General features: G+C 39.9%; 1 protein-coding gene and 1 long non-coding RNA gene across 2 annotated transcripts; one reads left to right on the top strand and one right to left on the bottom strand.

The window, feature by feature from the left end:
* Positions 1–50,235: 50,235 nt before the first annotated feature.
* On the bottom strand, positions 50,236–130,110 carry LOC132492979 (uncharacterized). The gene is made up of 7 exons (XR_009532946.1): positions 129,591–130,110; positions 120,652–120,918; positions 115,295–115,424; positions 93,194–93,238; positions 89,073–89,176; positions 88,114–88,196; positions 50,236–52,586 (listed from the first exon to the last, which is right to left on the bottom strand). It is a non-coding gene; the product is annotated as an uncharacterized LOC132492979 (long non-coding RNA).
* AQP11 (aquaporin 11) lies at positions 130,071–143,074 on the top strand. The gene is made up of 3 exons (XM_060102953.1): positions 130,071–130,846; positions 138,645–138,761; positions 142,329–143,074. The coding sequence occupies exons 1-3, from the start codon at positions 130,228–130,230 to the stop codon at positions 142,406–142,408; spliced, it is 816 nt and encodes a 271-aa protein (XP_059958936.1). The 5' UTR covers positions 130,071–130,227; the 3' UTR covers positions 142,409–143,074.
* The last annotated feature ends 1,105 nt before the right edge of the window (positions 143,075–144,179 follow it).

Below are 144,179 nucleotides of genomic sequence, written 5' to 3'. Positions count from 1 at the left end.
TAAACACAAAAACATTTGAGTTATAGGGGTCCCAGAAGAAGAAGAGAAAAAGAAAGGGACTGAAAAATATTTGAAGAGATTATAGTTGAAAACTTACCTAATATGGGAAAGGAAATAGTTAATGAAGTCCAGGAAGCACAGAGAGTCCCATACAGGATAAATCCAAAGAAAACACACCAAGACACATGTTAATCAAACTATCAAAAATTAAATACAAAGAAAAAATAGTAAAAGCAGCAAGAGAAAAACAACAAATAACATACAAGGGATTCCCCATAAGGCTAACAGCTGATCTTTCAGCAGAAACTCTGCAAGCCAGAAGGGAGTGGCAGGACATATTTAAAGTGATGAAAGGGAAAAACCTAAAAACAAGATTACTCTACCCAGCAAGGATCTCATTCAGATTCGACAGAGAAATTAAAACCTTTACAGAGAAGCAAAAGCTAATAGAATTCAGCACCACCAAACCAGCTTTACAACAAATGCTGAAGGGACTTCTCTAGGCAAGAAACACAAGAGAAGGAAAAGACCTACAATAACAAACCTAAAACAATTAAGCAAATGGTAATAGAACATAAATATCGATAACTACCTTAAATGTAAATGGATTAAATGCTCCAACCAAAAGACATAGACTGGCTGAATGGCTACAGAAACAAGACCTATATATATGCTGACCTAGGGACACATACAGACTGAAACTGAGGGTATGGAAAAAGATATTCCATGCAAATGGAAATCAAAAGAAAGCTGGAGTAGCAATACTCATATCAGACAAAATAGACTTTAAAATAGAGACTATTACAAGAGACAAAGAAGGACACTACATAATGATCAAGGGAGCAATCCAAGAAGAAGATATAACAGTTGTAAATATTTATGCATCCAACATAGGAGTACTTCAATACATAAGGCAAACTGTAACAGCCATAAAAGCGGAAATCAACAGCAACACAATAATAGTAGGAGATTTTAACACCCCACTTTCATCAATGGCCAGATCATCAAAATGAAAATAATTAAGGAAACACAGCTTTAAATGATACATTAAACAAGATGGACCTAATTGATATTTATAGGACATTCCATCCAAAAACAACAGAATACACGCTCTTCTCAAGTGCCCATGGAACATTCTCCAGGATAGATCACATCCTGCATCACAAATCAAGCCTTGGTAAATTTAAGAAAACTGAAATTATATCAATTATCTTTTCCAACAACGCTATGAAACTACATATCAATTACAGGAAAAAAACTGAAAAAATACAAACACATGGAAGCTAAACAATACACTGCTAAATAACGAAGAGATCACTGAAGAAATCAAAGATGAAATCAAAAACTACCTAGAAACAAATGACAATGAAAACACGATGACCCAAAACCTATGGGATGCAGCAAAAGCAGTTCTAAGAGGGAACTTTATAGCAATACAATCCTACCTCAAGAATCAAGAAACATCTCAAATAAACAACCTAAACTTATACTTAAAGCAATTACAGAAAGAAGAACAAAAAAACCCCAACATTAGCAGAAGGAAAGAAATCATAAAGATCAGATCAGAAACAAATGAAAAAGAAATGAAGGAAACAATAGCAAAGATAAATAAAACTAAAAGCTGGTTCTTTCAGAAGATAAAGAAAATTGATGAACCATTAGCCAGGCTCGACAAGAAAAAAAGGGAAAAGACTCAAATCAACAGAATTTCAAATGAAAAACAAGAAGTAACAACTGACACTGCAGAAATACAAAGGATCATGAGAGATTACTACAAGCAACTCTATGCCAATAAAAGGGACAACCTGGAAGAAACGGACAAATTCTTAGAAAAGCACAACCTTCCGAGACTGAACCAGGAAGAAACAGAAAATATAAACAGACTAATCACAAGCACTGAAATTGAAACTGTGATTAAAAATCTTCCAACAAACAAAAGCTCAGGACCAGATGGCTTCACAGGCAAATTCTATCCAATATTTAGAGAAGAGCTAAAACCTTTCCTTCTCAAACTCTTCCAAAATATAGCAGAGGGAGGAACACTCCCAAACTCATTCTGCGAGGCCACCATTGCCCTGATACTGAAACCAGACAAAGAGTCATGAAGAAAGAAAACTACAGGCCAATATCACTGATGAACACAGATGCTAAAATGCTCAACAAAATATGAGCAAACAGAATCCAAGAGCACATCAGAAGGATCATAAACCATGATCAAGTAGGGTTTATCCCAGGAATGCAAGGATTCTTCAATATATGCAAATCAATCAATGTGATACACCACGTTAACAAATTGAAGGATAAAAACCATATGATCATCTCAATAGATGCAGAGAAAGCTTTTGACAAAATTCAACGCCCATTTATGACAAAAACCCTCCAGAAAGTAGGCATAGAGGGAACTTACCTCAATATAATAAAGGCCATATATGACAAACCCACAGCCAATATCATTCTGAATGGTAAAAAACTGAAACCATTTCCTCTAAGATCAGGAACAAGACAAGGTTGTCCCTTCTTGCCACTAGTATTCAACATAGTTTTGGAAGTTTTAGCCACAGCAATCAGAGAAGAAAAAGAAATAAAAGGAATCCAAATCGGAAAAAAAGAAGTAAATCTGTCACTGTTTGCAGATGACATGACACTATACATAGAGAATCCTAAAGATGCTACAGCTAATCAATGAATTTAGTAAAGTTGCAGGAATCAAAATTAATGCACAGAAATCTCTTGCATTCCTATACACTAATGATGAAGAATCTGAAAGAGAAATTAAGGAAACACCTCCATTTACCACTGCAACAAAAAGAATAAAATACCTAGGAATAAACCTACCTAAGGAGGTAAACCACGTGTATGCAGAAAACTACAAGACACTGATGAAAGAAATTAAAGATGATAAAAACAGATGGAAAGATATACCATGTTCTTGGATTGGAAGAATCAACATTGTGAAAATGACTCTACTACCCAAAGTAATCTACAGATTCAATGCAATCCCTATCAAACTACCAATGGCATTTTTCAGAGAACTAGAACAAAAAATTGCACAATTTGTATGGAAACACAAAAGACCCCGAATAGCCAAAGCTATATTGAGAAAGAAAAACAGACCAAGAGGAATCAGGCTCCCTGACTTCAGACTATACTACAAAGCTACAGTCATCAAGACAGTATGGTACTGGCACAAAAACAGAAAATAGATCAATGGAACAGGATAGAAAGCCCAGAGTTAAACGCACATACATATGGTTACCTTATTTTTGATAAAGGAGGCAAAAATATACAATGGAGAAAAGACAGTCTCTTCAATAAGTGGTGCTGGGAAAAATGGACAGCTACATGTAAAAGAATGAAATTAGAACACTCCCTAACACCATACACAAAAATAAACTCCAAATGGATTAAAGACCTAAATGTAAAGCCAGACACTATAAAACTCTGAGAGGAAAACACAGGCAGAACACTCTATGAAATAAATCACAGCAAGATCCTTTTTGACCCACCTCCTAGAGAAAGGGAAATAAAAACAAATATAAACAAATGGGATCTAATGAAACTTAAAAGCTTTTGCACAGCAAAGGAAACCATAAACAAGATGAAAAGACAACTCTCAGAATGGGAGAAAAAATTTGCAAATGAAGCAACTGACAAAGGATTAATCTCCAAAATATAAAAGCAGCTCATGCTGGGCTTCCCTGGTGGTGCAGTGGTTGGGAGTCCGCCTGCCGATGCAGGGGACATGGGTTCGTGCCCCGGTCCAGGAAGATCCTACATGCCGCGGAGTGGCTAGGCCCGTGAACCATGGCTGCTGAGCCTGCGCGTCCGGAGCCTGTGCTCCGCAACAGGAGAGGCCACAACAGTGAGAGGCCCACGTACCGCTAAAAAAAAAAAAAAAAAAAAAAAAAAAAAGCAGCTCATGCAGCTTAATAACAAAAAAACAAACAACCCAGTCCAAAAATGGCAGAAGACCTAAACAGACATTTCTCCAAAGAAGATATACACATTGCCAACAAACACATGAAAGGATGCTCAACATCACTAATCATTAGAGAAATGCAAATCAAAACTACAATGAGGTATCACCTCACACTGGTCAGAATAGCCATCATCAGAAAGCCTACAAACAATAAATTATGGAGAGGGTGTGGAGAAAAGGGAACACTCTTGCACTGCTGGTGGGAATGTAAATTGATACAGCTACTATGGAGAACAGTATAGATGTTCATTAAAAAACTAAAAATAGAACTACCATATCACCCAGCAATCCCACTACTGGGCATATACCCTGAGAAAACCATAATTCAAAAAGAGACATGTACCGCAATGTTCACTGCAGCACTATTTACAATAGCCAGGACATGGAAGCAATCTAAGTGCCCATTGATAGATGAATGGATAAAGAAGATGTGGCACATATATACAACGGAATATTACTCATCCATAAAAAGAAACAAAATTGAGTTATTTGTAGTGAGGTGGATGGACCTAGAGCCTGTCATACAGAGTGAAGTAAGTCAGAAAGAGAAAAACAAACACAGTATGCTAACACATATATATGGAATCTTAAAAACAGAATGGTCTTGAAGAACCTTGGGCAGGACAGGAATAAAGACACAGACATAGAGAATGGACTTGAGGACACGAGGAGGGGGAAGGGTAAGCTGGGACGAAGTGAGAGAGTGAGAGTGAGAAGTGAGAGTATATACACTACCAAATGTAAAATAGATGGCTAGTGGGAAGCAGGCCCATAGCACACAGAGATCAGCTGGGTGCTTTGTGACCACCTAGAGGGGTAGGATAGGGAGGGTGGGAGGGAGACGCAAGAGGGAAGAGATATGGGGATGTATGTATATGTATAGCTGATTCACTGTGTTATAAAGCAGAAAGTAACACACCATTGTAAAGCAATTATACTCCAATAAAGATGTTAAAAAAAAAAAAACTTAGCAACTAGTAAGCATGTATTATGGGGCAGGTACACTACTTTACCTGCTTATCTCCTTTAATCTTCACAGCAATGCTAGTTTACATATGAGGAGACAAACTGAGAAAGGTTAAAAAACTTGCCCAAGGTCACATGGGTAAGTGGGAGAGCTAGAGTTTCACCCAAAGCTACTGATTCTTAAATCTAGGCCTTGTTCCACTAAACCATTCATTTCCAGGCTTCTATTCCAAAAAGAATATTTATCTGGAAAGTAAGAGACCAAAGAATAGGGAAAAGATTGCTAGAGATTAGCTTCAATCAGCTGGAAAGATCTGCTTTCTACAGCAAACAGGAAAATAACAAAAAGTGCTGGAGTCTCCCAAAGACAAGAGCCTTTCTCAAGGATGGAAGCAAAATTCATCTCAATACCTCCCACCCCTACCCACTCCATTAGTTTAGTCTACAAAAGATAGATGGGCTTGGGGACAAATTATAGGCCAGGGAAAGTATGTTTGCATCTAAATAATTCAAAGGAGGCAGAGGTCAACTTAGAAAACCAGCCCTCTCACTTGCTGCTGACTCATCTAGCCCCCTCCTCTTCCAGGAAGTCTGTTCCATGACCTCTACCTCTCCAAAGAAGGCTTTCACTCTCCTAGATCTGGATCCTGATTCCTGAAGAAGCTACACCACCTTAGAAATGGAAGATGCAGCCATCAGCAATGAATGTCCACCTCTCACAACACTGGCCTAAAACAAAAAACTAAAGAGGAAAGGGTGAGAAAAAAGTCTAAGTTTCTTAGGAACTGCACTGCTAAGGACCAGTGTCTTAGGGAACAAATGTCTTAGGAGACATCCAGGCCCACTGTTCTGTTGTAGAAATGCAGAAAGGAGGGTACTCCAGCACCCCTGAGGCAACTGCTTACCCAATGGCAGCAGAAAAACCAACCTCTTTCTTTACACAAAGAAGTCTTTTGAGATCACTCAATCCAGGGATTTCCAAGCTTTTTTTTAAAGCCTCTCAACCTCTTCTTCCAATCAAATCTTATGGAAACACCAATACTTAAACAGATAAAAAGTAGAACTGCTCTGGCTGAAAAGGAGATGGGGAAGTTCTATTTCCTCAGCCTCTTTCCTCTTCCTAATCTCACCCCCATATTCTGTGAGGTTGCACTTCAAACCCCTGAGACTCTAGTTTAACACTACCAGGTTACACTTGAGGAAACTAGGGTCCAGAGAAAACATGTCTTGGTCAAGATCACACAGTCAGTTAGTGCCAAAGCTGGAACCCAAATTCAGATGTGCTGACTTATAGGGCAGTCGATTTCCCATATCATCACACTACTCCTTTGGGATAATCACATGAAAATGAATATGGAAGCATTTTTAAAAGTACTAAGTGCACAGGCCTTTACAGTTCCCTCAGCGAAATTTCTCTAAGGATAAAATAATTGTAAAGCTCAGACTTCTAAGGACAATTTCACCACATACAACAGCACCCAACAACAAAGAAATCCTCTCGTGTTCCCAACCCCTCAGTAAAGTGTCTGACTATCTATAAAAACAGGCATGATTATGTCACCAACTTAGACTGATAGTAGATAATTGAGACTCAGGAGGCTTCTGAAGGATTCCCTGCTCCCTGCGTCCTGAGAAACCATCCCTTAAAGACATATGGGAATTCTCCTGGCATCCACCATGCATGAAACATGGAACAGAATCTGCACCTGTACATTACAGTTAACTCCTTAATAAATGATGTGTATATGCTAGGCCTCAAAGATTTTCTACAACTGTGGTAGCTAGCCTCCAAGAAAAATACCCTGCCTCCTGGTATTTGCACCCCGTGTAACCTTTCCTACTTGGTAGAAGGGTCAGTATGTATGATCAAAAGAATACAGTAGAAGTGACGGCATGTCACTTCTGAAATCAGATTATAAAAGACATTGCACCTTCTGTTTTGGTTGCTCTCTTCTCTCTCTGATCACTTGCTGTGGGGAAGCCAGGGGACATGCTGTAAGCTGCCCTATGGAGAGGCCACGTGGCAAGGAACAGAAGATGTCAGCTTGTTAACAGCCAGCAAGAAACTGAGGCTGGCCAACAACCAGATGAGTGAGTGTGGAAGGGGATCCGCTAGGCCCAGTTGAGCCTCCAGATACCTGCAACCCTGGGTAACAGCTTGACTGTAACCTCATGAGAGACACTGAGCCAGAACCACTCAGCCTAGCCACTCTCAGATTCCTCACGCTTAGAGACTGTGAGATGATAAATGTTTATTTTTTAAGCTGCTCAGTTTCAGAGGCAATTTATTTACACAGCAATAGATAACTAATACAACCACAAAACTAAGGTTTCCTGGGTTTACATCAGAAAGCCTGTTAGGAAACCAAAAGTCCCTCTGAAACAAAACCCAAGGCCTCAAGGGTTGGGGCTTCTCCTTAAATAATAACTGTCTCCATTCCTTATTCATAAGGTGACCAGTTGCAAGTCACTTCATGTCTCTTACCTGTGATTTCCTCGTTGAATATATAGGGACATTTTCCTTGCAGAGTATTGTGAGGATTAAATGGGAATAGTTTGTAAAAGTATCTTTAAAATAGTTGGAACTATATAAATTAAAGTTGTTACAAAGACCCTGGAAGGTAACCCACCAAGCCCACACCTAACAGCAACTAAAAACAGCAACAGGTCTCTTACCTGTGATTTCCTTGTTGAATATATAGGGACATTTTCCTTGCAGAGTATTGTGAGGATTAAATGGGAATAGTTTGTAAAAGTATCTTTAAAATAGTTGGAACTATATAAATTAAAGTTGTTACAAAGACCCTGGAAGGTAACCCACCAAGCCCACGCCTAACAGCAACTAAAAGGACATGACTCTGCTCAATGAAGTCAAATGGAAAGGCCTCTTCTAGGCCACTTATCCAACTGTATTAAAAGTATCCCCTCTATCACTGCCTCTCATAATAACAATAGGAAAAAATTACCAGTGCTTGATATTACATATCAAGCATAGTGCTAAATGTTATCTCATTATTTTCTCATTTAATGCTACATTTAACCCATAGAGAAACTGAAAGAGGTTTAAATGATTTGGTTAGTAATGGAGCCAGGATTGAACTTCATATCCATGCAACTCCAAAGACCATGTTCTTTCCACTAAACCAATATGCTGTTCACTACACCAAGGAGCCTGAAAGTATCCAGTACAGAAGGCATACAGGAACAACTTAACAAAAGAGCTGATAAAATGAAAGAGACAGGAAGAAAAATCACCTTTCAAGTTAATGGGGAAATTAAAAGATTCAGGAGATGTAGAGTCTGGTCCTGTCTAGGGCACCAAGCAATTGTAACACCTTGGACAAGTTATCTGTCATTGAAAAATTTTTAAACCCTCAGATTTACATAGTACTTTGGAATCTACAAAGCATTCTGAAGTACCCACAAATATTTGATTGTCACAGCAACCCTGGAAGGTAGTTTTAATCATCTCCATTCTATACATGAAAAAACTGAGACTAAGAAAGAATTCCAGTAATTTGCCCATGGTTATTAGACAGCTGGTACATGCCAGAGATAATATACCTAGATTTCTTTATTCTCAGAAGTACCTGAGACTCAAAAGGTTTAGGGAATGCTCAAAGGTCACAACAAAGACAAGAATCCCGTTTACTTTTTATTCCCCTAATCCAGTGAGCTACAAACTGGATATGCAAACCAGACAGGCAAACCTGGAGAACTTTTAAAAAACACTAATGCCTGGGCCCCATAACTACCCCTGCCCCCTCCTCCCCCCACAAAAAAATTTAATTTATTTGGTCCTGGGGGGAGAGGTGGGGCAGGGATCTGAGTATCAACGTATTTTTAAGCCTTCTAGGACTAGCTACACTTGAGAACTACTGCCCTAACCCCAAGAGCCACGGGTTAAGAAATGTCATGATCCACCCTCATTTCCTAATGTGAAATTCTCTGAGTGAAGTCATCTACTTTTACATTTACAAAGCAAAACAACTTCTATTATTATAAACAACTATCTAAGTTAAAATAATTTAATTTCTATTACCTAGAATACATTTTTATGCACCATGCAATCAATATCTTAATGGTCAAGACTGGTTATGTGACATGCAGCAATAAAATTGCTTATAGAAAGAGAAAAGCTGCCCACAAGAGTACACTATGAACAAAACAACTAAGAAAAAAATTGAAGTAATCTTTTATCTCTAAATGTCCCTTCTTGGGGATCTCAGAACTCCTTGGTTCCACTAAGATGAATTTCCTGGAGCATCCTCTAATGAGGGTTTGGATACTGCAAAGACCTGTCTCATAATATCTGTCTCATAATATCTCCACTTCTCTTTGTTAATTCAAGTCTTACCTGACCAAGTTCTTTCCTTAACCATCAAGCCCATTGTTATGGGTTTAAATTGTGTCTCCCAAAAAAAGATTTGTCGAAGTCCTAACTGCTAGTACATCAGAATGTGACTTTATTTGGAAATAGGGTCTTTACAGAGGTAATCAAATTAAAATGAGGTCATGAGGGTCAGCCCTAACCCAATACAGCTGCTGTCCTTATAAGAAGGGGAAATTTTGACACAAGAGACAGATACACACAGAGAGAAGACTGTGAAGAGACACAGGGAGAAGATGTTCATCTATAAGCCAAGGAATGCCTGAGACTTCCAGAAGCTAAGGAGAGGACTGGAACAGATCCTTCCCTTGTACCTTCATGGGGAGCATGGCCCTGCCAACACCTTGAGTTCAGACTTTCGTTTTCCAAAATTGTAAGGTTATAACTTTCTGTTGTTCTAAGCCAACCAGTTTTTGGTACTTTGTTACAGCAGCCCTAGGAAACTAATCATCTACCTTTCTCTAAATTCTCAAAGTTTGTACCCAGTTTATTTGGTGGAACTGTTTAATTTTTTTTTTATCATATGCATCCTACCTTCCTAATGAAAGCAAAGCCTCTCAAGGAGAGGAACACCATTTTATACATCTTTTGTATCATCTACCACTCTTAGGGAAAGACTGACCTCGGAAAAAGTATTCAGGAAACATTTGTTCACTTGATTACTTTCTGGAAAATGTTCAACAACCACTGCTGGTTGTTTCAGAATTTGATAACCAGAAAATCACTTTTCCTACTTCTATAATTCTGTCACATTGGAATTAGCTATTTTAAAATCAACATTCTTTTTCATGAGCTTTTTATATATCTCTTATATAGATAATACCGCATACTCTCTAGTACCCATAAATAAAAATTTCACAAAATCGTAGAATCATGTATTGTGTGGGACTGGAAGAGAGCTTACAGACCATCTAGTGCAGTCCTGAACTAATATCTTCTTCAGTGTATACAATATCATTTCTCTCTCTTTTATGGTAAATGCCACATTCTCCCTTGCCCATTGTATTAGTTATTGGTCTACAGGGCTCCTTCTCATTACCCACCCACCCACCACTAGGCTATAAGTATATCGAAGGTTGAGGAAAAAAAAGTAGCAACATCAAAACAGTACCAATTTTTAGTCCAAAAAGAAAAATATAGTGGTGAGATACTTTAACAGAATTAAACATTGAGGTACCTTAAATAGGTTAGGTCCTGAAGACCCCACAGCTGCCTGGGATGACAGGAAGTAGAGATTCCAAACAGCTCTCAGAAATTCACTCCAGTAGCTCTCAAAAGGGCAGACACTGTTTTCTGCTTAACTGACATAAATGTATTAATAGTACCCAAACCTCAGACTAAGAACAACAGTCTGGTCAAGTATCTTGTTGTTCCACGTCTCCACTAGTATAAAGAGAAGTCCAAGCCAGCATCAGAAAAACACTAACTCAGACTTCCAGAGAACTTCTCAGTTCCCAATAGGCTCCAATGACTTCCTAAAGGAGTCCTCTAGGTTTGTGCTGAAGTCCAGAGAAAGGGCTGAGCAACACTAAAAGACATCAACACATTTTCAAACTGGTGAACGCCTGTTCATTTCACACTCAAGTGTCAGCTCCTCTATGGAGTCTTTACTGCCTCTCCTCCTCCCTTCCCCCTTCTTGCTTAGATAATACTTTGTACATCCCTCTATTATATACTCATCACTGAATGTTACAGTAATTCTAGTGTCTCTCTCTGTCTTGCTAGAGCAGACACACAATAATCATGGCTGCAAAAAGCAAAAAGCTGCTTCTTCTCATGCTAAGACCTCAGTTACCCTGGCTTATCTTAATACCAGGAGGAAAAGAAAAATAAGGGTGAAATATTTTCAAATAGCTGCCTGTTTACTGTGCATTGTCTAAGAGCCATGGATTTCCACACTGTGATTCCTCTTTTTTTTCAAGTATCATGCTCTGGTCGATATGGTAGGCCGGTTCAGACAGACTTTAAAACACCCAGTCCTGTTTGTCTGAGTCCTAAGGCCTTAATCATCCTGAACAAGGGGCTGGAAGTTAGTATTAAAGGATCAGTGCTCTTCAGGAATCAGGAAAATCTCAGACTCCTTAGGACAGTAAGGGTAGAAAGAACTCAGAGGGCACCCAGCCAACTTCCTCATTTTACAGAGAGAGAAACTGAGGTCCAAAAAGGGGAAAGGATTTGGTCAAGGTCCCATAATCCACTACAAGCAAACTCATGTTTTGATTCCCAGTTCAGTGCAACTTCTGATATATCTTTTCTCTTTTTAAAAAAATTTTCAATCTCAAAAATGAGTCACAGGAAGGTAACTTGTCCAAGGCCATATACCTAGTAGATGATGAAGCCAAGATTTGAACCCAGGACATCTCCTGGGAAGATCTATTCTCTCATTTACTCTCAAGGTGAAGTTTTTGCAACTCCATATATAAATACAACTTTACGTTCTGTTCCTTTAACTTCCTTTGAAGTTTGCTTCTAGTTAAATTTGGCAAATTAAAAACACATTTACCTATGTTCTCCCCCAAAATCACACTAAAATGACACTAAAGATATATATATATTTTAAAAGGTAGAAACCTAAACAAGGAAGAGAATGGGTGAGGGGACATCAGAAGACAAGACATTTCAACAAAATTTTAGACTATCCATAATGAATGGGGTATTTGTAACAAAAAAAGAATGGCAAAAAAAAAGCTTTAACCCAGAGCCTTGCATGGTCCCTAGGCAGCAGAGATGTGTGGTACCTGGAGAGCAGGATCACATCCCCCGGAAAGAATCACTGGATTAGAACGCATAAAGGAACAGGCCTAGGAAGTATAAATCACTTGCTCAAACTCACATAGGGCTAACAAGAGCTTGAACCTTGGTCTTCATATTTTTGTTACCCTTCTGTAACTCATTTGCTATTAGTCAGACTTCAGAGAATAAAAGGATGACTCAATAGCCCATGTCACAAAACAAGGAGACAGAGGTGTTTCCCAAGGTCTACCTTTTGTCCTCCTTTACCAACTCCAAAAAGTACTTTGTGTTTAGGCTCTCCCTGATGAGAGCTTAGGCTGTTCAAACAGTTGGGGTAAGAACCCCATATTCCAATTCATGTTCCAATTGTCTGACTGTACAGCTCTGAAGATGTAGGTTACCAGCACCTGACAAAAATATGACAAAGCTTGGAAACGAAAGATTTCAAAAGCACTAACAATGTTTCAGGTCAAATCTGAGCTCATCCCCCTTGCCTATGATAGTGTGAGAGAGGCAGCTTTTCACCCCTTTTTAGAACAGAACATGCCCAAAAGTAGGTGTTGTTATATCTGCCAACCAGCTAAAACAGTTTAATTTTAAATGCCAAATTACAGGGTTGCCTACAGAACCAATTAAGGCATTAATGACTCTAAGGCCATTTCTTAATACAGCAATAATGTGAGTGCCACAGCTATTTGAACCCTACTCCCATTTGAACTCATGTCCATCACTGCATTAAACACATCTACATACTCAATTTGTGTTTTTCTGATGTGCACAGAAAGAATACTGAATTAGGAGTCAGAAGGATAGTTCTAAACACAGCTCAAGCTTTGGAGTCAGCAAACAAGTTTGAATCCCAGTCCTCTGAGTCCTAATCTCTCTGGGCCTCAGTTACTTCATATGTAATACCTACATGAGAGAACTAGTGTAAGGATTGAGAGTATCTATAAAAGGCAACTTGCACAGCAATAAGGCACTCAATAAATGTTAGTTTCTTCTTTTATTGATCAACTGGTAAATACCAGGTACTTCCAACCTTCAAAGGGCTGATTGTTCTGAGTAAATGTTTAGGGTGAGATAGGATAGATGAACAAATAATTCCAATATAATATAGTACAAATAAGTATAATACAACACAATAAATGCTGTTATAGCCATTGGAACAAAGTATCACATAAACACTGGGGGAAAAAAAGGATACTAATTGTGTCCGAAACAGGAGGAGAGTATCAGGGAAGGTATGAGAGACAGAGACATCTGAACTGGGCCTTGAAGGTTTTGAGTAGCACAGCAAGCAAAGGAAAACATCTTAAACAAAAGAAACCATGAAAAGCAAGTTAGGGAGATATGAAAGAGAACATATGGCTTATTTAAGCAACAGTGACAAAACTTAAGAGAGTAGAAGTGGATGGGTTACACAGGAGCAGAAGATTAGCATAAAGAAGGGCCAGGGGCTTCCCTGGTGGCGCAGTGGTTGAGAGTCCGCCTGCCGATGCAGGGGACACGGGTTCGTGCCCCGGTCCGGGAAGATCCCACACACCACGGAGCGGCTGGGCCAGTGAGCCATGGCCGCTGAGCCTGTGCGTCTGGAGCCTGTGCTCCGCAACGGGAGAGGCCACAACAGTGAGAGGCCCGCGTACTGCAAAAAAAAAAAAAAAAAAAAAAGAAGGGCCTACCCATAGGAGTATTTTACTGAGAGAAAAGTGGTATGAGGGGCAAGGAGAGGTAGTCATCTGAGAAGCTCTTGAAGAAAATATTTACCAGAAAGGAACAGAAATATAATCACCATTATGATTATAAAGGATTGCAATATGGAGGACAGCTTGAATTTATTTTGTATGACCCAAAGGTCAGACCTAGGAAGGTGGATGAAGATTAAAGAGTGACACAAAAATGGCCTAGGAATATTAATCACGTACAAAGTAAGCCATTTGGAAGTGAAAAGGAAATATCCGTTCTTTAAGTGGTGAAATTAGCCCAGGGAGCTCAAGGAAGAAACTCTTATCTATTGGCTAAGGAACCCAGACTTTCTCTTCCTCTTTGGGGACAGGACTAGACTTGATGGGCATCTGGTGCAACCAGGTTTGAGGAAGGTGCTTCCGCCACTTCCTGAAGCCTTACACAATTCAGTTCAACCTCAAAAGGGAATGCTAGCCCACACAGAAACAGCCTAAAAAGAAAACTAAAGCAGGCAATAGACTTTAAGGGAAACTAGGCAGTGGGCTTAAAGAAAGAGGGTCAATGAGAATGCAGAACATCAGAGGCATCAATTCTCTGTCACCACGTTAATGGTGGAAGTAAGCAATGGAACAGCTGCAGACCATTATCTACATGTCTGAGGTGTGGGAGCCATAGAGGTCATCCAGTCCAACACTTCACTGTACAGAGTTAACTGAAGCCCAGAGAAGGGCAGGGAGAGCTATGCCTAAAAACAATTTAACATACACTTTACACTTCACGCAGGCTCTTTGACTTGTATTATCTCAATTTGCCTCAAGGCAAAAGAGTGAAGGAGGTGTTATTTTCCCAATGACACACTAAGTTCTTTAGAGCATTATAAAGTTTGCGTTAGTTACTCTTATGGATTTCTGCAGTATATAAATGCTTTCCTTTCCGATCCTATGGGTTATTAAAAAAAAATTCACCTTGAGGACTGGGGTTCTCCCCAGGCAAATAATGCAGACTAGGAAACAGTTTCTTAATACCTCATCCCTATTGCCCTACTCTCTGAGTCTAGGACTTTCCAGTATATAAACTGTTCAATAAAAATTATTCTCTTTCAGTTCCTGTACTGAGAATAGGAAACAGATTTGAATCAGATAAGACCCCTGCCTTCAAGAAGCTCCCATTTGGTAAGGAAGACAGACTTGGCAATCAGTGATTATCTTTGAGTCATAAAGACATGGGTTCAAATCCTGGATCTACCCTTTGCTAGCTAAGGCAAGTCACTTCCTTTATCTAAACTCCATATTCTGTATCTGTGTAACTGAGGGCAATATCAACAGCTTAGCTCAAAAAGCTACTTGTTAGCATTTGGTAAGATAATGTATTTAAAGCACGCAGAAGAATGTCTGATGGTGGAGCTGGTGAGAGATTAGGGGCCACCAAGGATTTATGGACCCCTATGGGTCAGAGCAGTTCTCCACTTCAGATATTCATTCTTTCAATAAAAAATACATTGTATATATACTGTAAGTCGGGTGTTCGGAGCAACAGAGGACTTAGAGATAGTCCCATGACTTTGAGGCACTTACAGTGTCAGAGACTGAGATCATAATGAAAAAAGTTTTCACCGTTAAGGTCCTGACATACTGATATTCTGTGGGCTGCAGGCAGTGGTGACCAAAAATAGTACCACTTATCCCATTTCCATTTTTCCTCCCAAGTTTCCCAGCCACCAAGTTTCCTCCACCTCTTCTTCAGTCAATTCACCATATTCAATGCCTGCCATCTCCAGAGGCCCTTCTCTGGATTGAAGAGCCTGAGCATAGGCCACTACAGTTCAGAATAGAAACCTGACTAACAGCAAACCCCGCACCCTACCCCATCTACAGCCTCTGAATCAGACTCTACAAAATAGTTTTAAAGCCCCAGAATAAGTGCTGCTATATCTCTGTTAAGCCTTTAGAGGAACAGTTCTGAGAAGACAGAACTAAGTCATCTGAGAAGATCTCAAACACTCACTGAACACTTCTTATATGCCAGGCACCATTTTGAATGCTTTACATACACTAATGCCCTCAAAACAACTCTGCAAGGGAGCCACTATTGTCCCAATTTTACAAAGGAAAAACTGTGTTCACAGAAATTAAGTGACTTGTCCTAAAATCACAGTTTATAGGTGATGGAGGTGAAATCCATAAGCAAATTGGCCTTCCTTTTATCCACTGCATCTCACATGGTATTCTAATAATAACCCTGTGAGGCAGGTAAGAAAGTATCAGCATTATCCTATTGTACAAAGGAAGAAACTGCTGCTTAAGGAAGTGATATTACTTTCTCAGGAACAAGTCAGTAAGTGGCAGAGCCATGGCTTTTACTCAGATCTTTTGCCCTCAAATCTGTGCTCTTCTCACTATCCCACATTTACTCTTTCACTGCCTTGCAGAACGGTATAGTAGAAATATACTTAACAGAGTCAGAAGGGCTGAGATGTGGTCCTGACTCTGGAACTAACTTATTGTATATATATATTTTTTAATTGTATAATATTAAGTGAGTAATTTTCCTCCTCTTGGCCTCAGTTTTCTCATTCATAAAATAAGGGTATTAGATTGGATAACCCTTAGGTTCCCCTTTTGCTGGAAATCTAGGTTTTAATTAGCACCAACAAGACTAGAAGCAGTTTCTCTGGTTTCCTTGCCACCCAACAGTAACTCTCTAAAAGAAAAAAGAAAAATTAACTGTTATTTGTAGTGATAAGGTGAGAAGTGCTCAGCACCATGGAGTAGAAATTACCCATTCAATTTCATTCCTTCCTTCTTCGAACACCCTACATGTAAACATAGAAAGGCCACAAGCTACCTAATAACACAACACTGGCACCTCCTCTAAGTGGCACATTTAATAACATGCCAAGTATGTCTAGGAGTGAAGAGTGTGTTCATGGCAGGGCCCTTCTTCCCACTGTTGGAGTCATAACACTTCTAGTCACTAGGTAAGCTTCCTAGGTTGGGACATCAGCTCTGCTTCACTTACAGCAGACCAGGCTTACGAGTTTAAATCCCACCAGATATAAACAATTTACAAGTGACTCTTGACTATTTAATATTATAGAACAAAAAATGAAACTTAACCCCAGATGTAATTCTTCCATGCCAAGAAAACAGAAGAGGGCAAGAAGCAGGACCCAAGACTGGATAAATTACTTCCCTGTCTTAGTTTCTTTATATATAAAGTAAGGGAGAGAGTCCAAACCAATCCTAAACACCTTTCCCATTGTAACCTAATATGAATTTATAAATATTCTATATTTAGATAATGTGAAATGTGTAAAAAACAAAAAGTAGGAGGAAGAGGGCATAGTGTTACACATTAAAATGACCTCAGATAAGAAAATTCTTAAAAATGCCAAGGCAGAACATAAAATATGTATGGTCACATCACCCCCCAACACATATTAGTTATAAAAGCAAAAAGAAAAATCTATAGCCCTGTGACAGCTGAAGTAAATAATTCACATAATTCCCTCAGGAAAAGACTGCTGAGGCAGAAGACCATTGCTCATGCAGTTAAACCAGAGCTGATCTGAATATAAATATGATCTGAATATGATCAGATCTGAAACAATTGGAAATTGTTTCCTGAAACCAGGAAGTTGTCTTAAGAGGAAAGACAATCCTAAGGGAGCAAGCCTCCCCTTGACCTCAGAATAAAGTTCATACTGCTTTAGCCAAGCATCATCATTTTCAGTAAATATTTACTTATTATACGCTAAACAATGAACTAAGTGCTTCCACATACTTTTTGCTCATTTAATTCTCCCAACACTCCAGTAGACATAGTCCCTATTTTACAGAAGCGGAGTTTGAAGCTCAAGGAGGTAAAAAGACCAGGATGAGAACCCAATCTCTGACTCCAAGTTCAATGTACTTTCTACTTCATCCCTATTATAATCTATCTCCTTCACTGTACAGGTCCCTCACACATCCCTTGTCTAGTCTGAAATCTCACAACAAGCTTGTGAGGCAGACATTCAAGTTTCCTCATGAACTGATCCCTACTCACCTTTATAGTTTTGAAATGGATGCTACTGGCTAGCCAGCATCCATTCCCCTCTTCCTCCCTCCCAATAGAGCCCTGAGTTTATCCAGTATTCATTCCTCAGTAGCCAATGTAACTAAGGCACAAGGAATCTGGCACATCCCTTGAAACTCTTGTAGTTCAGGGATGGGTAAGTGGCCTAAGGTGGTCCAATTGCACTAAAGAGGAAATTTTGTCCATTTTGGGAGATGAAGTCAGTGTCTGCCTCTGTCTCTCTCTCTGCCTCTTTCTGCCTCTCTCCCTGTCTCCCTCCCTTTCCCCCTACACCTCTGTCATGTATCTATATCTCTCTCATCCACTGGTTAACAAAGAGACTTAGCTCCTCCAACTGTTTCTATCAATTTACCACCATGAAGGAAGGCAGCTTGGGAATATAAGTAACACAATCTTTTACTTTTCTGTTGTTATAATTCTCAACTTATATAAATTTCAATATGATATAAGCCAAATTTGAGTCAGAATTGCTGCTTACAGAATTCCAAATTATACAGAATTCGGTAATAGAAGATGGTACAAGCCACCTGAATACTCTCTACAGTGGAATCTGTAAATTGCTTTGCTCAACACCTATTCTAACCCCTTTCTAGCTTTGAGTACTTCAGAGATTGGAAAGCAAAAAAAACCTGTATTTCCCAGACTCCCTCCTAAAAGTCATTTAGGTTCTGCTAATCAGATGCTCTCACACTAGATACTGATTTGTAACTATGTATTAGATGAGTGGAGAGACTGGGCACAGGACACCCCTTTTGCTGGAACAAACCGCAACAGAGGCAGCATAGTTCTAGATCTAGCAGTTGTAGCAACAGCTGCCTGATTCTGCAGCTTCTAGATTATGGCAAAGACAGAAGCATCCTTGAGAGCTTTATTCTTTGGTGCAGTTTGGAAAGTTTATTCCTGGAAGCTCAGCCTGGGTCCATTTCTTCTGTTCTCCCAAAGACTCTTTCATCTCTCTGGTATCCTTTAATAAATCAATTTTCCTTGAACTTGCTAGAGTGGATTCTGTTACTTGCCCCACTAATAAGAACCCTGACCAGTAAACTACCCTATACTAAAGATAACATATAATATTTGCCATCATGTTCGCATAACAACTGACCCTTTCCTTCCTTGTCTTTGCATCAACTCTTCCCTCAGTGTGGAATGTCCTCCTTCACAATCATCCCATTTGCAAAAGTTGCCCACTTCCTCCATGAAGAGATTTACATAATGAGGAATTAATCACAGAAGAAAGGAAGAAAACCAACTTGACAGAGGAAGACTGAGCCCTGAAGAATGAGCAGTATGACATCTGGCAGAGAAGGGGCAAGGAGGAAGGAGGGAGTGTTTCAAGTATAAAGAATAACATTCACAAAGGCAATAAAGTACCTCTTGCCACCAAGGACTGATCCTACAAATTCACAACTTCTTAGAGCTGGGAATGATGCTATAGCATATACTGAGTTTTGCTAAAAAATTAATATTGAATACAAGTGATTTTTATAGTCAGTTGTCAGTAATTAATAAGCACTAATAACTGTGTACAAAAAACGACTACATTAGGAGCTATAGGGAAATTCCCAAAGCAGAGATCACAGTCTTCCACCCTTAAAAGATTTACAGTAGAGAGAGAAACAAAGACATCTGAAAAGCTCAAGGATACAACACAAATACTACAAAGACAAGTGCAAATTCATATAAACAACTGTAAAGAAAAAAGTTTCAAGTCACTAGAGTATCTAATAATAGGTGTTATTCAGAGAAAATTTTTCTAAAAGAATTCATTAATACACCAAATACTTACTAAACATCTACTATATGCTAAAAATTATTTTAGTTGCTGAGGAAACAGAGAAGCAAGCACAAGGTCCTTGCTTTTACAAGGCTTAAATTCTAACTGAAGGAGAATTAGGAACAAAGGTTTCAAGGACAGGGCTGTAAATTAAAGCACTGGTCATTAGGCTCATTTTCACTTCCCTATCCTGTAATATGGATAATTATGATAGCCAACATTTATTGAGCACTTGTTTTGTGCCAGAATCTGCGAAGTGCTTTACAATTATTACCTCATGTAATCCTGGTAACAAACCTATGAAGTAGGTGTTACTGTTAATACCACTTTAAGGATAAGGACACTAAAACTACAGAGGTTAGGTAACTGCCCCCAGATCAGAGAGTCAGGAATTGGCAGGGCCATAGGATTCCAAGTCAGGTCAGTAGCAGAGGTTTTTAACTGCTACACAATATAGAGGACAAAATTATAATTATGTGGGATAGAGCTTTGTTAAAATAGGAGGCATGGAACTGTTAATGTGGCATGAGGTTGACCATCTCTGAGGGTTTTTGTTTCCTTATGCCATAAAATGAGGGGTTAGATTCCCTAAGCAATGGTCACTTTCAGCTTCCATTTCTACGGTTTCAAAAACAATGTCAAAAAATTTTCAGGTGCCTAGTCCAGTTGTTGTTAGTGAAAAGGTACTTTGAAAGCTGACACTATACTGTTCTTATCCACCGGCTGAGACCCTGTGTTTCCATGCTTTCATTAAAGGGCATATTAGCATTATATTAATTGGCATAAACAGCTGTAGCATAAACCTCCTGCAGAATAGAAGGCTGGCAGCACAGAGAACAAAGGGAGAGGCAAGAAAGCAATGATTGGCTGACCTGGATTCATCTAGGTCAGGCATGGCATTTGGTCCCTCTGCATTTCTAAGTTCTCGTGAATGTGGATGCCCAGGCAGCAGCCCAAAGCCTTCCTCATTTCCATCTCAATCTCTAGGAAGAATTACAATGAGAACAAGAGCTATTGCAGCAGAGACCAGACTCTGAATATTAAAGTACACACTAGGCAGGAGCTAGCAAAAGGAAGAATATGAGATGTTCTCTATTTGGACATAACAAAGTATAACAGTCAAACCCTACACACTCACCTGCCATACAAACTGTACCAAACGGTACCTTTTATTTTTAGCCATGCAGCGCGGTTTGTGGGATCTTAGCTCCCCTCCCCAAACAGTACCTTTTCAAGACACTCTTCCAAATCTCTCCAATTACTGTTCACTTCTTCCTAACCCTTTGCTTTATTAGGTATCTCCTATGTGCCAGACTCTGAGCTAGGCCCCATAGGAATATAATGAATAATGCACAATCCCCAACATCAGGGAAATAAATCTAATGGGGGACAAGTGCATACAAAGGGATTCTTATTATCTGTATAACTAATACCCAGAAATGCCACTTAAGTTAACTGATGAAGGACAAAACTACAATTAAATAAAATAAATAAAAAGTAGATGGGGACTTTAATTTATCAAAATAAGTATAAAACAAAATTTTGTAATGTGTAATTTAACAAAATTTAAGCTATAATTGCCACTAAGGTAATTCTTAAACCAAAGAACATCGGTCATTTCACATTTGGCTTTCAGAACACGTTGATGAGAGGATCAGTTTTGTAAAAATATTCAGGAGCTTCACCAAGTTTTGCCAAGGGTCTCTCTTAATCCTTTGTTACTCAAATCATTGTCCTCTGAATCTTCTATTATGACATTACTCACGTTAATTTTTCCTTCAATTTTAAACTGGTCTAATTTTACCTAATCCTCATTTGTCAATGACTTTCGTGTGTGTGGTTCAATCCATTCTCCAATATCACTTTATTTCAAATTCATAAAATTATTTGTTTTGCAGAAATTTCAGTTTTCATTTTAGAATCTACTTGCATCATATTGTTAGATGTTAGTTATCCTACCATTTGAAATGTGCTTACTGACAAGGAGAGTGAGGAGGACGGAGTCCAGTGGTGAGCAGGGAGGGATGTCTGAGTGGGGAGTAATTTTATAAGTGATCAGTTCCTATGGATAACAAATGAACATCTATATATCTAATTTTAGTGCACAGGACCAAAAGAGTGCTATGGAAATTCAAAAAAGCTTAATAAATATTTGTTGAATGAGTGGATAAATTATTTTATTCAATAATTCAACAAGCATTTATCAAGAGCCTAGTACATGCCAGACACTGTTCAAGATACTGAGTATACAGCAAGGAACAAAACAAAGTACTACCTGTCTTAGTCCATTTGGGCTGCTATAACAGAATAACATAGACTAGGTGGCATACAAACAAAAGAAATTTACTTCTCACAGTTCTGGAGGCTAAGAAGTTCAAAATCAAAGCACCAGAAGATTCAGTGTCTGGTGAGAACCCTTTTCCTGGTTCATAGATAGCCATTTTCTCTCTCACATAGCAGAAGGGGAGAAGGAGCTCTCTGGGTCTATTTTATAAGGACACTAATCCTATTCATGAGGGCTCGACCCTCATGACCTAATCACCTCTCAAAGGCCCCACCACCAAATATTACCACTTTAGGCATTTGGATTTAACATATGAATTTGGGGGAGGACTTCCCTGGTGGTGCAATGGTTGAGAGTCCGCCTGCCGATGCAGGGGACACGGGTTCGTGCCCCGGTCCGGGAAGATCCCACATGCCGTGGAGGAGCTAGGCCTGTGAGCCATGGCCGCTGAGCCTGCACGTCCGGAGCCTGTGCTCCACAACGGGAGAGGCCACAACAGTGAGAGGCCCGCGTACCGCAAAAAGAAAAAAAAAAGAATTTGGGGGAGACATAAACATTTAGTCTATAGCATACCATCAAGGAATTTATAGTCATGAATAGGTGGATGAGGGCTGCAAGCCTACATGGAAGAAATGGCAGCCCAGTTGGATCTTGAAGAATGAAGAGCTTTAATAGCACAGAGGAAAAAGGAATTCCAGGCTGAGGGAACAAAGTGATATAACATATGAAAGTATAGTAAACTTAGTCTTTTTAGGGATGGAGTAGGGTCAAGAGAGATGAGGCTGAAGAAGTAGGTGGGGTCAAAGTGTAATGTTCCCTGAATAACAAACCAATTTACATGTTATCCTACCAGCAATGGGGATACACTGATGGCTTTTGAGAAAAACAGTAACATGATCAGAAAAATTACTCCAGGCAGAATAATGGATGAATAAGAGGGCAGAAAGACTGGTGGCCAGCACTATGGAGAACAGTATGGAGGTTCCTCAAAAAACTAAAAATAGAGTTGCCATATGATCCAGCAATCCCACACCTGGGCACATATCCAGACAAAACTATAATTGAAAAGATACATGTACCCCTATGTTCACAGCAGCACTATTTCCAAGAGCCAAGACATGGAAACAACCTAAATGTCCACCGACAGATGAATGGATAAAGAAGATGTGGAATATATATACACAATGAAATATTACTCAGCCGTAAAAAGAATGAAATAATGCCATTTGCAGCAACATGGATGGACCTAGAGATTATCATACTAAGTGAAGTAAGTCAGAAAGAGAAAGACACATACCATATGATATCACTTATATGTGGAATCTAAAATATAACACAAATGAACTTATCTATGAAACAGAAACAGACTCATAGATATAAAGAACAGACTTGTGGTTGCCAAGGGAGAGAAGGGGTTGGGGGATGGATGGATTGGGAGCTTGGGATTAGCAGGTGCAAACTGTGATATACAGGATGGATAAACGACAGTGTCCTACTATATAGCACAGGGAACCATATTCAGTATCCTGTGATAAACCATAATGGAAAAGAATATGAAAATGAATATGTATATATATATATGTGTATAACTGAGTCACTTTGCTGTACAGCAGAAATTAATACAACATTGTAAATCAACTATACTTCAATAAAGTTTTTAAAAATGAAAAAAACAAAACACAACAAAAAGACTGGTGGCCAGGACACTAGTTAAGAGGTAATTTTAAAACCTAGAGACAAGATAATTATGGTCTAAACCAGAGCACAGAGGATAGAAAGATAAAAACAAATTTGGAAATAACTTCAGAGATAAAACAGACAAGGCTTGATAATTCTTGATAATGTGAGCTCATTCATTCAGCAAATATTTACAACACTCACTGTGGTCCTGGCACTGTACTAGGTGATGGGGTACAAAGGTGAACAAAAGAGATGATCTTTGACTCCATGGAGCTGAAAGGCTAGACATATAACAAACAGACAGGTACAGAATTACAGGTCATTATAAAAGCCATTACAGAAAATAACAAATACTGTAAGATGAAAATAGAGGGGATCTTCTTTACATCAGATGGGTCCTGGCTTCCAGTAGATACCCAATATTTAGAAAGAAGAATATACTCAATTTTCTTAAAGAAGAAAAAGAGGGAGGCAGAGAAAAGCTAGAATTGTGAAGAAGCCAGAAATGGAGAAAAGCATACCAGGGGAGAAGAACAGGTGTGAAGGCCCTGAGGCAAGAAAGACTTTCTCAAACTTTGTAGAAGGGGGTGGTGGGAGGGAGAGAGGAAAAAACAGTGCCAATCACTCTGAAGCACAGCCACTGAGGTGGAGAGTGGCACAAGATGAAGTTAGAGACACAAAAAACAAGGTCAGGTCACTCAAAAACTTAAAATCACGTTTAAGATTTTATATTTGGGAATTCCCTGGCAGTCCAGTGGTTAAGACTCGTCGCTTTCACTGCCGTGGGTCTGGGTTCTATCTCTGGTTGTGGAACTGAGATGATACAAGCCACGTGGCACAGCCAAAAAAAAAAAAAAAGAAACATTTAATATTTTCTCCTACATAAAACAAAAAACTTTTACAGGTTTCAAGCAAAGAACTCAGTTAAAAGATAGTCCAAGGTAGGGACTTCCCTGTTCCCTGGTGGTAACAGTGGTTAAGAATCCGCCTGTCGATGAAGGGGACACAGGTTCAATCCCTGGTCCAGGAAGACACCACATGCCTCAGAGCAACTAAGCCCGTGTGCCACAGCTACTGAGCCTGTGCTCTAGAGCCCTTGAGCCACAACTACTGAGCCTGCCTGCTGCAACTACTGAAGCCCACGTGCCTAGAGCCCGAGCTCCGCAACAAGAGAAGCCACCACAATGAGAAGTCCGTGCACCACAGCCAAGAGCAGCCCTGGCTCGCCGCAACTAGAGGAAGCCCGCACGCAGCAACAAAGACCCAGTGCAGCCCAAAATAAGTTAATTAATTAATTTTTTAAAAAAGATAGTCCAAGGTAGAGATGATGGTAGTTTGGATTAGAGAAGTGACAACAGAAATGGAGAGAGGTAGACAGATTCAAGCAATACAAAGGAAGTAAAATTAACAAGATAGGGAGTGGAGTTATCCATATGAAGGACAGGAGAGAAGCGTGTCAGGAGAGAAGGAGGTGTCAGGGATGAACCTTAAATTTCTGGTTTGAGCAACTAGAGAAACAAAGATGCCACTAACTAAGACAGTGATAACGGAGAGAACCAGGTTTGTGGAAAAAGACCAAGAACGCAGTTTAGAGTATATAAAGGAGATGTTGTAAGACCTCAAAGTGGAAATATCAAGTGGGCAATTAAATATATGAGTCTAGAGTTAAGGAGAGAGGTTTAGACTAGAGATATCTGGGGAAATACAGAAGTTGAAAGCATATATATAGTATTCAAAGGTAGGACAATGAATGAAATCAAGTAGAAACAGAGTACAGTGTAAGAGAAGAGGATCTCTCCCTTGAGGAATTCCAACATTTAAAATCAACATTGTAGAAAAGGCAACAAATTAAACTGAGGAATGGTCAGAGGTAGGAGGCAAACAAGGAAAGTGATATCACAGAAGGCAAAGCATATTTTAAAGAGGGAGTAATCAATAAAGGCAAATATACTGTGAGGTCCAGAAAGATAAGAATGAAAAGGAAATTCTGTGGCTGCTAACAACACAAAAAGAGAGCCATCCAAGCACTGTGAGCCTCTCAATGAAAGAACACACCAACACCTATAACGTGGCCATGCAAAAAAAAAAAAAAAAAAAAAGATCAAGCCTCTAGAAACTAACTTACAAATAATATATAGAACAAAGGAACTTGTTAAATTATAACAGGGAGATGCAAAATCCAGACAGTGAGAAACTTTATAGGACAACTGGTTTCTTCAACAAATAATCTGAAAGGGGGAAAAAAAGAGATTGAGAGGAAAGTTAGAGATTAAAGGAGACATAAAGTAGCCCTTATCTGTTTCAAACTGTTAAAGAAAAAAAAAAACAAAGAAAGAAAGAAAAGTATGACATTTGCACCACAACTGAACATTTTGATGATATCAAGGGATTATGGGAAGGGGAGTGGTGTATGTGTGGCTACGGTTTTGGAGTTGTTTGCTTTTTTTCTTTTTTTTTTTTTTAAGTAGATTTGGCACCATAGGGATCATTATGGGCCTTAGCACAAGCAGTTGTGATAAGGTGGGGGGATGGGGGTAGAAGCAGAGTGGAGTAGGCTGCCAAGTAAATGGGAGGTAAGGAATTAGAAGCAGAAGTTGTAAACAGCTATTTAAAGAAGACTAGTTTTGAAGGAAAGCAAAAATAGCGCTTAGCTGAAGGCTAACATGGGATCGCAGGAGCACTTTTATTTGGTGGAGAAGGGGAAAACTGTTTTCCTTTAAATAAAACATTTCAATGCTGCTTATGATAACCCAGTAGAAAGCAAAATGTAATGAGGTAGTGAAGTGAGGTTTCTAAGACAGGACCACAGGAAGGAATCTAAAAGCATATGAAGGATCAGGCCTTTCCTTGAAAGAGAATCATATCCTTCATTGTAAAAAAAAAGGAGCGAAGGTGGGCTTCCCTGGTGGCGCAGTGGTTGAGAGTCCGCCTGCCGATGCAAGGGATACGGCTTCGTGCCCCAACCCGGGAAGATCCCACATGCCGCGGAGCGGCTGGGCCCGTGAGCCATGGCCGCTGAGCCTGCGCGTCCGGAGCCTGTGCTCTGCAACGGGAGAGGCCACAACAGTGAGAGACCCGAGTACCGCAAAAAGAAAAACAAACAAACCAAAAAAGGAGCGAAGGCAAAAATGGGTACAATCCAAGTAGATTCAGAAGTAGGAATATAAAGCTTCTATTTATTTGTGATAAATGAGACAAAGTGAGGGGTAGTAGAGAAGTGAAAGCACAGAAGAGAAAGTGACAGGTGGAGACTGAGGGGAGAACTGAAGATAACCCTGAAGAAAAGCAGCTATTTCCAGAGCTAGAAAATAAAGGGGGGAAAAAATAGGCTTTTGGAAATGGGAAATAAGTCAGTTGAACAGACCAACTCCTGAAGAAATCATTAAAAGAAAGGCTGTGGTGGTATTCTCAGTTTGCAAATATTAAATCCTGTCAAGAGCCTATTAGGTCTTCATATCACTTGATCCAATAATTCTACCTATGGGAATTTATTCTAAAGAAATAAACTCTGAAAGTAAAAAGCGATATGTAGTGTTACAGATAAAATTACAGTGTAATTTATTACAGGGGAAAAAAACCTAAATGATTGTGATGGTTAGTTTTATGTCAACTTGGCTAGGCTATAGTACCCAGTAGTTCAATTAAACACTACACTAGGTGCTGCTGTGAAGGTATTTTATAGATACAGTAAACATCTACATTCAGTTGACTTTAAAACAAGGGAGATTATCCTTCATAATCTGCGTAGGCTTCACCCAGTCAGTTGAAAGACCTCAAGAGCAAAACTGAGGTTTCCCTGCCAAAGAATTCTACTGGTTCTGTTTCTCTGTTTCTCTGGTAGAACACTGACTGATACAATGGTATTAGGCAAATTATGGAATAACATCTTAAATTTTATAATGAACACTACACAGTAACATGGGGGAAATGTTTATAAGTCAAGAAAAAAAAGGCAAACAACAAATGTAGGTCTACATTGTGATTATAATTATGTAAATAGGTATGTTTACATACAAGAAAAAAGGAAACAAGAGTTTACTCATTTGACTGATGGAATTGTGCCTGAATTTTAAATTTATTAACAGTATTACAAAATAGTTTTTTAAATAGAGCTCTGTTATTTTTAATGGAATAAAGTTAGTAACATTGTACGTGTTAAGCCTTATTAGAATTGTGGCCCTATAAAGAAATTGGTACTAACCTAAAAGAACTCTGCCAATTTTGAAATGTTGCCTGGGAGAGTACTAAAAAAAAATTTTTAAAGGAAACTTCTGGAAAGCAAATATGCCTAAAAGGGCCTTAATCCAATGCCATTTTTCAGTAACATTTAATTCTTCAACTCAAATAAAATGAAGAAAGACCCAGAATGGCAAAGTAGCTGGTGATCAGCTTAAGAATTTTCCACATCCTTAGCTAGCACCAGGGCATGCATTCAACTTTGACTCAGGTCAGAGATATTTGTACTGGGCACCTAAATATTTAACACAGTGAGGTTTCTTCTCTCCTGGCCTCTCCCAACACCAGACAATTGAAAGGATTCTTGTATGTTTGCTAAACTTGAGTAAAGAAATCATATGGACCTCAGTTTGAATGCTGGCTCCACTTTCATTCATTCAATCAAAAAACATTTATGGGGCTTCCCTGGTGGCACAGTGGTTGAGAATCCACCTGCCAATTCAGGGGACACAGGTTCGAGCCCTGATCCGGGAGGATCCCACATGCCGTGGAGCGGCTGGCCTGTGCGCCACAACTACTGAGCCTGAGCTCTAGAGCCCGTGAGCCACGACTTCTGAGCCCGCGCGCCTAGAGCCCGTGCTTCTCAACAAGAGAAGCCACTGCAATGAGAAGCCCATGCACCACCACGAGAGTGGCCCCCACTCGCTGCAGCTAGAGAAAGCCCGCACGCAGCAACGAAGACCCAACACAGCCAAAAATAAAAATAAATAAAATAAATAAATTTATTTTTAAAAATGTAAAAAAGGTCTTCCCTGGTGGCACAGTGGTTGAGAGTCCACCTGCCGATGCAGGGGACAAGGGTCCGCGCCCTGGTCCGGGAAGATCCCACAGGCCGCAGAGCGGCTAGGCCCGTGAGCCATGGCCGCTGAGCCTGCGTGTCCGCTGTGCTCCGCAACGGGGGAGGCCACAACAGTGAGAGGCCCGCATACCAAAAAAAAAAAAAAAAAAAAAAAAAAAACACATTTATGGAGTAGCTACTATATGTTAGGAACTGTAACTATAATGGGGAGCAAAAAAAAAGATACTTTTTATTTTAAGGAAAGGGGTACTATGTTAAAATTCTTTCTCTTTAAGGTGTCATGCCTTAAAAATGATTCTCTGGAGCATAGGGTCTAGTAGGGCAGACAGACGTTAATCAAATAATGCCATAGAGTAGTGGGTAAGAGTATGATAGCTAAAGTGTTTAAGGGTGAAGTATACTGATGTCTACAACTTTTTTTGAAATGCTTCAAAATAAGATGGATTGATGAATAGATTAGGGATGGATATTCAATAAAGCAAATATAGTAAAATATTATAGAACCTAAATGAGTATATGAGTGCTCACTAAACATACTCCCATTGCAATATTTTATTATAAAGAATTTTTAAACATACAAAATAGTTGAAAGAAGTGTATTGCTTCAGAGTCAGCCTAAAGAAGGGATTTTTCTTTTTTAATAAAAAATTTAGACTTCCCTGGTGGTCCAGTGGTTAAGACTCTGCACTTCCAATGCAGGGGGCGTGGGTTTGATCCCTGGTTGAGGAACTAAGATCCCATGTGCCAAAAAAAAATTTTTTTTTAAATTTGAATAAAAAATTCAATCTTTGACGAAGAGTTCTACTTAGATACTATAGATATCCAGAGGCAATCTCAAAACCACTTAAAAACTTTGATTAGTCAATTTAATCAATTTACTCCTCAATATTTATTTGTTTGTTTGTTTTAGCTGACAATGATAGAGAACATTCTACACTCAAGACACTATGCTAAAAGTGCTGGTTCATCTCCTCATTCTAGCACCAAGGGGTGGTGGGGAGTGGTTTGGGCAGTCACTATTTGTCTCTGTCTGTAAAATCTGATTTATTCATCCCTTCTCAGTCTCTCAGGATTAACTAGGATACTGCACAGGGTACCATCCTGAAAGGTCTCTTCCTACCAGACCAGCTTCATCTCATACCATTCACTCTTGCTCCCTACGGCGCATCAACCATAATGTCCTGTGTTTAGTTCCCCCATGTTGAGTTAAACCAGTGTTATCCAATAGAAATATAATGCAAGCCACTAACACAAGCTACATATGTAATCTTAAATTTTCTGGTAGGTATATCTGAAAAGTTAAAAAAGAAAAGCAAGTTAAATTAATTTGAAAAAATATTTAACTCAATTTATCCAAATATTAACATTTCAACATATAATCAATATAAAAAGTTAATTACTTTAAATTCTTTTTTTCAGTACTAAGCCTGAAATCTGGTATGTATTTTACACTTATAGCACATCTGTATATAAACCAGCAACATTTCAAATGCTCAGTAACCCCACTGGCTAGTAGCTACCATACTGAACATCATAGCTCTAAACTTTTACCTGCTTTCAGGGCCCTTGTGCATTTAAAATGTTCCCTCTGCCTGCAATGCTCTACACTCCATTCTCTGCATGACTAGTATCTACTTATCTTGCATATCTTATTTTAAAAGTATCATCTCCTCAATGAGGCCTTCCTCTTAGCACTCCAAAATTCTCTACCCTACTCCTTTATCTTCTGTAGGATTTATCAAAACCTGCAACTACTTATTTGCACATTTAATGCTTTTCTCTTTATTCCCCTCTGGAGTATAAGCTTTATAAGAGCAAGGACAAGGACCATTTCTGTACTGCTTATGATTGTACCCCTAGTACTAAGCACATGCCTGGCACATAGGAAGCGATCAACAAATATCTGTAGACTAATTAAGGGATAGATAAATAGAAGCACTGTAGAGATGCATTTGGTTTGTATGCATGTGGAAGTGTATGTGTTTTGTCCCTACTCTACCAACCCACACATAAGAATATTCTCAGCAGCCATTCCCAAGTGGCCTGGGGCCTTAACAAAGTAGTCAGCTTCAAACAACTCTCTGGCAACTGGCAATGGATAGAAACAACATGATTTTTGGAAAAAGAATGAACTGCAAATAGCTTTTAACATTCTCCAAGGAACCAGGATTTTTTTTGTAAGTCAAGGGAAAATGAAGGAAGTGCCACTGGTCAAGGCAGCACCCAAATGATCAGGAGCCAACACCAGATGTGGAGACAGATGATATGGATTAAAGATTCCAGTTTGCAAACTCCCAGCTCTGTTATCATGGACAAGCCACTTAATTTCTTTCCATCTGTAAAAATATGATGCATTAAGGACAGAATTAAGTGAGATTGTATACGAAAGTGTTTTGAAAACAGTAAAGTCTAAATATATATTGTCTCTAGGCTGCTTAGGAAATGTGGACTTACAAAAGTGTATCATAATGAATTTTTCCCCTTTGCTCATCTAGTTTCTTGTTCTAAGTTACTTTGCAGATTACATATAGATAACTTCTTGAACTGACCAAGCAAAATGTACCTGGACACCAAACAAAAATATCAGACTCTGGACTGGCCAGGTAATTCCAGATGGGAAAATCATCTTAAACAGAAGAAAATGTTATAAAACAGTAATTCTTCAACAGGTGACTGGGGAACTAAGAGTCCTTCCAACTATACCAAGTCCCTCTCTACCCATGCCCCAACCTGGAAATTTAAATTTTACTCCTCTAGCCCACTGAGAATTGTTTCCATAGTGAAATACTCTTACTGATGGACTATGGGGATCATGGACTATTTTACTATGGAGTAAGGGTGAGGGCAAGGGAGAGAAGAAGATAAAAATATTTTTTAAATAAATAAAAAAATTTAAAAATACTGTCATAAAATATTTGAACTAAGAAGCTGGCATCAAATTTAATACATCTAACAGGAGAAGCCACCGCAATGAGAGGCCCGCGCACCACAACGAAGAATGGCCCCTGCTCGCCGCAACTAGAGAAAGCCCATGCGCAGCAACAAAGACCCAATGCATCCAAAAATAAATAAATAAGTAAATAAATTTATTTTTAAAAATAAATTTTAAAAAATTTAAAACATCTATGTGACAGCTAAGGAAAACGGAGGCTCAGGGTGGTTAAGTGACTTGCCATAGTTACACAGTAATAATCATAAAAAGGTCTTCAAATCCCAACTTGATCTCTCTGCTTCTAAATTTTCTAATCTGTAAAATGAGTATAAAACAGTATCTCTCTTATAGGATTATTCTGAGGAATAAATGAAAAACCAAATGTAAAGTACTTGGCACTGTGAAAGTCCCCAGTAAAAGGTCAGTTGTAATGAGGCTGAGGATGCTGATTTGTTCCTGATGTCATTTATCCCCAACATACAATGAGGCTGGGAGGAGAAGGTGGCTGGGAAACAGGAAGATCACTATCCCAAACTCATTTTTAAAAAAGATTAGAAGGGTATAGATGAAATGCTATAATACTTACTATTGGTTATCTTTCTACAATAAAACTCTGATAGATTTGTTGTTGTCCTTGTTTTACCTTTTATTCTTCTGTATTCTCCATATTTTCTACAAGAATCACATATTACTTTCATAATAAAAGAGACATAAATGTATTTTAAAAACAAACAAGGGGGTTTGAGTAAAGACATTCAAATTGGAAGAGTGACTATCTGATGCTATTTTAGCTTGCTGGACCCTGGTTAGCAACTCCTGGAAAAAAAAAATCTATTTAAATGATTAAGGAAAATCTGAGAAAATGCCCACAGAATCTTAGAGCTAAAAGCATTTTTATAGGTCACTTGGTCCAAACTCCCAACTAATAGCCAACATGAGTCACTTTACCGCTTATGAATTGCTATACATTTATCTATGGAGCTCACCTGATCCTCACAATACCAGAAAAGTATAAGAGAGCTACAGTGTATTGGAAGAAGCACGAGCTCAAGAGTCAGAAGTACTGGTCCTCAAACTATAGCTGTGCTGTACAGCCTCAGGAAATTCCATTAACCTCTGTTTTCACTTCTATAAAATGGACATAAAATAATTCCTGTCTTAGCTAACCCAGGGAGTTGCTGAAAGAATAAAGTGAGATAACATTAGTGAAAGTACTCTGTACACTATCCAAAAGGCTATTCATCGTCTGAGCCTTGCTTTCCTGTCTGCTCTTACCACTCCCCACCTTGCACCCCATCCTCTAAGTGTACTAAACTACTCAGAGTTCCCCAAACATGCTCTCAAGCTTTCTAGCCCTCATATCTCTCTCTTTCAGGAAGGTCCTCCTTCTCCCTTCTCTTTCTACCTCTCCCCCACTGTCTTGGTTAACCCCTGCTTATCTCTCAAAATCCAACTCAGGTGTCACTTCCATTGAGAAGGCTTGCCAGACCACCCCTATTTCAGGTGAAGTAGATGCCTTTCCTCTGTCTTCACATAGCACCAGTATATATATCCATGTGTCATTTTTTCTCTCAATATAGTACAGTTGTCTACAGACATGTTTGTTTCTCAAATATAAACTTAAAGGTAGGGACAAGGTATCATCTATCTGTTTCTTCACAGCCCATGACAATGCCTGAGGCTTAATATGTGTTTAGCAAATAAAGGGACTTTAGATGACAATTAAAACAGTTTTCATATAATAAGTACCAAAGACATTTATGCAAAATATTATAAGGCAGTACTTTTCAAACTTGGCTGCATATCAGAATCTATAACTTTTTAAGAATAGAGATCCCAAGAGATTTTGATTAAGTAGACCTGAGATAGAGCCCAGGCAACTGTATTTTTTTTCACATCTTCACAAGTAGTTCAAACGCATAGCCAAAATTAAAAACCACTGCTATACATAATTGCAGTCATAAAATTACAACAATTGTACCTAACATCTATATAACTTAACATCTTACAATTCATTTTCACATATGTTATTCATTTAATCTTCACAACAACCCTGTGAGTTAGGTATTATTTGTATTTTCCAAATGAAGAAACAAAGACTTAAATAAGTTAAGTGTCCAAGTAGGTCTTTGCCTAACTTCAAATTTACTGCTCTTCCTTCTACATCTATCTCCTTCCCTAGAAAAATGATAAATAATATTGCCATAATATACAAAGTACTATGAGGCAAGGATTCAAATGAGAAAGCCATCAATCCCTTTGTGCAAATCAGGGAAAGAGAGAATAAGGAAAGCTAGGCCTTCAAGATATAGGCAGGCAGATGAGGGTAGAGGCCACACAAATACTGTCACTGTCATTTATCACCCCAAAAGATTCAAAAGGCAGATTCTATAAAGGAGAAAAATGTCCTTGCAGCCTCAGTTAGTACTTACACAGTCTGAAAGGGAAAGGGACATTGGAGAGAACTGGAAGTAGAAAAGTGGAAGAAGAAAGCCCCATAAACAAGAATGAATTTCCCAATGCTGCATGCAAATTATCACACCCTGACTCCATGAATAAGAGCCAAAACATAACGGACTTTTTATAATTAAGACTTAGATAAATTTTAGAGAATTAATCAATACCACACAAAATCATATTTATGAGGGATCAATGAACCTCTGGTTCTTCCTTGACTTGTTACTACACTATTCCTAAAGAGGGGATAATCTGGAGGATCCTGGCACATAGAAGATTTCTCCCATCTCAGAGACTAGATGGGAGAGTGGAGGAAGTTATTTATGAGAGATAAAGCTTAACACTAAAGCAGAAAAATGTATTACATTATGTTAATAAATCTACATTGGCAAAGGAAAAATGAATATTCAGGCACAGGTGACTCAACATCGATAAAGTCTGATCTCTCAACTTCAGTAAAGAAGTGTTATCCTATAAGTCTGCAATATCATGACCATCTGGCAGAGTTTTATCAGCAATTATTTTCTGGGGGTTCAAACTGTGGACTTCAGTTGGGATTTCTTAGTGAGAAGAGGTTAGAGAGATTAGAAAGCAATCTAAAAGGACATTTCTAGTGCCCCAAAGTTTAGCCTGATAGAGTTTAAAAGGCAATATGATATAGCGGCAAAAATAAAGAACATTTAGATTCAAAAAAATGTAGTTTTAAACCAATATTTAGTCATTTGCTAATGATGCGCCTTTGCACAAGCCAATGGAAATATCATGGCTTTTGTGAAGACTGAACAAAACGCACCAGGGAAAGGTGCTATTCTTTTTCCTAATGAATGATAAATGTAAATCCATGTAAGTCTTTCTTCACCAGTCTTTCTATGTACAAAAAAAGAGAGGAGGCTAAATGAAGGAAGATTTTAACTCTCACAGCAGTACACTTACAAAACATTCCTACACCCACCATACAGAAAAATTAAAGCAGCTGGGGTAATGAACATGCCACATAACTGCTGGTATCAGATGGATATAGACTGGACTGAGGTTTGCCACTTACTTTCAACAAAAGCTTAAACAAGTTCCCTTTGCCAGTCTGAGTTTCAACCTCCTTATCCATGATATAGAGATACTAGCAATCTTCTTACATGCTTATTTTGAAGATTGGAAAAAATATTTCGCATAGTATCTGGTACATAACAGTTGTTCAGTAATGTAAGCTGCTGTTAATAAGTTTACCACCACCTAACAACCAGCTAACAAATTATAGTTTTCAAAAGTTCCTTTACATTCAATGTTTTTTCAGTTGCTTCATAGCTGTAAGCTAGTCATAGCAACTGTTACTAACCCTATTTTACAGTTAGGACAAAAGGCACAAAGATAAAATTACTTCCATAAGGTCATGCAGTAATATAGAGACTAAATTAAGGTCTCCTGACTTTCTCTGGGTTTTATTACTCACCCCAACCCAAATTATAACATTAGTCCTTAGGAATTAAAATGAAACAGCATATTCTTTTTGATAAACTTAAACTTCTCTCTTTACTATTTAAAAAAAAGAAAGTTTTTTCCCTACTTTCTAGTCATGATTTAGAAAGATAAAAAGGGGGGAAAGGAAAATTCATTAACAACAGAATTGAGAATTATCTCAAATTACCAACTGCTGATTCTACCTTTATTTTTGTTTTAGTTTTCCCCAATAAAGCCACCAACCTCTTAATTAAAAGATTTTAAAGTCTGCTTATCAAAATGATGCTTGTTTGATAAACTATTCCAAAACTGAGAAAAAAAATTAGAAAGACAGCTTTGTCCCATCTTTATGAGTATGCATCACTTTATCCCTCTATTTAATTTCTTCACTTCCACACTTATCACATCATGTTTTAGTATCTTTAACTCCTTAAGGACTTGAACCACATCCTATGGATATCTGAACATCCTGTCCAAGCATGGGACCTGGCATATGGTAGAGAAGGACTCAACAAGTGTTTACAAATAAATGAAGCAACAAATGAAGCCAATCTCCCAGAGGGAAGTTAGGAAAGGAGAAAACTGGATATGGTATCTTAGGGCTAATAAGAAAGTGAAAGAAACAAAATATTTTAAGAGCTTCACAAGGAAGAGAAACCTTTGTGTGGAGTCAAACAGGCCCTTGTATGGCTTTAAGTATCACTAGAGAAAGAAAAAAACCACAGGAGATCAGGAAGAGATAGTTTCAAGTTAAAAGGTTCAAAAATTAGGGTGCTTATTTAAACTTGCAAAACCACATGCAAGTTCCCAAGAAACAAGCCTGGCCTAGGATATTTTATGTGCAATTTTAAGGTCCTGGCTGAAAGAAAAAAAAAAAAATCCTCCAGGCTTCGGCGGAGAAAGACAGATGTAAAAGGGAAGAAAAGCTCAATCTAAAATAAATCCCCCAAAATGTTAGAATCCACTTGGCTTTGCATATTGGAGTGTGGTTCCTCTTCCTACTGAGAACTATTCCTGAATAAACCCCCAACGTAGCAGCTGGCAGTAAATGGGATTAAATAATTTTTATATTATTCATTCAACAAATATTTGAGTGCCTGCTATATACAGTCACTATTCTAGGCCTTGGGATTAAAGCAGTAAATAAAACAAAATTCTCTGCTTTCAGGAAGCTTTCAATCAAGTGGCAAAAATAGATGATATGGAATGGAATGGAGTATAATAGAATAGGATAGGATGGAATGGAATGGAACAGAATGGAATAGATGGAATGGAATGTCAGGTAGTTTGTGCCACGGAAGAAAAAGGAGGGAGGGTTGAGGAGGGGAGGTGGCAAGGAGCTGGTCTTACCAAAAGCAGATCTCTTAACCCAGTGATTCTCAAACTTTAGCAAGTATCAGAATCACCTGGAGGACTTGTTAAAGCAAATATTTGGAGTCCCCTACCCTAGAGTTTTTCATTTGTAGGTCTGGAATGGGACAAACAACTTGCAATTCTAACAAATTTCCAGATTGTATTGATGCTGCTGGTGCACAGACCACACTTGGAGCTAATTATTCTAACCCAAAGAATTAGGTAACCTCTAACTCATGGGTCTTGACTTGCTTCTTTATTCATACATTCATTTCAAACACTTCTTCACTGCCAGAAGCTTTGCTAGGCACTAGGACTAAACAGATTCTGCCCTCAAGAAATTCACAGGTTCATGGAAAAGACAGGCACAAACTCAAATATTTGCAATAGAGAGCTATAGAGACCTCTAAGAGTGGTCTGTACATGAGCCAAAGGGTGGAAGAGCAACTCATTCTATGGAGGTAACAGGAGGAGAAATTAAGGGACTGCTTCCTAGAGGTCCAACAAGCACTTCTCCACAGGCAGGTACAGGGTGGTATTCCAGGCAGAAAGAACAGCACATGCAAAAGCAGAGATGAGAAGAGAGTGGCAGGGGACTTACAGAAAGTGAGGCTGCAAAGGCTGGCAGTATTCTAATCTCTGAGAGCTTCTTACTCATGTCAAAGTGTATAAAATTTTATCTTTAGGCAATGACTAGTCGGGGTGGGGGGGACAAATCACTGGGTTTTGTTTTACAAAGATCTCTCTAGATACTCAGTGCCCTCCTTTTAGAAAGCACTCCTTCCTCCAAACCTAGCACAGGGCCTCATAACATGCGCTTAGTAAATGTATACTGAATTGAACTGAAAAAGCTCTTTGTCAAGTGCTATTTTATAGATGAGAAGCAGGTCACCACCTTCCCTGAAGGACTCACTTTGGCCAGGACAAGACCTGAAAAACAGGTTCAGCAGCCTCAATTATTGCACACCACTCCCTGTACAACTGGAGTAGAGACTAGGGAAAGCCTTCATTGTTTACATGTCTACCTCACCCACTAGACTTTGAGCTCTTTGAAGACAGGGAGTGTCTTAATACATTCTAAATCCCCATAGCCCTAGCAGGAGACCTGGAACACAGTAGCTCTCCAGACTCCAGTAATGTTGGGTAAATGAACAACTGAATAAGCAAATTTACCAGATAGACCCATGAGCTAACGTAGGTAAGCTTCAGCGAATGTTTCAGGGTCCATCATTCCAAAACCCCTTCTGAGAAGCAGAGTTTCTAGTTGAGGTGAGGTGGATTTCATATGCACCTGATTTAGGATTTCCCAAATAGGAACAAAAAAATGTTACAAGTGCTGTGGTAGAAATCCTACCAGGCCTCTGAGGGACCCAGTGAGAAAGTTTTGCCTGAGAGGAGTATGGGGGTGGATGCCAGCAAAGACTTCACACTGCGGGTAGTGGGGTGGGGGGATGCTTCAGTACAGTCTTGAAAACTAAGTCGGTGGTAGACATCTGCCTGTTTCTAGGGCACAAAAGCAAACTCCTGGAACTTTAAGACTGGAAGTCACCTGCTCAAGGTCACACAGGAAGTAGATGAAGTCATAAGGTAAGACCAATGAGGAGGCATCTGTGTATTGTTGACTCCTGTTTTCTCCTGATAAAGTTGAGAGAGAGAACCCAGAGACACAGTAGGCAAAATTAAAGATTTTTCTCAGGAACAGCTCTTAAAATAATGGCTAGACTAGTGGATTCGAATTTTTATTGGTAACCATAGTACTAACCCTTCCCTTCACTTTTCACAGTTCGGGGGGGCAGGGAGGGGAGCCTTAGACAGTTACCCAAAGGGCTTAACAAACAACAAGCACTTTGCTCCCAACACCCACAAACACCCAAAACTTCTCAAGTATTCTTCCAAAACACTCCCGGTAATGTTTGTTGTGAAATATTCAATACAGTAAAGGCTATAAAAATCACGTCTTTTGAAATGGAATAATGAACATAAAGTAACTCCAATTCTCCTTTCCCCGTTTGTTTTTAACTCCACATGTTACAGAGTATTCCCGGGGTGGGGGAGGGGCAGCACAAGTCAAGCACTATCCACTCGTATTTTTCAAGGAGTTCAACTCTATAGGTGATTCCCCCCCACGGCCTGGACAGGGGTGATTTTTTCGTGCACAATGAATCTGACGCCGCCTTGCTTGGCTTCCCCGTCGCGGGCCAGTGTTAGGATCGGAGGACCACAAAGTTTGGAAGGGAGTCGCTCCCGGGGCCGGACCTGTCGGATCTCCCGTCCCCTCCCCTGCCCCTGTCCTCCCCCGGGCCCCTCGGGGCCCCAGGCGTCCGAAACCGGCGGCTGCCCCGGTTAGTACACAGGGGGCCTTTGTTGGTCCGACAGAAGCGGCCAGCCTCGCAGGGGCCGCCCCCGCCTCGCCTCACCTGGCGCCCCAGTCCAACCGGCCCAGCAGCGGAGAATGAATGGGCCCCGGCGCCCCACCCCGCGCCGCCCCAGCCCCACAGCTAGGGGTACCGGGCGGGAGGCCGGCTCTCACCTTCCGCGCACGTTCGGCTCGACTCGGCTCCTCCTCCTTCTCCTGCTCGGAGGCGGCGGCCGAGCCCGGGAGTGAGCGCGCGAGTGCACGAGGGGACGCTTCACTTTCTCCCTCCCGCCGCCGCCGCCGCCGCCGCTGCTCTCTCGGCGCCTCCCCACCCCGCTCGTGCCGGGGAGTCCCTCAGGACCGGGCGGGGGTGGGGGGGTGGTCAGCGACCGTGGGGGGAGTCGGATGGGGGTGAGGTGGAGGGAGCTAGGCGAGTCGGCTGAGGGGGGTGCGTGCTCCCAGGGTCAGAGATGTGAGGAGCTCGGGTGGCCTCTGGGGGAGGAGGTGGGGAGACAGAGAGTTCTTTGAGGGGCTCTCGCGAGCGCGGGGCTCCTTGAAAGAGGGGATAAGAGTCTGAGGGAAAGCGTCTGTGGAGTAGGACAGCAGAGCCGGGGAGGGAGGGGGCGAGTAGGCGCGACAGACGAGCAGAGGGGGAGGGGGGAACCGTGAGGGGGCGTCTACGGTGCTGCCGACACCTTGGACTCCAGCTGCAGCTGCAGCCGCTTCAGGGCCGCCTCCCCAACCTAAGCCGAGCTATTGTACGCCGGCCCCCGGGCGGACCGCCTCGCCCACCGGCCCCCGCCCTCTCCCCCGCGAGGATTGGGCGCCGGCGTTGCCCGGCTCGGCCCGCCTCCCGCAGGTGGGAGGGGGCGGGAAGGGCCGGACAGACCTACGTGAGCGAGGCCAGCCGGGGTGGAGGCGGCTCCTCGAATGACGTCATCGGTGCATGACGCAAGAGGCTGGGGAATCACCCGGCCACCGCGTGACGTCATTGCGCCCGCGTCTCACCTCGAGCCCCGCACACTCTACAGGGGCAGGCTCCTTGGACGCGGGAAGGCTTTGGGACGGTTTCTGGGGGCGTTAGTGGTGTGTCGAAGAAGATGGCTCACCCCCCAGTCTTATGGTCCTCTTAAGGTTATAAAGCACCACGGCATCTGCTAGCTCCTTGCCAAGCGCTGAATTTGGAAACTACCCCATCTCCTGGGACCTCAGAGCCAGACATTTATTATACTGTTTCTGTTTTTGTTTTTGTTTTTTTTTTGGAGGGGGAAGGGGGCAAAGAAATGATAATGGAGGTTTCAACTGCTGTTACAGACAGAGAAGAATGGGCTTCTTTTCCCGCTTTTCTCCTACCTGAAGGCTACATTCAAAGCAAACCTTTTCCCTGAGCTCGGGTTCTGTATTTCCCAGTGCCTCTTCTATTTTCCAGTGCAGTGCTTCCATACCCCACTGTACCTCAAATTCCACATGACCCAAACTGAAACAACATTAGTGACGAGGGGTTTGGAATCAGATTGCTTTGCTTCAAATTCCAGCTATACAAATGTTAGTGACAGGACCTTAACATTCCTAAGCCACAATTTCTCTATACGTGTGTATCCTTAACTTGATCTCTTTAAGCCTCAGTTTTACCATAACAATAGCAAGTGCAATTTAGCAGTTTGAAATGTTGGCTATTCCTACTACGTTTTTCCCCCAAGCTTGCAACTCACGTTACTTTCTGGTCTTAGAGAACGGACTGCCATCCAGCAGTCCACAGACCCAGAAACCTGAACATAGCCCCCATTCTTCCTCTCTCAACACCCTTATCAAATTGGTCACCAAGTCCTTGTAGAGTATCCTAACTATTTCTCAAGTGCTTGCCCTTCTCTTCACTTACTACCATCACCTAGACAAATGAAGCAGCTTTCAGTCTCTCCAGATTCAACCCATTCTTACTGGTGACCAGAATGTCCTTTTAAAACCACAGATCTGATGTCTTCCCCTGTTTAAATACTCTGAAAGGGTTTTGTTGCTTTCAGGATAAAATCTAAACTCCTTAACTTGGCACTGTACAACCTTGGTGCTTACACCAGCCTTTCTAGCTTCATCTCACATGGTATATCTTTTGTTCCAGCCACACTGAAATGATACTTAATGTTCTTTGAACACACATTTCTTCATGTCTCTAGCCCTTCTCTCTTTATCTCACTGGCCAACACCTATTCATTCTACAAAGCCCAGCTCAAACGTCCTTTTCATTTTTTCATTAAACTAATATTTCTTAAGTTTCCCTGAGCCTTCACAATGCTGTAATCTTATAATACTTCCATGCCTTTAATGGCATGTAGCAGACAGCATAGTAACTTTCTTTGTGTATCTGATGCCCTGAGCTCCTTGAAAGTAAGTCATATTCCTACCCGTACTATCCATATCCCCAGTATCTAGAAGAGTGCCTGACATATAGTAAGAATCAGTGTTATGAAAATGTATTTAATAAATGCTCACAAAGTACTTACCTTGTGCCAGATACTGTTCTAAGCACCCTCTCTTTTAAACCTCTAACAACCCTTTGAGATAGACTACTGTTATCCCCCTGTTTTATTGGTGAGGAAAGTGAGGTACACAGGGGTTAAGTAACTTAACCCAAGATCAAAACCCAGTAAATTAGCTCTAATCTAAACTGTTTTTGCATGGTCTCAGTGGTGGGCAGAATAATGGCTCCCTAAAAATGTTCACATCCTAATCCCCAGGGCCTATGGATATATTACCTTCAACGACAAAAGGGATTTTGCAGGTGTGATTAAATTAAAGATCTTGAGATGAGGAGGTTATTCTGGATTGTCCAGGTGGATTCAGTGTAATCACAAGGATCCTTAAACGTGGGAAAAGTAGGCAGAAGAGTGAGGAAGAGGTAGATTAGACTACGTAAGAGGTCAGATGTGAGATGTGATTCAATGTGAAGAGCACTCCATCCACCTTTTGAAGACAGAGGAAGAGAGCGACCAACTAAGGAATAAAAACAACTCCAAAAGCTGGAAAAGGCAAGAAAACAGATTGTTCCTTGGAACCTCTGGAAAGAAACAGAGCCCTGCCAACACCTTGATTTTAGCCCAGTGATACTAATTTCAGACTTCTGGACCACAGAACTGTAAAATAATGAATGTTTGCTGTATTAAGCCACTACAGTTGTGATAGTTTGTTACAGCAGCAATAGGAAACTAACACAGTCTCAAGTCAAGGGTGACTGCTCTATGCTAACAAGTGGGAAGGGCTCCTTGTTAGAGGTGCCAGGTTCTCAGTTGCATCCACCCAAATGTCTCCATCCCAGGCCTCATCCCACTCCCTACCCACAGGAACGCTGACTTTAGCATAAGAGAACAGTCAAGGGGTCTCTGACACCCCAACTATTACGTTCTGGGCCTGATTTTCAGCATAATCTGCTCTCTAGCTGCAGGAAAAGAGGGTTTTTAAAAAATCTTCCATGTAGGTCTTCTGGATCTCATACATGTCCTGAATTGATAGGTGGATGACCTGAGCCTGAAATTCTCTTTCTTCAGGGCTTTTAAGATAGTTCCAGCCAATTCCATGAATTATAATTAACATTACTCCCATCCCATTCGAGTGCTAGAGCATGCATTCTCAATAATGACAACATCAACCACCAAGAAAGTGAAAACTTGTTCTTAGTTGGGCAAAACACATCTTAGATTTTATAATGGTTTGTGTCCTCCAAAGCTCAACCCTATTTTTTTTTTTTTTTTTTTTTGCAGTACGCAGGCCTCTCACTGTTGTGGCCTCTCACGTTGCGGAGCACAGGCTCTGGACACGCAGGCTCAGCGGCCATGGCTCACGGGCCCAGCCACTCCATGGCATGTGGGATCTTCCCGGCACGAACCCGTGTCCCCTGCATCAGCAGGCGGACTCTCAACCACTGTGCCACCAGGGAAGCCCAAACACATATATTTTTAAAATAAATGGTGATATTATTCATACAATTTTAGAGGTATCTTTGCTCAGGCTGTTCCCTCATCCCGGAATGCATTTCCTCCTTTCTGTTCTTCATCTGAATATTTCCTGCTCATCTTTCTAGACTCAACACATGATAACACCTCTGGGAAGCCTTTTCTTGCCCTCTCTTCTTTCTTCTACCCTAGATGGATTAGGTACTACCTCTTAGGTTTTCCAATGAATCTTTAGTTCTTTCTCTTTTTTTTCTTTTTAATTTATTTATTTTTGTCTGTGTTGGGTCTTCATTGTGCACAGGCCTTCTCTAGTTGCAGTGAGTTGGGGCTACTCTTGGTTGCTATGCACGGGCTTCTCATTGTGGTGGCTTCTCTTGTTGCAGAGCACAGGCTCTAGTCTCGTGAGCTTCAGTAGTTGTGGCACGTGGGCTCAGTAGTTGTGGCTTGTGGGCTCTAGAGTGCAGGCTCAGTAGTTGTGGCACACGGGCTTAGTTGCTCCACGGCATGTGGGATCTTTCCGGACCAGGGCTCGAACTCATGTCCCCTGCATTGGCAAGCGGATTCTTAACCACTGTGCCATCAGGGAAGTCCCTTTAGTTATTTCTTTATTACATTTTGCATCTTAATTCATTGTTTACATGTCTGCCTGTGCCAAGAGTCAGGGAGCTCCTCAATGGCAAGGATAATGGCCAGAGTAGGTTTTGTTGAATGGTGTGTGGATGGATGAAGGGATGGAAAAATGGGCGGCCAAATGAATGATGCATGGAAAGAGACACATGCATGACTTTTCATCTGCTATGGAGAGCATCCTTAGCTTTTTGGCCCTTTAGCCTCAGTCTCAGCTATGTTGCCATGGAAGAGTCATTGGTAGAGGGAATATGGATGATGCCATCACCTTATTACTGGGCTACAAAGACAACTCGAGTGCTTGTCACCTCCACAAGGAAATTTTCCAAATCCCATCAAACTTTTGTGCGTAGTCCCGGACTCTGGCCCCTCATTCACTGCAGAGGCAGCAGACCTGCTCAGCCATCCTGAAAACTAAGCATCAGGAGACCCAACTTTCAGTCTCAATTATGTGATAAACTTGCTATGCATGGCCTTGGACATGCTGCTCCCCTGCCACAGGCCTCAGTTTTCTCACTTTACAATAAGAGGAGTAGACTGAGTGGTCTCTAATTCTCCTTTCAGCACTCACTTTCTATGGTCTTATAATTTACTCACTGTTGATCTCACTCAGAGAAGAGACAGGATAGAGAGCACTGCCCACCTTACCTAAACTGTGCTCACTGCCACTATCTCACCAGGTTCCCTTGGGAAAATCTCTACTTCCCAGAGCCCCAGTTTCCTCATCTGGAATGGGAAGATTGAGCCAGATTTTACACACTGAATTTATGCCCATGGTGACTATAAATGCAACTTATGCAAGTCCTCTAATACAAAGAGAATATTCCATTTAAAGATGAACTTTCAGAGTCTCTGAAAATATAGTAAGATTGCATTAGTTGATGTTCTCTGCTAAATCTATTCTCAGAGGCCATCATGCTGAGCTAAAATAAATGTTTTAGCTTTTACAAAAATCACTCTGATTTTGGGCAAAGCAGTTCCCAAACTCATTGCAGAGTCAGATCACACTGATTTTCAGAACTGCCAAAAAATAAGAAAATGGCTAACATCAATACTGCAACTGCTGCTAAATTCTCAGTTGCTTCAGAACTCTTCACCTTTTATTCATAAAATGACAAAATTCAGAGTCATCTAAAGGTTGGAGTTCATTATCAATATTATTATAATATCAAGCTTAGACCTACTTTTCCATTAGAAAACACCATAGTTATTACATTAATTATAATAGAAATTATTAGCCATCAATATGAAATTTCAGTAATGAGCAAAAATTTGGGGAAGCATTTTTCCCCATATAGTAAAGGGTTAATATATACATATAAAGAACAGGAAAAAGACAGGAAGAAAATGCATAAAAATCTTAACAACATATGAAAAGTTGATCAATATCATTAGCCATTATGGAAATGCAAGTTAAAACCATGATAAAATACCACTATATACTTTTTAGAATGTAAAATATTAAGAAGACTTACCAAACCATGTGTTGGCGAGAATTTAGAAGAGTGGTGATGTATACTAGATTAGAAAACAGTTTCTTAAAACACAGTTTGGAAGTGTCTTAAAAAGTTAAAGGTATACCTACCAAATGATGTAATAATTCTAATCTTAGATATTTACTAAAGAGAAAACATATGAAAGCTATATCCATAGAAGTTCTCTTACATGAATATTCATAGTAGTTTTATTTGTAATAGTCAAACACTGGAGATAAACTTTTGGTGGTGATGGGTATCTTGGTTGGAGCAATGGCTCCACGTGTGTGTATGTATATCAAAACTTATGAAATTGTACCAATGTTCATCAACAAGTGAATGGATAAACAAATTGAGGTATATCCATACAATGGAATACTACTCAGCAATAAAAAAGAATGAACAATTTATGAATCTCAACAAATTATGCTGAGTGAAAGAAGCCACATAAAAAAAGAATATATAGGGCTTCCCTGGTGGCGCAGTGGTTGAGAGTCCGCCTGCCGATGCAGGGAACGCGGGTTCGTGCCCTGGTCTGGGAAGATCCCACATGCCGCAGAGCGGCTGGGCCCGTGAGCCATGGCTGCTGAGCCTGCACGTCTGGAGCCTGTGCTCCGCAGCGGGAGAGGCCACAACAGTGAGAGGCCCACGTACCGCAAAAAAAAAAAAAAAAAAAAAAAAAGAATATATAGCATATGATTCCATTGATAAAAATATTCTAGAAAATGTGAACAAATCTACAGTGACAAAGGAGATCAGTTGTTGTCTGGGTTTGGGAGAAAGAGTGGGAGGGAGATCACAAAGGGCACCAAAAACTTTGGGGGTGACGGATATGTTTATGATCCTGATTGTGACAATGGCTTATTAAAACTGACCTAGGGCTTCCCTGGTGGCACAGTGGTTAAGAATCTGCCTGCCAATGCAAGGGACACGGGTTCGAGCCCTGGTCTGGGAAGATCCCACATACCGCAGAGCAACTAAGCCTGTGCACAACTACTGTGCTCTAGAACCCGCGAGCCACAACTACTGAAGCCCATGCACCTAGAGCCCGTGCTCCACAAGAGAAGCCACCACAATGAGAAGCCCGCGCACCGCAACGAAGAGTAGCCCCACTCACCACAACTAGAGAAAGCCCGTGTGCAGCAAGGAAGGTCCAACGCAGCCAAAAATAAAAATAAATAAAAATAAAACACCTAAAGTTTATCTTATTATTAACTCTGGTTTAAAAACAAAAGACAAAGGGAATAAGACTCAACCATTCTCAGTGATTATTTGTGAGGAAAATACAATAAGGTATTTTACATGTTTTTGTGGAGGGCCTGCTCTATGGGGAAACTCACACATTGACTTATGAACCAGAAGTATTCATCAATCCAGCCAGAAGTGGGAATGTTAATTTATGTGAGCTGATATGGTCCTGAGTTCATACTGCTCCCTAAAACATTGAGTTGATATGTGCTGCCACCACACACACACACACACCACTGAACTTTCTGGCATTTGGGGCTTTTACAGATAGAACAGACACATCCTGGTTGATGTATCTTGCCCTCTTGACTTTTTCTTGCACTCGCCTTGCAAATCCACTATCCTGCATCAGCCAGCGTTTCCATTCTCTGCCTCGACACCTGGCTCTGAGACTGACTGGAAGGCCTTTGAATGCACATGTGTAAGATAAGTGAGTCTGACCATAAGTGAGTGAAAGAAGTTTGATCACTTGGAAAAACTAGTTGTAATCACTTCATGAAAGTGAAAACCTGTGAACACAGATTCTTATAGCAAAGATTAATGTATGTAACTCAGTTCAGCTGGGGACCCTCCTCTGCTGAAAGGTTGAGATAAAATTGGCTTAAACTCCTCTTCTCTCCAACTCCCTATCTTGTGAAAATCCAAAGCCCTCTTCAAGATTTCAGTTTCTTTCCAGTGATCTTCTGTTATCATAACCACCTGGCCTCTAGGCTCCTGGCTCCACACCTCTTCCACTGTTCTGCAGTCCATGGATCCAGACTCAGTCCTATTCTGTTTCAACCCCAACTATTCTGATGTCATCTGTTGTGCTGCAATTTCAATTCTGACACTAAGCAACCAGAGTTATTGTCAGACTCCACAGCTGTAAGGGCACAGTCCCCAACAAGACTGCCCCCACTCCAGACACCAGGAGCGAGTAGGGGCCCAGGCCACCCATACTCCCAACCAACTGGCTACAAATCCAGAGGGTTCCTCCAATCCCCCTCAGGTTCCATAATTCAGCAGAATGACACAAAACTGAGGATAGCACTATACTTACAATTAGAGTTTTAAAGGATACAGATTAGACCAGACAAATGAAGAGACACATAGGGCAAGGTCTGGAAGGGTCCTGAACACAGAGCTTCTGTGCCCTCTCCCCATGGGATGAGGGCACTTCATCTTCCCAAAATGAGTTCACCAACAAGGAACCTCCACTGAGCTTTGCTGTCCAAAGGTTTATTGGAGTTTCGTTGATTAAATCATGGACCATGCACTTGAACGCAATCCTTCTTCCCTCCCTGGAGGTTGGGCTGGCTCAAAGTCCCAACCTTCTAATCAGTGGTTGGTCTTTCTGGTGACCATTCTCAATCTTAAAGCTATGCAGGGTCCCACCATGAGTCCCCTCATTAGCATAAACTCAGGAGTGATCCAAGGGACTCATGAATAATAAAGACACTTTAGTCACTCAAGAAATTCCAAGGGTTCTAGAAGCTCCATGCCAGGAACTCTGCAAATTATTTTTGGAACTTCTAAATGACTTGAGCAGGGCTGACCCCAGCCTATTCCAGTGATCCAAACAGGTGACGAAACCCAGATAATTGGTACATTCCATCTCCCTGGCCAGACTGCTATTCAGGGATAGGCTTGAGGGAATTCTTGGTGAGTGAAGAACTCTTACCCCTGGGGCCACTGAGCTGGTAGAAAGGTCAGCCTAGCATTGCTAGTGCCCATCTTTGCCAGCACAAGTGAAAAGTCTGCTTGAGAGTGAATCAAGGCAAAGGAAAACAAAATCAAGAGATGGAGAGAAAACGCAAATATGGATGACAAAGTTTGACTTCCTGAATCCAACCATGTCTAACTAGATATCTGGGTTTTCCCTTAAGCCACATTGAGTTAAATTTCTGTCATTTGCAATTGCAAGAGTGTTGACCAATACCTTCTTTCTTCCCCCTCCTTTTCACAAGCAATAAACCATACTCCTCTCTTTGTTTCATGCAAAACAGCTTCCCCTTGTCTGAGCTGGGCATCTGCTGACATCTGTGTCTGCAGGGCATTTCAAAGATTTTTCATAAAGACAGTTTCCTCCATGTGAGATACATTGGTGTCATCCATTTTTTTCACTCTGTAACAAAAATATTTATACAATCAAGACTGTACTGGATGTATAGTTTCTTATCTGCTTTTTTCAATTTTCAGTCAACAAATATTTATATAAAAACTGTATGCTAGTCATATACTAAGCAACTAACATGCTATGTTGAGAATTTTCCCACATCATTAAAAAGATTTTGTAAATGTAATTTATTATTAACCAGCACAGAATATACAAGCACATAGACAGGTTTCTTTTTTAAGATTTTCATTTTTTTAGAGCAGTTTTAGGTTCACAGCAAAATTGAGGGAAAAGTACAGAGATTTCCCATATACCCCTATTCCCTTATAGATAGTTTTTAAACTGAACGTTTATTGTAGAACATTTAGCTTGTTTCCAAGTTTTATGAATAATGATAGACACATAACACCATCTAACTCTCTCATCATTTCCTTAGAATAGATTCTCAGAAGTAGAATTTCCATAAGAACTTCATTTTTTACCTCCAAAAAATGCAGAAAATATTTACCAATCTCTGTTGCAGTAAAGCGTCTATCCCCTCTTACCCCAACTTGCCTGGAGAGATCTGGCCTAAAATACCTTCAGATAGCACAAGAATCACGTTCCTTGAGAGCTTCCTGTTTTCTCTGAGTGCTCCTCCTCAGCTGTCCTTAAAGGGCTGGGGACTGACCAGGCAGCAGGCAGCCTGTCAACCTGGCAGACCTCTGGAGGCATAGTACATATAACTGCTTTAGGAATTGCTGAAAAAAATGGCATTCAGGGCAAGCCTGAAAGGGAGCTAGATGCCAAGACAAGAAAGTCAGCACTAATCATGACCCCATTTTCATTTTTAAGTCTCTTTTTCCCTACTTTATTTTCTTAAGACGCATATGTGATTTATAATGGAAAATTTTAATTTATTGGTAAAAACAACAACAAAATGAGTTTCTCAAATTCAGTGTGGGACTGGAGATAATCTTCTGGCCCCTGGAAAAGCAGTTGTGAGCTATCTAGCTTGGCAATGCTTCCTACAAATCACTGGCTGACTCAGAAAAATACATATGCACTTTAGTCACATGAAGGACAGGGTGATTCCCTCTGGGACCACCACAAAGGGGAATTGATGACTGTCTTCCAGACCTGGAAGAGGGTCCCAAATTGCAATGTGTGAAAATAAGGGGTGGGTCTAAGAATTGTCAGTGGGAGCCTCCAAAACAAAGATTTTTGACTCATTGCAAGAACCTTCTAAGAGGCAGAGTAGCCCAAAGATAAAACCAGCTGCTCCAGGAGATGATGACCTCCCCATCCTGTGAAGTGTTAAAGCACAGACTGGAAGCCAGTTGTCCTGGGTGGTGTGGCAGGGATCCAACTGCAAGGCAGGACAGTGGTTTTCAATCTTTTTAGTCTCCGGACTCCTTTACACTCTTAAGAATTACTGAGGATCCAAAGAACATTGTTTATATAGGTTCTATCTATCAACATTTACCATATTAAAAATTAAAACTGAGAAAATTTTAAATACTTAGTAATTTATTTTAAAATAACATTAGTAATTCCTTTGTACATTAACATAAAGGAAAGATTTTACAGAAAATAACTATATTTACTCAAACAAAAAAAATCTAGCAAGAAGAATAGCATTTTTAAAAAAATCTTTTTACTATCTAGATCAATGGAACACAACTGGATTATTATATCTGCTTCTACATTTAATCTGTTGCAATATGTTCTTCAAGGTTGGTTGCAGTGTGGAATCTGAAACCATATCAATGAACTGTGACAGAGATCATAGAGCCTGTGCCCAAAGAGATCACAACTGAACAATAATAAGGGAAAACACTTATTGAGTGCTTACCATTATCCAGGTTATATGTCAAGTATTCTACACACATTACTTCAAACAACTTTATAAAGGAAATTTACCTATTTTTACAGATGAAGAAACTAAAACATAGAGAAACTGTATACCTTACACCAGGTCACACAGCCTGGTGAAGCCAGGATTTACAGCAATTTAGCCTAACTGTTTTAATCTTGGCTCTAAATCCTGGCTTATTTTACCTAGCACAATGTTTTCGAGGTTCATCCATGATGTACTTCATTCCTTCTTAAGGTGGAATAATATCCCATTGTATGTATATACCACATTTTGCTTATCCATTCATCTGTTGATGGATGCTTCTTAGTATGTTTTAAATAAACAATTACTACGTTCTGTCATAGAGGCAAGCACAGGTTCTAAGAGGGAGAGACAGAGGAGGAGCCACCAATCCAGCTTGGGCTGAGGCAGCCAGGGGCTGGTGCCTGAGCAGAGACTTGAAGGATCGGTGGGAGACATCCAGGAAAAAGACAGGAAAGGGAGGAACCAAGGGACATGTAAGAAAGAGAACCATAGCCAGCCCCATAGGGCTGAGTCAGGTTTGTGTGGAAGAGGGGCAAGAAGTAAGGCTAGAGAGGCAACAACATTGACATTACAGAGTATTTAAGACAGGCTGGGTGCTGTGCAAAGCCTCTTAGATGTTTTAACTTATTTAAACATTACAGCACCGTCTAAAAGAAAACTAGCCTTCTTGAGTATATACTGAGGACCAGGCACTGTTCTTAGTGCCTTGTGTGCAATAATAAATTTAATCCCCATAACAGCTCAAGGTCAGTACTATTATCATTCCCATTTTATAGATGGGGAAGTAAGGCATGGAATGGATAAAACAATTTTGCCCAAGTTTATGCTGGTAAGCAGGGATGTGAACCCAGGTTTCAGCAGCTATGCTTATATCCTGACAGCCGAGAATATGAGAACAAGGTAAGGAATTTAGACTTTCACTGGACAGGTTTAGGCAGAAAGCAACTTGTCCTGATTTGCATTTTATAATCATTCTAGCGGCTGTATGGAGAGTGATAGGCAGGAAGAAGACTGGAGGCAGAGAGACCAATTAGTAAGCCAAATGGGAAACAATGAGAATGAGTCAGGGCAGTGCAAATACAGACAAGTGGAGGGTTCTGAGAGATATTCAGGACATGGAATAGTGAAGCGGGGTCAGGGATGATTCCGAGTTTCTGAGAGGATGACAGTGCAATCACAGAGATGGAAGATGCATGGGAAAAACAAGTTTGAGGTTAGAGAGAATCAAGGGGTGAAGATTATGAGATCTTCTGGGACATCTGAGTCTTGGTAGGCCCAGGGAGAGCAATCTGGGCACATAAGCTCCATGAAGGCAAAGATCTCTGTTTCATTGACTGACATGGCCTAGTGCCAAGAACAGTACTTGGCATAAGACACCCAGTAAAAACAATCCAGTATGTAGTTGTTCAATGAATGAGTATGGGTACAGAGGAGAAAAGAGTGTGACCTGGAAGTTAGAAAATTGTGCTGGGAGTTGGAGCTACAGAGATTGTCAATAGTATGTAAAGTGAGGAGAGTTATAAGGACAGAACTCTGGGGACACAATGCTTACAAGACAGGCAGAGAAAAGCCAACTGAACCTTAGAGAGACTGAGGAGTGACCACAGAGAGGGAGAAACTAGGAGAAGGGAGGTTGTCAAAGGCATCTCAAATTTTTAAGGTAAAAGAGACTTTGAAGTGCTTCCCAGTTTATAAAACATACTTTCTCAGATTCTTCTTTTTCTTTTAATTTTAGTATAACATACCTTTTACTAAATATTTTATTGAAGTAAAAATTGCTTTTATAATAAAGTGCAATCATCTTAAGTGTATATTGTGATGAATCTTTGCGTCTTTATGCATCTCTGTAACCCCCATCTGGATCACAATAGAGAAATACTCCAGCACTCAAATGTTTCCTTCACACCCCTTCTCAGTCACCACTCTCCTCCCCACTGGAGATAAGCATTCTTCTGGCCTCTATAATCTTCCATCAGTTCTTGAACTTCTATCAGTTCTTAAATTTCATATAGATGAAATAATACAGCATGTATTATTTTGTGTCCGGCTTCTTCCATTCAATATAATAGCTGTGAAATTCATCTGTAATGTTTTGAGCATCAGTAGTTTGTTCTCAGGTATTTTCAAAAATGTAATTCTTGTTGAGGATAATAACATCTACCTGTAAAGGAATTAAATGGGATCATGCCTAGTAGCCACCCTACAAAATGAATATTTATTGATTACTTAGCTTTGGTTCAATATCAAAACAATTTAATCCTCATAGAGGAATCATTATTCCCTTTTTGCAGAATTTGGTGATATTTTGGAGGGAAGAGAAGAATGAAACAATGGTATGTTGGTAAGCCAGTTTTCTGGGGGGTTGGGGGGAGTCCTTGACTTGGAGAATCTATAATAAATAGACATTCTTCCAAAGAAAACAGACAGATAGCCAACAGGCACATGAAAAGATGTATATCACTAATTATCAGGGAAATGCAAATCAAAACCACAACTGTTATAATGGCTATTATCAAAAAGACAAGAAATAACAAGTGGTAGAAAGGATATGGAGAAAAGAGAACACTTGTGCACTGTTGGTGGGAATGTAAACTGGTGCAGCCACTATGGAGGTTCCTCAAAAAATTAAAAATAGAACTACCAGGACTTCCCTGGTGGTGCAGTGGTTAAGAATCTTCCTGCCAATGCAGGGGACATGGGTTTGATCCCTGGTCCGGGAAGATCCCACATGCCACGGAGCAACTAAGCCTGTGTGCCACAGCTACTGAAGCCTGTGTGCCCTAGAGCATGCGCACTGCAACTACTGAGCCCACATGCCACAACTACTGAAGCCCACCTGCTGCAACTACTGAAGCCTCCACACCTAAAGCCCACTCTCTGCAACAAGAGAAGCCACCGCAATGAGAAGCCCGCGGACTGCAGCAAAGAGTAGCCCCCGCTCACCACAACTAGAGAAAGCCTGCACACAGCAATGAAGACCCAGAGCATCCACAAAAAAAAAAAAAAAGAACTACCATATGATCCAGCAATTCCAGTTTTCCCAAGAAAACAAAATCACTAATTTGAAAAGATATATGTGCCCCCATGTTCACTGCAGCTTTATTTACAATAGCCAAGATATGGAAACAACTATGGCCAACAATGAATGAAATGATAAAGAAATTGTTTTATATATATGGAATATATATATAAAATATATATTTTTATATATATTCCATATATATATGGAATACTACTCAGCCATAAAAAAGAATAAAAAAGAATGAAATCTTGCCATTTTTGACAAATGGATGGACCTTGAGGGTATTATGCTAAGTGAAATAAGTCAGAGAAAGACAAATACTGTTATGATTCCACTTATATGTGGAATCTAAAGACCAAAATGCATGAACAAATAAAACAAAACAAAACTCATTGATACAGAGAACAGATTGATGGTTAACAGAGGTGTTGGGAGTTGAAGGATGGGAAAAATGGGTGAAAGGGATAAGCAATATGGTGACAGGTGGCAACTAGACTTATTATGGAGATCACTTTTTAGTGTATATAAATATTAAATTATAATGTGCACCTCAAACTTATATAATGTTATATACCAATTATACCACAATAAAAAAACATTTAAACCATCTAAAGAAAAATCCCTGATTTGTAGTGTTTGCTGATTTTTGTAGTGTAATACTCCCATTGTTGCTGATATCAAGCAACCAATGGCTTAACAACTGACCTGCAGAATTCTTAGAAATTTAACCATCAGCTCTCCAACACCGATGTGAGCCAGTTCCAGCACACCACTGAGTGATTCGCAGACTCTCAAGCTCAGTCCAGCTGAGATTCTTGCTCAAGGTCTCAGACCTGGAAAGACCAGCCTTTTCTGACCCGAATCCTCTCTGCTTTTTCCCCCTATGTAAAGGATTCTTTAAAAATGAGCTGGCATCTACTGATGGACATGAGTCTTACTGATGGGTCTCAAAATGACAAACTATAACTATAAACTAACAAATTATAAACTTTCATTTTCATTAGTCACCCACTAAGTGAATTATCCATTAATAAAATGTGATATTCATAAACTAAAGTTGGGCAGCTACTAGAATTTATTAAAGAGTCTAAGTTCAGTATTCCACTAAGAAGTCTGTCTGCCATGCCAATCTTCACAGCCCCTGCTGCTCATTACCTCACCCAGATAGCTGGAATGCTCTTAATTTGGGGAATGGACTCTCTGTTTTCAGAGTATTAAATCCTCGTTGTAGTATTGTCTTCAGTTTGTTGTGATTTTCAATTGCTGATATTCTTCCTCTTTAATTTAAAATTACTGTTAGTTTAGCTTCCCCTTTTTTGTTTGTTAAGGTTGTTAAGTGTTAGAGAACACGCAGTGACACATATTTGCACCAGCAGCATTTTTGTCCTATAATTGTCTAATAACTAGACTTTAAGATATGTATACCTCATGGTTCAATCGTGACTCATCCATACCCTCATTGCTGAAGCTGATGTAAATATTTTCTCTCTAAATTTCATTTTTTTTTTTTTTTTTTTTTTTTGCGGTATGCGGGCCTCTCACTGTTGTGGCCTCCCCCGTTGCGGAGCACAGGCTCCGGACGCACAGGCTCTGGACGCGCAGGCTCAGCGGCCATGGCTCACGGGCCCAGCCGCTCCGCGGCATATGGGATCCTCCCAGACCGGGGCACGAACCCGTATCCCCTGCATCGGCAGGCGGACTCTCAACCACTTGCGCCACCAGGGAGGCCCTCTAAATTTCATTTTTGCACTCACAGTTCTGTGGTGATGTGTGTGGCTGCCTCTGAAGTGGTGCTGTTTAAACAACTTGCAACACACTCTCAATATAAATGCAATTAAATTACTGGGTTATTATTAATTTACAAGGTGTTGTTTATAATACAAAATTATATGAAAGTACATGTTTCCCCATATGGAAATAATAAATGTAAATCCAATTATACCTATGCCTATATTCTTATATGTGGGAACAAGAGAAACAGGGAAGTTTACTGAGGTTTAGGAACAATTTCCACATGCCATACCAGGCGGTAAGGTGATATAGTTGAAGACACAGGCTTTGGAATCAAAATGACTTGAATACATTTTAGCCATGTGACCTAGAGCAAAACATTTCTCTCTGTCTCAGTTTCCTTGAGTTTAAATGAAGCAAATGCCAACTACCACAGAAAGATATCTTAAAGATTAAATGCATAAAAACAGGCACATAGACCAATGGAACAGAATCAGGAGCACGGGAATAAATCCATGCACGTTTGGTCAACTAATATTTGACGAGGGAGCCAAGAATACTCAACAGGGAAAGGATAGTCTTTTCAAATAAACGGTGCTAGGAAAACTGGATATTCACATGTAAAAGAATGAAATTGGACCCCTATCTTTACACCATTCACAAAAATTAACTAGAAATGGATTAAAAACTTAAATGTAAGACCTTAAACCATAAAACTCTTAGAAAAAGAAAAACGCACGTGGACAAAGCTAGTTGGCATTGGTCTTGGCAACAATTTTTTGGATATGACACCAAAACACACAACTGACAAAAGCAAAAACAAAGTGGGACATCAGACTAAAAAGCTTCTTCAGCAAAAGAAATGATCAACAGGGCTTCCCTGTTGGCACAGTGGTTAGGAGTCCGCCTGCCGATGCAGCGGACGCGGGTTCGTGCCCCGGTCCGGGAAGATCCCACGTGCTGCGGAGCGGCTGGGCCCGTGAGCCTTGGCTGCTGGGCCTGCGCGTCCGGAGCCTGTGCTCCGCAGCGGGAGAGGCCACGGCAGTGAGGGGTCTGCGTGCCGCAGGAAAAAAAAAAGAAATGATCAACAAAATGAAAAGGCAAACAGTGGAATGGGAGAAAATATTTGCAAACCATATATCAGATAAGGGGTTAAAATCCAAAATATATAAGGAACTCATACAGCTCAACAGCAAAAAGACTAATAATTTGATTTTAAAATGGACAGAGATCTGAACATTTTTCCAAAGAAGACACACAGATGGCCAACAGGTATATGAAATGATGCTCAACACTCTAATCATCAGTGAAATGCAAATCAAAGCCACAATGAGATTATCACCTCACATGTGTTAGAATGGCTATTATCAAAAAGACAGAAAATAACAAACAATAGAGAGGATGTCGAGAAAAGGGAACCTTTGTGTACTGATGGTGGAAATGTAAATTGTACAGCCACTTTGGAAAACAGTATGAAGGCTCTTCAAGAAACTAAAAATAAAACTATTACATGATTCAGCACTTCTACTTCTGGTGATATGTCTGAAGGAAATGAAATCACTATCTTGAGAGATCTGCACCCTAATGTTCACAGCAGCATTGTTTACAATAGCCAAGACATGGAAACAACCTAAGTGTCTGTCAGTGGATGAATGGATAAAGAAAATGTGACACACACACACACACACACACACACACACACACACATTTTTTTTTAATTCAACCATAAACAGATGGAAATCCTGCCATTTGCAACATGGAGGGACTTGAAGGTATTACACTAAGTGAAATAAGTCAGACAGAAAGACAAATACTGCAATATCTCACTTATATGTGGAAAAGTATATGTTTGGCTTAAAGTATATGTTTTAAGCCAAACATATATATATATGTTTGGCTTTAAAAAAAAAAGCCAAATTCATAGAAACAGAGAGTAGAATGGTGGTTGCCAGGGACTAGGTTGGGAAGAATGAGGAGATGTTGGTCAAAGGGTTAAAAGAAAATAAATTTTTTAAAAAAATTAAATGAGATAATCATAGGCCCCAAAAAGGTAAATGATGTTTATTGTTATTTTTCTCTGTGTGGCCTCCTATCAAGTAAAATCATAGACTTCCCTTCCCTATTGCTTCTCCAAGATTTCACCAGATACACAAATATTATATTGGCAGGCTGACAATACAATCGATCATGCAGCCGAGATATATCTTTTCTAGAAAATCTGAGTAGAATTCATTCTATTTTTAATAACTGGTCACTCTTGTGGACTTGTTTTCTTATCCCAAATTCAGGACTTAAAGGTCCTACTCTTTTCAGATGGAAGATGCACTATATGCTAGATATAATTGGCAGAGAGTTAACTCTCCGAAGGAGCATTTTTTAAAGAGAAAGCTGTAGCTTCAGGAAAGAAAAAAAGATGGGTGGGTGCTGCTTGTAAGAAGTGATGTTGCATAAGAAGACAGTAACTCTGTTGAGTACCATAATACGGCAATTCAGAGTGAGGGTCATGGAGAGTAGAGTGGTGGTTACCAGGACTTGGGGGATGGAAGTTAGGGGGAGCTATGGCTCAAAGGGTATAAACTTCCAGTGATAAGATTAACAAGTTTGGGGACCTAATGCACAGCATGGTGATTACAGCTAATAATACTCTATCATATACTTGATACAGAGTGTATCTCAAATGTTCTCACCACAAAAAGAAAATGCTAACTATGTTACCAGATGAAGGTGGTAACTAATGCTACGGTGGTAATCATTTTGCAATTTATAAATGTATCAAATCAACATATTTTAAACCTTAAAATTATACAATGTTATGTTCCAAATATATCTCAATAAAGCTGGGGGGAAAGTTTATTTTTTTAAAGAGTGAGGGTCAAGCGAGGCCTGCATTTTTCACACGCTGCCTCGGGGAACACTCGCCCAGTGAAGAAGCTCAGGGTAAAGGCACCACCACCAAAGCAGGAATGAGAGTGACCTGACACCAGGAGGGAGACCCCAAAGAGGCCACAGCCACAGGAGGCCGGAGTCCTGGCCACTGTCGCCTTCCCCGAGGGCTTCGACTGGCTCCCTCAGTTCGCGCACCAGATGAGTGCCACCCGATTCATGGACCCTGTCCTGCCTTGCGTTGTCGACCCAGTTGCCCTGTTGCCAGAATGAGCTGAAGTCTGAATATTGCTCAGCAGGACCAGGCATAGCACGGGCCTTTTCTCTTGTGGTTTCGCTTGCCAGTGACCACTATCTTGATAATTCCGTGTGACAGACAGGGTCTTGGTGCTCCGGCCTGGTGTCAGGCCTGAGCCTCTGAGGTGGGAGAGCCAAGTTCAGGACATTGGTCCACCAGAGACCTCCCAGCCCCTCGTAATATCAACTGGCGACAGATCTCCCAGAGAATTCCGTCTCAACACTAAGACCCTGCTCCACTGAATGACCAGCTAGCTCCAATGCTGAACACCCCATGCCAAACGACTAGCAAGACAAGAACACAACCCCACCCGTTAGTAGAGTCTGCCTGAAATCATAATAAATTCACAGACACCCAAAAACACACCACCAGACATGGTCCTGCCCACCATAAGACAAGATCCAACCTCATCCACCAGAACACAGGCACCAGTCCCCTCCACCAGGAAGCCTACACAACCCACTGAACCAACCTTACCCACTGGGGACAGACACCGAAAACAACGGGAACTATGAACCTGCAGCCTGTGAAAACCAGACCCCAAACACAGTAAGTTAAGAAAAATGAGAAGACAGAGAAATACACAGCAGATGAAGGAGCAAGGTAAAAACCCACCAGGCCAAACAAATGAAGAGGAAATAGGCAGTCTACCTGAAAAAGAATTCAGATAATTGAATAATTATAATGATAATAATGACAGTAATGATAGTAAAGATGACCCAAAATCTTGGAAATAGAATGGAGAAAATACAAGAAATGTTTAACAAGGACCTAGAAGAACTAAAGAGCAAACAAACAATGATGAACAACACAATAAATGAAATTAAAAATTCTCTAGAAGGAATCAATAGCACAATAACTGAGTCAGAAGAACGGATAAGTGGCCTGAAAGATAAAATAGTGGAAATAACTACAGCAGAGCAGATTAAAGAAAAAAGAATGAAAAGAATTGAGGACAGTCTCAGAGACCTCTGGGACAACATTAAATGCATCAAAATTCAAATTATAGGGGTTCCAGAAGAAGAAGAGAAAATGAAAGGGACTGAGAAAATATTTGAAGAGATTATAGCTGAAAACTTCCCTAATATGGGAAAGGAAATAGTTAATCAAGCCCAGGAAGTGCAAAGAACCCATACAGGATAAATCCAAGGAGTAACACGACAAGGCACATACTAATCAAACTATCAAACATTAAATACAAAGAAAAAATATTAAAAGCAGCAAGGGAAAAGCAACAAATAACATACAAGAGAATCCCCATAGGGTTAACAGGTGAATTTTCAGCAGAAAATCTGCAAGCCAGAAGGGTGTGGTAGGACATATATGAAGTGATGAAAGAGAAAAACTTACAACCAAGATTATGCTACCCAGCAAGGATCTCATTCAGATTCGACAGAGAAATTAAAACCTTTACAGACAAGCAAAAGCTGAGAGGGTTCAGCACCACCAAACCAGCTTTACAGCAAATGCTAAAGGAACTACTCTAGGCAGGAAACACAAGAGAAGGAAAAGACCTACAATAACAAACCCAAAACAATTAAGAAAATGGTAATAGGAACATACATATCGATAATTACCTTAAGTGTAAATGGATTAAATGCTCCAACCAAAAGACATAGACTGGCTGAATGGATACAAAAACAAGACACATATATATGCTGTCTATAAGAGACCCACTTCAGACCTAGGGACACATACAGACTGAAAGTGAGAGGATGGAAAAAGATATTCCATGCAAATGGAAATCAAAAGAAAGCTGAAGTAGCAATTCTCATATCAGACAAAATAGACTGTAAAATAAAGACTATTGGACTTCCCTGCTGGTGCAGTGGTTACGAATCCACCTGCCAATGCAGGGTACACGGGTACAAGCCCTGGTCCAGGAAGATCCCACATGCCACAGAGCAACTAAGCCTCTGAGCCACAACTACTGAGCCTGCACTCTAGAGCCCATGAGCCACAATTACTGAGCCCTCGTGCCTAGAGCCTGTGCTCCGCAGCAAGAGAAGCAACTGCACTGAGAAGCCCATGCACTGCAATGAAGGGTAGCCCCAGCTCATGGAAACTAGAGAAAGCCCGCACGCAGCAACGAACACCTAGCAGAGCCAAAAATAATAAATAAATAAAATAAACAAATTTATAAATAAATAAAAACAAAATAATGACTATTACAAGAGACACAGAAGGACACTACATAATGATCAAGGGATCAATCCAAGAAGAAGATATAACAATTGTAACTATTTATGCACCCAACATAGGAGCACCTCAATACCTAAGGCAAACGTTAACAGCCATAAAAGGGGAAATCGACAGTAACACAAAAATAGTAGGGTACTTTAACACCCCACTTTCACCCATGGACAGATCATCTAAAATGAAAATAAATAAGGAAACACAACCTTTAAATGACACATTAAAAAACATGGACTTAGGGCCTCCCTGGTGGTGCAAGTGGTTGAGAGTCCGCCTGCCGATGCAGGGGATACGGGTTCGTGCCCCGGTCTGGGAGGATCCCATATGCCGCGGAGCGGCTGGGCCCGTGAGCCATGGCCGCTGAGCCTGCGCGTCCGGAGCCTGCGCGTCCGGAGCCTGTGCTCCGCAACGGGGGAGGCCACAACAGTGAGAGGCCCGCATACCGCAAAAAAAAAACAAAACAAAAAAAAAAACATGGACTTAATTCATATTTATAAGACATTGTATCCAAAAACAACAGAATACACTTTCTTGTTAAGTGCTCATGGAACATTCTCCAGGATAGATCTTATCTTGGGTCACAAATCAAGCCTTGGTAAATTTAAGAAAATTGAAATCGTATCAAGTATCTTTTCTACCAACACACTATGATACTATTATCAATTATAGGGAAAAAACTGCAAAAAATACGAACACATGGAGGCTAACAAATACATTACTAAATAACCAAGAGATCACAGAGGAAATCAAAAATATCTAGAAACAAATGACAATGAAAACACGATGACCCAAAACCTATGGGATGCTGCAAAAGCAGTTCTAAGAGGGAAGTTTATAGCAATACAATCCTACCTCAAGAAACAAGAAAAATCTCACATAAAAAACGTAACCTTACACCTAAAGCAATTAGAGAAAGAAGAACAAAATAAAACCTAAAGTTAGCAGAAGGAAAGAAATCATAAAGATGAGATCAGAAATAAATGAAAAAGAAATGAAGGAAACAATAGCAAAGATCAATAAAACTAAAAGCTTGTTCTTTCAGAAGATAAAAAAAATTGATGACACTTAGCCAGGCTCAACAGGGAAAAAAGGGAAAAGACTCAAATCAACAGAATTTCAAATGAAAAAGGAGAAGTAACAACTGATACTGCAGAAATACAAAGGATTATGAGAGATTACTAAAAGCAACTGTATGCCAATAAAATGGACGACTTGGAAGAAATGGAAAAATTCTTAGAAAAGCACAACCTTCTGACTAAACCAGGAGAAATAGAAAAGATAAACAGACCAATCACAAGCACTGAAATTGAAACTGTCATTAAAAATCTTCCAACAAACAAAAGCCTAGGACAGATGGCTTCACAGGCGAATTCTATCAAACATTTAGAGAAGAGCTAACACCCACCCTTCTCAAACTCTTCCAAAATATAGCAGAGGGAGGAACACTCCCAAACCCATTCTACGAGGCCACCATCACCCTGATACCAAAACCAGACAAAGATGTCCCCAAAAAGAACCACTACAGGTCAATATCACTGATAAATATAGATGCAAAAATCCTCAACAAAATACTAGCAAACAGAATCCAACAGCACATCAAAAGGATCATACACCATGATCAAGTGGGGTTTATCTCAGCAATGCAAGGATTCTTCAATATACACAAATCAATCAATGTGATAAACCATATTAACAAATTGAAGAATAAAAACCATATGATCGGGCTTCCCTCGTGGCGCAGTGGTTGAGAGTCCGCCTGCCGATGCAGGGGACGTGGGTTCGTGCCCGGGTCCGGGAAGATCCCACATGCCACGGAGCAGCTAGACCCGTGAGCCATGACTGCTGAGCCGGCGCATCCAGAGCCTGTGCTCCGCAACGGGAGAGGCCACAACAGTGAGAGGCCCGCGTACCGCAAACAAACAAACAAACAAACAAAAAACCATATGATCATCTCAATAGATGCAGAAAAAACTTTCGACAAAATTCAACACCCATTTATGATAAAAACTCTCCAGAAAGTAGGCATAGAGGGAACCTACCTCAACTTAATAAAGGCCATATATGACAAACCCACAGACAAAACCAAAAAAAATCACATTAATGCCTTTTATTTTATTACACATTAAAGTGAAAATATTTAGGTTATATTGGGTTAAATCAAGTATATTATTAAATAAAAAAAAAAAGTAGTGATGGTCACAGAGTCAAGTGTCCTGGGTTGGAGTCCAAATATGTAAAATCTAGCCTTCTCTGTGCCTGTTTTATCACCTAGAAAATGGTGATAATAATACCTAATAGTAATAACTAATACAGTTGACATGAAGACTAAGTAATTTAATATAGGTTCCCTCGTGGCGCAGTGGTTAAGAATCCGCCTGCTAATGCTCAAACACAGGTTTGAGCCCTGGTCCGGGAAGATCCCACATGCCACAGAGCAAATAAGCCTGTGCACCATAACTACTGAGCCTGCGCTCTAGAGCCCACGAGCCACAGTAACTGAAGCCCACATGCCTAGAGCCCATGCTCCGCAACAAAAGAAGGCACTATAATGAGAAGCCCGAGCACCGCAAAGAATAGTCCCTGCTCGCCACAACTAAATAAAGTGCACAAGCGGCAATGAAGACACAACACAGCCAAAAATAAAATAAATAAATAAATTTATAAAAGAAAATCATCCCCTACTTGTGATTTGGCAGGTCTTGTTTTAAAAAAATAATAATAATTTAATACATGTAAAGCCCAATAGAAGTACCCAGGATATAGTAAACACCCAGTGAATGTTAGCTGTTATTGCTATCCATCAGGTCTATTCTAGGCACTAGGTCATAATGAAGTCTAAGATAGACGAGGTTATTGCATTAAAGAGCGTAACTTCTAGGCAAGGGATGTGTCAGATTTCTTGTTTGTTCTCCAAATCCACTTTCCACACTTCTCCACTCCGCTCAGTGCCTCCGGAGCTGACTGTAAGACCACATGAATGAGTTCCCCTGTCTTCTGGTTTCTAATTGTGTGCCCATGCTACCCACATTTTTTCCCAGCAGATTACAAATTCAGGGGTTCCCACGATCCTCTGCTCAGGTTTGATAACTCACTAGAATGATACATAGAACTCAGAAAAGTGCTATACTTTCTTTTACAGTTTATTATAAAGGATACAAATGAATAGACAGATGAGGATACAAATGAATAGTACATAGATTGAGGTCTGGTACATAGGAACCTCTGTGCCCAGAGAGTCAGGCTTTGTCACCGTCCGGAAACATGGATGTGTTCACCAATTCAGAAGCTCTCTCAATCTTGTAGTTTAAGAGTTTTTAAAACCCAATCTCCAGTCCCCATCACCATCCAGGAAGTCAGAGAGGGGGATGAAAGTGGAAATGAAATTGGTTGCTCTTTCAGCTGACCAGCCTCTATTCTAAAGCCATTTAGGGACCTCATTCTGAGTCATCTCATTAGTATAAACTCAAGTGTGGTTGAAAGGGGCTCCTAATGAACAACAAGAGATAATCCTATCACTCAGGAAACTCCCATGGTTTTAGGAGATCTGTGCCAGGAACTGGTGACAAAGACCAAGTATATATTATACCATAGTCCATATGAAGTTGTATACACATCCAAATCAGGACTCATTTCTCATTTATTTTACTGAAACTTTTAAAAACATCTTTCCAAATTTCAGTTAAAAATGATATATTAGGGAAAAATGATACATTAGAGTTTCATCAACTTTTTGAATAAACTCTCTTCATTTTGTTTGTGTCAGGTTTCTTGTCCAAGTTTTGAAAATGTATTTTCGAATCCTTAAATGTTTCTGTATCTATATTGCAAGAATTTGAACAATTTTATAACAGGTAAACTCTCACTACCCTTTGACTCTTTAAAGAAAAATCCACATTTGTATGTGTGTTTAAACTACCCCAACTGCAAAACAACACAAAAAAGAAACTGTTACAATTCAAACCATTTAATTAGTATCCTCATAGAAAACAGAGCATCTACAAAATAAAAACAGGATGTTATGAAAAGGAAAAAATATTGGAAATTAAAAATATAAATGCCAAAATTTTTAACAAAAGAGTTGTAAGATGGGAAAGAAATCTCCCATAAAGATGGGGGGGAAAACCTGTACAAAATGTGAGACAAAAATACAAAGTCTAACATTTGACTAACAAGAGATCCAGAAAGAGAACAGAAATGGCAAGGACAAAACTGACAGAGAACTAATAGAAAAGAAATACTTGGAGCTGAAGGACATGAGTCCTCAAGTTGGAAAGTTCACAAAAGTCTAGCACGATGAGGGACTCAAAGTCCATACTTAGATTGTTGTGAAATAGTAGGACCACAAGGAGAAAGAAGGGAAAATCAGGTCAACTGCAAAGGATGACCTGGATACCAGAAGACTATTGACAGTGCCTTCCAAATTCTGAGGGAATCTGACTACAATTATACAATTTAAATTAAAAAGAGAAAATCACCAAGAATAAAATAGCATCCACATGTCCACCATTCAAAATAAATACATGTTAACATTTTTTCGTTTTTGCTTCAGAAAATAAGTGAAAACAGAGCACCCCATACTCCAAAGCAACCATTCTCGTAAATTAGATGTGTACCTCCTAGTCTATGTTTTCACACTTTTACTACCTGCATGTGTAGCTATAATCAATAGATAGTGAGAGTTGTGTATTTGAAAGGTATTTGAATTGAAATCTTATGGTATATCTCCTTCTGCAGTTTGTTTGCCATCTTCTCTGTTCTATCTGCAAGCAATGCACTGCCAGGGGCACATCCAGGCTTCGTGGGGCCTGAAAGTTAGAAAATTGGTGGCGGTGTGTGGAGGCGGGAAGAGGGAGGTCTCTTTAAGAAAAGAATATTACATTATGAATACAAAATTATATCTGACAGTAAATTTTTATTTAGAGTGAGAAAACAAATTACAACAAATTACAACATTTAAAAAGCTGACACACCTCCATACGCTTTTCCCGCTACAGCTTTTAACTGTTTACTTTTTTGATAACCTCTTCATAGGACAATGATCTTATAATTTTCAATAGAGAGAATAGAAAGATAACTCAGTCTTGTCTCTATGGTTGATCAAAATTCATTCTCTGTAGCTGATAGTTTAGAAAAGTTTCTTTCTGCCTCACACATCATTATCGGTTAGGTCATATAAATTGTTAGGATTATTGTCAACTTTGGGAAAGCCCTGATTTTGCACTCTGACATTTTCCTTTTTAATACCAAACTGTTCTTATTTTGTGGTTGCACCATCTTCTATGAGGATACTAATTAGATGATTCTTTTAAATGTTTATTTCATGTTTTGGTCTGTTCCCCTGAGTTATCTCTGCTTCCTTCAGTATTATTATTTTATCTGTTAGTTTATCTTGTCCTTTATGCCTAGTCATCATTGATTGTTTATACATGCTTGAGAATGAGGAGAGAGAAGAGCTTCCTGTGACTTCTGCGTGGGAGGTTGGTTGGGAGGCTGAAAGCTTTGTTTTATAATGAGCAGGCAGAGAACCAGCCATTATACTTGGAAAGTCTAAAATCCAGACACAGGGACTTTCCTGGTGGTCCCGTGGTAAAGAATCCACCTTACAATGCAGGGGACGCGGGTTTGATCCCTGGTCAGGGAGCTAAGATCCCACTTTCCATGGGGCAACTAAGCCCGTGTGCCACAACTACTGAGCTCACGCGCCTCAACTAAAGAGCCCGTATGCTGCAAACTACAGAGCCCACGTGCCCTGGAGCCTGTGCACCACAACTAGAGAAGAGAAAACCCACACGCCACAACTAGAGAGAAGCCCGCATGCTGCAACGAATGATCCCTCATGCCTCAACGAATATCCCGCGAGCCACAACTAAGATCCGATGCAGCCAAAATTAAAAATTAAATAAATAAATAAAACCCAGACACAGAGGATAGTCCTAATTCATTCTGTTTCTTTAGAATAAACCACCAACCTTCCTGCAAGCTTTGGGGAATATCCTGGCAACCAGACCCTCTGTACCCAGGGATGGGATGGGAGCATTGATGATTAAGGTTTCAGCTCTATAGCTCACTTCTATCATTAGGCCAGTGGTGGCAAAAACATTGAGAACACAGCATAAACAACATCCTCTCTTATATACCTCTAAAACTCATCTATTTGTAGAGGTCTACTTTGCCATCTTCCTTTCAACATGTGAAGGTAAATCTCAGGAAGAGCTATGCCTCTGGAATTTTGCCTGAGAGCTGGTCAATGCCCTCAACCACAACGCCCTTCCTCCTCCATATGCTCACAGCTCAGAAAACACTTCTTAATGCTCATCCTATAGGAGTGTGAGCAAGGCACAAAGATGTGACAAATACTAACGGCACATTTTTAATTTTTAAAAACTAGGTCAGTCACAGACGTGAATAGCACCAAAACACAGCTGCTTTCGAGTTTCTTTTTGTTTTTTGTTTTTTTTTTTCTGACAAGGTCTAATTATAAGCTGCAAGAACAACTAAATCAGAAGTGTGCGTTTGATTATAATATGAGCATCACCTGTGGCAGGTGGCTTTTGCCTTGACTATATGGCTCCCAGTCCAGAGTGGGAGTAGCCTCCAATTTGACTTAGAAACACAGAGCCCTAAATCCATAGAGTTTGCAATTTGCAATATGCATAAAAAGGTGGGGTGTTCCACCATCATCCCAACACAGAGGTCAGCTCAAACTGGTTCTGTCTATTCCTACTTTGACAGCAGCGTCAGGATTTCCTTTCAGGACATCATAACCTCTCCAGCAGGCCATATTCCCTCTCCCTATGTTCTGAGGCTGACAAGAGTCAACGTTGCTAACATATGAAAGGTCAGATGGGGAAGGAAAGCTTGCCAAGCCCTCCAGGGCAAAAGAACTCATTCCAAATGAGATGCTTGGGGGCAGCTCAATTCTGTAGGCCATGCATGGTCCACTCCAGACAGCAGAATGAGGGACAGCTGGTCACTGAAGCAGTTCCCACTTCATGGTTCCTCCTCCCTTCAAACCTCCTGAACCACCTCCCCCCATTTCTGATCTCTCCACATCTTCCTCTTCTGTGGTCCATGGTGAATGCCACCCCCACACTTTTCTCATCCTGCTCTGGCCTGTGGTCATTTATCTGGTCTCTGAGCAGGAAAATCTGCAAGGTTGCAAACCAAACTTTATGCCTGGAGCAGAATTTCTAGCCTTTGTAGGTAGGTGACTCATGTCTGTCATATGGCCAGGAATGGGGATGGGAGCCACCATTAGGGATGAAGTTAACAGGTTTGATGATCTCAGTGGTACTGGGAGGACATGGTGAGGGAAGGAAAGATTGTATCTTTTTTTTAATGATTCCCTGCTTTTTTAAAAATTAATTTATTTATTGGCTGTGTTGGGTCTTTGTTGCTGCACTCAGGCTTTCTCTAGTTGCGGCGAGCAGGGGCTACTCTTCGTTGCGGTGAACGGGCTTCTCGTTGCGGTGACTGGGCTTCTCGTTGTGGTGACTTCTCTTGTTGTGGAGCACGGGCTCTAGGTGTGTGGGCTTAAGTAGTTGTGGCTTGTGGGCTCTAGAGCACAGGCTCAGTAGTTGTGGCGCACGGGCTTGGTTGTTCCTCAGCATGTAGGATCTTCCCGGACCAGGGCTCAAACCTGTGTCTCCTGCATTGGCAGGTGGATTCTTAACCACTGCGCCATCAGGGAAGTCCTAAGATTTCCTGCTTTAATCAACTTTTTTGATCAATTGACCAACTTCTAGTTAGATAAAGGCCTCCTACTATACTATAACTAGCCACAATTCATTGAGTACGTGTGTCAGCACTCTTACATGCTTTTCATTATTTCTATTCCTTTCATAACTCTTGCAAGGTAGGCACTTGTATCTGCATGTTATAAACAAACTGAGGCTCCCAGAGGCTGATTGCCTCACTCAAGACAACTCTGCAAGTTAAATAATGGAATAAGAATTTGAGTATTAGTCATTTCCACTGGAAGACTAAGAGGAGACCGTGTGCAGGGTCAGACCAATGGGCTATCCAGACTAGAGTCTTTGTGATGATAGCACAAAGAAAGTGTTGAACAAAGGCCTACTTGCAATTCCTTAGCTCATAGGTTAGCTGTGTGCCCACCACATTCCTACCTACTCATATTCACTTATTAGAAACTAACTTTTTTTTTTTTTTTTTTTGCGGTATGCGGGCCTCTCACTGTTGTGGCCTCTCCCGCTGCAGAGCACAGGCTCCAGACGCGCAGGCTCTGCGGCCATGGCTCACGGGCCCAGCCGCTCTGCGGCATGTGGGATCTTCCTGGACTGGGACACGAACCCGTGTCCCCTGCATCGGCAGGCGGACTCTCAACCACTGCGCCACCAGGGAAGCCCAGAAACTAACATTTATTAGGTCATGCCAAGTACTGTGCTGAACACTTCACACTTCATCTCATCTGTTTCTTGTTACCGCCTATGAAATGAGAATCATTACCCCCATTTTTCTGATGAAGAAATTGATACTCAGAGTTACTGTGTAAGTTTCCTGAGGTCAAAGAGCCATGATTTGAACCCAACTTGAAGAAATTCCAGAGCCTCCTCCATGTGGCCTCCGTGATTTGGAAACTGTTCCTTTGAAGGCATTCCAACGGCCCCTTTAGGCTTCAGGACAAATCATTTAGTGACTAAATATAAGATGATCTCTGTGCTGATGCATTCCAGGCCTTCAGGATGAGTTACTCAAATGCTAACTGAGAATTTGGATGACATAATGGTGTCAGTGTCTAAAAACACCTAGAAAAGTTTCCATTTACATTTGTGAAAATCTGCTTCAGCTCACTAAAGGGCAAGTGGAGCCAAAAGCAGACAGAGAGTCCTGTGCTAGTCTTCAGCTTCTGGAGCCAGGGACTATCTCATTCATCTGTTTCCATAGCCCCCAGCAAAAGAACAAGCACACCATAATTTTTGCCATTTGTTGAGTACTTACTATGGCCCAGATAACCCCACTTAATTTCTACAACAATCCTGCAAGGTAGATATTATTATCTCTGTCTCACAGATACAGACTGTGAGGTTCAGAGAGATTAAGCAACTTGCTGCTGAGTCACAGAACTGGTAAAACTCAGGCTGTCTGAGAAGGCTTCTCAGAGGAGATCGATCTGGAGGAAGCATCTGAAGGAGGAAAACATAGAAAAGAACTTCTAATTAGCAGAGCAGGTCCAGTCATAGAGACAGGAAAGAGCAGTGGTTTTGCTCATACCTAACTCAACAGCAACCTTTTTGTGTTAATACATCTTTATTGGAGTATTGCTTCACAATGCTGTGTTTGTTTCTGTTGTACAACAAAGTGAATCATTATCAAACCTTTCCAAAACATTCAATTTAGTTTTCATAGAAATAATAGCTCAATCTCTCTTTACACTCATATTTCACAGATTTACTTTATTTAATTAAATTATACTATGTGTGCCTGGCAAAAATTGGTTTGTTAGCAAACATCACTGACTCCTGGTAAGCATCTAACTAACTGGTGCTGAGTTATTTAACTTCCTCATGCTATATTTTTCTCACCTGTAAAATGGTGGTATTGTAAGGATTTAATGAGTTAATCTATATAAAAATCTTGTTAAGCACTCAATAAATGTTTGGGCACAGAAGCACACAGCTATGCCTTTGTTGATAAGTTTTCCAGAAGGAATGGAGAGCATCAGTTAATCCTGTGAGTTGGTTACATGGAGGCACCTTAAGAGCTTCTCCTGTACTGGGTGTGATTTTATTAGATAAAAATGCCTGTTAGGGATTATAGAAATCTCCCCCACTCCAAATACTGCCTTTTATTCCCTGGTTTTCTAATTAAATGTGCACTTTGTCCTCAGTATACCTGACACATACCTTATCCAAGAGCCTTCTTATTCACAGATATGGTCTGAAGGCAAAAAACAGAACAAAAGCAAGTTACTCCTTCTTCAACACTTGAAAGGCTGCCACAAAAATAAACAAATAACATCCTTTTTATTCTCCCAAAGAGACACTTCCGATGAATTTCTTAATCTCCCTCCACTACAGCAGATATATTCTGAGGACTATCAGGTTGCAAGGTATACACAAATTCCAAGAGCACTGCTGTGAACAAAATATGCCACACTCTCTGGCATTAAAGGACTCCCACTGTTGGCTCCATTTCCCAGTCACTCGCAGCCAGTCATAAGCATCCTATATATGCCACACCTCTAGGGGAAAAGCTAGAAGGTATGGTCCTTAGAGAAACATGACAGAAAGAAGAAAGCCTTTGGAAGCAGACATGTCTGGATCCAAATTTATGCTTTGCCATTTGTCAGCTGTGTGATCTGGGCAAGCCACTTAACCTCTCTGAGCCTCAGTTCCCTCAACTATACAATATATAATCTTTGCATTAAATTCTTGAAAATATTTAATGTGTTAAGGCAGGAATGCACCTAGCACAGGGCTGGGCACATAAGAAGCATTCAGTGAATGGTGGCCATTATTATTGATTATTCTCCAGGATAACTCCAACATTGACCTTTAGGTATAATGAAGCTCTAGAATGTTGTGGTTAAACGCCAACCTAGTTGGGTTTGAATCGCAGATCTTCTATTTCTGAAGTGGGTAAACTTTGGCAATTTCCTTAACCTCTCTGTGCCTGATTTTCCCTATCTCTAAAATGGAAAAAGTAACAGAACCTGTATCAAAGGGTTGTTGTAAAAATTAAATAAGTTAGGGGCTTCCCTGGTGGCACAGTGGTTGAGAGTCCACCTGCAGATGCAGGGGACACGGGTTTGTGCCCCGGTCCGGGAGTATCCCACATACCATGGAGCGGCTGGGCCCGTGAGCCATGGCTGCTGAGCCTGCACGTCCGGAGCCTGTGCTCCGCAACGGAAGAGGCCACAACAGTGAGGGGTCCACGTACCACAAAAAAAAAAAAAAAAAAAATTAAATAAGTTAGTATATATAAAATGTTTAGAATAGTGCTCGGAACATATTAAGCACTATGTGTCATCTATTATATTAGTACTGTATCATAACTGTCTCTTTAACTGTAGCACCTTGAAATAATGATTGTCTTGTTTTATTTTTCCTGTATCTCCAGGGTGTCAAAGTGACTGCAACACCTTAATAAATGTTAATGGAATGAATGAAGCATCTCACATGCCATGCTAATTAAGGCTTTCCCTGGAAATGACACTAACCCAATTCAAACTAGCTAAGGGAGAAAAAAAAGACAATTTGCTCATATTTAAATTATCCAGGAGTTAATCTTGCTTCTAGCACAGTTAGAACCAAAGGGTCAAATGGTTTAAGGACGACTTTCTTTTCAACTGTTTCCAGCGTTTCGGTTTTGTTGGCTCTGTCCATGTGAAGGGCATTGTAGCCATCAGCAACCCGTTTCACAGCCAGCCACTTTATCAACTCAATGCTTTTTCTCCAAAAGATCTGGCTGAAAAATGATGGCTAGAATTTAGTGTGCCCAGCTAGAGTTATGTGCCCATCCATGTATTAACTTCTGTGTTCAAGGAAATGGGGTAATCCGACTGGCTAAGCCTGCTCACCCCATGTAGAAGAGAAGGGGCAGACCTATGCAAACAGACAGATTTCCTCAAAGTAGAGTATTCTATTATAAGGAGGAGGGAAAAGGGATGCTGGGCAGGCAAAAATGCCAGATGCCCTGACATAGGCCAAAAGATGGTGCTCAGCCTCATTAGTCCTAGACCACTCCAGACAATAAGAATCTGCCCAGAATTTTTTTAAAAATATGGAATTCCCTGGTGGTCCAGTGGTTAGGACTCTGCACTTTCACTGCCGAGGGTACACGTCCTATCCCTGGTCAGGGATCCCACAAGCAATGTCATGTGGCCACATTTAAAACAAAAAAAAGAAAAAAAAGAATCTACCCAGTTTTAATAGGTCTCTTAAGAAAAATATCTTAATATTTCTAAGTAATTATTCACAGATTTCAACCTCCTCACATGAGGCTCTTCCTCAAATCCAATCTAATCTAAATTCCTTGAGTTTCTAGTCAAAGTATTTTTCTTCTTGTTTGTAAAAGGTAAAAAATACAGCTAAGCAAATGCTTTATAATCTAGTCTGAAGATTTTTTTTTTTTTTGCAGTACTCGGGCCTCTCACTGCTGTGGCCTCTCCCGTTGCGGAGCACAGGCTCCGGACGTGCAAGCTCAGCGGCCGTGGCTCACGGGCCCAGCCGCTCCACGGCATGTGGGATACTCCCGGATCAGGGCACGAACCCGTGTCCCCTGCATCTGCAGGTGGACTCTCAACCACTGTGCCACCAGGGAAGCCCTGAAGATGTTTTTGAGTAGGAGTTATTTTGTAGCTGAGCAGGACCCTGTGCGGCCTTCCCAGAACAGGACCACCCCATCCCCCCAGACATCCTCTCCCTGCCTCTCGTCCATAGAAAAACTTTAGCCTCCTTCCCTAAGATTCAAAGAATAAATTTAATCAGAGAAGTGGCAAAATGCAGAAAGAAAGGAAAACAGTCAAGTAAGACAAAATAATAATAGTTTAGCCATTAAACAAAGTCAAGGACTTTTAATTCCTTTTAGCTCCTCCTAAAGGGCTATAGATAATATTCTGAGCCACATCCTTTGAGATGTTTTACAGATACTGAAACCCCCACCAGGTGGAAGAAGGTAACTGGATGCTGCCCACAAGCCTGTAGACCCCAGACCAGTTGGAACCAAAACGTTGATGATGTTGATTCCCAATTACCTTACCACCAACCAATCAGAAGAATGTCCACGAGCTGATCATACACTCCACAGCTCTCTTCCCTCACCCTGTCTTTAAAAATCTTTCCCTGAACACAAGAGGGAGGAGATATGGGGATATATGTATATGTATAGCTGATTCACTTTGTTATACAGCAGAAACTAACACAACATTGTAAAGCAATTATACTCCAATAAAGATGTTAAAAACAAAAATCTTTCCCTGAAAGCCATTGGGGAGTTTGTGTCTTTTAAGCTCTAGTTGCCTGGACTCCTTGCTTGGCCCTTGCAATAAGTGCTGCCCTTTCCTTCACCACAACCTGGTGTCAGTAGATTGGCTTTACTGCATGCAGACAAGTGGACCCAAGTTTGGTTTGGTAACAATTTCATCAGTATGGTGCTACCAGGAGTAGTATGGCAAGCAGAGTACAGAGAAAAAGAAATCTGTGATCAATTTGTCATGTCTGCCTGCCCCAGGTTCTGGAATGGAGAGGGGCCACACACTTGGCTGAATTTGCATCCCTGAGTTTTGTAATCCTTCATCAAAAAAAAAAAAAAATTCTTCTTCCTTCACCCAGCACCCTTACTCAAACAGGGCAGGCATGGAGGAAATGTCAGGAAAAGTGGGATATGGGCAACATGCTTGTTAAATTCTTCCAAGTTCCGATTTCAATCTTGAGATCTACTTACAGGACTAAAAGTTATTCCTCAGTGAATCAGCAAAGGCACTGAGTGTGATTAGCAGTTTTTGGATGCAAAAGAACACTGAAAACTGCTCTGTACTCTCCTTGGCTGTGCTGAGGTGCCACTTCAGGTGTTACCAAAAAAAGAGAGGTGAGAGAGAAAGAACTGTTACACCCACCAACAGCCCTTCCTTTGGCCATGATGACATCATCCAAGGTGTGATCACTGACATCAGGTTGTTTTACCACATAGTGTGAGCTGACAACTAAAGAACAGCAAGTTAGTCTGTATTACAAAAACTTTTCCCATTTATTTGCTCCATTGACTTTCAAGGGTTAGGCTGAATTATCATCCAGAAGATTTGTATTTTGCCTGTTCCCACTACCTTTTATTCATTTATTTATTTTTTGCTGTACGTGGGCCTTTCACTGTTGCAGCCTCTCCTGTTGAGGAGCACAGGCTCCGGACGCGCAGGCTCAGTGGCCATGGCTCACGGGCCTAGCCGCTCCGCGGCATGTGGGATCTTCCCGGACCGGGGCACGAACCCATGTCCCCTGCATCAGCAGGCAGACTCTCAACCACTGCGCCACCAGGGAAGCCCCCCACTACCTTTTCTTAATACAAAAAATTTTAAATAAATAAAATTGGAAAGAATATTATAAAAAATACCCATCATTCAGATTCAACAATTGTTAGGATTTTGCCACACTTGCTTTATCTATCCTTCTCCTTTTTCTGTGGAAGTATTTTAAAGCAAATCCCAGCCCTCGGGGCTTCCCTGGTGGTCCAGTAGTTAAGAATCTGTCTTCCAATGCAGGGGGTGTGGGTTCAATCCCTGGTTGGGGAACTGAGATCCCACATGCCGTAGGGCAAATAAGCCTGTGCACTCTAGAGCCCATGCACGACAACTAGAGAGCCTGCGTGCTGCAACAACTGAGCCCACTTGCTCTGGAGCCCATGCTCCACAACTAGAGAGCCTGCGTGCCACAAATAGAGAGCCCGCAGGTCGCAACTAGAGAGCTCGCACACCGCAACGAAGAGCCTGCGTGCCGCAACTAAGACCCAACGCAGCCAAATAAATAAATAAATAAATTTTAAAAATCCTAGTCCTCACATTATTTCTTCCCTAGATACGTCACTTTACATCTCTAAAATATAAAAAGGATTGGTTCAAGATGGCAGAGTAGAAGGACATGCGCTCACTTCCTCTTGGGAGAGCACCAGAATCACAACTAACTGCTGAACAATCATGGACAGGAAGACACTGGAACTCACTAAAATAGACACCTCACATTCAAAGACAAAGGAGAAGCCAAAGGGAGAAGGTAGGAGGGGCACAATCACAATAAAATCAAATCCCACAACCACTGGGTGGGTGACTCACAAACTGGAGAACAATTATGCCACAGAAGTCCACCCACTGGAGTGAAGGTTCTGAGCCCCACATCAGGCTTCCCAACCTGGGAGTCTGGCAATGGGAGGAGGAGTTCCCAGAGAATCAGACGTTGAAGGTTAGCAGGATTTGACTGCAGGACTTCGACAGGACAGGGGCAAACAGAGACTCCACTCGGGGAGGGCACACACAAAGTAATGTGCACATGAGGACCAAGGGGGAAGGAGCAGTGACCCCATAGGAGACTGAACCAGACCTACCTCCTAGTGTTGGAAGGACTCCTGCAGAGGCAGGGGGTGGCTGTGGCTCACCAGGGAAGGACAAGGGCAGCAGAAGCTCTGGGAAGCACTCCTTGGCGTGAGCCCCCCCAGAGTCTGCCATTAGTGCCACCAAAGAGCCTGTAGGCTCCAATGCTGGGTCGCCTCAGGCCAAACAACCAACAGGGAGGGAACTCAGCCCCACCCATCAGCAGACAAGCAGATTAAAGTTTTACTGAGCTCTGCCCACCACAGCAACACCCAGCTCTACCCACCACAAGTCCCTCCCATCAGGAAGCTTGCACAAGCCTATTAGATAGCCTCATCCACCAGAGGTCAGACAGTGGAAGAAAGAAGAACTACAATCCTGTAGCCTGTGAAACGAAAACCACATTCACAGAAAGACAGACAAAATGAAAAGGCAGAGGACTATGTACCAGATGAAGGAACAAGATAAAACCCCAGAAAAACAACTAAATGAAGTGGAGATAGGCAACCTTCCAGAAAAAGAATTCAGAATAGTGATAGTGAAGATGATCCAGGACCTCGGAAAAAGAATGGAGGCAAAGATTGAGAAGATGAAAGAAATATTTAACAAAGACCTAGAAGAATTAAAGAAAAAACACCTAGAAGAATTAAAGAACAAACAAACAGAGATGAATAATACAATAACTAAAAAGAAAAATGCACTAAAAGGAATCAATAGCAGAATAACTGGGGTATAGAATGGATAAATGACCTGGAAGACAGAATGGTGGAAATCACTGCGGCAGAACAGAATAAAGAAAAAAGAATGAAAAGAAATGAAGACAGCCTAAGAGAGAGCTGGGACAACATTAAACACACCAACATTCACATTATAGGGGTCCCAGAAGGAGAAGAGAGAGAGAAAGGACCAGAGAAAATATGTGAAGAGATTATAGTTGAAAACGTCCCTAACATGGGAAAGGAAATAGCCACTGAAGTCCAGGAAGTGTAGAGAGTCCGAGGCAGGATAAACCCAAGGAGAAACATGCTGAGACACATAGTAATCAAACTGACAAAAATTAAAGACAAAGAAAATTTATTAAAAGCAACAAGGGAGGACTTCCCTGGTGGCCCAGTGGTTAAAAGTCCACCTCCCAATGCAGGGGACACAGGTTTGAGCCCTGGTCTAGGAAGATCCCACATGCCACGGAGCAACTAAGCCTGTGCACCACAACTACTGAGCCTGGGCCCTAGAGCCCATGAGCCACAACTACCAAGCCTGTGTACTACAACTACTGAAGCCCGCATGCCTAGAGTCTGTGCTCCACAACAAGAGAAGCCACCGCAATGAGAAGCCCATGCACCACAACAAAGAGTAACCACCACTCACCACAACTAGAGAAAGCCCACGCATAGCAGTGAAGACCCAATGCAGCCAAAATTAAATTTAAAAAAAAAGCAACAAGGGAAAAACAACAAATAACATACAGTGGAACTCCCATAAGGTTAACAGCTGATTTCTCAGCAGAAACTCTACAAGCCAGAAGGGAGTGGCAGGACATACTTAAAGTGATGAAAGGGAAGAACCTACAACCAAGACTACTCTACCCGGCAAGGATCTCATTCAGATTCAATGGAGAAAGCAAAAGCTTTACAGACAAGCAAAAGCTAAGAGAATTCAGCACCACCAAACCAGCTCTGCAACAAATGCTAAAGGAACTTCTCTAGTGGGAAACACAAGCAAAGAAAAGGACCTACAAAAACAAACCCAAAACAATTAAGAAAATGGTAATAGGAACACACATGTTGATAATTACCTTAAACATGAATGGATTAAATGTTCAAACCAAAAGACACAGGCTCACTGGATGGATACAAAAACAAGACCCATATATATGCTGCCTACAAGAGACCCACTTCAGACCTAAGGACACATACAGACTGAAAGTGAGGGGATGAAAAAAGATATTCCATGCAAATGGAAATCAAAAGAAATGTGAAGTAGCAATATTCATATCAGATAAAATAGACTGTAAAAAAAAGAACATTACAAGAGACAAGAAGGGACACTATATAATGATCAAGGGATCAATCCAAGAAGAAGATATAACAATTATAAATATATATGCACCCTCGATATATAAGGCAAATGCTAATAGCCATAAAAGAGGAAATCGACAGTAACACAATAATAGTGGGGGAATTTAACACCTCACTTGCACCAATGAACAGATCATCCAGACATAAAATTAGTAAGGAAACACAAGCTTTAAATGACACAATAGACCAGATAGATTTAAATGATATTTATAGGACATTCCATCCGAAAACAGCAGATTACACTTTCTTCTCATGTACACACAGAACATTCTCCACGATAGATCACATATTGGGTCACAAATCAAGCCTCAGTAAATTGAAGAAAACTGAAATCATATCAAGCATCTTTTCTGACCACAACGTTATGAGATTAGAAATCAATTACAGGGAAAAAAATGTAAAAAACACAAGCACATGGAGGCTAAACAATACAATACTAAATAACCAATAGATCACTGAAGGAATCAAAGAGGAAATAAAAAAATACGTAGAAACAAAAGAAAATGAAAACACAATGATCCAAAACCTATGGGATGCAGCGAAAGCAATTCTAAGAGGGAAGTTTATAGCAATACAATCCTACCTCAAGAAACAAGAAAAATCTCAATTAAACAATCTAACCTTACACCTAATGGAATTAGAGAAAGAAGAACAAACAAAACCCAAACTTAGTAGAAGGAAAGAAATCATAAAGATCAGAGCAGAAATAAATGAAATAGAAACAAAGAAAACAATATCAAATATCAATAAAACTAAGAGCTGGTTCTTTGAGAAGATAAACAAAATTGATAAACCTTTAGCCAGACTCATCAAGGAAAAGAGGGAGAGGACTGAAATCAATAAAATCAGGAATGAAAAGGAGAAGTTAAAATGGACACCACAGAAATACAAAGCATCATAAGAGACTACTACAAGCAACTCTGGGCCAAAAAAATGGACAACCTGGAAGAAATGGACAAATCCTTAGAAAGGTATAACCTTACAAGACTGAACCAGGAAGAAACAGAAATATGAACAGACCAATCACAAGTAATGAAATTGAAACTGATTAAAAATCTTCCAACAAACAAAAGTCCAGGACCAGATGGCTTCACAGGTGAATTCTATCAAACATTTAGAGATGAGCTAACACCCACCCTTCTCAAACTCTTCCAAAAAATTGCAGAAGGAACACTCCCAAATTCGGTCTACAAGGCCAGCATCACTCTGATACCCAAGCCAGAAAAAGATACTACAAAAAAAGAAAATTACAGACCAATATCACTGATGAATATAGATGCAAAAATCCTCAACAAAATACTAGCAAACAGAATCCATCAACACATTAAAAGGATCATACACCATGACCAAGTGCAATTTGTGCCAGGGATGCAAGGATTCTTCAATATATGAAAATCAATCAATGTAATACACCATATTAACATATTGAAGAATAAAAACCATATGATCATCTCAATAGATGCAGAAAAAGCTTTTGACAAAATTCAACACCGATTTATGATAAAAAACTCTCCAGAAAGTGGGCATAGAGGGAACATGCCTCAACATAACAAAGGCCATATACGACAAACCCACAGCCAACATCATTCTCAATGGTGAAAAACTAAAAGCATTTCCTCTAAGATCAGCAACCAGACAAGGATGTCCACTCTCGCCACTATTATTCAACAAAGTTTTGGAAGTCCTAGCCATGGCAATCAGAGAAGAAAAAGAAATAAAAGGAATCCAAATTGGAAAAGAAGAAATAAAACTGTCATTGTTTGCAGATGACATGATACTATACATAGAGAATCCTAAAGATGCCACCAGAAAACTACTAGAGCTAATCAATGAATTTGGTAAAGTTGCAGAATACAAAATTAATGCACAGAAATCTCTTGCATTCCTATCCACTACCTATGAAAGATCAGAAAGAGAAATTAAGGAAACAATCCCATTCACCATTGCAACAAAAAGAATAAAATACCTAGGAATAAACCTACCTAAGGAGGTAAAAGACCTGTACTCAGAAGACTGTAAGACACTAATGAATGAAATCAAAGATGACACAAACCAATGGAGAGATATACCATGTTCTTGGACTGGAAGAATCAATATTGTGAAAATGACTACACTACCCAAAGCAATCTACAGATTCAAGCAATCCCTATGAAATTACCAATGGCATTTTTTACAGAAGTAGAACAAAAAATCTTAAAATTTTTATAGAAACACAAAAGACCCCAAATAGCCAAAGCAATCCTGAGGGGAAAAAAAAGGAGCTGGTGGAATCAGACTCCCTGACTTCAGACTATACTACAAAACTACAGTGATCAAGACAGTATGGTACTGGCTCAAAAACAGAAATATAGATCAATGGAACAGGATAGAAAGCCCAGAGATAAACCCACACACATATGTTCAACTAATCTATGACAAGGGAGGCAAGGATATACAATAGAGAAAAGACAGTCTCTTCAATAAGTGGTGCTGGGAAAACTGGACAGCTACATGTAAAAGAATGAAATTAGAACACTCCCTAACACCATACACAAAAATAAACTCAAAATGGATTAAAGACCTAAATGTAAGACTGGACACTATAAAACTCTTAGAGGAAAACATAGGAAGAACACTCTGTCATAAATCACAGCAAGCTCTTTCTTGATCCACCTCCTAGAGTAATGGAAATAAAAACAAAAATAAACAAATGCGACCTAATGAAACTTAAAACCTTTTGCACAGCAAAGGAAACTATAAACAAGATGAAAAGAAAATCCTCAGAATGGGAGAAAATATTTGCAAATGAATCAACAGATAAAGGATTAATCTCCAAAATATATAATCAGTTCATGCAGCTCAATATTAAAAAAACAAACAACCCAATCAAAAAATGGGCAGAAGACCTAAATAGACATTTCTCCAAAGAAGACATACAGATTGCCAACAAACACATGAAAGGTGCTCAACATCACTAATTATTAGAGAAATGCAAATCAAAACTACAATGAGGTATCACCTCACACCGGTTAGAATGGGCACCATCAGAAAACTACAAACAACAAATGCTGGAGAGCATGTGGAGAAAAGGGAACTCTCTTGCACTGCTAGTGAGAATGTAAATTGATATAGTCACTATGGAGAACAGTATGGAGGTTCTTTAAAAAACTAAAAATAGAATTACCATATGACCCAGCAATCCTACTACTAGGCATATACCCAGAGAAAACTATAATTCAAAAAGACACATGCACCCCAATGTTCATTGCATCACTATTTACAATAGCCAGGTCGTGGAAGCAACCTAAATGCCCAACGACAGATGAATGGACAAAGAAGATGTGGTACATATATACAATGGAATATTACTCAGCCATAAAAAGGAATGAAACTGGGTCATTTGTAGAGATGTGGATGGACCTATAGTCTGTCATACAGAGTGAAGTAAGTCAGAGAGAGAAAAACAAATATCGTATATTAACGCATATATGTGAATCTAGAAAAATGGTAGAGATGAATCAGTTTGCAAGGCAGAAATAGAGACATGGATGTAGAGGACAAACGTATGGACACCATTGGGGGAAAGTGGGGTGGTGGTGGTGGTCGTGGGATGAATTGGGAGATTAGGATTGACATGTATACATTAATATGTATAAAATAGATAACTAATAAGAACCTGCTGTATAAAATAAATAAAATTCAAAAAAAAAAGAACCTGAAGGTTTTGGGGTTTTTTTTAATAAAATAAAATAAAATATATGAATATTTTCTTATATAGCCACAGAGCCAGTAATACACCTAACAACAGTAGTAATTCCTTGATATCATCTGATTCTTAGACCATTTTCAAAGTTCCCTAATATCTAAAGAAATATATTTCTTATAGTTGGCTCCTTAGAATCAGGATCCAGGCGAGGTCCACACACTGCATTTGATGGTTATGTCTTTTGAGTCTTTTATAATCTAGAACAGTTTCTCCCCACCTTGCCCCAAGTTTTTATTTTTCTTTACGCCATTGACTTCTTGATTAAACTAGTTCAGTTGTTCTATAGACTATCCTATATTCTGAATTTATCCATTTATGTCCTTGTGGCATCACTTAAACCTGAGCCTCTACCTCCTGTATTTCATGTAAACTGGAGGTTAGTTCTAAAAGGCTTGTTAGATTCAGGTTCTGTTTTCCATAACAGGGCATCTCAAGAAACACATATTTTCTGGTAGTCCCTCTCCTAGGGAAGTTAAGATTGATCAACAGATTCAGGTGGTGTCAGATAGGTCTCTCCATTGTAAAGTTCTCCATAAGCTGTTTTTCTAGGGAAGTGCCAAGATGTCAGAGTAGGAAGATCCTGAGGTCACTTCCTCCCCCAGGCACACCAAATTGCCACTATTTACATAGCAACTATTGATGAGAACTACTTGAAGACTAGCAGAAAAGATCTTCTACAACTAAAGATATAAAGAAGGAACCACAATTAGACAGGTAGGAGGGGTGGAGTCGCATTATACTCAAGAAACGTACCCCCCAGGTGGGAAACCCACAAATGGGAGGTTAATTACAATTGCAGAGGTTTTCCCCAAGGAGGAAGTGGTCTGAACCCCTGCCCAAGGGTCCTGCAACAAGAAGATGGGGCCGCCTGAACATTTGGCTTTGAAGGCCGGTGGGGCTTACTTTCAAGAGAGCCAGAGGGCTGTAGGCAATGGAGACTCTGCTCTTAAAGGGCACACAAAATCTCACATGCTCCGAAATGCAGGGACACAGCTCTACCCACCAGCAGGCCAGCTGTGCAGTTAGCTACTTAGCCTGCGAAATCCCAGGACTGGTGCCCACCAGCTGGTGGGCCCCTCCAGGTCCTGGGACTAATAAGCTACAGGGAGGACTCCAAAATGGTGCCTGCCAGCACCCGTGGCCTCTTGATAGAATGAGCTCCCAAAAAAGTGATGAGAGGAGAAAACCTACAACCAAAAATACCCAGCAAGGCTATCACTCAGAGTTGAAGGAGAGATAAAGAGTTTTACAGACCAGCAAAAGCTAAAAGAGTTCAGCATCATGAAACGGCTTGAAGCCTTTCATCTAATGCTTTCATCCTTTATTGATCTTTGCCTTAAATTATATCATTAGGGGCTTCCCTGGTGGTGCAGTGGTTGGGAATCTGCCTGCCAATGCAGGGAACACGGGTTCCAGCCCTGGTCCGGGAGGATCCCACATGCCGCGGAGCGGCTGGGCCCGTGAGCCACAACGACTGAGCCTGCGCTCTAGAGCCCGCGAGCCACTACTGGGGCCTGTGCGCCTGGAGCCTGTGCTCCGCAACAAGAGAAGCCCGCGCACCGCAGCTAGGAGTGGCCCCCGCTCGCCGCGACTGGAGAAAGCCTGCGCGCAGCAACAAAGACCCAGTGCAGCCAAAAATAAATAAAATAAAATAAATAAATTTATAAAAAAAAAAAAATTATATCATTAGGATTATAAAATGGTGATTTTTCTAATTCTGTCATTCCTTTCACATATATTAGCTGGGAATTGTATGTAAGGAAGAACTTTTCCTCATTAATTAGGGCTATTTGGTCATCCTGAAATGCAGATTGAATTGGAAAAGCAGGATAATATTTACTTATTTCTCTTAAATTGACAGTTTTCAGAGTAAGGTCTGTGACCTAGTTACCACCAATGTTACCCAAGAGTTTGCTAATTTGTTAAGACACTCCTCCACCCCACCCAGCCATGAACTCATTAGGTCCTTGCATATTCTATGTATTTCAATCAAATTCAATCACTACTTTTTTACATACTTGAATTATCCCATCTTTGACCATTTGGAGCCCCTTCATGTTGGCTCTTGAGTCCTTTTGATAAAACCCACTGATCTTTGATAACTTCATAGTTTTGGGCTCCTCAAGATGTGTAAACCTTATCCTGTACATATACTGCCCCAAACTTGGAATCAGCCATGGAAGATCCTGGTTCCTTTAAAGCATTTTTTTAAAATTAATTAATTAATTTATTTTTTGGCTGTGTTGGGTCTTCGTTTCTGTGCGAGGGCTTTCTCTAGTTGCGGCCAGCGGGGGCCACTCTTCATCGCGGTGCGCAGGCCTCTCACTATCGCGGCCTCTCATTGCGGAGCACAGGCTCCAGACGCGCAGGCTCAGTAGTTGTGGCTCACAGGCCTAGTTGCTCCGCGGCATGTGGGATCTTCCCAGACCAAGGCTCGAACCCGTGTCCCCTGCATTGGCAGGCAGATTCTCAACCACTGCGCTACCAGGGAAGCCCCCTGGTTCCTTTCAATGTGGAATGTCATTTTAGGGACCACAGTCTGGGCACTAGAGGTTGCCCATTGCCCATGGGGTTTTAATGCTTCTAGGCCTTTCTGAAAAGTATAGAAATAGAAGGAAAAAATCATAAGCATATACTGATATTTCTAATTCAAATTTAATATTAAAATCTATTTAGGGACTTCCCTAGTGGTGCAGTGGTTAAGATCCTCCTGCCAATACAGGGGACACAGGTTTGAGCCCTGGTCCGGGAAGATCCCATATTCTGCAGAGCAACTAAGCCCGTGCACCACAACTACTGAAGCCCGTGCACCTAGAGCCCCTGCTCCACAGCAAGAGAAGCCACTGCAATGAGAAGCCCACGCACCACAACGAAGAGTAGCCCCTGCTCGCCACAACTAAAGAAAAGCCTGCGCACGGCAACGAAGACCTAATGCAGCCCAAAATAAATAAATAAATAAATAAATTTACTTAAAAAAAGATCTGAACTCCTCAGTCTGGCATTTAAAGCCCTCCCAATCCTGTTCAAAATAAATAAATAAATAAAATCTATTTATATTAATGCCTTTGATTTTATATTTCTCTTCTCTTACACTAATCTTGGTTCCTAATAACATTAACATAATTACTTATTACTTTGTGCTACACTATATAAAAAATAGTTTCAAAATACTAATGTAGGGCTTCCCTGGTGGCGCAGTGGTTGAGAGTCCGCCTGCCGATGCGGGGGACACGGGTTCATGCCCCGGTCCGGGAAGATCCTACATGCCGCGGAGCAGCTGGGCCCGTGAGCCATGGCCGCTGAGCCTGCGCGTCTGGAGCCTGTGCTCCGCAATGGGAGAGGCCACAACAGTGAGAGGCCCGCATAACGCAAAAAAAAAAAAAGCTAATGTAAAGACCTACTAGTGACATAACTATTGAGTGCAGTGTTAGATTTCTTTGCAGCTCTATTCTCCCTTAAAATATATTCCACTATGTATGTACAGCAAATATACCACATTGTAGAGTCACTTGAAATAATTGTCCTCTCTGTGCAGCTACATAATTAACTTCATATACAGTTAAGTTCATTGTTTTTGGTTTGTTTTAAAATCTTAGGAATTGTCCTTTTAAATTAAATTAAATTTTGAATGCGTAAAACACATTTATATGATTCCAAAGTCAAAATGCATAATAAATATATTCAGAAAAGTCTCTTTTCTGTCCTTGCCTCCTCTGCCCTGTATTATGTTGAATTGTATGAAATTGCCAAAGATTAACCATTTTATCAGCAAAAATGGCAATTTCTGTGGTTGAACCATAAATATATCCCCACCTTTCTTACAGAAAAGACAGGTGCTATACATACTATTCTCTACTTTGCTTCTTTCACTTATATATTCTAGAGATCATTCCTTCCCCTTCATTCAGGTGCATTGTCTTCCATGTGTATATTGATGTACCACAATTTTTATTCAACCAAACCTCTATTACTGAACATTTGGATAGTTCCCAATCTTTTGCTATTAAAAATAATGCCTCCACAAATAACCTTGTATGTCATTCCATATTATAACTCAGTCCATATTTTAATTAGTAGGTATAAGGCCACCCTATCTGTAAGTGACCACCCCATGCCATACCCAGCCTAAGTCATTCATTCTGCTAAACATTTGTCCTGGTCTTTTGGTGCCCACTGCCTTTTGAACACCCTTCTGATGTTAGAAGAATTTTCCCTTTCTGAGTCCCACTAAGTTAGAATGCAAAATACTCATTCCCGTCCCCCTCCTTTGCAGTTAGGACATAGGCATGTGACTCATGCTCCTCTAATCAGATGCAATTGTGTGAGATTCTGGGGAAGAAAGTGGCAGTGAGAGGGGAAAGGCTGCACAGCGCACTCCTTTTGCTGGTGAGGCGGGTAGCAGAGCTATGTGGTTTGGAGAAACTGGAATGGTCTGTAAGGTTGAGTTCCTGGTACAGAAGTAACACTGATGCATTTGGCAGCAGTGGCTGCAGTCAAATTGAGTTCCTGGCAGCATATAGTTACTGAGTGGTGACAGGGCATTGGTCTCAGTGTGCTTATTAGGCCAGCTGTGCTACTAATTTGGGGGGATTTTCTTGGAAACTTCGCCTCAAAATTGTTTCCTCCAGTCTTTCCAACAATTCTGTGAGTTACCCAATATCCTTTAAATAAATCCCTTTTCTGCCTAATTTGCCAGCATCAGCTTCTGTCACTTGTGGCCAGGAAATAAGTTATGCAGCAGATCCTGGGAATCAGAGGGGGTAAAGTTTTAGCTACCACAGGGGCCTGATCATCCTCTGACTTGCACTTTCACCCTTCTTCCTCCCTCCTAAGAGTGCTTGTGAGTTCAGGGACAGAAGGTCTGTGGTCCAACAAAATTAACTGGGTCATTAGGGGCTCAGAAGCTCTTTTGCAGGGAGCTCCTTTGAAAGTGGTCTACTATAAGAAGTAGAAAGTGTTTTCCTGATTGCTAGAGGAGAAGAAGAAAGACAGATGTCAGTGATGGGAAGGAGGTCAGCAGTGGCCCAGCAGAGCTCCTGGGGTCAACAGAGCAGAAGGATGGTGAAACCAACAGACAGAACAGAGGGATTAAATGTTAGGAATCTTACCCTCACTCTTAAAGTTTCTCAAATGAATAATTGGAGCAGGAGATCTAGAGAAAAAAATACAACTTCCAGATCATATGATATTGCTTATACGTGGAATCTAAAAAAATGGTACAAATGAACTTATTTACAAAACAGAAATAGAGTTACAGATGTAGAAGACAAACTTATGGTTACCAAAGAGGAGGGTGAGGGAGGGATAAATTGGGAGTTTGGGATTAGCAGATACAAACTACTATATATAAAATAGAGAACAAATAAGGGCCTACTGTATAGCACAGGGAACTCTGCTCAATACTCTGTAATGTCCTATCTGGGAAAAGAATCTTAAAAAGAGTGGATATATGTATATGTATAACTGATTCACTTTGCTGTATACCTGAAACTAACACAGCATTGTAAATCAACTATACTCCAATAAAAATTTTTTTAAAAGATAGAGTCTAAAGAATCTCTACTTGGTGTCATCTTGTGAGTGGACCCATCCGGACCCAGTGCCAATCTAGACAAGACCATGTGTATTAAAGCTACTAAACTATTGTCTCTCATAGATGGTAACTATTTCCCCCACCCAGTTTATCATTTGTCCTTTCATTCTGTGTTTGTTGACCAAAAAGTTTTAACAGCATATACTTGATTTTATTGATACTTTTCTTTGTGATATTTTCCATTGCTTTTATGTTTAGGTAACATATTCCCCTTCCAAAAATATGTTCAATATTATATTTTATTTTAGTTTTTTATGGTTTTATTTATTCATATGTAACCCTTTATTCCGTCTAGAACTCATTTTGGTATATGGTGTGATCACCATGTGTCTCAGTGGTTGGATAAAGCTGACAGGATAAAAAAAAGGCAACATTAGACATGATTTGCAAATTAAAAGAATGTTGTGCAATAATGAGATACAATTTTGTACCTTAAAAATTATCAGGTGTTAAAAAAAAAATCTAGTGAAGGTGAGCATGAAGGAAAATGGCACACTTAAAGTGTTGTTTTCAACTTAACCATCCTGTTAAGAGTCTTTAAATAAATAACAAGCAAGGTAAGAAAAAAAATAAAAAGAGGGAAGCTATTAATTAAAGAAAACTTATACAACCCAATACAAATGTGGACTTTAACTCATGATTCAAATAAGCCAACTTTAAGAAAAAGAGAGACAGCTGGAATTTGAGCACTGACTGTATAATGACAGTAAAGAATAACTCCTTATTTTGTTAGTTGTAATAATTATGGATATGTTTTTAAACAAGTTCTTATCTTTTAGAGATACATACAAAAAGATCTGATGTCTTGGATTTACTTCAAAATAATGCAGTGGTCGGGAAGAGGAAAGGATATAAGTGAGACAAGATTGGCTGTAAGTTGTTAATTGTTGACGTTGGGTGGTGGGTATATGAGGGTTTCTTATACTACCCTTTCTATTTTTACATACATTAATATTTGGATTTTTCCATAATAAAAAGTGAAAAAAATGGAGATAAAAAAACATAGTGGCAATGACGAAGCAGGGGGAATTGTTAAATATTCCCAGTTAGGTAATGAAGCTCCAGTTTCTTGGAGTGGCACAATTGGGTCAGATCATGGCCTCACCTAAGCTGACTGCAACATACCAGTGTCCATGGAATTTCAAAAACAGCAAATCTTTTCTGTATGTCAGGTCCAATGTCCTTCCACTGTGAAGGAGAAAGAGATGTGCAAAGTACCATTTAGAAAAATAGTATAATGAAATCATTGCTCTCACAGAAAGTCCATAGGAGTCATCTAAAATAAACATATGTCATTTGTGGAATTTTTAAAATACATTTTATTAAGAAAAGAATAAACCAATCAGACCATGTCATATTGCCATTTAAATTGATCCACAAATTTTCTAATTGTCATCAGGACAAACCTCCTTAGCCAGACCTACCTCAAGCCCCGACCCTGCCTCCTTCCCCAGCCCCATCTCCTGCTTCTCATCCCCACACACCTTAAACTTAAGCCACAGGAAGGAACTTGCAGTTCCCAGAACATATCTCATGGAGTTTATGCTCTCCTGGGGAAGTTTCATTCATTCATTCAACAGCATTCATTGGTCTCCTCATCTGGCCCAGGCCCTATGCCATGCTCCGTCTCATCACCACCAGGTTTGCCTTTCTCCCCCATCAGTTCATTCTTCCAGCCTCAACTTACTTGTTTGTTTACATGTTTCTCTGAGAAACATTCTTTGAACCACTCAACCTGAACGAGGTGCCCCTCTTCTGTACTTTCTATATATGAGGGTATATGGCGGGCAGCAGGGAAGGACAGGGGACATGTCTTATTTCTCCCACTAGACTCTGAGGGCAGGGATAAAATCCTATTTAGGCAAAGTATGTAGTTTAAGGCCTGAGTTGTATTAGAAGATCAATAAATGCTTGTGGAATAAATGAGTGAATGAATGAATGAAGCTTCCCAACTAGCATGTAAACCCACAAAGGCAAGAATTTTTGTTGTTTTCTTCTATTTTATCCTTAGCACCTAGGACAATACCTGGGACATTAAATATTTGTCAAAATAATTAAAGTTACCTGTCAAAGAAAAATGAACAAGGAGTTGTACATTAAGTCTCATGTGCAAACTGCCCATTTGTTGTGGTTGACCCATCTGTCGTTGGCAAAAGACTGATGCAGGACTAAAAAAGGAATTAGAGACAAAAAGTGTTCTGGAGGTCAATTGCAATGAATTGAGTTAGTACCTTGTATTTAAAACATAACTCTAAGTGCAAGAAAGAACAGGACATTTATTTTTTTTACATGCATTGTTTTAGAAGTCACTAAGCAAAATGTTGATTGTACTTCATCTAAAAAAAAGTCAGCATTTTTGGGGCTTAAGTAGATTCTCATCTGACACAGGTCATCTTCTATGTGCCCATATTGCCTATGGATCTGGAGAAATATATCTAGTAATGGAGTAGCACATGATCTCCTACATCTGGAACAGCTGGGACCCAAGGAAAGCCATACATCATGAATGATACCACCCTTATTGATTTAACTTTTAAAAGACAATGGAATAATTTCTTCTTGCCCAAACCTTACTACAGTGGTTTAGACCAGTAACTCCATAGCAGGATGTGGGAAGGCTGCATGGACAAAGGACAATTGTTGAACTCCCACAGCAGAAGGATGGTTTACAAAGTGATCTTTCTTAGGAGTTCTGCCTGGGACTATTGTACACCACATGGCAGGTGCTCTGACATAAGTAAGGCTAAATTGGATTCCATTTGGATTTCTTTTCTTAACCATCCTTCTCTAAAATTGTCCTCTCTAAAAGTCACTAGAACAACAGGGGGGGAAAGTGAGATCTTGAACTCCCCAGGGAATCAAGGCAGACTTTCCTTCCCCTTTCTTTACTCATCCACTTTTCCATGGCTGTCACTCACTGGGCCCTCATTTGAGAGGAGGTTTTATTTCCCTGCCTTCTCTCAGGATTCTGCCTCAAATAATGTTCACTGGCTTTTCACAAAGAAAACTAGGACTCCCATTTATTTTATCCAATACACCGCTACATTCAACCTTGAAAACAGTATGCAGTGCGTTATCCTCTAACAGGAACAATAGCAGAATGGAGCCTGACTATTTTCCATGAGGCTGATTTTTGCTAAACAAACACATTTATTCTCTGAACACTTTCAGTGCCTGTTGAGAAATAAGTGGTACCAGAAAGGACATATCTTCCAGAATGCAACTTAGAAATGCATAGAGAATAGATAATATTGAGGTCTTCATGTGAAAGTAACTCAGTAACTTGTAGAAGGACAGTAGGGCCATTTTGTAGTACCATAAAGATATGCACTACACACACTCTTCCACCTAACTATTCTGTAGGATTCTATCTCACAGAAATGCTCATACCTGGGAGTAAAGGCATATGAATGGCACACTGATTGAATCACATGTAGGCGCCACATGAACTGACAAAAAGAGACACACTATATATTGTAACGTGATAAAAGTAAATTGCCAAATAATATGTAATATAAGATTCCATTTTTGTTTGAAAAAACCCCACTATGTATGTAGATGCATATTCCTATATATATTTATAGATGTAAAGAAAAAGTTAAGAATGATACCAACACCAAACTGTTAACAGTGGTTCCTTCCTCTGCAGGGTAAAATTGGGGGAGTATTACTTAAATTTATTTTTAAAAAACAATAAAGGAAATAACTGGATTAGTATAAGGTAGTTAACATTCACAGAATATTTATTCTGTGAGGGGCACGTGATGGACCCTCTGTATATCATCTCACTTATTCTGCAAATCTTCTGAAGTAGGTAATATTATCCCTGTTTGCGGATGAGAAAACAGATTCTGAGAAGTGAGTAACTTGCCCAACTTAATAGGATTAGTAAGTAGCAGAGCTGGAATTCAAACCCAGGACTTTCTGACTCTAAGGCCTAAGATCTTCCCATTGGTCCAACAATGTCATCTCCTGTGACATAGTCTTGGCTCAGTAGATGGGCTTATAAACATTGCAACATGGCTGTTGAATGTTAGGTTTATTCTTTAAAACTTTTTCTTATGGAAATTTTCAAACATACATGAGAGGGGAAGGAATAGTATAATGAATCCATGTGCCCATTATCATCCAGAGTCAACAATTATTAATATTCTGCATTATTGTTTCATCTACTCCAACACAAACTTTTTAGGAAGCATTTTAATGCAAATTCAAGACATCATATCATTTCACCATTAACATTTCAATCTCTGAATATAAGAACTTAAAAAAAAACATAATGGTGTTTTGTAAATCAACTATACCTCAATAAAATAAAAAATAAACTTTAGAAAAAAGAACAATGGTGTGATAATCACTGTTATCTGACATAATAGTTCACAATAATTCCTTAATAATATCAACAACCAATCCATGTAAATTTTCCTAGGTTGTCTCAAAAATATCTTTTTGTTTATTCAAAATTTATGTCTCAAATCTTTGTCTCCCTGAATTCTGATTTTCCCCTCCGTTTTTCTTCATACAACTTATTCATTGAAGAAATTGTCATTTGTCTTATAGAATTTCCCATCTTTTTTTTTTTTGGCCACACCATTGCAGCATGCAGGGTCTTAGTTCCCTGACCAGGATTCCAACCTGTGTCCCCTGGATTGGAAGCGCACAGCCTTAACCACTGGACCGCCAGGGAAGTCCCAAATTTCCCATCTTCTTGAATTGATTTCTCATACCTCAATGGGGTCATTTAACATGCTCCTCTTTCCTTTATATTTCTCACAACATGATGATTAGAGACATTAAATTCAGGTTCAATTCTTTTGGCAAGACTGTTTCTTAAGCAGTGTACTTCCTACTGCATTTTATCAGGAGGTAATGTCTGACTGTCCCACTTTTTGTAAATGCTAAGATTGAACAGTGGATTCAGGGACTGCCAGCCTGATACATATGTTCCTCATCAACATTTTACCTAATAGTTTTAGCAGCCATTGATGATTTTTTTGCCTAGATCCATGATTTCATTAGGAACTTAGGTTCATTTAAAATCCTATAAGGGGGCTTCCCTGGTGGCGCAGTGGTTGAGAGTCCGCCTGCCAATGCAGGGGACACGGGTTTGTGCCCCGGTCTGGGAAGATCCCACATGCCGCGGAGCAGCTGGGCCCGTGAGCCATGGCCGCTGAGCCTGCATGTCTGGAGCCTGTGCTCCACAACGGGAGAGGCCACAACAGTGAGAGGCCCGTGTACCGGAAAAAAAAAAAAAAAATTCCTATAAGACTTAGGTATTTTTAAAAACTATCCTAAGATAGCAGTATTATATCTTAGTTTTGAGTCAATGTATCAAAAAAAAATCTCTTTTTATCTGTTACTTATCATGGTTTCTTTGTTTTTGGATTTTTTTTTTTTTTTTTTTTGCAAGAGTAATTGAGTTTTTAGGCATTTTCCTAAAACCATCAGTATTCTGCAACCCTCTATCCCCCATGTGGGACCATTTTGCTACGTAGATTGACATTTTTATTAACCTATCATTCAGAATTTTTATCATACTTCAATTCCTAAATAATTCATAAAAAGTAAGAAGAAAAAGAAAAGATATCCTCTTCCTCTATGATAAATACCGTAGTAGGCCAGTTAAACATCTCTGAATCATTTTCAATTCCATGCCCAGGGTAACTACCTGTTTACATTAGAAAAGGTTGTTATTTTCAGTGATTTTAAGTCTGTTCTTATTCATTCTACATTCATTGTGGCTTCTGTCCTGGGCCAACTTTTGAAGCTAAAGAGAGGAAAGGCCCAGGCCCCATCCTCCAAAGATTCACAATCACCTACACTGATAAAATAAAGAAATGTCCAGAAGGTTCTTGGGGTGTAAGGGAAGAGGCACCCAAGACTATGAAATCAGAGAAAGCTTCTCAAAGGAGGAGATGTTTAGCTGAGTTTTGAAGGTTGAGTGGAAACTAACTAGGGGAAGGGCATTCCAAGAAAAGCAAAGCCATCAAAGGCACAAAGGCAGGAAAGAATAGGCCCTTTCAGAGCACTGCACATGGCTTTGTATGGCTGGAGAATAAGGTTTATAGGAAGGGGTAGCTGTGGTGGAGCAGCAGCAGGGCCAGGACATGAAGAGCCTTGTTTGCCATGCTAAAGAGTTAGGAAGTCACTGAAGGATTTTAAGCAGAAGAGTGACGGAGTCTTACCTATGTTGTATGTTTTTCTCCTCAGTAGATTTTTTTCTTTTTTCTCTGTTGAGGTGAAATTCATATAACATAAAATTAATCATTTAAAGTGAACAACTCAGTGGCATTTAGTACATTCACAATGTTGTACAACCACTACCTCTATCTAGTTCTAAAACATTTTCATCTCCCCAAAAGGAAACCCACACCCATTAAGCAGTCACTTCCCATTCCTCCCTTCCTGCAGCCCCTGGCAACCACCAGTCAGCTTTCTGGTAGATTTACGTATTCCCTCAGTACACTTTTTTTTTTTTTTTTTTTTTTTTTTTTTGCGGTACGTGGGCCTCTCACTGTTGTGGCCTCTCCTGTAGTGGAGAACAGGCTCCAGACACGCAGGCTCAGCGGCCATGGCTCACAGGCCTAGCCGCTCCACGGCATGTGGGATCTTCCCAGACCGGGGCACGAACCTGTGTCCCCTGCATCGGCAGGCGGACTCTCAACCATTGCGCCACCAGGGAAGCCCCCTCAGTACACTTTTATCTCTAAAAATTATATAAGTAATATGGATTCATTATAGAAGAATCAAAATACAGGTGAGCAAAAGAGGAAAATAAATAATGCTCATAATTTTAGCATCTTAAATAACTTTTGCATACTGTGTATCCTTCTAAAGAATTTTCTGAGTTTCTTCATCACATGTACTTTACAGGTCTCCCCAACCTTTGAGATAGAAAAGAATTCTGCTCAAACCTCTGTCCTATGAAAGGGTGTGAAGCCCAAGTCCCTACCAATATCTCTGAGGGTTCTTGGGGGGTTTTGTGGAGGTGACGGTGGGGATATGTTTCTTTTGATTACCTCTAGCTCTGATTTTCTGCCTTGATCTCCACCGCTCATTTCAATTTCTGGGCATGAAATGTCCTTTCTACATTTCCCCAACCCCTTCTCTCCCCAAAATATGGCCTAAACAAGGTGGTGTGTTGGCAAACTTTTAGGGAAAATTTGGGAGCAAGAAAGGATGGCTTATATTGAAGCTCAGCTTAGAGAATAACTTGAAACTGCATGTTAAGAGAGCAGTTCTTTTAAGAGTCCATTAGTCATACATATCACTGGAAAATTCTCATTGACCATCCCTCAGAGGCAGTACAGCAGCAACAGCTGCCCAGCTTCTCTCCCTGAGAAGGTAATGAATATCTTTTTCATTTTCCAAATTCAACCCCCTCTAGCTATAAACTCCAAAGCAATCATTTCCAGTTCCCATCCTCTTTTGCACAAGGCAATTCAATGCTGCTTCTGCTTTATTCTAAACTACAAAGAGATAAGTTATTCTGCTAAATCAAAATAGTCCCTCCCTATCAGAACTCTAGTGTCAGGTTGTCAAAGTTACAACTTCTTTCCCCCTACTGGCTGCATTTTCATTATTGCTTTGTTATTTTAAATATCTTTCCTGAAATATTTTTTGTTCCTAAATATTCTTCTACATCTTTTGAAATGGCTGCATACATCCTTTGTTTTTGGACACTTAGGTTGTTTCCAATTCTTTATTATTATAGAGAGTGCCATGTTATACATTAAGGATATATATATATATATATACCCTTAATTATTTTTTTGCTGTACATTCCTAGTAGTAGCATTCCTAAACTAAAGAGTAAATCCTGTCTTATGGCTTTTATACCCTCTAGAAGAACTGTATAAGTTTATATACCCAGTAATGTTTGAAAGAGCCTGAATCTCCAAAATCCTCTTAATTATGGATATATTTATCCTTATTTTTTTCTTTATGGTTTAAATTTGCACTTCTTGACTGATAGTGAAGTTGAACTTTTTATATTTATTGAGCATTTGAGGATTTTTCTTATGTCAAATACCTTTCCTGGTCAGTTGTGTACCTTCATTTTTCTTTTATTGATTTGAAGGTCTTTGAACATTAAGGATACAAACCTTTGGTTAAGGATACTTTCCTCCAATGTCATTTGTCCTTTAATTTGGTTTGTGGCAAATCTTGCTATATAAAATTTTATAATTTATATAATCACATCTATCATCCTTTATACTTTCTGCTTTTAGTTTCATGTGTAGAAAATCATTCCTTACTCCAAAGTTTTGTAAATATTCCCGTGTATTTTCTTCTACTAACGTTAAAATTTTTAATCCTTCTGGAATTTATCTTAGTGTACTGTTTGAATTTGGGTTTATTTTAACAGTTAGACAGCTTTTTTCTTTCTTTCTTTCTTTTTTTTAACTTTTGGCTGCACCGTGGCATGTGGGATCATAGTTCCCTGACCAGGGATCGAATCCCTGCTCCCTGCACTGGAAGATGGAGTCTTAATCACTGGACTGCCAGGGAAGTCCCCTAGACTGTCATCTTAACACTCCCCCCACTGAATGAGGTACTAGCTTTATTATATACTAAATTCTTATATGTACTTGGATATATTTCTGAGCTGTCTATTTTTTTACGTAGAACAGTAATGTTTTAATTACTCTATCTCGCTGACTTATTTTAATATCTGATAGGAAAAGGTCTTTTCACTACTATTCTTCCTAAAGATGTGCTTGCTTTCTTCATTTGTTGATTTTTCTAAATAAACTAAAAAATAGATTTATTTCACATTCTAAAAAACTTCCAGGTGTTTTTGTTGGGGTTTTGTTAAATTTATAGGCTTAGCTTGAGGAAAATTGATATCTTTATAATATTAAATCTTCCAGTACAGTAATGTAGAATGTCTCTCCCTTTATTCAAATCTCCTTTTAGATTCCATGGCAAAGTTTTGAGATTGGCACATTTATCTTTAAGTTTATTACTGGGTACTTTGATTTTATTTTTGATTGCCATGATATGGACTCTTTTTTTTCATTATCTTAACTAACTGTTGTTGATACATAAGGAAACTATTAATTTTAAAATATTTCTGTCATAATTGCCAATCTTTCTGAACTCTCCCACTAGTTCTAATAGTTTTTTAAGCAACCTTATACTCTTTAAATAATGATAATTTTGTCTCTTCCTGTCAAATATTTATACCTCCTTCACTTCTTTTTCTCATTATTGCATTGATTAGCACTTCTAGGAAAATTTTAAATAATGGTAATGAAACTCAAATTATTAACTTTAATGAAAATGATTCTAATGTTTAACTGCTAAATAGAATACTGGCTGTTGGTTTGAGATCAATATTCATTAACATATTAATTAAGACTTGCTTAAATCAAAAATATATGGTGGGGCTTCCCTGGTGGCGTAGTGGTTGAGAGTCCACCTGCCGATGCAAGGGACACGGGTTTGTGCCCCGGTCTGGGAAGATCCCACATGCCGCGGAGCAGCTGGGCCCGTGAGCCATGGCCGCTGAGCCTGCGCGTCCAGAGCCTGTGCTCTGCAACGGGAGAGGCCACAACAGTGAGAGGCCTGCATACCACACACACACACACACACACACACACACACACACACACACACACAAAATACATATATATATATATGGTGATTTTTATCAAAATATTTTGGCATTCTGTTAAAATGATCATATGATTTTTTTCTCCCACATGCTGCAGAACAACTAAGCCCATGTGCCGCAACTACTGAGCCTGCACTCTAGAGCTTATGAGCCGCAACTACTGAGCCCATGTGCCACAACTACTGAAGCCCATGTGCCTAGAGCCCTTGCTCTGCAACATGAGAAGCCACCTCAATGAGAAGCCCGCACACTGAAATGAAGAAAAGCCCACGCTCAACACAACTACAGAAAGCCTGTGCACAGCAAAAAAGACCCAATGCAGCCAAAAATAAATAAATAAATAAACTTATTTTTTAAAAAAATATTAAAGTGCTGATTATTTCGGGGGGTAGATACAAATTTAGGAAGGTAAAAGTGAAGAAGCAGCTAGTCAACCAATGCAGCCAAAAATAAATAAAGAAATACATTTATTTTTTAAAAAAAGATTAAAGTGCTGATTATTTCTGGGGGGGGAATAGATACAAATTTAGGAAGGTAAAAGTGAAGAAGAAGCTAGTCAACCAATGTGTGTCCTAAGTGTCCATTGACAGATGAATGGATAAAGAACATGTGGCACATATATACAATGGAATATTACTCAGCCATAAAAAGAAACAAAATTGAGTTATTTGCAGTGAGGTGGATGGACCTAGAGTCTGTCATACAGAGTGAAGTAAGTCAGAAAGACAAAAACAAATACTGTATGCTAACACATATGTATAGAATCTAAAAAAAAAAAAAATGGTTCTGATGAACCTAGGGGCAGGACAGGAATAAAGATGCAGATGGACACTTAGGTTGATTCCATATCCTGAATATTGTAAATAGTGCTGCAGTGAACATTGTGGTACATGACTCTTTTTGAATTATGGTTTTCTCAGGGTATATGTCCAGTAGTGGGATTGCTGGGTCCTATGGTAGTTCTATTTTTAGTTTTTTAAGGAAGCTGCATACTGTTCTCCATAGTGGCTGTACCAATTTACAATCCCACCAACAGTGCAAGAGGGTTCCCTTTTCTCCACACCTTCTCCAGAATTTATTGTTTGTAGATTTTTCAATGATGGCCATTCTGACCGGTGTGAGGTGACACCTCATTGTAGTTTTGATTTGCATTTCTCTAATGATTAGTGATGTTGAGCATCCTTTCATGTATTTGTTGGCAATCTGTACATCTTCTTTGGAGAAATGTCTATTTAGGTCTTCTGCCCATTTTTGGATTGGGTTGTGTTTCCTTAATTTCTCTTTCAGATTTTTCATCATTAGTATAGGAATGCAAGAGATTTTTGTGCATTAATTTTGTATGCTGCTACTTTACCAAATTCACTGATTAGCTCTAGTAGTTTTCTGGTAGCATCTTTAGGATTCTCTATGTATAGTATCATGTCATCTGCAAACAGTGACAGTTTTACTTCTTTTCTGATTTGGTTTCCTTTTATTTCTTTTTCTTCTCTGATTGCTGTGGCTAAAACTTTCAAAACTATGTTGAATAATAGTGGTGAGAGTGGGCACCATGTCTTGTTCCTGATCTTAGAGAAAATGGTTTCAGTTTTTCACCATTTAGAACATTGTTGGCTGTGAGTTTGTCATATATGGCCTTTATTATGTTGAGGTAGGTTCCCTCTGTGCCTACTTTCTGGAGAGTTTTTATCATAAATGGGTGTTAAATTTTGTCAAAACCTTTTTCTGCATCTATTGAGATGATCATATGGTTTTTATCCTTTAATTTGTTAATATGGTTTATCACATTGATTTGTGTATATTGAAGAATCCTTGCATTCCTGGGATAAACCCTACTTGATCATGGTGTATGATCCTTTTGATGTGCTGTTGGATTCTGTTTGCTACTATTTTGTTGAGGATTTTTGCATCTGTGTTCATCAGTGATATTGGCCTGTAGTTTTCTTTCTTTGTCACATCTTTGTCTGGTTTTAGTATCAGGGTGATGGTGGCCTCGTAGAATGAGTTTGGGAGTGTTCCTCCCTCTGCTATATTTTGGAAGAGTTTGAGAAGGATGGGTGTTAGCTCTTCTCTAAATGTTTGATGGAATTCGCCTGTGAAGCCATCTGGTCCTGGGCTTTTGTTTGTTGGAAGATTTTTAATCACATTTTCAATTTCAGTGCTTGTAATTGGTCTGTTTATATTTTCTATTTCTTCCTGGTTCAGTATTGGAAGGTTGTGTTTTTCTAAGAATTTGTCCATTTCTTCCAGGTTGTCCATTTTATTGGCATAGAGTTGCTTGTAGTAATCTCTCATGATCCTTTGTATTTCTGCAGTGTCAGCTGTTACTTCTCCTTTTTCATTTCTAATTCAGTTGATTTGAGTCTTCTCCCTGTTTTTTTGGATGAGTCTGGCTAATGGTTTATCAATTTTGTCTTCTCAAAGAACCAGCTTTTAGTTTTATTGATCTTTGCTATTGTTTCCTTCATTTCTTTTTCATTTATTTCTGATCTGATCTTTATGATTTCTTTCCTTCTGCTAATGTTGGGGGTTTTTTGTTCTTCTTTCTCTAATTGCTTTAGGTGTAAGGTTAGGTTGTTTGAGATGTTTCTTCTTTCTTGAGGTAGGACTGTATTGCTATAAACTTTCCTCTTAGAACTGCTTTTGCTGCATCCCATAGGTTTTGGGTCATCATGTTTTCATTGTCATTTGTTTCTAGGTATTTTTCGAATTCCTCTTTGATTTCTTCAGTGATCACTTGGTTATTTAGTAGTGTATTCTTTAGCCTCAATGTGTTTCTATTTTTTACAGTTTTTTTTTTTTCCTGGAATTGATATCTAGTCTCATAGCGTTGTGGTCAGAAAAGATACTTGATACGATTTCAATTTTCTTAAATTTACCAGGGCTTGATTTGTGACCCAAAATATGATCTATCCTGGAGAATGTTCCATGAGCACTTGAGAAGAAAGTGTATTCTGTTCTTTTTGGATGGAACGGCCATTAATATCAATTAAGTCCATCTTGTTTAACGTGTCATTTAAAGCTTGTGTTTTCTTATTTATTTTCATTTTGGTTGATCTGTCCATTGGTGAAAGTGGGGTGTTAAAGTCCCCTAGTATGATTGTGTTATTGTCGATTTCCCCTTTTATGGCTGTTAGCATTTGCCTTATGTATTGAGGTACTCCTATGTTGGATGCATAAATATTTACAACTGTTATATCTTCTTCTTGGATTGCTCCCTTGATCATTATGTAGTGTCCTTCTTTGTCTCTTGTAATAGTCTCTATTTTAAAGTCTATTTTGTCTGATATGAGTATTGCTACTCCAGCATTCTTTTGATTTCCATTTGCATGGAATATCTTTTTCCATCCCCTCACTTTCAGTCTGTATGTGTCCCTAGGTCTGAAGTGGGTCTCTTGTAGACAGCATATATATGGGTCTTACTTTTGTATCCATTCAGCCAGTCTGTGTCTTTTGGTGGGAGCATTTAATCCATTTACATTTAAGGTAATTATCAATATGTATGTTCCTATTATCATTTTCTTAATTGTTTTGGGTTTTTATTGTAGGTCTTTTCCTTCTGTTGTGTTTCCTGCCCAGAGAAGTTCCTTTAGCATTTGTTTTAAAGATGGTTTGGTGGTGGTGAATTCTCTTAGCTTTTACTTGTCTGTAAAGGTTTTAATTTCTGTGTTGAATCTGAATGAGATCCTTGCTGAGCAGAGTAATCTTGGTTGTAGATTTTTCCCTTCCATCACTTTAAATATATCATGCCACTCCCTTCTGGCTTGCAGATTTTCTTCTGAAAGGTCAGCTGTTAACCTTATGGGGATTCCCTTGTATGTTATTTGTTGCTTTTCCCTTGCTGCTTTTAATATTTTTTCTTTGTATTTAATTTTTGATATCTTGATTAATATGTGACTTGGCGTGTTTCTCCTTGGATTTATCCTGTATGGGACTCTCTGCACTTCCTGGACTTGATTGACTATTTGCTTTCCCATATTATGGAAGTTTTCAACTATAATCTCTTCAAATATTTTCTCAGACCCTTTCTTTTTCTCTTCTTCTTCTGGGACCCCTATAATTCGAACACTGGTGCATTTAATGTTGCCCCAAAAGTCTCTGAGACTGTCCTCTATTCTTTTCATTCTTTTTTCTTTATTCTGCTCTGTGGTAGTTATTTCCACTATCTTAACTTCCAGGTCAGTTATCTGTTCTTCTGCCTCAGTTATTCTGCTATTGATTCCTTCCAGAGAATTTTTAATTTCATTTATTGTGTTGTTCATCGTTTGTTTGCTCTTTAGTTCTTCTAGATCCTTGTTAAACATTTCTTGTATTTTCTATTTATTTCCAAGATTTTGTATCATCTTTACTATCGTTACTCTGAGTTCTTTTTCAGGTAGACTCCCTATTTCTTCTTCATTTGTTTGGTTTGGTGGGTTTTTGCCTTTCTCCTTCATCTGCTGTGTGTTTCTCTGTCTTCTCATTTTGCTTAACTTACTGTGTTTGGGTCTCCTTTTCACAGGCTGCAAGTTCATAGTTCCCATTGTTTTTGGTGTCTGCCCCCAGTGGGTGAGGTTTGTTCAGTGGCTTGTGTAGGCTTCTGTTGGAAGGGACTGGTGCCTTTGTTCTGGTGGGTGGGGCTGGATATTGTCTTTCTGGTGGGCAGGGCCATGTCTGGTGGTGTGTTTTGGGGTGTCTGTGAAGTTATTATGATTTTAGGCAGCCTCTCTGCTAATGGATGGGGCTGTGTTCCTGTCTTGCTGGTTGTTTGGCATGGGCTATCCAGCACCAGAGCTTGCTGACCATTGGGTGGAGCTGGGTCTTAGCATTGAGACAGAGATCTCTGGGAGAGCTCTCGCCAATTGATACTACATGGGGCTGGGATTTCTCTGGTGGACCAGTGTCCTGAACTTGGCTCTCCCACATCAGAGGCTCAGGCCTGACACCAGGCTGGAGCACCAAGACCCTTTCAGCCATACAGCTCAGAAGAAAATTGAGAAAAAAGAAAGAAAAAAAATTTTTTTAATAATAAGCAAAAATATATATTAAAATAAAAATAATGATAAAAAAAGAAGAGAGCAACGAAACCAATAAACAAATCCACCAATGATAACAAGTGCTAAAAACTATACGAAGATAAACATAAAAATCAGAAACATGTCAGTTGCAGACAGCAAACCCCAAGTCTACAGTTGTTCCCAAAGTCCACCACCTCAATTTTGGGATCATTCATTGTCTATTCAGGTATTCCACAGATGCAGGTACATCAAGTTGACTGTAGGGGTTTAGTCTGCTGCTTCCAAGGCTGCTGGGAGAAATTTCCCTTTCTCTTCTTTGTTTGCACAGCTCCTGGGGTTCAGCTTTGGTTGAGGCCCCACCTCTGTGTGTAGGTCGCCCTCAGGTATCTGTTCCCATCCAGACAGGACGGGGTTAAAGCAGTGGCTGATTAGGGGGCTCTTGCTCATTCAGGCCTGGGGGGGAGGGAGGGGTACGGAAGTTATAATTGGAATGCAGAGTGAGCATGTAGCAGCAGAGGCCAGCGTGGCATTTCAACAGCCTGAGGCGCACCATGTGTTCTCCCAAGGAACTTGTCTCTGAATCATGGAACCCTGGCAGTGGCATGCTGCACAGGCTCCCAGGGGGGTGTGGATAGTGACCTGTGTTTGCACACAGGATTCTTGGTGGCTGCAGCAGCAGCGTTAGCATTTCATGCCCGTCTCTGGGGTCCGAGCCGATAGCCGCACTCATGCCCATCTCTGGAGCTCGTTCAGGTAGTGCTCTGCCTTCTTTTGCGAAGTCTGAGGTCTTCTGCCAGCGTTCAGTAGGTGTTCTGTAGGAGTTGTTCCACATGTATTTTTGACGTATTTGTGGGGAGGAAGGTGATCTCCACGTCTTACTCCTCCGCTGTATTGAAAGTCCCCCCTACTTTATTTTCTTGAAAATTTTCTTTGATATTATCACAGCAATTTATCAATTAAAGTAAATATAGTACAGAACTAATTCTAGAGGAAAAACAAACTGATGAATACCCAAATTACTCTATTGACTTTCATATGCTTTGTCATGTGTCCAAATTTATGATGGAAAAGCACTGACAGGAAATTTGACTTCTATAGAAAATAACAACAAAGGGCCTCCCTGGTGGCACAGTGGTTGAGAGTCCGCCTGCCAATGCAGGGGACATGGGTTCGAGCCCTGGTCTGGGAAGATCCCACATGCCACGGAGCGGTTAGGCCCGTGAGCCATGGCCGCTGAGTCTGCGCTTCCGGAGCCTGTGCTCCGCAATGGGAGAGGCCACAACAGTGAGAGGCCCACGTACCACAGAAAAAAAAAAAAAAAGAAAGAAAATAACAACAAAGAAATCACCCTGTAAACTTAAAATTTATAATACAACAGAGGGAATTCCCTGGCAGTCCAGTGTTTAGGACTCTGTGTTTTCACTGCCAAGGGTGTGGGTTCAATCCCTGGCTGGGGAACTAAGATCCCACAAGCCACGCAGTGTGGCCAAAGATAAAATAAAATGAAAGCAAAAATACAACAGAGAAAATGAGGGGTTTTGGTTAGAAAGCTTGGAAAAAAGCATAATTTAAAGCAGTATTCATTCCAGACACAATACACGGAGGGACCATGATGTTCCTTCAGCTGTTCTAGGGATGTTCATGTGATGCCCACAGCATGATGGGGAGGTCTGTAACCAGAGTCCAGCTCCACTGCTTACTACTTATGTGTCCTTGGTCAACTTATTTAGGCTCTCTAAGCCTCAGCTTCTTTCTTTTTAAAATGGAGATGTAGATAACACACATCATGAGATGGTGGTAAGATTTAAAAGATATATGGCGGGCCTCCCTGGTGGCGCAGTGGTTGAGAGTTCGCCTGCCGATGCAGGGGACACGGGTTTGTGCCCCGGTCCGGGAAGATCCCACATGCCGCAGAGCGGCTGGGCCCGTGAGCCATGGCCGCTGAGCCTGCGCATCTGGAGCCTGTGCTCCACAAAGGGGGAGGCCACAACAGTGAGAGGCCCGCATACCACAAAAAAAAAATATATATATATATATATATGACAAGTAAAGCAAGCACCTAACACCTTGCCTGGTAGGCAGTCCATGTTCAGTATGTGCTCGTTCCCTTATCTCTCCATTCCCTTCCCAGAAATCCACCATATAAAAGTGGATCTACCTTTGACTAAGTTAATCATCAGGTCATTATACAGTAATACCATTTGCCACTTATTGTCTGTTTACTAGGAAACTCAGTGCCTGGCACATGGTAGGCTCCCAGTAAAGATATGCTTAATGGTTGGATAGTTGGATAAATGGATGGATGGAGGGATGGATGGCTTAATTTCCATCTTCAGATTCCTAGAGGAAGAGATACTGTGTTTGTTCTATATATTACTAAAGAATACAATTGGGACCAGAAAACACAGTGGCAGTCCCTATTTATTTTTTGAGCAGAAAAATTGGACTTGGCTAAGCAACAATCTGGCTATTGGACAGGAGCCTTTGGGAAGAACAGAAGTGAAAAGGAGGCTTCTCTGAGCAAGACACATACTCTCTAGGTCTTTGGATGCTGCTGTAAAGAGCCACCCTCTTCATCCCTGGGTCTGAGAGGATAGCAGTCTGCCAGAGGTGTGTTGCTTCCCTCCTTCTTTCCCTGATGTTCTGAGGGTCAACAATGCTTAGGTCATAAGGGAGGGGTTGATGGGCAGGATAGCCCAGAGCAGTGGGGCTCCCACTGATGCCACCAACATCCTTGAGTAATCAATCTTGTGTGGAAGGCCTGACTCAGCCACACCAGGCCTCTCACATGCCCAGGCCCAGATGCAGTGCATGTGTTGTTTTCACTTAGTTGACTTGTAGTGAAAGCAAGAAGGAGGCAGAGCTTCACAAAATCAAGAAGAGCATTCTAACAAAGCTGTCCAAACATTGAAGAGGCTGCCTCAGAAACAGTGGGTTCCTCATCACCAGATCCTGGTCTGGAAGGAATGTTGCTATGGTTGTTGTTATGTTGGAGAGGGAATTCTAGCTTTAGGTTGATGATTGAGATGAGAAAAAGTCCTTCTAGCCTGAGATTTTGATTTCATTTGAGACACGCTATCAAAACTAGGCTTTCTACTGACACCTAGAGGCTTACTTATAAATATTATTACAAATCTGAGCCCAAGGAAAGCTCTATTCCTTCTTAGTTCAAATTTTCAACTCCATTTGGGCCTATAGGCTCTCCCCATCTCCAGATATTCCCAGGGGAGGAGTCTCAGAAAAAACTAAGTATTATGATCTTGCAATAGCACCATATCTTGACACAGCTACAGGACCAGGACAGAAACATAGTCAGAGGAAGGTCCTTGTCCTTCCCAGCCTCAAGGAGAAGGAAACAGGTCATATACATGACAAAATAAGTTACCATCTGAGGTGGACTCACCCAAACAGCTAATGTGGGTGATCAGTGCCATGAAAATTGAGTAAATAAAAAGATGGGGTGGAAGGGCTTTCAGGGAGGGTTTGAAACTAGAGCTGGTTCTAATGGAGAAATAACTCAGGAAGGTAAGGCAGGGTAGGAACAGATGGCAGTGAGTGTAGCTCAAGAGCCTAGGCTTTGGAGTCCAACCGAACTTTGTTAAATTCTTCCTTCTCCAGGACTTCCCTGGTGGTCCAGTGGTTACGACTTCGCCTTCTAATGTAGGGGGTGCAGGTTCGACCCCTGGTCGGGGAGCTAAGATCCCACATACCTCACAGCCCAAAAAGCAAAACAGAAGCAATACTGTAACAAATTCCATAAAGACTTTAAAAATGGTCCACATCAAAAAATCTTAAAAAAAAAATTCTTGCTTCTCCTCATTAGCCAGTATTGCAACTAGTCTCTTAGAGTCTCTGACATCAGGTTCCTTCTCTAACAGTGGGGATACTCATGCTTTCCCTGAAAGTTTGATGTATGGATTAGAGGTAACACATGTAATTTGGTTTGCTCAGTTTGGGCACATAATAAGCACTCCAATGGCAGCTTGTACTGCTGTGGATTTGACACAGGGATGGACCTGGTATGTTCAGGGAATATAACATGAGACAATTTGACTGGGACAGAGTGTTTGTGTAGAAGCATAAGAAGTGAGCCTGAGGCACGTTATGTGCTAGACAGAACCCAGGACTAGGAGTCAGGAGACCTCAGTTTGAGTTCTTGATCTCATTTCACCAGACAAGTCACTCTCACTTTCTCTGAGCCTTTCTTTCCCATCTGTAAAGTGAGATATTAGTCTAGAGAAGTATTTCTCTCCCTAGCTACATATTAGAATCATCTAGAATGCTTATAAAAATTCCAATGACCATGATGTACCCCAGACCAGCTGAGTCAGAACTTCTGGGGCTGGGACTCCAGACAGCAGACTTTAAAAAAAACAAACAGCTTTATTGAAGTATAATTGATATACCAAAAAAGTACATATTTAATGTATTCAATTTGATGAGTTTGGACATATGCATACACCATGATACCACCACCACACTAAAGGTAATAAACATGTCCATCACCTCCAAAAGTTTCCTTGTGTCCCATTATTTTGTGTGTGTGGTAAGAATGCTTAACATGAGATCTACCCTCTTAACATTTTAAAATGCACAACACTGTGCTGTTAACTGTGGGTACTATGTTGTACAATAGGTCACTAGAATTTATTCATCTAGCATAACTGAAACTTTTATTCATTGAACAACTCCTCATTTTCCCCTTCTCCCAGCCCCTGGCAACCACCATTCTATTCTCGGCTTCTATGAGTTTGACTATTCTAGATACCTCATATAAGGGGAATCATACAGTATTTGTCCTTATAATACTGGTTTATTTCACTTAGAATAATATCCTCCAGGTTCATCCATGTTGTCACAAATGGTAGGCTTTCCATTTTTTTAAGGCTGAATAATACTCCATTCTATGTATACACCACATTTTCATTGCCCATTCACCTGTTGATGAACATTTGGGTTGTTTTCATATCTTGGCTACTGTGAATAATGCTGCAATGAATATGAGAGTGCTAACATCTCCTCGACATCTTGATTTTAATTCTTCTGGATATATATCCAGAAGTGGAATTGCTGGATAATATGGTAGTTTTATTTTTAATTTTTTGAGAAATCTCCAAACTATTTCCATAGTAGCTGAATCATTTAAATTCCCAGCAACAGTGTACAAGGGTTTCGGTTTCTCCACATACTCACGAACACTAATCTTCTGGGTTTTTGTTTTCTTTTTTAAAGTTTTTGGCCATACCATGTGGCATGTGGAATCTTAGTTCCCCAACCAGTGATCAAGCCCGCATCCCCTGCATTGGGAGTGCAGAGCCTCAACCACTGGATGGCCAGGGAAGTCCCGTAATCTTTTGTTTGTTTGTTTTTCAATAGCCATCTTAACAGGTGTGAGGTGGTATCTCATTGTGGTTTTGATTTGCATTTCCCTGATGGTTAGTGATGTTGAGCAGCTTTTCATATACCTGGTGGCCATATATATCTCTTCTTTGGAGAAATATATTTTTTAAGTCTTGTCCCATTTTTCAATCAGGTTATTTGTTTTTCTGCTACCAAGTTGTAGGAGTTTCTTGTGCATTTGGGATATTAACCCTTTAAGAGATAAATGGTTTGCAAATATTTTCACATTCCATAGATTGCCTTTTCACTCTTGTGATTGTTCCCTTTACCTTAAAGAAGTTTTTAAATTTGATGCAGTCCCTACTTTCTCACCCCATGCACAAAAATAATTCAAAATGGATTAAAGACATAAATGTAAGACCTGAAACCATAAAACTTCTAGAAGAAAACATAGGAGGTATGCTCTGTGACATCAGTCTTAGTAATATCTTTTTGGATATGTCTCTTCAGGTAAGGGAAACAAAAAATAAACAAATGTGAATACATCAAACTGAAAAGCTTTTGTGCAACAAAGGAAACTATAAACAAAACAAAAAGCAGCCTACTGAATGGGAGAATATATTTGCAAATGATTTATCTGATAAAGGGTTAATATCCAAAATATGCAAACAACTCATACAACTCAACATCGAAAAAACAAACAACCTGCTTAAAAAATGGGCAGAGAACTTGAATAGGAATTTTTCCAAAGAAGACATAAAGATGGCCAACAGGCACATTAAAACATCACAAATCATCAGGGAATTGCAAATCAAAACCACAATAAAATATCACCTCACACCTGTCAGAATGGTAATATCTGTTATCAAAAAGACAACAAATAACAAGTGTTGGTGAGGATGTGGAGAAAAGGGAACACTCGTGCACTGTTGATGGGAATGTAAATTGGTACAGCCTCTATGGGAAACATTATGGAGGTTCCTCAAAAAATTAAAAATAGAAGTACCATATAATCCAGCAATTCCACTTCTGGGTGTATATCTGAAGAAAATGAAAACACTGATCTGAAAAGATATATGCTCCCATATGTTCACTGCAGCATTATTTACAATAGCCAAGATATGGAAGCAAACCTAAGTGCCCATCAGTAGATGAACAGATAAAGATACAGTGGAATATTACTCAGCTATAAAAAAGAATGAAATCTTACCATCTGTGACAACATGGATGGACCCAGAGCCTAAGTGAAATAAGTCAGAGAAAGACAAATATTGGACTTCCCTTGTGGTACAGTGGTTAAGAATCCGCCTGCCAATGCAGTGGACATGGGTTCAATCCCTGGTCCAGAAAGATCTGACATGCCGCAGAGCAACTAAGCCTGTGTGCCACAACTACTGAGCCTGCACTCTAGAGCCCACAAGCCACAGCTACTGAGCCTGCGTGCTGCAACTACTGAAGCCTGCATGCCTAGAGCCCATGTTCCGTGATGAGAAGCAAACACGATGAGAAGCCCATGCACCACAACAAAGAGTAGCCCCCACTTGCTGCAACTAGAGAAAGCCCACATGCAGCTATGAAGACCTAATGCAGCCAAAAATAATTTTTTTAAAAATTAAAAAAAAGAAAGACAAATACTCTATGATTTCATTTATATGTAGAATCTAAAAAACAAAACAAATAAACAAACAGAACAAAACAGAAACATACTAATAGATACAGAGGACAAACAGGTGGTTGCCAGAGGGGAGAGGCAAGGGAGAGGAGAGAAATAGGTGAGAGAGATTAAGAGGTACAGCTTCCAGTTACAAAATAAATTAGTCAGAGGTATGAAATGTAAAGCCTGGGGAATATAGTCAATAATTATGTAATATCTTTGAATGGTGACAGATCATAACTAGACTCCTTGGTGATTGTTTTAAAATGGAGAGAGGGAGTTCCCTGGTGGTGCAGTGCTTAAGAATCTGCCTACCAATGCAGGGGACACGGGTTCAATCCCTGGTCTGGGAAGATCCCACATGTCACAGGGCAACTAAGCCTGTGCACCTCAACTACTGAGTCTGTGCTCTAGAGCCCGCAAGCCACAACTACTGAAGCCTGCATGCCCTAGAGCCTGTGTGCTGCAACTACTGAAGCCCACGTGCCTAGAACCCCTGCTCCACAACAAAAGAAGCCACCGCAATAATAAGGTCACACACTGCAACGAAGAGTAGCCCCCGCTCGCTGCAACTAAAGAAAGCCTGCATGCAGCAATGAAGACCCAACGCAGGCAATAAGTAAGTAAGTAAATAAATAAATTAATTAATTAATTAATTAAATTGATAGAAATATTGAATCACTATATTGTATGCCAGGAACTAACATAGTGTTGTAGTTCAATTATACTTCAAAAACAAACAAATAAATTTATAGAAAAAGAGATCAGATTTGTGGTAACCAGAAGTGGGGGTTGGGGAGAGGGGACTTGGATGAAGGTAGTCAAAAGGACCAAACTTCCAGTTATAAGATAAATATGTACTAGGGATTTAATGTACAACATGATAAATATAATTAACACTGCTGTATGTTATGTATGAAAGTTGTTAAGAGAGTAAATCCTAAGAGTTCTCATCACAAAGAAAAAATATTTTTCTCTTTTTCTTTTATTTTGTATGTATATGAGATGATGGATGTTCACTAAACTCACTGTGGTAATCATTTCATGATGTATGTAAATCATATCATTATGCTGTACACCTTAAACTTTTACAGTGCTGTAAGTCCATTATATCTCAATAAAGCAGGAAGAAAATAAAAAGAAATTGAAGATGACAAATGGAAAGATATACTGCTCTCACAGATTGGAAGAATTAATATTGTTAAAATTGCCATACTCCCCCAAACAATCCACAGATTCAATGCAATCCATATCAAAATACCAATAACATTTTTCACAGAACTAGAACAAATAGTTCTAAAATTTGTATGGAAACAAAAAAGACTATGAGTAGCTAAAACAATCTTGAGAAAGAGGAACAAAGCTGGAGGTATCACACATCCTGATTTCAAACAATACTACAAAGCTACAGTAATCAAAACAGTATGGTACTGGCACAAAAACACCTAGATCAATGGAACAGAAGAGAGAGCCCAAAAGTAAACCCACACTTATATGGGCAACTGATCTACAACAAAGGAGGCAAGAATATACAATGGGGAAAAGACAGCCTCTTTAATAAATGGTATTCGGAAAACAGCTATCTGCAAAAGAGTCAAATTGTGCTACTTTCTCACACCATATACGAAAATAAACTCAAAATGGATTAGAAACCGAAAATGTAAGGGCTGAAGACATAAAACTCCTAGAAGAAAACAGGCAGTATGATCTTTGATATCGATCTTAGAAATATTTTTTTAGATATGTCTCCTCATGGAAGGGAAATAAGAGAAAAAATTAATAAATAAGACTATGTTAAAATCTTTTCACAGCAAAGGAAACTATTAGTAAAACCAAAGGCAGACTACTGAATAGAAGAAGATATTTGCAAATGATATATCTGATAAGTGGTTAATATCCAAAATATACAAATAACTCATATAACTCAACATCAAAAAAACCAAAAACCTGGGCTTCCCTGGTGGTGCAGTGGTTGAGAGTCCACCTGCCGATGCAGGGGACACGGGTTCGTACCCCGGTCCAGGAATATCCCACATACTGCGGAGCGGCTGGGCCTGTGAGCCATGGCTGCTGAGCCTGTGCGTCCAGAGCCTGTGCTCCGCAACGGGAGAGGCCACAACAGTGAGAGGCCCGTGTACCAAAAAAAAAAAAAAAAACACCTGATTTTAAAAATGGGTAGAGGGGCTTCCCTGGTGGTGCAGTGGTTGAGAGTCTGCCTGCCAATGTGGGGGACACGGGTTCGTGCCCCGGTCCGGGAAGATCCCATGTGCTGCAGAGCGGCTGGGCCCGTGAGCCATGGCCACTGAGCCTGCGTGTCCGGAGCCTGTGCTCTGCAATGGGAGAGGCCACAACCGTGAGAGGCCCGCATGCAGCAAAAAAAAAAAAAAAAAAAAAAAAAAAAATGGGTAGAGGACCTGAACAGACATATTGCTAAAGAAGACATACAAATGGCCAACAGGTAAACGATACTCAACATCACAAATCATCAGGGAAATGCAAATCAAAACCACAGTGAGGGACTCCCCTGGTGGTCCAGTGGTAAAGAATCCGCCTTACAATGCAGGGGACGCGGGTTCGATCCCTGGTCAGGGAACGAAGATCCCACATGCTGCAGGGCAACTAAGCCCAAGCGCCACAACTACTGAGCTCGCAAGCCTCAACTAGAGAGCCTGCATGCCACAAACTACAGAGCCCACGCACCCAGGAGCCTGTGCTCCACAACTAGAGAGAAGCCTGCGTGCTGCAAAGAAGAGCCTGCGCACCACAGTGAAAAGATCCCTCATGCCTCAACAAAGATCCTAAGTGCTACAACTAAGACCCAACGCAGCCAAAAATAATTAAAAAGAAAGAAAACACACACAATGAAATATCACCTCACACCTGTCAGAATGGCAATATCTGTTATCAAAGAGACAACAAATAAGTGTTGGTGAGGATGTGAAGAAAAGGGAACCCTTGTGCACTGTTGGTGGGAATGTAAACTGGTGTACCCACTATGTAAAACAGTATGGAGGTTCCTCAAAAAATTGAAAATAGAACTATGATACAATCCAGCAATCCCATTTCTTGGTATTTATCCAAAGAATATGAAAACACTAATTTGAAAAGATATATGTACTCGTATGTTCATTGCTGCACTATTTACAATAGCCAAGTATGAAAGCAAACTGAGTGCCTGATGATGGATGAATGAATAAAGAAGATGTGGAATATATATACAATGGGATACTACTCAGCCATTAAAAAGAGAAATCTTACCATATGGGACAACTTGGATGGATCTACAGGGTATTATGCTAAGTGAAATAAGTCAGACAAAGACAAATACTGTATGATTTTATTTGTATGTGGAATCTAAAAACCAAAACAAATGAACAAACATAACAAAACAGAAACAGACTCATAGATACAGAGAAGAAACAGGCAGTTGCCAGAGGGGAGGGAGGTAGGGAGATGTGTGAAAGAGGTGAAGGAGATTAAGAGGTATAAACTTCCAGTTACAAAAAGAATGAGTCAGGCCTCCCTGGTGGCGCAGTGGTTGAGAGTCCGCCTGCCGATGCAAGGGATACGGGTTCGTGCCCCGGTCTGGGAGGATCCCATATGCCGCGGAGCGGCTGGGCCCGTGAGCCATGGCCGCTGGGCCTGCGCATCCGGAGCCTGTGCTCCGCAACGGGAGAGGCCACAACAGTGAGAGGCCCACATACCGCAAAAAGAAAAAAAAAAAAAAAAAAGAATGAGTCACAGGGATGAAATGTAGTGTGGGGAATATGATCGATAATTATGTGATATCTTTGTATGGTGAGAGATTGTAACTACACTTATTGTGGTGATCATTTTGTAATGTATAGAAATAGCAAATCACTACATGTGTGCCAGGAACTAACATAGTGGTGTAGGTCAATTATACTTCAAAAGCAAACAAACAAACTCTTAGAAAAAGAGATCAGATTTGTGGTTACCAGAGGTGGGGATGTGAGGAGGGGGAACTGGATGAAGGTGGTCAAAAGGTACAAGCTTCCAGTTATAAGATAATTACTAGATATGTAATGTACAACACGATTAATATAATGAACACTGCTGTATATTATGTATGAAAGTTGTTAAGAGAGTAAATCCTAAGAGTTGTTGTAACCAAGCAGGACCCTATGGAGCCTTGCTGGGGGCAGAGCCCTCCCCCATATCCTCTGCTTTAGCTCCTCTCAGAAATACCTAGATAACAGTATCTGATGCATGTTTCCTGAGTTGTTTCACAGATGTGAAAACCCCCCACCAAATGGAAGGTGTTAACTACTTGATGACCATGAGCACATAGCCCTCAGGCTTAAGGATTGATAATGTTAACCCCTGTGCCACCACCCTGTTACCTCACCATCACCCAATCAGAATTGTGCAGGAGCTGATCACATACTCTAGGACACCCTTCCCTCACCTTGCCCTTAAAAATGCTTTGCTGAAACCCTTCGGGGAGTTTGGGGTTTTTTGAGCTCAAGCCACCTGTTCTTGTATTGGCACCTTTACAATAAAGCTGCACTTTCCTTCACCACAACCCGATGTCAGTAGATTGGAGACTGGCTTTACTGCACATGGGTGAGCAGACCCGAGTTTGGCTCAGTAACATTCTCATCATACGGGAAAAAACTTTTTTTTTCTTTTATTTTGTATTCCTATGAGATGATGGATGCTCACTAAATTTATTGTGGCAATCATTTCATGATGTATGGAAGTCAAATCATTATGCTGTACACGTTAAACTTATACAGTGTTATATGTCAATTATATCCCAATAAAACTAGAAGAAAAAATATTTTTAAAAATTATGTGCAGGGCTTCCCTGGTGGCACAGTGTTTGAGAGTGAGCCTACCAATGCAGGGGACACGGGTTCGTGCTCTGGTCTGGGAAGATCCCACATGCTGCGGAGCAGCTGGGCCCGTGAGCCATGGCCGCTGAGCCTGCGCATCCGGAGCCTGTGCTCCGCAACCGGAGAGGCCACAACAGTGAGAGGCCCGCATACCGCAAAACAAAAACAAACAAACAAAATTATGTGCAATCATAGATAAATGTATTATAGCCATTAGCTATGATTGTATTAGGGTAATACTAGTTCTACAATAGGTAGGTAGGTAGATAGATAGGTAGATAGATAGGTAGATATTATATAATGGCTACTATTTATTGAGTGGTAAGTGTCAGGCACTTTACCAAGAGCTCTTTATGTGCTATTTAGTATTCACAATGAACTTAAGAGGTAGGGAATTTACCGATGAAGAAATTGCACAATACCATGTAGGTGGGAGATAGCATTTTAACACATCCCTCTGACGTGCCAGTGGAAACTTGACCACTACATTCTACCATGTCGCATAACCCCACACATCATTGGAAATGGTTTCTTTTATCCTGCTCACTTGGAGGCAAATATCAAGATCCCAATGCCCATCAATGGATGTATTTCTGGGAACTTAGGGACTTTTACACTATTTCTCAACAAGTATTTCTGGTTAAGATAGGTCAATTTCTAAATATCATCTATAATTGATATATTACTTTTTATTCAATATTTTTATACTGAAACAGTTGGCCCCAGGAGCAGGAGAGGCCCCCAAACCAATGAGTAAGACGCTGACACCTTGTGGCCTTTTTTATAAGGCCAGGTGTGCAATCCAACACTGAGGATTGATTGCCCAGGATAAAATTCTAACCATGCCGGCCACTTTGCCATCCTTCTGTTGTCTTCCTACCTGTAACATCATTTTGTTTCTCCAAATATAATATTAGGAATGAATCAACACAGCAACATAAGAAAATAATAAGAACTGAAGACAAAATAATAAAGTTATCCTCTCCTACTATTTACTAGTAGCATATCACCTTTATCAAGTTACTCAACTTTTCTGGGCTTGAAATTTTCTTATCTGCAAGATGGGGACAATAACACTCATCTTGTAGTACTGCTTTAAAACAAAATTAAAATATAAATGTAAAGATCCTGGCAAATTGTGGCCATGTGACAAATATTAGTTCCTTACTCCCTCCCCCTCTTTCCTAATCCTTCTTCCTTTCCTTGATTTCTAAGTCCTTCCCACTTAAGATATCCTAGTCTTCTGTTTTCTGTTCACTTTCCTAAGTATTTTCTCCATTGTTCTTTCTGTTTCTGACTCCACCCTATCCCCACCCCCTCACACACACAGAACAGTGTCCGTTAGTTAACCCTTACTTGGGTAAGGTACGCTCGGTAATCCTCTCTATATTATCCAGCTAATCATCCCAAAACATCCCCCACTGGGTTTCACTGAGCAGTTTTCCCATTACTAACAGCATTTTATGATCCTGAGTCTGGTACCCTCAGATTCTGCTTGTCCCTTACCTCTGACTCTTTCAATCCAACCCTGGGAGACCTGACACACACACCTCAACTCCCTCCTGACCTCACTCAGACCACGCTCCCTCTCTCATTACTCACTCTGCTCTGCTCACTGGCCTCCTTCCATTTGCTGCTCCTTTTGGCTGAAAGGCTGTCCTGGATATTCACATGGTTTAATCCCCCACTTCTATAAATTCCTGCTCAAATATCACCTTATCAGAGACAACTTCCTTGACATTCTGTATAACTATATAAAATAGCATGAACACACAAAACCCCAGTTTCCATCCCCTTTACCCTACTTAGTTTTATAGTACCTCTTACCACCCATAATATGGGTGCTGCACTAGAGCAAAGGTAAATGAGTTGGTAGCTCCTTAAAGCGTTCTTCTGTGGGAGGCCAAGGTTCACTTTGTGGGGCACTGGGTCCTCAGTAGTGGATTATTCCTGGAAACATTAATTATTACATATGTTAGCTGATGATAACACGTAAGATAAAGCTACAGAAACTCACTTTGCATTCTTGCTGCTGCCACTCCTAAGCACTTAGTCTACCTTCCCCTCCATACATCTTAGAATGTCTGCTTCTTCTGGTTTCATCCAATTTTGGCATTTATCATTTAGGGTAGGAATTCTAAAGCCAGAATTCATGAAAGGGCTTCAAAGCATCCATGAACAACTTGAAATTATTGGTAAGTTTGGGGGATATATTTGTTTTCTGGGGCAAGATTGAAAAGATTCAAGGGGTCTATGACTCCCTCAAAAAAAAAAGATTAAAAATCATAGTCTTAGGAATGACAGCACAATATTCCCCTAACTTAATACACATAATATTTAATCATTCTTGAGTATTATCCTCTCTTTCTCAATAGCCAAACACCAAGAGCAATGGGATAGTATCTACTCATTGCTAGCAGACTGGCTGGCACCTGATCCTCAATAAATACTTATTGAATGAATGAAGACTCCATGGTGGTAAGAGCTTATTAATTAGTCATTCTGTCCATAATCTTCATTGAGCAAGACTTGTTCTGGGGTAGAGGGTGTCTTGATAGATCCAGTTAGATTATTCACCATCTACAGATAAGGGAAGAATTAATCCTACTGAAAAACACAAATCTCACTTTTAACAGGGAAGAGCCAGTCACAATACACTCTGTAAGAGAAGTTGATTAAAGATGAAATAGCTAGTTGAGCCTCAGAAAGGGAACCGTGAATGGGAAGTTAGGTGGAGTGAAATTCAGAAAGAGGTAGCTCCCATAACCAGAATTCAAAGAGTTTATAATCCTGGCAAGAATCAGGCTTGTCCAGTTAAATCCAATACTAGAAATTTAGGCATATGTTCAAACCACCCATCCCATCATTAGAGACAAAAGGAAGTTGAAAAACCAGTTGGTTGAGGTTTATATTTCTCATAGATTAAGTGTAATAAAAGGGATTTCTGGGGCTTCCCTGGTGGCGCAGTGGTTGAGAGTCCGCCTGCCGATGCAGGGACACGGGTTCGTGCCCCGGTCCGGGAAGATCCCACATGCCGCGGAGCGGCTGGGCCCGTGAGCCATGGCCGCTGAGCCTGCGCGTCCGGAGCCTGTGCTCTGTAACGGGAGAGGCCACAACAGTGAGAGGCCCACGTACCGCAAAAAAAAAAAAAAAAAAAAAAAAAAAGGGATTTCTGGTATCTGTGTATTGTTAGTTTTTAAGCTTTATATAAAAAAATACACTCTTTGACTCAGTTCATTAAGTTGCACTTACTGTGTGTGTGTGTATTTTATAGATTTTTATATTTTGCATTTTATGTTGAACAGATTTTAAAGAGATTTATAGATAGCAGTAAATACCCTTATTTTGTAGACCCCCTGTTTTTCAGGCAACAGCATCCTTCACAGTAAATAAAGGGCTGCAACAACAGCTACAAAACAGTGGTTCTGGGCTTCCCTGGTGGCGCAGTGGTTGAGAGTCCGCCTGCCGATGCAGGGGACACGGGTTCGTGCCCCGGTCCGGGAAGATCCCACGTGCCACGGAGCAGCTGGGCCTGCGCGTCCGGAGCCCGTGCTCCGCAACAGAAGAGGCCACAACAGTGAGAGGCCTGCATACCGCAAAAAAACAAAAAACAAACAAACAAACAACAACAACAAAAAACCCAGTGGTTCTTTGGCTCTGCTTCTATTCACTCTGCTTCCATTCATTCTTGTTTTTCCTTATTTTCTCTCAAATTTCTGTGAAGCCCCAAGTTCACCTGCAGAGCTCCTGTCTTCACCATTTTTTTCCAACTTGCTCTAGCTCTTGCTCTCTGCAGAAACCCCACTGTTTCTATTGAGGCTCAAAGGGCCGATGGACCTCTGGTACCTGCCCACATGTGCCTGCCCCAAGGCTATTAAGGTCCTACTTGAGGCCTTTTCTTTCTAAACCGTTGCTGAGGACTTCACCTTCTCTTAACATTGCCAAAACCACCAGTGCTAACTCCAAGCTCTGCTGAAACTTCCCGGTGTTCCAATTCCACTTAAAAAAATTATGAGCAACTTCTATTTTGTGTGTATGATATATTATTTATTATTATTATTATTATTTTTTTTTTTTTTTTTTTTTTTTTTTTCTGTACGCGGGCCTCTCACTGTTGTGGCCTCTCCCGTTGCAGAGCACGGGCTCCGGACACGCAGGCTCAGCGGCCATGGCTCACGGGCCCAGCTGCTCCGCGGCATGTGGGATCTTCCCGGACCAGGCCATGAACCCGTGTCCCCTGCATTGGCAGGCAGACTCTCAACCACTGCGCCACCAGGGAAGCCCTATTTATTATTTTAAATAAACTTTTTACTTAAAACATAGATTTTAAAAAACAAAAAAAGTTACAGATTTACAGAAAAATTACAAATACAGTACAGAGAGTTCCTGTACACCCTATACCCAATTTTCTCTATTATTAACATCTTACATTAATATGGAACATTTGTCATAATTAATGAACCAATATTAATGTTATTAGCTAAATCCATATTTTACTCATATTTCCTTAATTTTTACCTGATGTCCTTTAGCTGTCCCAGGATCCCTTCCAAGATACATTACATTTAGTCATCATATCTCCTTAGGCTTCTCACGGTTATGACAGTTTCTTGGACTCCCCTTACTTTTTACGACCTTAACTGTTTTGAGGAATACTGGTCAAGTATTTTGCAGAATATCCCTCAATTGGACTTTGTCTTATGTTTTTCTCATGATTAGATTGGGGTTATATGTTTTGGAAAGGAAGCCACAGAAGTAAAGTGCCATTCTCATTACCTCATATCAAGGGTACATACTATCAACATGACATCACTGTTGAGGTTAACCTTGATCATCTGGCTGAGGTAGTGTTTGTCAGGTTTCTCCACTGCAAAGTTACTCTTTTCAGTCTTCCCCTCTCCCCTTCTTCCAGACTAGTCTCTTTGAAAGGAAGTCAATATGCACAACCCACACTTAACCAGTAAGGAGCTATGCCCAGCCTCCTTGAAGGCAGAGTATCTACATAAATTATTTGGAATTCTTCTACACTGGAGATTTTTATATTCCCTCCCATTTATTTATTTATTCAATTATTTATGTATATCAGTATGGCTTTATGGATAATTAATGTATACTTTGGGTATAATCCAATACTACTTTATTTATTGTATTGCTTAAATGGTCGCTTTGGTCAGCTCTTTCAGTTGGCTACCATGTCCCTTTGACATAGCTCCATCATTTTTCTTTTTTTTTAGAACTTTTACTTTCTGGCACTAAAAGATGCTCCTGTATATTCCCTGCCCCAGTCCTTGAATCAGCCATTTCTCCAAGGAGCCCTGGTTCCTTTTATGGGAGAATGGTATTAGAAACCAAGATCTGGGCAGTAGGTGCACTCATTGCTATTGGGGTATTCTTCCTCTAGGCCCTCCCAGCTGACAACATAAGGAAATGTATGTGTGTATACTAACCCATATATATACACACATAACTATAAATATTTCTGTATGTAACATCTGTATCTATATTAAGCTACACATGAGTTCATACTGATATCTCCAACTGTAATTCATTACCATATGGAGCTTTCTAGCCTCTTCCCCTTGATTATCTGTAAACTCCCACTCCAACGGTGAGAAAGCTGGCTCCTACAATCTGCCATCCATTTACTTAATTATTCAGTTCCAGTATATATATATATTGAATTCAGATTTGTTAACTTATACCCCATGGGTACACAACTTTTTCAACTAGAGTACAGTGCTGATGTAGAGTTCCTTTGGCATTTAATTTTACAGACTCCACTCATTTCCAAAGTTACTTGGGTCAGTACCTTTTCTCCCACCCCCGTCAGTGAGGCTGTTTCACGGATTGATTGAATGATTTATTTATTTTAAATAAATTTATTTATTTATTTTTGGCTGCATCGGGTCTTTCTTGTTGTGTGCGGGCTTTCTCTAGTTGTGGCGAGCGGGGGCTACTCTTCATTGTGGTGCGCGAGCTGCTTATTGCAGTGGCTTCTCTTGTTGCAGAGCACGGGCTCTAGGCGCACGGGCTTCAGTAGTTGTGGTGCATGGGCTCAGTAGTTGTGGCTCATAAGCTCTAGAGCTCAGGCTCAGCAGTTGTGGCACATGGGCTTAGCTGCTCCACAGCTTGCGGGATCTTCCTGGACCAAGGCTCAAACCCATGTCCCCTGCATTGGCAGGCAGATTCTTAACCACTGCACCACCAGGGAAGTCTCATGTTTCATAGATTTATAATATAGTTAGATTATTTGTCCCATCCTTTATTCCATCTGGGATCCTCCAATCTCCTAAATTATTTTAAAATTTTGCATATATTAAGGTTCTATGGGTATATGCACGGTATCATATATCCATCATTACGGTATTATACAAAATGGTTTCACCACTGTAAAATATCCTCTGTGCTTTATCTATTCAATCCTCCTCCCCATTGAATCCCTACTGATCTCTGCTAATGTATTTTATGGCTCTAAAGTTTTGCCTTATCTAGAAAGTCCTATTAATAGAATCATATAGTTTGTAGCCTTTCAGACCTGATTCTTTCATTTAGCAATATACATTCAAGATTCATCCATGTTTTTGCTTAGCTTGATAGCTTATTTCTTTACAAAAATTTTTTTTGTTTTAATTGTAGTAAAATACACATAACATAAAATTTACCATCTTAACCATTTTTAGGTACACTTAGTGGTATTAAATATATTCATATCGTTGTGCAATTCACCATCCATCTCCAGAACTCTTATTATCTTGCAAAAGTAAAACTCTATGCCCATTAAATAATAACTCCCCATTCCTCCTTCCCCCAGTCCCTAGCAACCACCATTCTGCTTTCTGTCTCTATGAATTTGACTACTCTAGGTCCCTCATATAAGTAGAATCTTACAGTATTTGTCTTTTTGTGACTAACGTATTCCACTTAACATAATGTCCTCAAGGTTCATCCAACTTGTAGTATATGTCAGAAGTCCCTTCCTTTTTAAGGCTGAATAATATTCCATTGTATGTTTATACCACATTTTGCTTATCCATTCATCTGTCAATGGACATTTGGGTTGTTTCTACCTTTTGGATATTGTGAATAGCTCATCCCCTTTTCTCAGTGAATAGTATTCCACTGAATGGGTGTTTCCCTTTAGTTCGAATTTTTTTCTTTTCAATTGCAGCCCTTTTACCTTATGACAGAGGCATGAATCCATGGAGGCTGAGCTGGAGGCTGATCTAAATGACAGAGACCATGATGCTTTCACCATTTCTTCTCCTTTCTGACAGTGGCTCACATCCTTGAACCAGGCTTGGGGACTCAGCTCTCTCTTAGCATGGCTTCTTTCCTAAGATACTCCAGGAGCTATATATAAATAGAGTCCTGAAGTCCTGCTCCACCAGTCCTCCAGCAATGCTTGAATCCTAAGGAGATACAGCATAGGCTCCAGCTGGGACCCCTGATAGAGAAAATGGAAGCACAAAGCAGTAGTCATTCCTTAGTGGCTGTTATAGACCAAATTGTGTTCCCTCCCCCCAAATTCATATGTTGAAGCCCTAACCCACAGTGTGACTATATTTGGAGATGGGACCTTTAGGGAGGTAGTGGAGGTCAAATGAGGTCAAAAGGCTGGACCTCTAATCTGATAGGACTGCTGTCCTTTTAAGAAGAGCAGAAGATACCAAAGATCTCTCTCTTTCTCATTGAGAACACAGAGGAAAGCCACGTGAGGACAGAGTGAGAAGGCCACCGTCTACAAGCCAGGAAGAGAGATCTCACCAGAAACTAACTCTGGCACCACAGTCTTGGACTTTCAGTTTCCAGAATTGCAAGAAAATAGACATCAGTTGTTTGAGCCACCCTGTCTATGGTATCTTAGTGGACTTATACAGTGGCAGAACTGCACCTAGTACTCAACCTGATTCCAATTTCAGAGTTCTTTCCATTCAGAAACATTGGGGTTTTTTAATTTTCTTTTTTGATTTCTATCAGTTTACTAATCATTTATTTTTTTTTAAAAAGGCATATATGCAGAACTAGTGTTTCTCAGACAGATTGCAGTGACTGTGCTTGTGCTATCTCCTAATACCTTTCATATCCTCTAGGATGATCAGAGAATCAGTCCATAGGTGTCTTCAGACTATAGATGTCAGTTCCCAACACTGATGATAGGTTGTACAACATCGACATTAGCAAGCCCTGATTTTCTGCTGCCATGATGGACTGAGATGAAAAGATTTCCCTGCTCCCAGTCTCTATTTTACTGAAAATAGGGAAGCTAATTTTATTTTTTAAATTTGAGGCTGTCTCATTTTTTCCTCAGATAACTGTTTTATTTTCACTGAAATTCACAAAAACAAAGTTCTAAAATAATTCCACATCAACAACAAAATTCGTATTTATTAATTATTGGAGATTGTCGTATTGAATTCTAAGAAGTTACAGAAACATTGCTTTTCTTTTCTTCTATTAGAGAAATATGAAAATAGAGATACTCACCTCTCCCAACCCCATGATACCAGATCACAGGACCTGAGCACTTCAGCTGTTTATAAGTTATCAATACTTTTTTTGCTCAATAAATGTAAAGTTTGATGAACCTTCCCTCCACATAATGGGAAAAGAGCAACTTTACAGTACAGAAACCTGGCAGACACTACCTTCATCAGGAGCTCAAAAGTAATTAACATCAGTAATAGGACAAACTGAAATCATGTCATCTGATAGGATACAATGAGAAGAGCATCCCATCATTTCTGTGGTATTCCTGTCAAAGATACATAACCTGAAACTAACATCTAGGCAACATCAGACAAACCCAAATTCAGAGAGGTGCTACAAAATAACTGATCTGTAATCCTCAAAACTGTCAAGGTCTGAAAGTCAAGGAGGGACTGAGGAACTTTTCCAGACTGAAGGAGATTATTGAGACATAATGAGTAAATGCAATGCATGATTCTGAACTGAATCCTTTTACTATAAAGGACAGTGCTGGGACTATTGGCCAAACTTGAATGGAGTCTGAGGGATAGATGATAGAAATGTAAACAACGTTAATTTTCTGATTTAGTTGATCTTATTATGGTTACATAGGAGTATGTTGTTGTTTGAGGAAATAATCATTAAGATATTTGGGTTAATGGGACATCATAATAATATCAGCAACTTGTTTTCAAATGGTTCAGGAAAAAACAGCTCTTTGTATATACTTGTAACTTTTCTGTAAGCTTGAGATTGTTACAGAATAGTTTTTTTAATGTAATGACTCAGATCTCTTCCCTAACATTCAGAGTTTTAAAGTTTCTGTCCCTGGTAACATCAAGCTGAAGGACTTGCCTTTACAAGCTCTTAAACATCCCATCTCCCTCTCTGTTTACAGATGCCACTGTAACGTAATTCTAAATTTTGGTGAGGTTTTCTTCCACCTTCATTTCTCTTCATCTTATGTGAGGCCTCAGTGCAAAATTCATCATTATATAACTTTCAACTGCTTGAACTCCATTTTTATATATTAGCCTTTATTAAGCACTAACTATGTGCTGGCCATGTACTAAGTACTTTTCAGTACTTAACCAGTACAGTATTATCTCATTTAACCTTGATGTCTTGCTACTTCCCTCTTCACACCCCAGCCTAGAGTACCCTAACCACCCTGGGCTTTCTCTCTGGGATTTTACAAACTGCAGTGGCTCTGTCTCTCTTTCCTTTCTCTTGACATTTTAGCTCCTACTTATCCTAAAGGGATCAACTAGAATGACTCTTTTTCCAAGGAGCCTTTCCTTAAGTCTGAGTAGGAGGCCCTTCCCTGTGCTCCTACAGAGTAATGTCCTCTTTTAACCATAGTAGTTTTACACTATATTTTAGTTTTTCTTCTCTCTTTTGTTCCCTCTCGTAAGCTAGGTAAAATCAAGGACTACATCTTCACTGTTATTTCACCAAAGCTAACAGGGTGTGTTACACTGAGTAGGTCCTCAAAAAAAACATTTATTGAGTGAATAACTGAATGTATAAGCAAGGGAGGCTATCTACTGAGGGTCACCTTGACGAATCCACCATAGTCTAGGGTTATTTCTCAGTGTTGCAGGTCTGAAAACACAAGTGGATCAGTATCCAGAGTTCAGCTCTCTCTTCTCCTAAAGTTAAACTTTATCACACTAATAAAGTCCAATAAAGGCCTAAAGGAATCAATGAAAAGGGGCTCTCACTGACCTAACATAGAAATAATAAATAGCATATCAGAAATAATAATGATTAAATGTATTGAAACATATCAAATATATAAAAATCCATGAGTTCATCATGGTAACAAGGTAATTAGTCATAATTAAAGGCTGCTGGGGCACTAACTCATTCTGAATATTAATAAAGGATATTGATTAAATCCTGGATTTCCTTTACAAACTGAATTTTAGAGTGAACAAATTGTTACTAAGGGAAAATTCTTCTTTATAGAAGAAGTTCAGCTGATATAGGAAAAGGAATGAGGGATTCAGAAAATCACCAATTTTCAACCCCTAATAAGTTAATAGAGCTATGAAAATAATGGATACTAAAAAGTGGAAGACTGATGGTATATTTATAAACCACTTGATCAATCTTAGTATTACCAAAAGTAGAACTATACATTATATGCCTTAAGTACACAGTGACACTTATGAAGTATTCTGCCTTAAAAAAATAGAAAAGAAAGAAACTAAACTTAATTAAACATTTAAATGTAGCTACCAGTTTGAAGGAAATGCAAGGGATAGAGGAAAAAGTTAAATGACACCATGTAGAAGCAGTCAGCCAAATCCAGAATGTGGGACATTCTACAGATCACATGACTTGGTTGCTCCAATAAATCAACAACATAGACTAAAGAAAACTAAGAGGCACAATAATTTTTAAAGAATGGGTTTTGTTTGGATTTTAAACCAAAACACATGTTTTGAGTCAATTGGAGAAATGTGAATTTGGACTGGGTATTAAATGATATTTAGAAAGTATCGTTAATTTGTTACATGTGATAGTAACATAGTGTTTACTTTTTTTTTTTTTTCTGCACTACGCGGGCCTCTCACTGTTGTGGCCTCTCCCGTTGCGGAGCACAGGCTCCGGACGCACAGGCTCAGTGGCCATGGCTCACGGGCCTAGTTGCTCCACGGCACGTGGGATCTTCCCGGACTGGGGCATGAACCCGTGTCCCCTGCATCGGCAGGCGGACTCTCAACCACTGCGCCACCAGGGAAGCCCTAGTGTTTACTTTTTAAAAAAAATATCTTTATCAATTAGGGATGCAGCCTAAAGTATTTATGTGTAAAATGACGTTTCAGTCAGGTTTCTAGCAGAAAACAGTAGTAATCAAATCAGGTAATTTAAAGAGAATTTAATAAAAGGATCCTTTTCAAAGATGCAGAAAGACTGTAGGGAAACTAGAAGGGATAACCCAGTACCCCTGGACTAGTAACAACAACTGTTAACACCCCTAGGCCTAGGGGTGAGGAAAGGGTGTGGTTATCAGAACCCAGAGACAGAGAAGTCTTGTAACAAGAAGTTGTGACATTTGGTTGAAGGATACACCTGGCTGCCACAAACCCTCAGAAAGGGAGCCAGAAGAATAGTACCTCAAGGTATTAAGCTCTTGGTGATACTATCCATTAGCAGAACCCAACTAGATGCTATTGGGTAAGGAAGTCCTTATGCTATTGGGTAATGCAGTCCTTATCTGCATTCTATACAGAGAAGTCTCAAGGGAATCAGAGCAGGGATGAGAGGCAGAGAAAGAGTGGACTGGGAGGGGGACACAAGAGATATCTAGGAAAAATGACAAGATGTATAGAATTTGCTTTAAAATACTCCAGCCTCCGCCCCACCAAAACTTTGAATAAATGAAACAAAATTGGCAAAGTATCGATAATCATTGAATAGTATATATAGTGAAAACTATATAGGAATTTACTATATATTCCCTCTGCTTTTTTATGTTAGAAAATTCTCATAATTAAAAGTTAAAAAAATGATTTAGTCCCTTAAGCATGAACTGAAATATCATTTAATTATTTAATGTAAATCATATTCTTTCCTGATAGTTGAAATTCTTGTATCCTCTCTCCAAGGTTTCTTTTTCCTGGTATTAAGAAGCATGGGCTAATGTTCATTGCAGCACTATTTACAACAGCCAGGTCATGGAAGCAACCTAAATGCCCATCGACAGACGAATGGATAAAGAAGATGTGGTACATATATACAATGGAATATTACTCAGCCATAAAAAGAAACGAAATTGGGTCATTTGTAGAGACATGGATGGACCTAGGAACTGTCATACAGAGTGACGTAAGTCAGAAAGAGAAAAAAAAATACCATATAGTAACGTATATATGTGGAATCTAGAAAAAATGGTACAGATGAACCGGTTTGCAAGGCAGAAATAGAGACACAGATGTAGAGAACAAACGTATGGACACCAAGGGGCAAGTGGGTGGTGGTGGTGGTGGTGTGATGAATTGGGAGATTGGGATTGACACGTCTACCCTAATATGTATAAAATAGATAACTGATAAGAACCTGCTGTATAAAAAAATTAATTAAATAAAATTCAAAAAAAAAGAAGCATGGGAAGTCAAATTAGTACATAACATGAAATCAGAGCAAAAGGAAAAAGACAATCTAGAGGGCTTTTTCAAACAAGCCAACTTCTGCAAAAATCTGATCTTATCCATTATATGTTGATTCAATTAGTCCAAATTTAAAGCATGGGTGGTGCCTTAAAATAATTTTAATTTATCTGCACTCTTCTTCTTCCACCATATTAAATGAAATCTTCTCTATTTTTTTTAATCCTCTCTCGACCTATGTGAAGCAAGGCTAATAATATCCAATGTTTGGCACAAAGTAGTGCTCAATAAATATCACATATTATTATAAGATTGTGTTATTGAGGCAGACTGTGTCTTATTAATGTCTGTGGCTCAACAAATATTTTTTTTAACTGAAATTAGAATTAACAGGAAGATAGGGAATTCCTTGGCAGTCCAGTGGTTAGGACACGGTGCTTTCACTGATGGGCCCAGATTCGATCCTTGGTTGGGGAACTAAGATCCCAAGCAAGCAGCATGGCACAGTCAAAAAGATAAGGAAGGAAGGGAGGGAGGAAGGGAGGGAGGGAGGGAGGAAAGAAAGGAAGGAAGGAAGGAAGGAAGGAAACATATTACTGAGATAGAAGCAAAAAGTTCTCACAAAAATTTAACTGATTATATGTGATAGAGCACTAGATAAGTATCTTCCATTTTAGGATCCACTGATTGCTATGGACCTCTCTAAAGTTATAGTTTGGGTCTCCTCTCCACATAGGAAGCAGTGTATATAATAATAAGACATAACTGTTTCATATTATATTTAAATAATTCATGGCAAAGATTATAGAGACAGTCGCATTATAAATTTAGGACTTCATTTCTAAGAATCACCACTCAAAATAACTATTGATAATTTGTGATGGTTACACAACTTTGTGAATATAATAAAACCACTAAATTGTACACTCTAAAAGGGTGAATTTTATGGTATGTGAATTACATCTCAATAAACGTTTGTAATAACTCTTTACGAAGCACTTCATCTGTATTGTCTCATTCGATCTTCATAACAAAACCCTAAATTAGTTATTTACCATAATATTATGATGAGGAAACTGAAGCTCAGAGAAGTTTAATGACTGAACAATTTCCTCAAGATCTCACAGTAAGCATAGCGTAAGATGCAAACCCTCATTTTCAAATGCTAAATCCAGTGCTTTCACCAAACCTAGTATTATGTACTTCCTGCCTCACAGAAACAGGATATTTCTGAAATGCACAGAAGCAAAGTGGTTAAAATGGGGCCAACAGTGCTGAGGAAGCCAGACTCTTCTAGTCTTCCAACCTATGGAAGAGTCGTTCTTCCTCATGAAGACACTGGTCTTAGAACTGGAATTTTGAGATCTGGGTTTGCAAGATGCAGCTCTGTCACCCATACCAACAAACATTTATGTTGAAGGAAATGGGGTGGATTAATGATTTCTTGTTTCTGAAAACAGAGATTCATGTGATGTGAAATAATCACAAGTAATTAATTGGGTTTATTTTGGCCTTGTTCTTTAATTGAAAGAATTACCAAAATCCTTTTAATGACAATGTATATTATAATGTTATTAAAATTTCTAATCAAAGTCCAAAAGGCTAGTTTTCTACATGGCTTGTGCTAGTAAAAGTGAATTATCAGCAGAGTAGTAAACAAAATATATTCACATTAACTAAAACTCAAGTGACTTCTAGTAAAGGGGAGCGATAAAAGCGTTACACTCACAGGATTGATTTAAAAGCAACCGCTTTCGGGGCCTCCCTGGTGGCGCGGTGGTTGAGAGTCCGCCTGCCGATGCAGGGGATACGGGTTCGTGCCCCGGTCCGGGGGGATCCCATATGCCGCGGAGCGGCTGGGCCCGTGAGCCATGGCCGCTGAGCCTGCGCGTCCGGAGCCTGTGCTCCGCAACGGGAGAGGCCACAACAGTGAGAGGCCCGCATACCGCAAAAAAAGAAAAAAATAAATAAATAAATAAAAGCAACCGCTTTCAACGGCAGTGAGCAAACAATAGTTTTAATTTACTCTAAATTCTTTCCTGGTCAGGCACCAACACAGGAAAGAGGAAAGAACTTCATCTTTCTACACAGTTCGTGTGTTTTCTGAAAGAATTTATTTTTTAAATTCAGAGAATGCCTACTGGCACCACAGAAAACTTGGGAGTTATGAAGAGAACTTTCATTAGTTATTAGAGGACAAATTGAGATTGGGAAGGAAATCTGAGGAAACTCAGCAAGAATGATAGGGACGGAGTAAAGGGACAAAGTAGGTAATTAAATAGTTAATCCCACTAGGGGACAGTAAGAAAAGAAAAAATATGGGAGACCCCTATAAGTTAATGATCACTCAAGCAAACAGGTTTCCTTAACCACGAAACCAAGCAGGCTTGCATAGCAACAAAACCATGCAACAGAAGCAGGAGACATGACCCAAAACAATAAAACAATGGTGGCATGAGACTCACATCCTGCCCAGTGAACTCAGTAAGTTAATGACCCCTAGGACATACTCTCTGCACACATAAAAACCAATACTTTATGGAAAAGTGACATTTCAAAGTGAAAGACCCTCACTGTACTGAGACCTGAAATAATTTTTCCATAGTGCCATGACAGTCCTGGCTTGACCATGTAGGGACAAGAAAACTCCCCTGCCCAACCTGCAGGAGGAGCTGATGATGGAAGCCCGAGGTCTACTGAAGAATGAGGAATAAGGTGGTTCCCCCCCTCCCCACTTTTCCTTGATTATAAAATTGTAGCCCATTAAGTTCTCAGGGCACAGCATCCTCTCGCCTGCCCACTTGTAAGCCTCACAAGCATCCTATTCTAATAAACCACTTCTTATCTATCACTTTGCCTCTGGCTGAATTCTTTCCGTGCTGAGACATAAAGGACCCGAGCTCCTTGGAGCCCCCCAGAGATGCCACCTAGGGGTGTCAAGAACACCTTCCAAGCGCTCTATTACTTTTAGCTCGGGCTAATTATTCCTCTCATTTTAGCTCTTCTCTCACTTCTCTCCAGCCCTCAGAAACGTGGACTTGTGTTTCAGCAGAGCCCAGGGGAGGCAGAACTGAGGCTGGAGAGTGCTGAGGAATTTGCACCACTCTCCCCCAACTAAACCATGACACCCATTCCATTAGCAGAAAACCACGACAGGTGCGAGGTCTGAGGAATCCCAGGCATTCCCTCCCAGCTGCACCCACAAAGGGCCGCCCAAGGTGGGCGAGCTGTTGGGAGTGGGGGGCGGTGGCAAGACGTGCTCTTTCAACTTCAGCCTAGCACTTCTTGAGCACTTCCTGTCTGCCAGGCTCTGTGCTACTTACCTTCCATGCTTTTTTAAAACAAATCGATGAGGTGGGTCGTCTGACCCACAACTCTACGAGGTAAACGTCACAGGCAGGTGAAAAGAACTAAGGCTCAAGGAAACCCAGTTGCCCGCCCTTCTTCACACAGGTCAAGCCCTGGTTCGCTCTGAAATCTACTCCCCCCGCCAAACCACCACCCAGCCCCACCCCCGACCTCCGCGCTGCACCTCCGTCACTTCCCGTCTTCTCAGTCGCCCCATAAATTAAAAACGAGGTGGTTGGCCGAGATGAGCTTTAGCGGTCTTTCCAGCTTGCCGGCTTTACAGTTTTAGAAGCGGGGAAGGAAAACCCCTTAAGGTTCCCACGTCAAAGCACCTGTCCCAGCGCAAGGGGCGCGCGCCCTCCCGCTTAGCGCTGGGAGAAGCGCGCCCGGCGTTGACGGGGGTCCGGCGGTCCCAAGCCTAGCCTCTCGCAAAGGCGCACGGGCCGCCGCGCGCATGAGCAATGGCATCCGGACGCGCGCCGTCCCTCCACTCCCTGCCCCATCCGCGCCTGCTTCCAGTCCCTGAGGGAAGCGGCGAAGGCATGTGCGTGTCCGGCTCCTGCTGACCGTTGGCCCCTCAGCCGGTGCCCTCGCAGAGATGTCCTCGTCGCCCCTCCTCCCAGGCTCTGGTAACAACACCCTAGCTCAGAGCCACGGAGGGGAGGAGCCCTTCCGCCTAGCGCCCCCGGTGCCTCCAGCAAGCCTAGAGTCGGCCCGCCCCGAGGGGCGTGAGGGGGCGGGGCTGAGGACTTAGGACTCCGGCCCATAGACCGCCTCCTGCCGAGCCAGAGCAGGCGTCCCAGTCTGGTGTTGAGAGAGACATGACGGCGCTGTGGGGGCTCTGGCCCGAGATGCAGGACACCTGTACCTCGCTGGGGCTGATGCTGTCGATCGTGCTGTTCATGGGGCTGGCCCGCGTGGTCACCCGGCAGCAGCTGAACAGGCCCACTGCCCACGCCTTCGTCTTGGAGTTTCTGGCCACGTTCCAGCTCTGCTTCTGCACCCATGAGCTGCAACTGCTGAGCGAGCAGGAACCCCTGCATCCAACCTGGCCGCTGACGCTAACCTACTTCTTCTCGTTGGTGCATGGCCTGACTCTGGTGGGCACCTCCAGCAACCCGTGCGGCGTGATGATGCAGATGATGCTGGGGGGAATGTCCGCTGAGACGGGTGCGATGAGGCTGTTAGCTCAGCTGATTGGTGCCCTGTGCAGCAGGTACTGCATGGGCGCCCTGTGGAGCCTGGGACTGACCAAGTATCACGTCAGCGAGAGGAGCTTCGCTTGCAGGAATCCCATCCAAGTGGACTTGCCCAAAGCGGTCATCATAGAGGCCGTCTCCTCCTTTATCTTCCACAGCGCTTTGCTGCACTTCCAGGAGGTCCGAACCAAGCTTCGTATCCACCTGCTCTCAGCACTCATCACCTTTTTGGTCTATGCAGGTTTGTTATTCCCACAAAACACTTGGCATGTCCGGAGCTTCTATGACATGAGGCTTTAAGTTCTTTGCCAAGATACATTTTAAACCATTATGCCTCTGTGATGTCAATATTGGTACCTCCGTAATTCTAATCATTTTGCAGCTCATTCTTTACCGATAGGGTCGAAATATTGATCCTCCATTCAGTGTTTGTTTTTTTTTTTTTTTTTTTTTTTAACACCCAGAGAAAGCCACTTCTGTGCTGAAACTGAGATCATGTGAGATATTGCCAAGGGTTCAAATATCCTACAAAGGGATTGTTGTAATGGTAGAAAGGAAGGATAACATCAGCTACCTCTTGCCAACTTGGTATAGATCCTTTCTGAGACTCTCACTGAAACATGATCCTGGGTGTCAAAAGTTCCTTCCTTTAAAGCACAAGCTACCTGATTGGTTAGTAGTAAGAGTGGGAAGTAGAAATTCTGTAGTTCTATTTCTTAGTTCTTTTTCTACAAAATTACTTAAAATCATTTCTTATCTCCTTAATAATTCATCTTCAGTTATAAGTGAATTTTTAATGCCTTTCAAGAAAGATGTGTTTTAAAATCAAAACGTGCTTGAAATCAAAGATGCTTTTTAAAAACTAATAATTCTTGAGAATCTGTTGATTTCTCGTAAACCATTTGTTTACCTTGACAGATCTCAGATTTAGTGGATAATCTGAATATTCCAAATGGGACAAGAAAATCCAAAAAACAAAAGTTTGATGATGAAGTGTGTTATTTTAAATGATCACAACAAAATATTTCATTAGGACTATATCTGAATTCTAAAATGTTTTGGAGGCAGGAATCTAATAAAAGGAATTAGTAGTAAGAGTCAGTCTTCTGCCCACTGAAAGGGAAACTATGAGGAGATGCAAACCTCAAGATAAGGACTTTTAAACATATGCTCGACTTCCTAGGTAGAAATGAAAGAATTTCCAATCCATTTCAACTTCTTTAGATCTAGTACCATTTTTTTTTTTTTTGTAGAGGCAGATGGAAATAAATGGTATAGGAGAGAAGGAAGGATTTATGCATATTTGAGGGGTTGGTGAGTAGTTGCTTATTAAAGTTTTAGGTTTGGGCCAAAGCAGAAACATCCCTTGAAAAAAGTTATGCCACAATTTAGCTCTGTACTTATATAATTCGAAGTGGTAAACATTTAGAAGATGTTTTAAGGAGCTTCCCTGGTGGCGCAGTGGTTGAGAGTCTGCCTGCCGATGCAGGGAACACGGGTTCGTGCCCCGTTCTGGGAAGATCCCACATGCCGTGGAGCGGCTGGGCCCATGAGCCATGGCCGCTGAGCCTGCGCGTCCGGAGCTCCGCAACGGGATAGGCCACAACAGTGAGAAGCCCGCAAAAAAAAAGATGTTTTAAGTTAATAAAGTGTTATACACAGTTCCTCCTCCCTCTCTTTTTTTTTTAATTTTTTTAATTTTTTTTATTTTTTTATTTTTTATTTTTTTGCGGTATGCGGGCCTCTCACTGCCGTGGCCTCCCCCGCCGCGGAGCACAGGCTCCGGACGCGCAGGCTCCGGACGCGCAGGCTCAGCGGCCATGGCTCACGGGCCCAGCCGCTCCGCGGCACATGGGATCCTCCCAGACCGGGGCACGAACCCGTATCCCCTGCACCGGCAGGCGGACTCTCAACCACTTGCGCCACCAGGGAGGCCCCTCCCTCTCTTGATTATCCTTAAATTGGTATTCTTCCTATTTTTGTACTTTTAATACATATTTATGATTTCATAATAATACTGTATATATTAGCCAATACCTATTTTATAAGTGACAAAGATTTTGAGAGAAGAGAAACAATAATTGAAATTATACATAACTATAAGGAGAGTTATTAGAAAGAACCCATAAAATAACAATTCAAGGTGTCCAAAAACACTGCTCTTTTTCTTCCCACATTATTGACATCGACATTGCTGAAATGAGGATAATTGGTAGGGGAGGAGGAGAGAGTGAAGGGATCACTACAGCAGTGGTTCTCAACATTCTCTCTGCATTACAATCACCTAGGGAGTGTTTTAAACATACTTATATCTGAGTGCCAAGATTAAGATTTAATTGCTGTGGGAAGGGGCCTAGGCAATAGTAGATTTTAAATTTTCCCAGGTGATCCCAATATGAACCACTGCTCCAGTCTAGACTTTGCTGGCCATTTCAGTAGCCACTAGTCACATATGGTTATTTAGGTATAAAGCAACTAAATTTAAATATTTACTTCTTCAGTTGCTATAGCCACATTTCAAGTACTCAATAGCCATATGTGGCTAGTGGGTACAATACTGGGCAGTGCTGGAGACTGTTTGCAGGGACAGAACCTACAATTATTCACTACTGTTACAGAAATTGATACCCTATTACAATCTTCCTTTTCTGCCAATATAAGGGAGATAAGAATATTCATTGGGCAACATGCCAAGCATGTAGGAAATTTATATGAGTTATCCTAGTTAATCCTTACAGCAACCCACTGTTGAATACATTATTCCCATTTTTATGTAAGTGAGGCTCAGAAAAGTGAAATGACCTGTCCAAGCTCACACAGCTTGAATGTGCTGGAACCATGGTTTAAACTGACACTAAAGCTTATACTCATTTCATTATCAGCATTTCTACAGCATATTCCTCAAAAGTAACAAAAATATATACATACAATTGAATATTGTTCAGCCATGAAAAGGAATGAAGTTCTGATACATACTACGATAGGAATGAACCTTGAAGACATTATGCTAAGCAAAATAAGCCAGACACAAAGGGACAAATGTTATATGAAATATTCAGAATAGGCAAATTCATAGAGTCAGAAAGTAGAATAGAGGTTACCATGGGCTGGGTAGCAGGGAGGAATAGGGACTTTTTGTTTAATGGGTACAGAGTTTCTGTTTGGGGTGATGGAAAAGTTTGGGGTGTTTGGGGTGATGGATGACTGTAACTAATGCCATGAACATACACTTTTAAATGGTCAAAATGGCATATTTTATGTTATGTATATTTTAGCATAACTTAAAAAAATTTAAGTTACAGAAGGATTCTGTTACCAAATAAATTTGGCAAACACTGGATTAAACAGATTTTCTAATTTAAGACTTCACAGAGCCTTTACTATGCTCCTGTTTATTGTGAAACTCCAACAAGAGGAGCATGTGGAACACAGTTTTTCAAACTTATGGAATCCTTTTGTCTAGGAGTGTGTAGCAGAAGAGAACATACTTTGGGAAGTGCTGCACTAAGCCATGTCACTCCCCATTTTTTCTACGGATATGAGTCATAACTTTAGATCAGTTATTCTAAAGAGAGTGAACTGTTTGGGAACTAGCTGAGTGTGTGTCTTCCCAGGCAGAGGTGAGGCTTTTGTAGGAAGGAGTTAAGAATGGATAGGGAAGGAAAGTCAGGGGAAGCATCTGCTAAATCTGGCATCGTTACAAGTTACTTTGATATGTCTTTCTTTTTTTTTTAAACTTCTAAGATACTATTAGTACTGGTTTGGCTAAGTTGCATGTTGGGATATTTCTTTAATCACTTGCATTTTGAGGACACGAATACAGTTCACATCAAAAGAACTGATAAGTTAAGATTACAGAACATGACTGTCCAGCAGCATCGCTACAGGCTCCTTGGATAGCCAATGATCAAGCGTCTGATTGTGTATTTATTGATTTAGCACCCTGCACTTTGATGTGCAGATGGAGGCCACTGATGTCATTACCACTTATCATGTATTTATTGACTTCCCAAATAAAGTTAAAAAAACTGCGTGATTTATTAACATATTAAAGCTATAAAATTATTAATGCAAATTTCAAGCAAATCTTCCTTAATTTAGGTTTTGGGAGAATTTGGTTCAATAACCAGGGTAAGAGAGAACTGCATTCATTTTTAAATTAATTACATATTGGGGAAAAAATCTGTTATTTTACATATCCAAATAGGCTGTCTTTATTACTGTACCCTGTTCATTTCCTTTGTAGAATTTTTAAACTATATACTTGTTTTCTGATGTAATGCCTGTCTTCCTCCACCAGACAGTAAGCATTATGAGTACAGAGACTAAAATTGTTTTATTCATCATAAGTTATAACCAGGACTTAGCATGGTGTCGCCTGTTACAAATAAATACTCATTATTTTTAGAATGAGTGAATGAATGAATTAGCAAATACTCTATTCACTTAAAAATGGAAAGAAGTAATACATATCTGGGTATTCCATATTTTATGTCTAAGAGCTTTCAAAATAAGCCTAATATATTGTTTGAAGTAACTGCATTTTTACTTCATTTCATTACTCCATTCAGGAGGTTTTTGTATCCTTCTAAGTCACGAAGAATTTGAGTAAGATTATTTGTCAAAGGAGAAGGGAACTAAGTCCTTTACATATGTTCATTTTTAATACAATAACCATATGAAATTGGTGCCAATTTACAAATGAAAAACGGCTTCAAACGAAGGTCCAAAACTTTTTTTTTATCATGCCAGTATAATAGAGTGGTTAAGCACACAGCCTTGGAGTTGGACTGTGTCCGTAGGAGAGAGAACTTAATTTAGGTCTCAGTTTCCTCATCTTTAAAATGGAGAATAATACTCTCTCTTCAGACTATGATGAAGAATAATGTATTCCAAGTTCTTCCCAAAGTAACTGGCACAAATATTCTGGTCACTGGAAAGGCCTAGCTTCCATTATAAATTAGTTAATTGACATTCTAGCTTTTACACGAGTCTTACATGATTTTAACTAGTGTCATTCTGTCACAGAGAATTTGATTCCCTTTAGGAGTACTGAGAAACATTAGTGCCTATAGTTACCAGATTTGGGACTCAGTCTTTGTGGTAATTTCACCATACTGTCTTCTAAAACTCTTGGCATTCAGCCAGCTGGATCTCCCTGTTGATACCTCTTCTTCAACATGTTATGGCTTCTCCCCTCCAGACATCAATAAATAGTAACTTATTTTTCAAAGCCATTTTCTGTAAGTTCTGTGCCTGATGGATGATTCTTACTTTTTAAATAATTCACGTTTAATTACATAATACATGTGTTATTTTTGTAAAAAATGGAAATATTACCAATGAGACTTTTGATTGCCATCCTTCATGCCTGTCCCCTCTCCTTCCCTGCCTACTCTTCTCACCAGTGTAGTCCTCTGTGCGTGCATGTGTGTCCTTCCAAATTCTTATGTGCATTTATTATACATATTGATAGGACCCTATAGAAACTATTATATGTGTTCATGTTAACATGAAAGGTATCAAACTTTACTTTCTGCAGTTTGCTTTTTTTAGTGGTGTGGTTCAATATTACCTTGGAGATCTGTATTAGTAAAGAGATTTCGCTTGTTATTTCAGTACTGAATGGTATTCCAAATTAATAACAAAGTTGTATATTTAGCTACCTTCTTCTGAATGGACATTTAGGTTTTTCCCAGTTCATTGCTACTATAAATAAACAACCTTATGTGTGTCTACTAGTATACAAGTACCAGTAGTTCTCTAGGACAGTGGTTTTCAATGGGACATTTTTGCCCCCCGCCCCCCCAGGGGACTATTGGCAATGTCTGGAGACATTTTTGGTTGTTACAAGGTGGGAGATGGATGTGCAACTGGCATCTAGTGGGTAAAGGGTAGGAATGCTGCTAAAAATCCTACAATGCAAAGGACAACTCCCAACAAAGAATTACCCAGTCTAAAACATCAAAGCCAATGCCACATTTTGGGCCTTTTGTTGACACAATGGATTTCTGAATCAGTTAACTTATCCTTAAAATAACAGTAATTTATTATTTTTCATGACTCTGTGGATTAGACAGGAAATTCCTGAGATCATATAGCTGCTGGACAGTTGGTAAGTCTGCAAGAGCCAAGGTGCTTCACTCGTCCAGCAGTTGGTACCAACAGCCATCTAAGATGCCTCAGTTTTCTTCCCTGTGGCCTCTCATCCTCCAGCAGCCTAGACCAGCTCACTTAAATGGTCAGGGCATTGTTCCAAGAGAGTAAAAAGTGGAAACCGACGATGGCTTTATTGAGACCTGAACCTAGAATTCACTCAGTGTTGCTTCTCACATTCAGAATTCATATAGCATCACTTCTGCTGCATTCTATTTGTCAGTGCAAGTTGCAAAGCCAATCCATATCCAAGACAGGGGAATAGACTGTACCTCTGGGTAGGAGGAGCAGCTTCTACCAAGTCACACTGAGCAGAATTGGTGATGTAAGGGTTAGAAGATAAGTGTGAAGTAGCTGGAGTTTAGAATGGTATAAAACTGACAGTGTTCTTAGACCTAATGGAGATACCAAAGATCTAATGGGAAAACTGAAGCAAACTAATTATGAGGGCAATGATTCAGTCTATTTTTATTGATAAATGCCGAAAAAAAAATCACAGGTCACTTATATTATCACCCCACATATTACATTATATTTTATTATAAAGATCTGTGTGAATCCTTATCTTTTTGTCCATGGTGTCTAGAACATAAGAACTCAATAATTTTTTGTGGAATTAAGCTGAAATGACCACATGCCAACCAAACAATTCTGTTGGCCCTTGGCAGTTACAGGTTTAACATTCCAGGATTTGACTATTTAAGAGTGGTCCTGAAGGTCCATGATGTGATGTCATTTATAATTGCTGAGGCATGAATATGAATCATGCTGTGAGGCTGGTATGCTAAAAAGGACTCTTAGCCATGGAGTGAACTCAGTTCAGTGTCAACATCTTTACCTCAACACAGCTTCAATGTTTTCAGCCTATCAGGAGTGAAATCTCATTAGTGAAATCTTATGAAAGGGTCTCTTAATTTCCAATTTTACTTCACTGCATTTTATAAAGACAATTAACATGCTATAGTGGCATATGTCCATGTAAAATTTGTGAAGATCTCCGGATCTGTAGCTGTGGCTGAGTCAGAGGCAGACAAGTGTGCCCAAGCTTCCACACGGAACCACCACCAGAAATGTCTCTATCTCAGAGATACAATTAGAGTATGTTTTGAAAAGCTGAGCCACAGTCCTGGTGAGTACCACTGGACAGGCAGTCCAACCTCTTTTGCCTTTCCTTACTTGCTGTGTAGCCAGAACTAAAAGCTCCTGGGCCCCATCTCAGAGAGAGACCCTGTGTGCAGAGCTGGACCATGAATCCTGAAAAGTAGTCAACAGTTAGAATTTGTGCTTATCTTTCACGACTACTTTTTTTTATTTTTAAAAATTTTGTAACCACTTTATTGAGATATAATTCACACACCATTCAGTCACTTCTTCAGGGCTCTGCTGCCAAGTAAAAATGGAGTCAATGATAATGCTTTGGTCCATTTTATTTTTTGTTTTCAAAGCAAAGGTACTTCTGCTCAAGAGGATCCTGGGGTATTATACACCCATTTTAAATGTACTTTCGTTTTATTTTTATTCATTCATTTAAGTTGATGAATGTTAAGAAGGGCAGTCAAATCTCCTGTTTTATAAAACTGTAGGAACAATAACACAGCAGGTTAACTTTCAATGTGCATTTTATAATATACTATAGGAAAAGCATTGGATTAAAATTCTTAATGTCCTTTGTCCCCCCACCCCCGCTTTTTTGCACCTGGCATATTATAATCTATAATCTATTTTTATTCTCTATGCCAGGTAATTCTGCAAAGGAAGATTACAGAATAAGAATACTTAAATACCTAAAATGAAATAGTTACATTTAGTAATCCCTGTATTTCTAGTTGCAAGAAAATGTAAGATATATGGTTTGGTATCATTCTGTTTAAAATGTATTACAGGAGGAAGTCTAACAGGAGCTGTATTTAATCCAGCTTTGGCACTTTCACTACATTTCAAGTGTTTTGATGAAGCATTCCTTCAATTTTTTATAGTATATTGGCTGGCTCCTTCTTTAGGTAAGCATATTTTTATTTAATATGATTAAAAGATTAGAATATGTTAAATATGATATGGAATGTCACTGTAACATGTCAACTTCCAAAGCCAGAGTAGGAACAGACAGAAAAGAAAAAAGGTAGTAAATGTTATGCCTGAAGTAACATTTTATTTTGTGCAGTATCCTTTAAAACTGCTTTTATCTTCAAAGAAACAAATTACCTAGTTAAGGATAGTCAGTTTGAGGTCTGATACCACTTTTTTTTTTTTTAATTTAAGAAGCCCTCAGATATGCGGGCAAAGAAGTGAGGAGTAATTACTTCCATTAAAAAATAATCTTTTTTTTTGCTAAAGGAATTTGGTTTTTTCAAGTTTGTGAGCTCCAAATAAAATACTATTTAGTTCATTTGACTCATTTTACAGAAGGGCATCTCATGAAACAATGCAGAACTATAATAAATGTAGTTTAAAAATTTTCCACAAGTTGCATTCCTGTTATCTCTAGATCAGATATATAAAACTCTTTTCAGGTAGGTCAAATAACATAAAAAAGTTATAAAATAACTGTAATCATGATATGCATTTCCTTATGTAAGTTATCAGCATTTCTTGATTTTGTTTAGTCATCTGTTTTAAGCCTGACTATAATTCATAACTATAAATGAATATGAGGATAGCTGGCCTTCTGTTAGTTCATCCTTCTTTTTATCCAGTTTGCATTTTGTTTCTTCTTGCTCATTTCTTTAAAAAAAGGGGGGGGTGGGGAGGAGGGTACTTATAGGAGAGAACATAGGCATAACGGTTTCAATAGCCATCATACTTCACTCCTTCCCTTCACCTTCCATTCGTTTCATTTAGGAATTTTCCTCACGTTTAGTATCTATTATGCTCAGCAATATCTATAGGCCTAAACATGAAGAATATCAGAGAAAACCTGTATTTTAAAATGCTAATAATGGTAGCTTTTTCTCATCTATTGATTACTAGTATTTTCCAATAAGTTCTTTAAATTTTCTCTGCTGTTAATTTTTAAGAAGTAAAAAAGGTCACTGAAGTTCATGAAGAAGTTAAAAAGGTCACTAATTGGACCAGTCTACTGAAGTTTTTATATGGAAAAATTCTCTTAATGTCTTATTTGAAATGAACATATATTATTAACATTATATATTTGTTAATGTGCTCCAACTACAATTTTAACAGTAGGCCCATGATACTAAAGGAATTATGTCATTCACTACTTGAAAAAAAACTAAAAAGTAGGCCTTTCCAAAAGAATTTTAAAAGAAAAAAGAAACAGAAGTCATTGCCATTCTCTGTAAAAAGACCATGACTTTTTTTTCATTAAACACATTTTCTAGCCTAAATCACTTGACAACTTCTTCCTGGAAGAACATACTAGAAAAAAGTCTCATGACAGATTAAAAAAAAAAGGAGCAATCACTTCTGCCCCTTTAGCAAATACACAGACCGGAGAGTAGTAGGGTAGGAAAACAGACTATATTCTCTTCATGATAGTGTGGTGCAAACAGGAAGAGAACATTACTTGTTACCGTTACCAAAACATTTTAAAGAACCACTTATCCAAAAAACAATCCAAATACGTAAACGAAAAACAAATATACTTTTATTTATTTCTTTGCTTCCTATTCAAGGGATCTGTTAAAAATGGAATTGGGATCAAACTTTTCTGCAATTATGTATGGCCCTAATTAGCCTGTTGAAAACATACATTCAAAGATTCTCCCTTTGTTAACCTAAGGATCTCCTAGCTTTTTCTAAACAGACCCAAATAAAATTTCTGTTCTAGTTTTTCATTTAAAGAGCCATGTTCCTATACTGCTTTAAGAGGTTTGTGAATGAGAAACAATATAGAAATAATTCGATAGATGTGGATAAAAGACATGTGACTAAATGGCAATTTTTAGAATACTGAATTCTGGCTTGCCACTGACTTATGTCATACACTGAAATTACATTCCCATTGGGAAAAGAAATGGCCTCAAATGAAATAAGGTCACTATTGAACTCTAAGAAGGATAAGAAAAATAAATTTTATTTTTACAAGAGTCATTCAAAGAGCTAAGTAAGAGATGAAGAGTCAAAGCAAACAAACACTAGGCAGTGCCACAGAGTGCGACAGAGGAGAGTAATCGCAAGATACCTATCTTCTTTCCCTTATTGACCAAACAGGCAGCAAACTATTCTTGGAAGACATGGTCCTTGTTCTTTCTTGTTTCTCTTCATAGCGGAGGTAATTATAATTCCTTTAATGGGCCCTGCCATCTTCCCCAATTAATAAAATGTTAGAAATGTGACTATAAGAATGTATATAGAATTAATTCTCTAGCTTACACATTTCATATAATAAAAATTAGCAAATTCTATTTGCTTCTATGAAACTGCAACTCCATTTTTAGAAAGTTTTAAATGTAATGTCTTATTTTCTAGCTCTGACTTTATAAAGAAAACGTCAAATTTTGTGGATTAACAGACTGTTTCTGACTTTTTAAAAAATCTAAAGCCTTTGGTTGCAAATCAGATTCATCTTTCAAAACTATGTTAAGCTATCCAAATGCTAGTCAAAACTTAAGGTTTCCTCTTGTTAGCAAATAGGAGTAAACTATCAAATCTGCATGTGACAAAAACACATTCTTTTTTTTTTTTTTTTTTTTTTGGTATGCGGGCCTCTCACTGTTGTGGCCTCTCCCGTTGCGGAGCACAGGCTCCGGACGCGCAGGCTCAGCGGCCATGGCTCACGGGCCCAGCCGCTCCGCGGCATATGGGATCCTCCCAGACCGGGGCACGAACCCGTATCCCCTGCATCGGCAGGCGGACTCTCAACCACTGCGCCACCAGGGAGGCCCCCAAAAACACATTCTTAATCTAAGTTTAAACTGATTTAGAGCTTTAAGCCTACATACCTTCAGATAAAAACATTAACCATTGCAGACTTCTCTGTTAGACAGTGATTTGAGTCCTATGCCTAAATCTCCTCTGTCCCTATTTCCCACTGAAAAATTTTAAATCTTAAAAAATGTTTTTAAAAAAATCACATTTTTTACATATATATACATATATATATGCTAGTTTAGATTTATCTGGCATGACCTCAAAAATGAAGATTTGCTAATATGTGATTTTTTAAAAAACATTTATATTTAAGATTTAAAACATCAACTGAAGTTTTCTTTCAGATACTTTGCTTATTAATACAGCTCTAAAAGCTATTAATTGTTGAGACTAAAATGGAAACCCAAGTCCAGAGTTTCTCACTCAGCAAGTCAGTAATGAAGCCAGAACTAGAACTGCAGATCTATTTTATTTATCCTTTGAATTCACTGTTTAGATCCTACTGGTTTTTCCAAGTACATACTGTTTTTAAGGATTCATGGTTGAAGAAAAATAATGTGAGAATATTATATTTTAAAATACCTACATGTTTCATGTAGAACTGATGTAGCTAATTCTTTTAAACATAGCTCTACAAATCTCTAGGTATGTAACTGTATATAATCTTAAATTATAACCACTGAATGATTATGAACTTCCTTAGGGATTGTTTTGTTTTTACTGTATTTTTCTTTCAGGTATATTGCTGATGATTTTGATGTTCAGTTTTTTCCTTCCATGGCTGTATAACAACCACACAATTAATAAAAAGGAGTAACTATTCTAAAAGACTCAGACTAAGTTTCAGGACAGTCAAGATGGATGTGATAAAGATTCTATCACCTAATATTCACACACTGGCTGCACTGGATTCGTCAGTGTTATCTTCCTTTGAAGAAACTGCCTTAGAGTTTTCATCACTGGGACTTAAAAAAAATTACTGTGAAAATGAGGTATCCTGTGTTTTTCAGTTAAGACTTGTTCTTTTAAGCGTGTATTAAATGCTGCTAGAAAAGACTCTTTAAATATAAATCTCAAGTGATAATTATTAATTTTGATGAAAAAGAAATTGAGTACAGGGTGAGAAGGGAAGGGAAGGGAAGGTGATGGTAGGACCAAGAAAGAGTACATGTATCATGTGTCATGTGTCACCTGAATGAAAAAGATTTTTAACCAAAGTACAAACAGTCATGCTTACAAAACTGGAGAGAGGATACTTTTCAGCCACTACCTCACACAGTGATACCATCAGCAGTGTCATCTTTCAATAGGAAAGTTGCTTTTGGAAGTAGATTATATACCTACTCATACTCAAGGGGGTTCCTGAATTTTAAATATATTCTAATCTAAAATATTTTCTCTAAATAGACAATCTCACTAGCTTTAGTCAAACTGTCATTCTTTAGTAGAATAAAGCACTCATACAAAGTGTAAGCTTTTCACATTCTCATCTGACTGAACAGCTACCTTATGAAGTAGGTAGGGCATGTATTTTTAATCTCCATTTTACAGATAAGGAAACGAAGTCTAGAAGGGGGTTTACTGCTTTGCCCAAGGTCAAATACAGCCAAATACCATCTTTAAACTTCTACTTCAATACAAAAAAATATTCTCCGTCATCATTAAGACTAAAGGAAAACTGAAGATTTTAAAGAAACACTAAATACTTTATAATGTTACAATCTGTTTAGGAATTAACAGCGTTTTTTTTTTTTTAGGCTTAAAGAACCTTCAAGTTTTCCTCTATTAGAAGCTTTCTTTTATTGTATGTCTACTTTTTATTAAAAGTTCAGATGATAAAAGGTTAAGTATGTTTCTCTTCAAAGGAATTCCATTATCAGAGTTAAAACTGAAAGCAAAAAAAAAAGGGGGGGGGAAATAAGATCTGTTTGAGTAATAATCAATTAAGCAACTGACAAACTGCCAGGTGATCTAAGTGCTGCTTGGTGATCAGCCTGTGATAGTCACTCTCTTTACACCTGCAGACTGAACCAGACTGCTGCAGGCTACCCAACAAGGCAGCCAGTTTGACGGTAATGGACTTTGACTCTTGAACTTATGAATACATACCGTAGTATTTTATATTTTAAAAAGCAGAGTTCATAAAATTGCAACAATGGCTAAATGCAGCCTCTGACTTGTTTTATTTGGCCTGCACAGTATTTAAAACAAAATAACAAGCTAGTTATTTTAAGTTTTTAAACCACACAAAAATCCATAGTTCTAGCTTCTCTTGAAAAAAATCAAAAGAGCAGTCAATATTAGGCCTGACTTCTGCTATTACAAGCACACAAAATGACTGGTCCCTTTAAAATAGTCCCTTTGCCACTCCCTATGTCTTCCAAACATGAAGCTGAATTTCACTTATTATTTCATGGCTGTTTTTCTTATAGGAATTTTTTTTATTCATGTCTCTTTATCATGAGACTGTGGTTTAAGAAAACTGAGTATTAATTTGTGAAAATACCCAGCCCTCTAAACTTCACTTGTCAGAATTAGAGGTTGTGACTTCTGATGACACGGCTTCCCCTGCAGCCCTCTCAAATGGT

The sequence above is a fragment of the Mesoplodon densirostris genome, chromosome 7 (genome assembly GCF_025265405.1).
Source record: "Mesoplodon densirostris isolate mMesDen1 chromosome 7, mMesDen1 primary haplotype, whole genome shotgun sequence".
In the NCBI taxonomy this organism is placed as follows: Eukaryota; Metazoa; Chordata; class Mammalia; order Artiodactyla; family Ziphiidae; genus Mesoplodon; species Mesoplodon densirostris.
The sequence above is the reverse complement of the archived record's forward strand: the minus strand, read 5'-3'. Positions and strand labels throughout refer to the sequence as shown.

Excerpts from the sequence above, each read along its gene's own strand:
- AQP11 (XM_060102953.1), top strand. The coding sequence starts at position 130,228 with ATGACGGCGCTGTGGGGGCTCTGGCCCGAGATGCAGGACACCTGTACC. Across the intron at positions 130,847-138,644 it reads CACCTTTTTGGTCTATGCAG|GAGGAAGTCTAACAGGAGCT; the intron begins GTTTGTTATTCC and ends AATGTATTACAG. Across the intron at positions 138,762-142,328 it reads TTGGCTGGCTCCTTCTTTAG|GTATATTGCTGATGATTTTG; the intron begins GTAAGCATATTT and ends TTTTTCTTTCAG.